This window comes from Crocuta crocuta, unplaced genomic scaffold, assembly GCF_008692635.1.
Source record: "Crocuta crocuta isolate KB4526 unplaced genomic scaffold, BGI_CrCroc_1.0 scaffold291, whole genome shotgun sequence".
Lineage (NCBI taxonomy): Eukaryota > Metazoa > Chordata > Mammalia > Carnivora > Hyaenidae > Crocuta > Crocuta crocuta.
Genome location: NW_027527977.1, coordinates 3,563,391 through 3,683,859, shown reverse-complemented (window position 1 = coordinate 3,683,859; position 120,469 = coordinate 3,563,391). Strand labels below are relative to the sequence as shown.

Sequence of the window (120,469 nt, the reverse complement as noted above, 5' to 3'; positions counted from 1 at the left end):
TGGGGTGAGCAGGGTGGGGGAGCGGGGCGGGGACGCGGAGGGCGCCGGGCGGGGGAGAGCCTCAGAGGGGCGCGGGGCGAAGGCGGCACCGCCCTGTGCCGTGGGCGGCTAACGGTCCCCACAGCGTGCGAGGGGAGGAGGGAACCCGGTGGGCGGGCTCCAGTTCCCGGGCTGGGCGCGCGAGTGGGGGCCCGGAAGTGATGGGGGCCCCCGAGGAGCTGCGGTCCCGACTAGGAGGGTGGGGGTGGGGAAGGGAGAAGCCGCGCCTGCTGCCCAGGCCACTGGCAAAGGGCGTTCCCGCCCCTGAGAATCCCTCCTGGGTGCTTGGAGCACCTTGTGCAAAAGAGGGCCTCACTCATAGGAGTAAGAGCTATGATTGGAATCCATGTCTGGACATCCCTGTCTGGACACGCGGCTTTTTTCCATTCCTACACCGGTACCCTTTTTAGACTTCATATTTTACATTCGGTCATTCAACAAGTATCTATTGTATGCATACTTCATGCCTGGCACACCCCAGTAGGCAAGGTAGACTTGTTTCGAACATCCTGGAGTTTAATTAAAGGCTAATTAGGAAGGTAGTAATAAAAATAACCAGAACAATTAGGGATCATGCTAAGTACTATGAATTAAGTATTGACTAATGGCCGAGGAAAGGGAAATGAAAAGAGGTGAGACTCGTTTTACCAGGATAATAGGAAAGACCTATCTGAAAAGGCGACTTCTAAATCCAAACCTGGAAAAGGGGGAGGCAGCAGTTTTAAGGACAGAGTGTAGCTTTCCCAAAGGCCTTGCTGCTTCACTCCCCTTTTCTCATTCTCTGCAACATCTGAATTTTCATGGCACTTTTCTTGTGTTTCATAAGGTACATCACTTTTCATCAAGTAGTGTGGTTTTATTATCTCAATTCCTGGCACATACCAGGTCCCCATAGAGTACTCAGTAAATATATACTCACCATCTACTGATTTCCAGATATGCTGCGAGGTGCCCAGGGTATTTTAAAAAGTGGAGTGAGCATTCATGACTGCTTCCTGAATATTAAGTTTGTATCTTAATGCTTGTCCTGTACATCCACTGTAGTACCCTTTATCCTTGGCCTTTGGAAATCTTTTCTTGATTATTTAACTGCAACTAAACTTATCAGGCTTTCATACTTTCAGAGCTTAATTGGCTGATCCAATAAGCTAATTGGGCCTACCTATTAGTGAATGAAAGTACGGTGGATTATTCCTCTTGTAGAATGTTAGTGTTTGCTTTTCTGTTTGTGTTTTATTAGTAACCTGCAATGCCTTAATTCAGAATAATAAATGAAATGAAAATTTGAAGCACTTGAGTAGCCCCCTGAGTTCAGAAATGTTTATTGATGTTGGGCTGGGAATGTAGGTCCTTTCACCTTAAGCCCTCATTCCATAGAGCTGTCAGTACCTTGATTTGTTTCCAAAGTGGCCTGCCTTGATCCCTACCTCCTATTGCAGTTTGGCAACCTATTGCCATATGTGTAAATGTTTTCCTGTGATAGGAGAAAATCATACTGGGAAAGGCAAATTTCTTGTAACTAAAATATTGACATAGTTATCAGAATACTAGGCATACCTTGATTGTTCTGACAAGTAAATAAACGTTACTGCAATTATTCTGTCTCTGATTCTGTTTTAAAAAGTAAAACTATTGATTTTCTTTGTATCAGTTATTTATTGCTTTGCAACAAAGTATCCCAACACAGTGGCTTAAAACAACATTCTTTTCCTTCAATGTTTCCTTAGGTGAAGAATTGGGGCATTGCTTACTTAGCTGGGTTTTGTTTCAGGGTTTCTCACTGACTACAATCAAGATATCCACTGAGCCTGTAGTCATCTTAAGGCTTTGATGAAGATACACTTCCAAGTTCACTCATGTGGTCATTGGCAGGATTCAGTTCTTTGTGTGCTGTCATACTAAGGACCTAGCCAGAGGCCATACTTAGTTTCGTGTCCTGGGAGCGTCTCCAACTTGGCACCTTGCTTCACCAAAGTATGCAGTCCAGGTGCACCTGGGTGGCTCAGTTGATCAAGTGTCTAGCTTCAGCTCAGGTCATGATCTCACCGCTCTCGAGTTAGAGCCCTGCATCAGGCTCTGTGCTGATGGTTCAGAGCCTGGATGGAGCCTGCTTTGGATTCTATGTCTCCCTCTTTCTCTGCCCCTCCCCTGCTCATGCTTGGTCTCTCTCTCAAAAATAAATAAAAATTTTTTTAAAACTATGCAATCCAGGGGGCGCCTGGGTGGCTTAGTCGGTTGGGCGTCCGACTTTCGCTTAGGTCATGATCTCGCGGTTCGTGGGTTCGAGCCCCGCGTCGGGCTCTGTGCTGGCTGCTGGCTCAGAGCCTGGAGCCTGTTTCAGAGTCTGTGACCCCCTCTCTCTCTGACCCTCCCCTGCTCATGCTGTCTCTCTCTCTCTCTCCTAGAAATAAATAAAACATTAAAAAAAAAACAAAAAACTATGCAATCCAAAAACCTAGACAGAGAATGCTAGTAAGATAGCAGTCAGTTCTTTTCTAAATTAATCTTGAAAGCCCATTCCATCATTTTTGCCATGTTCTTTCTGTCTGTTAGGAGCAAGTAAGTCACTAGGTCCAGTCCATGGGCATGAAGATCAGGTGCCAGAGATCTTTGGGAGCACTTGAAGAAGTCAGTTACCAATCATATTATCAGAGCACATTATACTGATGATATGAATTCAGGGCTCCAAAAATCTTTCTTGTGTATTGTGAAACAGCTTACCTTGTCTCATTTGCTGTTTTTATTATCAAGAACATAAATGGTCTTTTGAGAGTTTAGTTCAGTAAACATTTATTTTATCTGGCATAGCACAAAGCTAGAGGAACAAAGATGACACATGACACATTTTCTGGCCTTGAGTTGGGGAAGAGAGGTATAAGCAAATAATTATAATGTTAATATTAGAAGGGATAAAAAGAAAACAAAGGCCTACACAGAGTACTCTGATTATGGGGAGAATAGGAAAGAAACGTTCTGTTCTAGGTCACATTCAAGGAAGTAAAAAGGATAGGAGAGGTGGAGACCAAAAAATGAAAAGATTACATATAGTTTAAGACTATTTAGACGTTGGGAGCACCTGGGTGGCTCAGTCAGGTGAGCGTCTGGTTCTTGGTTTTGATTCAGGTCACGATCTCGTGGTTTCATGAGTTCAAGCCCTACATTAGGCTCTGTGCTGGCGGCTCAGAGCCTGCTTGGGATTCTCTCTCTCCCTCTCTCCCTCTGCCCTTCCCCCACTCATACTGTCTCTGTCTCTCTCAAAATAAATAAACTTTAAAAAAAGTTTAAGACTATGTAGAAGTTAATCTTATTGACTAGCAAAATGCAAAAGTAATGACATACTATTGTACCTTTTATTTCTAGGATTTAAATAGCCTAAAATTGTCTCAATGTTATGCATATAGGGTATCGGACAGCTTTTTAAAGTTTTATGCCTGAGTTTATTCTATTGAGATACATCTGATAGAGTTCAGTGCGTCATTTAATCATTCGGATTAGAAGATAATCCTGTAAAGCTATTTAGGTGAAAGAGAATTGACTTAGTGAATCTAACATTTCCCAATCTAACATTGGGGCATTTGCTTAAATTTGAAAAAACAATGTGCTTCACAATCAGATGCCATGCAATAGTTTGCAAAAATAATTGAACTGCAACCCACACGTAGAATTTTGAAAGTTCACACACTTGCCACATTCACTCTTGGCAAATAGCAAACTTAAGATTGTGAAAAAGAAATCGTACTACTGGTTTTGTGACATGTAGGAGCACATCTAATATTGCAGGTGCACACAAGCCAGGCCATTTTTAATGCATATAACTTAAAATATCACATGACCTAGGCTGACTAAATCATTTATGACTAATTATTGGAGAACTTGTTTCATAAATGATAGAAAAGGGGAAAGCATATTCCATACAACATCACTAGAGCCAAAATCATATAGAGCACTTGCAGAGCACACAGCTCCACCGGACCTAGTCCTTAACAACAGACACCATGGGGCTATTCTTTGCCAGCTGCACATAGTTTTTGGCTAGAAGTTTGGTTATTATCTGCTTTTGACTACTCCCTAAAAAATCTTTAGCTCTTTAACCTGGTATAGAATTTTTAAAAAATCAATTATGAAAGTTATCTGTTGATAGCAGGCAAAGTAAAAGGACATATTGAGAATCTGTCCTGGTTTAAAATCTTTAACACAGCTAAGCATTTGAAATAGTTGAGAACTGAGATTGGAATGCAGTCTTAATATTAAAAGTAAATCTATAGTATGTCAGATAGTGATAAGTGCTAAGGAGACAAATCAAGCAGAATGAAAGAATTCCAGAAAGTGGGAGGCAAGAAGGGAGATGTTGCAAATTTAGAGAGTTTAAGGAGAATTCTTTAGGAAGATGACATTTATAAAGATCAGAATGACATAAGAATGTAAGACTTGGAGATTGTTTTAGGCGTGGCAGAAGGGTAAGTATAAAGGCCCTGAGGCAAGTCAGTGCCAAGGAGGCTATTGTGGGTGAAGACAAAGTAGCTTCAGGTCAGAGAAATGGCCCAGTGCTAAGTCATGAGGACCTTATAAGCCATTGTAAGCGTTTTAATTTGTACTCTTACTGAGATGAGAGGTTGACTGATGGTTTAAGTAGACAAGTAACATGATTTGGCTTTGGTTTAAGAGGATCACTTAGGCTGCTGTATGAAGCAAAAGCAGAAGTAAGAATCCAGGATATTGCAAAATTCTGGCCATCAGTGTATGGTGACTCAAACCCGTGGTTGTGGTAAACATGGTGAAAAGTAATACGATTCTGGATATATTCTGAAGATTGAGTAGACAGAATTTTGCTGATGCACAGATGTGGGATGTGACAGAAAGAGAGGAGCTAAACAGAACGCTAAGGTGTTTGGCTTGGGAAACTGAATGAATGGAATTGTTATTTACAAAGCTGGGATAGACCATGGATTTGAGGGAAAATCAAGAGTTCATTTTTTTATTATTTTCAGTTTGAGATGCCTTTTAGACACCCAAAAGGAGAAGTCATTAATAGGCCGTTATGTATGTAAGTCTAGACTTCAGGGGAAAATACATTTGGGAGTCAGCAAAGTATAGATAATCCAAAGCCGTGAAAGAGATGATAATAACAGCTAGGAAGTGAATGCATATAGAGAGGACAGATGACGCAAACCCCTTTCATTGTCCACTCATTCCTGGATAGACTACTAAAGAGTATAAAAGGAAGGGGAGAAGAAACCTAGAGAATCCAGAAATAGTTCAAATTGTTCATTCATTCAACAGATATTTATGAACATCCACTATTTGCCAGAGGTTCTACTAGCCATTGGGAAAACAATGTGGTAGACCAGGGCAGTGCCTTCAAGCAGGTCACATCTGTCAAGATGAATACGCAAGAACAGGAATAGAGATAAACCCCAGTACAATGAAGAGGAGTAGCAGCAATGTAACAATGGAAGTCTAGAAATGACTCCCTGTTCTGGGGAGGAAAGGAAACTGCCTTGAATCTCTATGTTTCTGCCTCCCACAAAGACAAGCCAGGTCAATGGGAATCCAAGAAAACAGAAAATACAAATTAAAAGATAAGAAAAAAAGTAAGATCATAGAGAATAGGGGAAAAGAAACAGTAAGAGCCAACGGAGACTTCATAGTGACATCCTCAACATAAAGTAGTTTATACTTGGCCTATATTGTAGCCAACTTTCAAATGTCCACAGGCAAACATTATATCAAAAGTCAAATTTCATTATGTTATGCAAATATCCCCAAAGCACATATAATATTTCATGCTTAAATGAAACAAGTCTCTTTCAACAGAATTGCATTCTGATGAAATTTTCTATTGTATTTCTTAATGCAGCTAGATGCTATAGCAATGGAACATATTTCCCAGGATGTTAACAAGAGCAATATTGCAATGACTTTCCCAGATGCTGGGAAGTGCGTGGTTGCAGGAGATTTCAAACTATTGTTGAAAACTAAGAGCAGAAGGAAAAATGCTACCAGAATTAAAAAATAAAGGAAAGCAGGAGGAGGAAGATTAAAAGGAATAAAATAGTTAACTATTTAATGAAAATAATAATCACTCGTGGGGGGACTATCATATGGACATCGTAAAGGAAAAGGCAAGAGTTACAGGTTTCCTTGTTTGTATTTTGACTGCACCCTACCTGGGCTTACTTTGGATAGGCTGGTTGAAAGGACTCGGATGGCTCCAGCACAGTGTCTAGGACCTAGTCGGCCAAGAAGCTGATTCTGACACTAACTAAAACACTTTTCTTGAACGCTGGTATTGAATCCTAGGAATTCTTTTTATTTATTTTGACAAAGAAAAATACCCACAGTTAAGTTGGGGATCCATTTCAGTTCTACTGCCTTCGTTGAAGCATTATCCATGGAATGTGATGAAATCTACATCTACAGAATCTACAGAAATTCATATTGGAGTCATGGTAGTTTACACCGTAGGGTATAAGATGAGCTGTGGGGGTGGGAAGGGGGTGGAAACTCTCCCTAAATCATATATGTATTCAGAACCCCAAGTCTCTGGCTGGAGGGAGAATGAGAACACGACTTCACTAATTTAGGATTAAGAGGAATCAATAGTCCTAGGACATGACTATCTGATGGGGTAGGGATGGGGGTGGGTTGGAATTCTAGAATAGAAAATGGAAGCACCAGGGGGATGATGGTGAGGATGAGAGGGACTAAGAATTCACTCATTCACTTACTCAAAACATATTTACTAAGCTCACATATACCATGGACTGTACTAAGATCAGTGGATAAACAATGAGCAAAATTCAGCATGTTTCCCCTTCTAATGGAATTTGCAACCTAAAGTAGTAATCTCTAAAGTAGGGGTACGAGCATCCCATGGATTAAACAAGATGGTAGGGTCAGAAAGCAACATGCATAAAATAGTAGAACTTTATATTTACCTTTACCTTAAAATAAGAAAAAAAGTTTAGTATTTCATGTATGAGTTGCCAGTTACATGAGTCCATAATTTAAAAATAAACACAAATATTTTGGTAATATAGGCTTAAAACATTTTACTGATAAGTGAGCACAATAAAAAAAAATTGTAGTGTAAAACTTGAAACTTTTGGAATACTAAGTTGAATTTGAAACTTTTAAAACCTGTAAAGACAGGACTTGGATAGGGTGATAGAGAGCTGAGCCTGTTCTGGCCCTGGGCTGATAGCAAAAGAGTGACAAACAGGGGCACCTGTGTGGCTCAGTCAGTTGAGCGTCAGACTTTGGTTCAGGTCATGATCTTGTGGTTGGTAACTGTGAGCCCCAAGACAGAGTCTGCTCTGTGCTAACAGCTCAGAGCCTGCAGCCTATTTTGGATTCTGTGTCTTCCTCTCTCTCCGCCTCTTCCCCATCTTGTGCTCCCTCTTTCTCAAAAATAAACATTAAAAAGAAGAAGAGTGAAGAATAAAGGAAATACCTTCACCAAACTCTTCAATGGTTTTCACATACCCCTTGTCAGAAATCTCTTCATCTGTGTATCTTGGTTTCCATTGTAGCATTTACCACTGCATGGTAGTTGTTTCCCGACTGTATCACTTTACAGGCAAAGGGGGGTCCTTGAAGTTCTTCATTCCTAAAACTTAGTAAAGTATATAACAAATTGGAACTATTCAGTTTGTGGAGTTGAATGACAACTATTAAAAAAAAAACTCAATTATTTGTGTATGTTTAAATTACCTAATTTGTATACAGTTTGTACACCTTTATACTTAGTGCAATGGCCCAGAGCCTGGAACAACACAGCAGGCACAGGATAAACATTACATTGTAATTAGGTAAAAGAATAAATTCGTCTACATTAACTGGTTGACTATGTTGGGCCAATGCACACGGATTACTAAGGAGAAAGACATAATTTCTGGGACTTGATATGGGGAAAGTGTGGGATACTAGAGTGACGAAGTCCCAAAGTTATCCAGTATCAATGAAAAACAGCAAGGATCTTCTATTCGTGCCTTGAGCACAATGCACTGTCTTAAGTGCTTACATTTGTCTAGCTGAAAAAGGCGTCGCTTACTTCACCTTTCCTCCTTTTCAACACCTTTGGAATAAACTCTGGAGCAGACATAAAGTTGGCAGTGCCCTTTGAGAAAAAATATAAATCCCTAATAAAAATCACAGTAAGTTTATCATGAGGGAGAGAAGCTGTAACATCAATTTTGAGCGCTTTTCGTTGTTGCCTCATCTTGTTCAACAGCGGACTTTTGCTCCGGTGGTCTCCTGTATGCACTTAACCCTTTCAGCTAAAGCCTGGGAGAAATGATCCCTTTTCAGAATCATAAAGGAGATGGCTCCGAGAGTGGGCTTCTGCCACCCAAAACGTGGCAACTCAACCTTGCCCTGCCTGGCTTGGAGACATTCAGAGTTCAGGGCATCAGGAACTTCACTGCAGCTATTGCGCAGGCTCTGCGTTCCACGCAGGCTTATAAGGAAGAAAGGGGATAAAACTGCCAGGACACACGTGAACCCGAGGGCACCAACCCCGGCCTCGGCTCCCCACCGCCCGGGGTTCTGGAATTTACAATCACGAAAGTTCTATTGTCTCACTATTGGCTCCAGGGCCGCATGACATCATAGCGCTTGATTCATCCTTCGGGCCCCGATTGGCTGGCCGCGCCATTGTGACGTCACGGTCAGCCCACGTTCTGATTGTAGATACCCGGCGCCTTCCTCTTCCCATCGCCGCGGTTCCTGGCTACCGGAGTCTCGCTCCCAAGTCTTCATCAGCTCCGCTGCCCGCGGGCGCTCCTGGCCGCCGCGCCGCCTCTCAAAGCTGCCGCCGCGCTCTCGGACTACGAGGTAAGCCGTCAGCTCCTTGAAACTTCGCCNTCCCCCCCGCGCCGCAGTCTCACCTGTTCGGCGCGGGGAAGCCACGGGCGGGCGGGTTTGCACGCTGACAGGCGCCGCGGGGCCGCATGCCGTGCTCCGAGCGCGGGCGGCAGGGATGGGTCTCTAAGCTCGGGTCCGCCCGCCCTGTCGTGATGAAGTCGCGGATGGGAGGTTCGGGGAAGCGCCGTCCGGGAGAGCGAGTGCTTTCTTCGGGTAGAACAAAACCTGACTGAGTTCAGGGAGCCTCTGCGGGGTCGCAGGTCGGGTCTGCATCGAGAGCCCCGGCACGTTCGCCCTCGCCCCAGGGGGAGCTTGGGAGGGCGGTGTGGGGTCCCTCTGGCCTTTCCTTTTCCCCCTTCTCTCCCTGCCTCTGCCTCCAGGAGGAAAGCCCGCTAGCCCAGGGCCACTCGGGTTTTATTAAAACCAGAGAACTGCAGCCCAGCGGTACTCCGGGAGGGATGAGGCCGGTGGGGAAGCGGGGGGGCGGGGACTGGAGGGCGACCTGGGCGGCCCTTTGGGGAATCCGGGCGCGGGAGCTGCGGGCGGGGAGGGAGGCGCGCGGCGCGGGAGCGGCTTCGGGCCGGGGAAGCCCTAGGGTCGTGGCTGTCGCGGGTTGTAAGGAAAAATGCCCTTGTACAGTTTCCTCGGCACTGAGACCTGCTCCTCTCTGCCGCGTCTGCGGGGTGGGGGAGGTCGTGCCTGGAGCAAGAGTTGTTCTTTTAAACCGTCTCTTGCAATCTTTCCGTGCTCTTGCACTTTAAGGGTATTGATTTCCCCTTCTCGCAACTGTAGTTAAACTCCTCTCCCGGCTTCCTGATTGCGGATTTGGAGAATGCATTGGGCCAACTTTGGGGTGGGGGTGAGGGTCGCGTATGGAAAAATTCAGCGCTCATTAGCTGGGCTGGGGAAACTAGGAGATTCCGGCGAGGCGAGGGGATAATTGCGCCGATCGAACGGTCTTAATTCTTTAAGAACGAGCCCTTGGCAGGAAGTGCTTTTTAGACATGTACGGAAAAGCTGATGTTGCTTGTTAGGTTTTGTAACGTGTTCCCCTAACCACTTGGTAGATAACCTGTTGGTTTGCACCTGTTTTGCTTGCACATCTCTGCCAGCATCATTTGGTGCAGAACCTGCAGATACCGACGTAGCCGGTTTACATTCTGTGGCGTGGACACTTTAACTGTACATTTTCGGTTAAGGGACAAGTGAATCACTTTTTTTTAGTTCAAATGCTGCCTCGGATTCTCCCAGAAAGCCCTGCACTTGAAAGAGAAATGTCACTCGTGCCCCTTTTAGGTTCTTACCCCAGATTATAACTTCTCATTGCCAGGAGCTTTTCCTGTACTGTTTTCTCTTTTTGCATTTTCTTTTCTCTTCCATTTCTAACTGAAGACAAAAAGGAAAATGTTACTGATGGCTACAGATGGCTAATTTTACAGAATATAGAACTTTGCTGACCGTGAAAGTGGAAAGCATATTAAAATTCGTCAGATTTTTCAAGAAAAGTACCTCATAACTTCAAACGCTGTTCTCATTCCCTTGACTCAGTTTCCTTGTGTATACGTGGGTGTTTTCTGATGCAGAAAGTTTGGTGGATTTCAAGAGATGGATACAAAGTGAAAGCCCATCTTGAGGTCCACCAAATAGTGGTTTAATAAATGCTTCCTTATTCTTCTTAGGGAAGAAGAACTGAGATTTATAGGATGTGGCCAACAGTAAAGCTCAAGAATTTCAAATAACTAGGAAAATATTCAAAACTTCAGATTTTTTGCAGACACTAATGCCCGTATGCCTATAAAGTCACTTTTGAAAATGAGGCAAGTTATCTCATTCCCTTGGATCAGCAGAGCTGCTGCTTCTAACCTCCCCCCACCCTCCTTCCCTGGTTAGAGATCTTAATTTTGGGGATTAGCAAGGATCTTTTTTTCACTACCTTTTCTTTTACTTTCAGCATAATTATTGATTGTCCTCCTGCTTCTAGAGGTGAGTCTCAGTCCTTGGATGTCTTATTTCCAACATGAATTATACAAATCAAGGCAAAACTGTTAACTTCCTTTCAGATAACTTTGATGTTCAAGTAGGTAGTAGAGTACGAGTGACAGTTTTACTTCTTTTATATTTGGCCACATTCTTCCTCTCCCCTAAGAAATCTTGTTGTTGTTGTTTTTTAAATTTTTTTTAATGTTTTATTTGTTTCTGAGAGAGAGAGAACGTGAGCAGCGGAGGGTCAGAGAGAGAGGGAGACACAGAAACAGGCTCCAGGCTCTGAGCTGTCAGCACAGAGCCCGACTTGGGGCTCGAACCCACGAACCGCGAGATCATGACCTGAGCTGAAGCTGGATGCTTAACGAACTGAGCCACCCAGGCGCCCCAGAAATCTTGTTTTTTAATACCTCCTCTTGAGCTGCTAACTCTTCTGTTACTGATGAGATGATCTTTCCATTAGTGACCCATAAATATGTCTTTTCTTGTGTGAATTCAGGTTCAGGTATTGTTGATGTGAGCAGATTTCAATAATAGTTGTGTGTCATATGTAATTCTTATAACATCCTTAACCCCTACCTCCTTGTTTTTAATGAATTGAGACCTGGAGCCCCTGGGTTGCTCAGTCAGTTAGGTGTCTGACTTTTGATCTCAGATCAGGTCATGGGTTCAAACCCCACATTGGACTCCACGCTGGCTGTGAAGCCTACTTAAAAAAAAAAAAAAAAAGAAAGAAAAAAGAAAACTGAGGCCTAGAGATGTCAAGTGACTTTTCCAAATTAACAAACCTCTATCTCCAGTATCATACTTGTTCCATCTTCTGTCCTTGTACTGTCAGGATTTCTTCAGTCAGTAGTGTGCCATTTACGAAATTCTGTTACTCTGTAACTTAAAAACCTAAGGTAGTCAACCCATCTAAGATTTAACAATTTGTCGTCCTTCAGATATACCTAAAATCTGTTCCTTACTTGATGCACTTTTTATAAATTCATTGGCTTGTCATTCATTAATGTGTAGTTTGTGTGTATGTTGGGAGAGGTTTATATATGAAAGTTGAATGACACAGTTCTGACTCTAAAGGTCTTCCAGAATTAGTTTGTTTACACTTTAATCCTTTCATAGTCATACTCAATCTGTGCCTTGGACTGAAAAGGAGTCAGAAGCAGGTTTCTGGGAGACTTGTGTAGCTGTGTCTGGGAGAGCTTTCCACGTGGGACATGCCAATGCCTACCACTGCAAGATTGGTTAGGATGCTTTCAGTACGAGAAACCGGAAACCCAACTCGGATGGGCTTAAATGACCACCTCAAGGGTCTGGAGGGTAAAACTTTCTATCAGTTTCTCTGAGATCCTTTCAGGTGTTGATTGCATCCCTGGGCTGATTTTGCAAGATGACTGCCAGCAACAGTCTGGGCCCTGTTAACATATTCTCATGTGGGAACTTCACTTCCCACCACCTTCCAAAGAGGGTCCTGGGCTTTGAGGTGATTAACTTCCGCCTGGTTGCTTGAAGTAGTAACTAGAACAGTGGAGATCTGATAACCTGGGGGCCCCTTCCCAGAACTGAGGAAGGGGATTTAAATCTCACTTCACCTGTTTGGCCGCTGCCATACCTTCTGTAAGGGCCAGTGTGGACATGGCAGGAAGTCAGCCGCTATGTGAACTATATATAAAGGCCTCCAAGGATGTCAGTCCCAAAGGGATGAGTAGATTAACGTAAGTAGAACTGAATCAACATTTGAGTGTAGTCTTACATTTCATAGAGGAATCTTACTGATTTGAAGAGACAAGACAGGCATTCTCAGAGTGGGGGAGTTTCAGGAACAGTGTGGCAAATCATTGGGCAAAAAGCAAGTAGCCCAGTTGACTGATCCTGACAGTGCAGAAGTGGAAGAAAAGGTTAGAAGGGCAAGTTGTTGATGATGATAATAATGGCTATCTTTTATTGAGCTCTTATGTGTCAAACCCTACAGTGAACATTTTATATGGATTTATCTCAATTACTATTTCTTAGTTTATTAAAAATATGTTTTAATTTTATTCATTTTTGAGGGAGAGAGAGGGAGACACACAACCCAAAGCAGACTCCAGGCTCCAAGTTGTCAGCACAGAGCCCAACATGAAGCTCGAACCCATAACTGTAAGCTCATGACTTGAGCTGAAGTTGGGCGCTTAACCAACTGAGCCACCCTAAGCGCCCCTATCTCAATTACTATTAATTGGTACTGTGAGCATTCCCCTTTTACAGGTGAAGAAATGGAGGCTCAGAGAAATTTAGACACTGGACCAAGGTCACAAAGCATTCCATCCCAGATCATCTTGATCCCCTAACCTGCCCTCTCTCCTGAGGTAACAGAGTAACACTGAAGCTTTTGAACTAAGAGTACATTATCAATGCTGTACTCCAGGAATATGACTCTTACAGAATGTGTAAGATGGATTGGCTGAGACAGAGGCTAAGAATGTAGAGCTGGGTTGGGAGGCTGTTAGAGGTAGCCAGGGCAGCGATAATGTCCCACCTGGAACTATAGCTGTGAGCACAGCCTGCAGAGCGCTAATTAATTGTACAAGATATTTCTAGGATAAGATCTATTAGACCTGGAGACCAACTGGATTTGAAGACCAATAAGATGAAGAACACTAATAAGACTGTGTGGTAGAAGAAACATGGTGTTACAGAGGAAGAAGGTTCAGGAAGCTTTGCAATCGGGTGTAATATCCAAATGGCCCAGACACATATCCAGATAGGCTGCTGCTTCTTCCAGTCTTTGTCAGCCACTTTTTTTTGTCGCCCGTCTGCAAGTGTGTGTTTCCACATTTCATCCATTTTCAGACAGTTTTTCGTATTTTAACATATCTCGGTTAGAGATGCAGCTTATAATCAGTGGCATGTTAAAATCACTGCAGGTACTTCACATTTTATCAGGCTGCTTCCCACCATTTACTGAAGTGTCATTGGTGAGAAAAGGAAAATCCAGTATTGGTAAAGCTCATGCAGCCGATTGCTTGGCAGAACCAGAAGTAAGAACCGTTGACTTCTGGGCTCCATCCATCAGCTGAGTTTCCGCAGCTTATATGATAGGTATTAAAATCGGTGTTGCCTCATGATACAAGATTATAGTAAAGTGTATGCATATTTCTTTATTACAACTGCAGTAATTTGAGAACATGGGAAGGCATAGTTTAAGTAGGGTGCCTCATCCTTATGTAGAACCTGGCTGCCATGATTTCTTGTCCCAACTTGCCATCAGCCAGGAGCAGATCAGCTTTGGGTATTGGTCTCTTTTTCTTTAGAAGATGAAGGTGATTTCCAAGTGCCTTTCAGGACTAAAATTTTTATTTTCACTTTTGCCAAGAGCAAACCCTTTGTTTCTGTTTGACTAGGGATAAAGAGTGAAAGTTGAAATCATTTAGGTCTTAGAAAGGCTGTATCAAAACCAGTGGTGGAAGTTAGTTTTTTCTTTAAGAGGTTAAGCATAACTTCTGGACATGTTCTGGCCTAGCAAAGTGAATTATTTAGGAAGATAACCTGACCTAATTTTGAGTTGGTGTAATAGAACCCCCCCCCAACACACACACATCCCCGACCTGTTTGAACCCATAAATGTTATCATTTCCAAACTATTTGGTTCCCACTGGGTTCTTGCTGGCATGTTTTCTCAATGGGAACTTTTTTTTTTCCTTATGTATTTCCTTTTAGAATTGTGTGGTCCCTGGATATAAATTATTTGTATTTGCTGAATGTTCAGAAAGACTCAATTCCCACCCTTCCTTCTCCCCAACCCCTGCCAGTTGTATTTGAAGTAAAGTGGTGTGTAACCTTCTTTCTTAAATTAGACTTCTGTACATTTTGCTTGATGTCTTTGCTGACAGGGCTTTAGGAAATCTTTTATTTTTTCAAAAATATTTTTAGTGATGCTATAATCATGCTTTCTCTAGTTAGGAGAATAATCATTTTCTTGAAACACCTGTGATTTCTAACTATAATCCTAAAACTTGGTTAGCACCCTCCTGCTAGCACATTCTGGTTAAAGTTTCCATCTCTGTGAAGTTCTACCTTTCCTGTCCCCATTGTCACCAATTTCACCCAGTCAGAACAAATCTTTAGAAGCCCGTTCTAAAAAGACCTAATTAAAGCCACGCTGGGGAACTGGCCATTCAGGTCTCTTCTGTATCTATTATGCTGAACCCCAGAGTGCCTGTTCTTGTCATGTCTTGGGATAGCACATACTCCTACAGAGTAATCGTTAGGAATTTCCCCAAAGTACAGTTCTCATGATACCAAATTCAATAATTACTCATTTACTTCTCTGGGAGTTTGGCAGTGTGGTGTGCGTGCCTAGGGGATAGTGTTCAGGGTACCTCTGCTTCTGTTTTTGGGAGAAGAAATAAGTTACTAATATTTACAGAAGTTGTTGACACCACCATCTGCCATATTTGTGAGCTGATAAGCACCTCTGAAAATTTGAATTTACTTCTTTCAGAACTTCTCAATATTTACTATGGATCTGAGGTGGATTTATAAGAGCATCTATCATGCCTTTTTTTTTTTTTTTAAGTAAGCAAAGCTGTAGGAAGTGGATTGAAGAAGATGCCTTTTAGGTTAGCAGCCACACATCTGGATGGGGTTCCAACTCTGCCACTTAGCATCGGGTAGGCTGTGGTGGGTAAGTGGCTTCCCCTCTTTGAGACTCCTGTGTAGAACTTGGAGGTGGTAATGCGGGTGCCTACTTTGGAAGGGTGTTCAAACCATCAATGTTAAAACTGAAAGTTAAGTAGGGGACTGAATTTAATGATGTGATAAAAATATCTTTCCATCGTAAAGGATGTCCATTGAAGCATTGTTTATAATAACAAAAGATTGAAAGATACAATAAATGTATTTCAGAAGAATAAATTACAGCTGGCCAATGGAATACTTTGCAGCTGTAAAAAGAATGGACCTGTTCTCTGTGTACTGAATGTAGCTGCTCAGTAGCATATACTAGACACTTTTCTTTTTTTAAAATTTATTTATTGTTTAATTTACATCCAAGTTAGTTAGCATATAGTGCAACAATGATTTCAGGAGTGGATTCCTTAATGCCCTTACCCGTTTAGCCCATTCCCCCTCCCATGACCCCTCCAGCAACCCTTTGTTTGTTCTCTATATTTAAAAGTCTTTTATGTTTTGTCCCCATCCCTGTTTTTATATTATCTTTGCTTCCTTTCCATCATGTTCATCTGTTTTGTATCTTAAATTCTTCATATGAGTGAAGTCATAGGATATTTGTCTTTCTCTGACAGACTAATTTCACTTAGCTTAATACCCTCTAGTTCCATCCATGTAGTTGCAAATAGCAAGGTTTCATTCCTTTTGATTGCTGAATAATACTCCATTGTACATACATACCACATCTTCTTTATCCATTCATCAGTCGATGGACATTTGGGCTCTTTCCATAATTGGGCTATTGTCAATAGCGCTGCTATAAACATTGGGGTTTACGTGCCCCTTTGAAAGAACCCTCCTGTATCCCTTGGATAAATACCTAGTAGTGCATTTGCTGGGTCATAGGGTAGTTCTAGTCTTAATTTTTTGAGGAACCTCCATACTGTTTCCCAGAGTGGCCGCACCAGTTTGCATTCCCACTAGCAGTGCAAAAGAGATCCTTTCTCTGCATCCTCACCAACATCTGTTGTTGCCTAAATTGTTAATGTTAGCCATTCTGATTGGTGTGAGGTGGTATCTCATTGTGGTTTTGATTTCTATTTCCCTGTTGATGAGTGATGTTGAGTGTTTTTTCATGTGTCTGTTCACTGTCTGGATGTCTTCTTTGGAGATGTGTACTAGACACTTTTCTAAGGTGCTCTACATATATTGATTCATTTTGGCTTCACAAAAACCCCATAAGGTAGGTACTCCAGTTTTACAGATGAGGAAATTAAGGCACAGAAAGGTTAAGTGACTTGTTCAAGGCTCCACAGGCAGTAGCTGGCAGAGCCAGGATTTGAACCCAGGCAGTCTGGCTGCAGTCATCTTAGCCACCCTGCTATGCTGTGTGCTTATTAGACCCTAAGTAGTCATCTTTGCATTTGCAGCTCTACGCATAGAACTAGAGGAAACAAAGTTGAGTTTCTTCACCATTACATTCTGAGAAGTTGACAGTAACTAAACAAAGTTTGTAGAAAGAGAGCTAAAAGAATAATATTTATGGTTAGTCCTTGAAAGAGTAACCTTTTGTTTATTCTCTGAGTCTTTTCTTCAGAATTCTGCACTTAAGCCTTCTCTTCTTGGTGTAATCAGAAGCGTAGACACAGGAGAGCTCTATAATTATTGGGGTAAGAAGAATCAGTGATCAAAAGCCCAGTTCCAGTAGGCTGGACCTGTGTGGCTGGCCAAGGACATCCAGCATCAGTTTCCTTACCTGGCCTTAGTTCCACCTGGGTTTGATTTACAAGGTGTATAAGACCTGAGAGGTGTGGGCTGGGAGGGAAGGGCACCCAAATCCTCTAGGGAGGCTCTGTCTCCAGATTGTCTGATTTCCCTTGGACTGAGGTGTAAGTCATGTGTGTTTTGAAAACATCTACTAGGTCATCCTCATACAGGCCCCATTAAGGGCCACCTGTTCAGGCTCAAGATAGACACGTGTATCACCATCCTTAGTTCTCGGGATTATTAGACTCTTTTAGAAAGTCTTCATTTTCTTTCTGGGTGTGGGTCAGTAGATCTGACAACATTACGATGATTATGAGTACGACAGTTCCTCAAATAAGAGAATCACAATATTCGCAGAGTGGCCTACATCATAGCATGAAATGTGACCAGGTGATAGCTGTTGGCTTTGGAGACACTCCATACAAGAGATGAATAAATGATTACTAGATTGTGTTTGCTTTTTAAAATGCCACATTGTAGCAAGCTGTCTTTTTAAAAACATATTTTAACTCTACCTCTCCCCCTTCACCTCCTTACCCAATAACATTTGTAAAATGTGGGTATTTAGGTTCAGTTTAAACAAAGAAATGTGTTCTCGTAACACATGCCTTATTTATGTTACACAGGTTTGAATTTAAATCTTTCAAGACCTCTTCTCTTGGGGGTTGCATAACTTATCTTTGTTAATTATGTTTTTCCACCCTGTTTTAATTTCAGCTGAGGCTATGATGCTGCCTTTGTGTATTTGTACAAATTAGCTTGAAGAACATGATAATTTATTTTGAATATTCAAGTAATCACATCAGTTAAGAGACTGCAATCAGATAAGAATTATAAGTAGTTGCACATAGCAGAAAATGTTGCTTAAATCCACTTAAATGTTTGTCTCCCAGTTATTTGCAATTGGAGGTCTTAGCTGTTTAGGAATATGAAGCATTTCTCAGCCTCTGTAAGCTTAGTCTTTTTTTTTTTTTTTAATGTTTTATTTATTTCTAGGAGAGAGAGACAGCGTGAGCAGGGGAGGGACAGAGAGAGAGGGAGTCACAGACTGAAACAGGCTCCAGGCTCCGAGCTGGCAGTCAGCACAGAGCCCGACGCGGGGCTCGAACCCACAAACCGCGAGATCATGACCTAAGCGAAAGTCGGAAAGTCGGACGCTTAACCGACTAAGCCACCCAGGCGCCCCTGTAAGCTTAGTCTTTAAAGCAACCGTTAGAGGCACGCAGATCTTGATGTCCATGATCTGCTTTGGCCATTCATTTTTCCTAAATCGTGCTTGGAGAGGAGACCATGGTTGCCCTGTGAAACAAGTTGGAGCTTCTCCAGAGAACCCCTTAAACACAGGATGTAAGGACTTCCATGTGTCCAGCAGAGTGCCGTAAATACTGTGCTCGCTTCCATCTTCACAGCAGCTCCTTTTTGTTTACTTTGCAAGGAGTGGTACTTTGGAATAGGCTCAGTGACCCCAAAGGAAGATGGCTATGAATGTAGCACATGGTGAGACAGGTGCTTCTCATTGAGCATTGGTGTAGAGCCTCATGCTTCAGTTAATCATCTTTTTGAGAAATGGGACTGGTATATTTTAAAAGGCTTCCCCAAATTCAAGATTTAGGTGAGTAGTTGTGAAGTATTGTTGGAAGACCAGTCTCAGTGGGTGATTTCCTTGTCCATAGATTTACGTATCCACCCACTGTCCATTTCACCTATTTCTAATCCACTTTGGAGTTCCAGACTCAACTTCTCATCAGCTAGTTTTCACCTAGATGTCCTACTAACACTGTCTGTGCTGTTGGCCAGCATGGTGAAGAGCACCGCATCCTCCAGGTTGTCCAGGCCTTCAGGCTGGCAGCAGTGTTTGAGTCCTTCCTTCTCCTGCTCCGGCTGTGAGCCACCAAGTATTGTCCATTCAGGCTCCTCTCTGTCCTCCGTGGCCCCTTCCCCTCCTGTGACCCAGCGCTTGCAGCACATCAGTTCTTGGACAACTGGATAACTACAGTTTCTCCCTGGCTCCTTCCGGTCTCCTCTGTGGCCGGTTCCTACCCTGTTATGACAGTGGGCTCCTGACATGTCCATAGGATCCTTTCACTCTATCCTAAAAGTTTCATTTTCTTCCTCTTCTGAGCCCTCCTCAATTCAGCTTCATTTATGCCATTCTCCTGCCTGCACTTCTAACTCTCTGTACACCACAGACTTCATTTCTCCAAATGTGCCTGGTCTAGGGGTGCCTGGGTGACTCAGTTGGTTAAGTGTCTGACTCTTGGTTTCAACTCAGGTCATCATCTCACACTTTGTGGGTTCAGGTAAGCCCCACGTTGGGCTCTGTGCTGGCAGTGTGGCGCCTGCTCAGGATTCTTTCCCTTGCGTTCTCTCTCCTAAAATAAACTTCAAAAAAATTTTTAAGTAAAAAGAAAATAAAACAAATGTGTCTGGTCTGCCCCCATTTCTACTCCTCATAGGCAGTATTTGGATTTACTTCATCAGTTGCTCCCCACCAAAAAATGAACACAAGAGCAAAGCAAATTTCATAGCAAAAAAAGCCCTGTTCTTCGAGTTCTTCAAATTCCCACACTGTAGAGCTTTTGATCCTTTTGATTGAATGAGATGTTTCCCAGCCCTTCCTGCTTGTATAACCTTGGTTCTGATACCAACCTTCGTGTGCCTCAGTTTCCTCATTCTTAAAGTGGGAATAACTATTGCTCTGCTTTCCTTTTTGCTCAGTGTCTGGCATGTTTATCTCTGTGTCCTCGGTACCTGTATGCCATCAGGTATTTCTAGCTGTCTAGAAATTACTTGCACGAATGTGTCTCTGAAGATGTAGCATTCAGTAATCTGTGCTAATGGCTGTGTGAAGATGAGTGTACTTTGGTAGCCTGAGCATGCATAATTCATGAATGAGGAGCCCTCCCGGGCAGGGGACTCTGGAGGATGGGCTTCCCTGCCCGTAATGTTTCCATTCCCCCACTCCAAGCTGAGGGGGTGAAGCAGCATAACCTCAGACCATACAAATTGCTAAATATCCACTCACCAAGGAGCAAAGGGGACACATGCTATTATTTTAAAGAGCATTGTTTATTTGCATATTAACTTTGTTAACATTGAAGTAGAATATGCTAGTGATAGACCACACCAGTGGCAGGGAAGGAATAGTAAATTATGGTGTCTTAGGCACCTGGCTATTCCATGATAAAATAATGATGGAAACTGACATACTTGTCTAACCTTGTTTTGGTGGGCCACAACATTGATCTCAGGTTGAAGTGGACCGTGTAAGTTGGACAGAACCTATCTGTGTTAGTAGCCCAATGGTAATTAGTTCATTGATCATTCACACTCACTCCCCATTGAGGATTTTTGTGTGCTACCCTCTGCTAAGGACCATAAATCCTGTAGTAACACATGACCATACATCCACTGGCAAAGAGATTATAGTTCAGTAGAAAGGGTGAGGTATGTACTTGGGTCAACATGATTATTGGTATTGCAGATATGCCTATTTCTTTTGCAGTAAGGTTTGGCTGTAAGTGATGAAGATTTCAAAATAGTAGTGGCTCCAGCAGTGGGATCTCGGAATAAGGTAGAAGTTCTTTATCTCCCATAAAAGGTTGCTAAGGGGCTGGTTTAACCCTCCATAGGTTCACTTCTAGTTCACTGTGCATCAGGCCTAAGTTGTGATCCCTATCTCCTAGCTAGCAGGTTGAAGGAAGAGACAAAGAAGGGACACAGGGGTCATCCATGCCTTCTTTTATTATTTTATTTTTTAATATAATTTATTGTCAAGTTGGTTAACATACAGTGTGCTATTGGTTTGGGGGGTAAATTCCCATGATTCATTGCTTACATACAACACTCAGGGCTCATCCCAACAAGTGCCCTCCTCATTGCTCATCACCCATTTTCCCCTCTCCCCCTCACCCCCTCCCATCAACCCTCAATTTGTTCTTTGTATTTAAGAGTCTCTTATGGTTTGCCTCCCTCCCTCCCTCTCTGTAACTATTTTTCCCCTTCCCTTCCCCAATGGTCTTCTGTTAAGTTTCTCAAGTTCCACATATGAGGAAAGCATATGATATCTGTCCTTCTCTGACTGACTTATTTCACTCAGCATAATACCCTCTACATTCCATCCACCTTGCTGCAAATGGCAGGATTTCATTCTTTCTCATTGCCAAGCAGTATTCCATTGTATATATAAACCACATCTTCTTTATCCATTCATCAGTTGATGGGCATTTAGGCTCTTTCCTTTATTTGGCTGTTGTTGAAAGCACTGCTATAAACATGTGGGTACATGTGCCCCTGTGCATCAGCATTCCTGTATCCTTTGGGTAAGTTCCTAGCAGTGCTATTGCTGGGTCATAGGGGAGTTCTAGTTTTAATTTTTTAATTTTTTTTTTTTTAATTTCTAAGAGAGAGAGAGAGATACAGCATGAGCAGGGGAGGGTCAGAGAGAGAGGGAGACACAGAATCCAAAGCAGACTCCAGGCTCTGAGCTAGCTGTCAGCACAGAGCCCGATGTGGGGCTCGAACCCACTAACCGTGAGATTATGACCTGAGCTGAAGTCAGACGCTCAACTGACTTAGCCACCCAGACGCCCCTAGTTTTAGTTTTTTGAGGAGCCTCCACACTGTTTTCCAGAGCGGTTGCACCAGTTTGCATTCCCACCAACAGTGCAAGAAGGTTCCCATTTCTCCACATACCCACCAGCATCTGTTTTTCCCTGAGTTGTTAATTTTAGCTACTGTTATGGTGTGAGGTGGTATCTCAGTGTAGTTTTGATTTGTATCATGCCTTCTTTTAGAAGTTCCCAGAAACTGCCCGGAGATAATTTTGCTTGTCTCCTTGGCCAGAACTTCAGCATGTGGCCATATGAAGCTGGAAAAGTCTTTGATTCTGGCCATAGGCAGCCAAAAGTCCTGCTACTCTATACAGAAGTTAGGCAGTAACAGTCTGTACCACAGGTGGTGGTTGAGATAGATTGACAGTCCTGCTCATGTGGAATTTAGATTTAGGGGAAGGATACTGACAGATGAACAGGTATCGGTGCTGCAGTGATGGGGATGGGGACTATGTGACTTCATGTGAATGAGAACAAACAGGAAGGACACCTAATTCATACGGTTCAGGAAAGCTTGCCTGGAGAAGCAGGAATCTGTTGGATGGAAAGAGGAAATAGGCAGAATATTCTAGCAAAGGCTGTGAAGAGAGAGGGGCCGGTGGCTGGGGGAGGAAAGAGCATGTGAAGAACTGACAAAGTCAGTGAGGAAAACCAGAGGAGGAAGCAGAGGCCTGATCACGTGGGCCCTGGGGGTACACTGAGGAGTTTGGACATTTTCCTGAAAGCCTTTACCTGGTAGTAACGAGATGAGTAACCTAGAAAGATGCTGTTTGGGGGCAGGCAGCAGAATTAAGACTGGAGGCAGAGATGATGCATCAGGAGGGAGTGCATTACCAGAACAGTGGCTTTGGGGATGGAGAGAAGTGGATACAAATCCTGTCACTGTCATGGAGTTTAAGAACTGGGAACGAATTTAGAAATAAGTTGGTCTGCCTTTTCACTTGAGAGATGATCAAAGCAAGGTTAAGAGTTTAAATAACTTGCTCAAGGTTACCCAGCTCGCTGTGGAGCAGCACCTGGAAACTTTCTCTGCCTGAACTCGTTTTCTTATGGCACTGCTCGATATGCCAATTTGCAGAACAGGGCATCATGGGCTTTCTGAGAAGGCAGAGTTTAAGAGAAGCTAAGCCACTCCAGAGCCTGGTCTTAAGAGATGAGAATAATTTGCACAGGAGAACGGACAGGGGCCTCTGTATAGAGCAGATTACACAAGCCTGGGTATGGAGAAGCCCAGCTGTGTTTGGTGTGCCTGGGTTCTGCAGTTTGAGTAAAGTCGTAGAGTGTTGCAAGGAAGTAGTATGAGATAATGCTGCAGAATTATTTTGAAATCATGGAAGCCTTTAATATAAGGCTAAGTGGATTAGACTTAATTCCTTAAGCAACAGGGAGCCAATTAACACTCAGTATCAGAGGACTTAATGTGATCTTGACAGCAATGTCTGCATTTTGTTTAACTTTTGCCTGTCTTGGTGCTTTGTATCAGGCAGTTGGGGTCAGTGGAGAAGCAGTACCCTGAAGGTGGCTGCATCCTAATTCCCAGCACCTGTGTGTACGTTAGGTTACAGGCAAAGGAGATTTAAGGTTGCAGATGGAATTAAGATTGTCCATCAGCTGACTAAAATAGGGATTATCGAGGTGAGCTCAGTGTAATCACAGGTGTCCTAAAATGTGGAAGGAGGTAGACGAGAACCAGAACAGTGGCGGCACAGGGAGATCGGGCCCAGTGTTGCTTGCTTTGAAGGTGGATGAAGGGACCGTGAACCAAGAAATAAATGCAGGTAGGAAGAGGATTCTCCTATAGAGGCTCCAGAAAAGAACGCAGCCCTCCTGCCACCTCTGGTCTTAGTCTCTTGAGACATATCTGGGACTTCTGATCTCCTGAAAAAGAAGAGAAATTTGTGTCATTTTAAGCTGCTTACTTTGTGCAGTTTGTTACAGTAACTGTAGAAAACTAAAACAGTGCTCAGTATTTGTTTGCCTGATGGAGAGCTGTGCTTTAAGAAAGATCAATGTGACAAAATCACTTGTTAACAGGGATTGGCTAGGGGGAGGTTCTGGAGGCCGAGTCTGGAGAAAACTGTTCTGGTAGGGGGTGATGGGGTGAGACTAGAGGGGTAAGGAGTGGGAATGTGGATGGGTGAAATTGAAGAACCTTTACAGGACCCAAACCCCGGGTGGCCCAGGTGGTCTGGTATTCAGGGCAGGTGAGGGATGGAGCATACTTTGGGGACTGGACTCCAGAGAAGATTATGGGGCTAGTAATAGAAATATGGGAATCAGGAGGAAGAGGAAGTTATAAAAGTATGATGAATTCAGTTTCTGGCTTACTGACTTTGAGGTTCAGGAACACGTGTGTAGGTAGAGAGAGAGCAGATGCAAACTGGCCCTTGATGTCTGGGATTAGGATGCAGGATTTGGGCCTCATTGGTCATGTTTTTTATCTATACTGTTTCTTGAAATTTCTCTAGTATAGAGACTTGGCAACCCTTTTTAAAAAATCCGGTTATATTCCTTAAACTTAAGGAGTGAGTTTTTCCTAGTATTCTACCAAATTTTGCTGCCATTCGAATTCTTTATATTCTGAAATTTTTAGATAAATACAATTAAGGTAATAGTAAATGACCAATACATGTAAATAAGCCAACTAAAAATCACGTAATTCCCTAACACTCTTGCATGTTTTATTCTGTGCTGCAGGTCATCTTCTCAGAAGCCTCTCTGGCTCAGGTTGGTCTCTGTCACCCAGCCAGTCACTCGGGATCGTATTTCCAGGTCCTGACACTGTCAGATCTCACTTACTGAGTCAGGGAGGATGGAACCCTAAACAAAAGTTGGCTTGTGCTGGATGCTACTTGGTATATCATTCCCACAGCTGTTTCAGAAGTATCAGTTTGCTGTGTCCGCCTAGTTTAGATGTGGTTACAGCCAGAAAGTTATGGTTTCGAAATTCCTTGGTTCTTCATAATAAGATGGGTTGTAATGATTGAAATTACAGCCTGTTTCTGAGAAATGGGAAAGAAACCATTTCAGGGCAACTGTGTAGAATGTACTGAGACTACAGGATTGTTTTCTGTGCACCACATTGCCTTCCATCCTGTCTGTTGATGCTGTTTTATCTCCTGTTTCATCAGTGTCCTTCCACTTGGTGGCCTTGGCACCATGTAATTGGAGCTTAAAAGAGAGAAGAAAGATGTTTTAATGAAGACTATACTGAATACAGTGTAAATTTTATAAGCCTATAAAGATAGGAGGTATGACTAATAAAGTAATGACTTCCATAAACCACACATGAAATCACTTTGATTTCAGAGAGATACTTCTATTTCAGTCTCCAGAAAAGGAAATAAGATTGAAACAAAAGATCTCATTCATTGACCAAACTTTCTGTTCTTTTTGCCTGCTTGAAGACTTATGTGTGCTAAATTGTGGGTTGTCATTTACATTAATCAGTGTCTCTGTAAGACAAAGCTCCTGAAACATCCTGAAAGCAGAAACCGAGTGCAACACAGTCTGCAGCCCTGTTGAGAAGGAGGTGAGGGAGGAGAAAGTGTTGGTCCTAAAGTTGTGTGCACTTTAACAGTTCCACTGTACTGTCCTCTGTAAATACTGTCCTGTGGCTTTTTCCCCCTTGAATTAAATTATTATTTCCCCTAATGAAACAGTCTACTTGGCTTATAGGCATTTCTCTGTAATGTTTCCCAAACTAAGAAAGCAAATAGAGATCACATTTTGTAGAGAGAAACCTACAAATACCTGCTCTGTGGCTAGACCTGAAGGTGAACACGCTGAGCTCTAGTTGAAAAGCATAGAGTCTTCCTAACTGATGGGAGTATGTGATGTACTCCCAAGTAAGTGTTAAGGTTCACACAAGATTTGTTCTCTCTTTGACTCTGCTCTTTTCAAATAAATATGCTTCAAACAGTGGAAGTCCTGCTTGGAGAGGTGAAATGTCACCCTCAGATTCTTATTTTGGAGGAGAAGGGAGTGTCATGTAATTTTCTCCCTCTTTCAGTCATATTCATTCTCTGTCTCTCTGTGCTGACCTGCTTTTTCTTCCTTCAGCTGGGACTCTGCTTTCCTTCTGGTAATTATATTCCTGTACAATACCAGGGCCAATGCCTGCACCTGACACCCCATTTAGAGGAAGAAAGGAGGTGAGCCCACAGGTCAGCCAGTGATGTCGGCAGTAGGTCCTGGCCGTGCTGCAGCCCGTGGCAGGGAGCTTTCTGTCTGAGGAGGCGGCAGTTTGAAGTTTTGAAATACCTCCTATTTGCTAACTTAAACCGAATTGCTAAATGAGTCAAGGAAACTGGGTCCTGTTGAAAACTGGACAACTAAGGTGACCGCAGACAAATGGAAAGTGTGCTTTTTTAAAAGGTGTTTTGTTATAGCAAATCGAAGTCAGGAAAATGAATTTTTGACTTTTAGTCTAAGCAAGCATTTTCTCTTTCTATAAAAGTAATGTATAAAGATGTCAGCTTTTTGTATAGTGGTTGATGAGTGAACATACTCTGTTTGCAGAACTGCCTAATATGATTTAGCCACAGGAAACTTGTATCTCTCGTAATTTATGACTTTAAAATTTTAGTTTTTGGTGAGTAAGAGTTTCCATGAAGAGTATCCTCATTTGAAAAGGGGAGTTAGTATCACGCTTTGACTAAAGGAACTTTCAGAGTTTTTATGTGCACATGGTAATGTGAAAATCAGCTCATCCTGTTTGATCTCCATGGAGTGTGTCATCATACATATTGTGTTTAAAATGATGAGCTGGTGGGGAACCAGTAAGAACTTAGTTACCTCATGGAGTGCTTTAAAATCTATTTATTATAAGGTTTATTCATTATTGTTAGCTTCCTTTCACAATGACTACATTTAAAAAATTTTTTTAGCATTTATTAATTTTTGCGAGACAAAGCAGGAGCAGGGGAGAGGCAGAGAGGGAGATACAGAACGGGCTCCAGGCTCTGAGTTGTCAGCACAGAGCTCGATGTCGGGCTTGAACCCACGAACCGTGAGATCATGACCTGAGCCAAAGTTGGATGCTTAACTGACTGAGCCACCCAGGCGCCCAACAATGACTACATTTTAACAGGATTCAAGTATTTGAATGCTGAGTTTTTAAACTGTGTACTCCCAGTTAAATTGAACCCCTACTAAAGTATAAAGACAAAGTCTTTTTGAAATGCATTTGGGATATTTGCCATTAAATTGGGAAGCTAAATTTATAATATGTTTTTAGAAATAAAACGTTATAGGGAAGGAAAGATTCTGTATGCAATTAATACATTAGCTCTCAAACTTTTGGTCTTAGAACCTCTACGTTTAAAAAGTATTGAGAATCAGAGAGGTCTTGTTTATGTGTGTTATATATAGATATTTATCAGAAATTATTCTTAGATTAATTTTAAGTAACAATTTGAATAGTAATACATCTAAAAATAATGAGCCCATTACATGATAACATAAAAAACTGTATTTTCATGAAAAATATATTTTCCAAAACAAGAAAATTAGTGCAAACAGGCATTGTTTTTACATTTTTGCAACATATTACATATCTGGCTTAAGGAAAGACAGCTAGGTTCTTTTATAGCTTCTACATTTGGTGTTTTGAGCTGTCACACATTCACACAGTCTCTGAGACGCTTTACAATGATGAGAGAGATGAGACTAAGCAAGTAATCTCTTGGTAATATATCACAAATAGTTTTGGTCCTGTGGAACCCCAGAAAAGGGCCCAAGGACCCTCAGAGGTGTCTGTGCTATGCTTTGAGAACCTCTGTTCTAATCAGATCCCATTTATTTTCTTTTATTTTAAATATTTTAGAAAATGCACAAGTTGGGGAGAGAGACTAAGTGGGGGGGGAGAGAGAATTTTTTTATAATTTTTAAAAATGTTTTATTTATTTCTGAGAGAGAGACAGACAGACAGACAGACAGCGTGAGCAGGGAAGGGTCATAGAGAGAGGGAGATACAGAATCTGAAGCAGGCTCCAGGCTAGCTGTCAGCACAGAGCCCGACACAGGGCTCGGACCCACGAACTGTGAGATCATGACCTGAGCCGAACTCGGACGCTTAACCGACTGAGCCACCCAGGCACCCCCAAGAGAGAGAGAATCTTAAGCAGGCTCCATGCTCTATGTGGAGCCTGATGTACGGCTCAACCCCATGGCCCTGTGATCATGAGCTAAGCTAAAAGCAAGAGTCAATGCTCAACCAATTTGAGCCACCCAGCTGCCCCTATTTTATTTTTAAATAAGGACTACCTTTCTACTATTGCTATGAAAACAACATTTTTTTCCTTCTATCAGCACCTATTACCTGCTGTTTCTCTCTGCCTGAATACATTTCTTAATTAATGCCACAGGATCTCTAAGTGTCATCTTCGTACTTGAACATCATTGGGTAGACTGGTTTGGGTCATTTTATCAAATAACTGTGTGGGCCTCTTTAGGATAATATTTAAAAGTAAATCCATGTCCTCTAATAATATTGGAGGATGCTTGTATGGATGCACATGAAAGACTGTTAGTCAGTTTTTTTAAATCCAAAGTAGAAAGGGGTAAATTACAAGATTATGGTCTCAGGGCATCTGGGTGAATGTGCGACTTCGGCTCAGGGCTTCATCTCCTGGTTTGTGAGATCAAGCCCTGCTGTCAGCAGGGAGCCTGGAGCCTGCTTCAGATCCTCTGTCCCTCTCTCTCTCTCTGCCCCTCCCCTGCTTGCATTCTCTCTCTCTCAAAAATAAATAACACTTAAAAAAGAAAAAGAGATTAAGGTCTCAATAGCATAAATAGAGCTTTGTAGATGTTCATTTTATTTATCCTGTTTGCTATTTATGCATTATAATATTTGGGCTTTTGGGTTAGCTGTCTTTGGGAATAGTTTTAAAAATAGCTGATTTCTTTTTTTGTTCATGCCTGTTTGATACTACTTGACTTTTTTTTAACTGTTGATTTTGGACAGTGCTTTTGCTTTAATAAAAATTTGCTGCATCATGTCCTACTTCTCCATCTTGTTCTGTTTACCCATTTAACCTTGATAATTTCACATGTTCAAGGGTCCTCTGGCCTTTTTTGTGTAATGTCTGATCACGTAAAGCTCTTAGTTTGGGGACTAATAAACTCTACATGTGCCTAGAGGATTCTTTTAAAATGTTTATAATCTCCAGTTCTGTGTGGGCTACATGAGGTATGTATTGAGCGGCACTATTTCTATATACCAAGATTTTTCTAGGGGATATATTTTGCACTGGCCAATGTAATAGTCACTAATAGCCACAGGTAGTTATTGAGCCCTGGAAATATCACTAGTGTGACTGAGGAACTGAGTTTTTGCCATAATTAATTTACATTTAGCCACATGGGGCTCCTGTCCCTCTTCTGAGCAGTGCAGCTCCAGGGATGTCTGGCAGCTTCTTTTTAATGACTCACTCCTGTCTCTTTCCTGACCTCAGTTTCTTGCAGCCTCATCTATTCATTTTTACAACTGTTTTTGTGTATTTTATCAGTTTTAGAAGTGTTGTAGCAATTAAGTTTCACTATCTGTAGCCAGCCTTATCACTGGAGAGGAAAGTAGGAAATGTCGGAGCTGAAGAAATGGAGGCTGTTGATGTTGGCTGCTTTTGATGACCTGTTGAGATCCTTCTAGATGAGATTTAATGGGAAAACAAACTTAAGGGAAGGGTTTTTAGGGTGAAGGGGCTTGAACAGATCTGTCAGCAGAAAAAGGGAATTTAAAGGTAAAAGGAAGTGAGAGTTGGGTCTGACTCTTGATTTTGGCTCAGGTCATGATCTCGGTTCATGGGATTGAGCCCCGCATTGCGGCCTTGTGCTGACAGACAGCACAGAGCTTGCTTGGGATTCTTTATCTCCCTGTCTCTTTGCCCCTCAGCCACTCTCACTCTTTCTCTCTTTCTCAAAATAAATAAACATTTAAAAAAAGATGAGAGTTGAATAAATTCTTGAAAGAGGCAGGAAAGGATCCAGATTACAAGTAAGAGGATGGAAAGCTACTCTTTATGAATTCGAAGGTAAAGAATGATTTTTTTTTAAGTTAATTATTTTACAGTAAGTAGATAATTCAGTGATGTTTTGTCCAACCATAATGTTGTGCTCCAACACTTTTTTTTTTTAATGTTTGTTTATTTTTGAAGAAGAGATACAGAGTGCAAGCAGGAGAGGGACAGAGAGAGAGGGAGACACCGAATGTGAGGAAGGCTCCAGGCTCTGAGCTGTCAGCACAGAGCCTGACACGGGGCTTGAATTCACGAACCACGAGATCATGACCTGAGCTGAAGTCAGATGCTTAACCAACTGAGCCACCCAGGTGCCCCTGTGCTCCCATCACTTCTAATTCCACTTCTAATTCCATTCACATTGTTATCCCTCACCCCACCCCTGCAAAGGAGACCCTGTGCCCATTAGCAGTCACTCTCTGCCCCTACAGCCTCTAAGCATCTGCTTATCTTTTTATCTTTCTGGATTTGCCTGTTGTGCATATTTCATTTAAGTAGACTCCTACAATATGTAACCTTTTGTGGGCACCTGGGTGGCTCGGTCAGTTAGGCATCTAACTCGACACTTGATTTTGGCTCTGGGCAGAATATTCCAGTTGTGAAAACGAGCCCCATATCAGGCTCTGCTCTTGGCATGGAGCCTGCTTGGGATTCTTTCCGTCCATGTCCCTCTGCCCCTTCCCTGCTTGCTCTCTTGTGCATGCTCTCTCTCAAAACAAAATAACCTTTAAGAAATGTGAACTTTTGTGTTTGGCCTCTTTCATTTAGCATAATGTTTTCGAAGTTCATCCAGGTAGTAGCATGTAAAAAGTGACATGACTTAGAGTTTTAGGAATTCATCTTGACATCCTGAGTCTCAGCAAAACCATCAGTTCATCCAGCTGGAGTTAACTGGGAAAGGCTCCACAGAGATGGATGAGGATTGAGAGCATTTATGGAATGGCCAACTGTGAGGCCAGAGCCTGAGCAAGGAGAGCCCTGCATTCCCAGGGGCCAGAGCAGGCAGGATGGGGTGCAGAGGTCGAGTCTCCTGATGGTAATAATTGCCATGGGGGAAATAGGGGAGGAGGAATGGATAGGAAGGAACTTCCTTTAAGAGGGAACAGAATGGCCTATTTCAAAATAGGGTAATTTTAGGGTCGCAAGTTAGAGAATAGATGTGCAGACAGAAGCCCATGTAATGTGGGGGTTAATGTCTTGTGTTGCCTGTCAGGGTCACCCAGAACTGCTCACTGCAGTGAGCAGGTGGGCAGACCCAGGTTTCTAAGGAGGCGAATAAGGTGGAAGGCTCTGTAATTGTGGCCTCCTGGGTGGTGACACAGAGCCTGCTGCTCTGAAGTCTGCTCACTCAGTTGGAAGCAGGGTGGTAGGAAGCGGACCTGGGGTTTCTTTCTGCTTCCTTTGACGAAGTCGAGTCAGCCATTCTGGTTGGTGCTGAGATTAGTGATGGAGGCCAGTAGTGTTGACAGCAAGTCTGCATTCTTGACTGTCTGCAGAGTAAAGTTTTAAGGACTTCCTGGCTTTACAAGGCCTTCCCCATTATGTCCCCAATCTGCTCTCCAGCCTCACAACCCAGCAAACCACCCATTCCACAGATATACCATGGGTACCCCCCTGTGTCTCAAGCACCTAGCTCATGGGACCTGGTGTACCAGACCAGGCACAGCCCTCAAGCCTTAGATACTAACTAAATATTAATTTGTATTTGGGGTGTGATTGGAAAGTAAACTGAAGGCCCTAACCTAGCCTGGGGCTTTGGGGAAGGAGTTAGGGAAGATTTCTCTGTGGTAACTGATCTTTAATAGGAGGGTTGCAGCCTAAATAAAGGGAAGTAGCAGACAACAGCATTTCCATGCACAGGATCTGCCAAAGTAAAGGTTGCAGTGGAGAAGGGGGAAGGAAGCGTGTATGGTTGGGGTGCCGAATGCAGGAGGGGAGGGCAGAAGTTGGGCTGGAGGCTGGGCTGAGCCAGTGCATGAAGAGGGTGCTCATAAGCTAAGTGAGGGATTGTAGACTGCATCCAAGATCAAGGGACATAGTTGAGAGGCTTCAGGCAGGAGTGGCTTGATCAGGTTTGCTGGTTTAAAAAGAATACTTTGGTGCAGTGTGGGGATGGGTGGGCAGGGACGGGAAGGGGTGCCTGGAGTCATGCTGGGGGTCCGTGTGAAACACAATGGTGCCCTGGTCTGGAATTGTTGTCCAGATGGGAAATGGCTGTGGGAAGGAATGCAGGAGATGGACCAGCAGGTGAGGAGATGACTCAGGTGCCTGCTACCCTGCCCCTTCTTCTGCTATATCTTTTCATGCCTCTGTACCTCTTTCCTCATTGTGCCTTCAGCCTGAGGTACCCATCAACACTTGGCCTCCTGGGCCTTCCACCTTGTAAAACCCTTCATAACCTGGTCACATGCCACTCGTGTAGACTTCTCCTGTCTCCTGTTCAGAAGCAGTCTACTTCACAGATATTTGGGGTCTGCACATGTTTCAAAGTGCTTTAACTCAATGCTAACTTGGTCTTCTAGTGAAGGTGGAGTATTATCACCTGCATGTCAATTATGCACCTGCTTGATCAAGTTGAGGTAAACTCTGAAACATTCCTCAGGCCCACCCAGTATTGTAGTTCTTCCCACAGTCAGGCAGCCCGCTTCTCCCTCCACACCTTGGTATTTAGAATACTCTTCCCTCATTCCTTGGCCTGCCCACACCTACTAGTCTGTGTCAGGTCAAGCCACTGCTCTGGGCTCTCTTCCCGCCCCAAGGCCAGATCAGTCTCTGCACCACAGCCCTCACCTCTGGCTCTCCTCTTACTCGTTGCTTTTGTGTTGTTGACTTTCCATGTGTATGTGATCCCAGTTACATTAGGTAAGTACAGACTCTTTCTAAGTTCTCTCTGTCCTTTAAAAGAGTACCTGTAAATAGTTGACATGTGCAAGGATCTACACATGGCTTCTAATCTTTGTAAATTCCCATGAGTGATAGATAAAATATGGACACGTTAAAAAAAACAGTGTTTGGATATAAATATCATACTTTTGGTTTGTGACACAGTAATGGGTAACTTAGCCTAGAATTTGTGTTTCAGATTGAAGATTAACGCCCAAATGATTCTACTTTGCTGTTTCCGTACATTGTTTTGTGCTGGGATGGGACATCTAAACATGTGAGAAGTTGGTCACTAATAAATTGAGTGCGAAACAAATGGCATTTTGGAAGAGAAGTTAGAAACTGACCTTCCTGAAAGAACTTAACCATCGGATAGGATTTTCCCGTTAGAAAGTAGATCTGGAGGATGGGTCTAAGTTGGGAGACTTTAACACAGTGCTCCCCTGCCCTTTCTCAATCTATGTAGAATAGGGTTATCCAAGTCTGAAAAAAGTCCTTGGCTTCAGGTTAATCTGTGCTCCCAGCCTTTGGAGAGGGATGTAGAGTGTTATTTATGCAACATCCCCGCAGGCCTGTTCCAGTGCTTGCACACCTCCAGAAGTGCTTTCATATGTCAAACCTCAAGATAGTACTTCTTTTTATTTTCTTTGGTGATAAATTTTGATTGTTATTAAAAAATTTTTTTTGATGTTTATTTTTGAGAGAGAGAGAGAGAAAATGAGTGGAGGAGGGGCAGAGAGAGAGAGAGAAAGAGAGAAAAAGAGAGAGTGAGCGGGAGACTCAGAATCTGAAGCAGGCTCCAGTCTCCAGGCTGTCAGCACAGACCCCAACCGGGGCTCAAACTCACTAATCATGAGATCATGACCTGAGCCGAAGTCAGACACTTAACTGACTGAGCCACCCAGGTGCCCCTTATTTTTTTTTAAATGATAGCTTATCCCTCAACTTTTTGTCTTGCCAAAGATTATTCTGAACCCATTGCCATAAGCCTGTTTTTTAAAATATTTTAACTGTATATATCCCTGTTTTTTAAAATGTGTATTCTAATTACATAAATTTGTATGATTAATATCTAGAAATAGAGATTTATAATTAATCTTTTTATATGCCTGCATATCTATATTTTAAAGAGATATGGAAAAAACTTATCCTGGCTCTAGAAACTGACCAGTGCTGGACATGATGGACACATTCTAATTCCCTATCTTGTTAATCTTACCAGAAGTTTTCACTGACTTTTTTCAGTCCTAGCCCCACCAAAATCACATTATCACTATTATTTGCCTTTATGTCATTTCTAAGTAGGCCTACTATCTGAGAATTAGTAGGACCTCATTTATGCTGTCCACAGGACACCAAACTCTTTATGGTGATTCATTTAAATGGAGTCATTTGAAAGCCCAAGTCAAATGTATGTCACAGAAGTATTGCCATCAGTTGTAACCATCAGCTCTCTGACACTCCTCTCGTACACCAGTGTCTTGGTGTTAGGTCACCTTGGGCATAAACTGCTGCTCACAAAACCTTTAGAGTATTGCTCAGGGCCCAGCAGTGTGTTGCAGGTATATTTGGGTTGCTGTTTTGATGTGCTTGCTTATTTGCCTTGCAAAGCTAAACTTAGTGTAATTTCATTACAGGATGCAGTTAAGAGCTCAACTTTTGGGGGGAGCCTGGGTGGCTCAGTTGGTTAGGCGTCCTTCATTGTTTGGCTCAGGTTATGATCTCACAGTTTGTGAGTTCGGCTCCCCACAACGGGCTCTGTGCTGACAGCTCAGAGCCTGGAGCCTGCTTCAGAATGTGTGTCTCCCTCACTTTCTGCACCTCCCCCACTCATGGTCTATTTCTCTCCTGTGCTCTCTCTCAAAAATAAATAAACATTCTAAATGTCCATCAGCCAATGAATGGATCAAGAAGATGTGGTTTATCTATACAGTGGAATACTACATGGCAATGAGAAAGAATGAAATCTGGCCATGTGTAGCAACATGGATGGACCTTGAGGGTGTTATGCTGAGCGAAATAAGTCAGGCAGAGGAGGACCAATACCATATGTTTTCACTTATAAGTGGAACAGGAGAAACTTAACAGAGGACCATGGGGAAGGGGAAGGGGAAAAAAATACTTGGGAAGAGGGAGGGAGGCAAACTATGAGAGACTCTTGAATGCTGAGAACAAACTGAGGGCTGATGGGGGTGGGGGACAGAGGAAGGGGGTTGATGGGCATGGAGGAAGGCACCTGTTGGGATGAGCACCAGTTATAGGAAACCAACTCGACAATAAACTATAAAAAAAAAGAAAAAATATAAACATTAAAATTTTTTTTTAAATTTTTTGTGTAACCAGGTGGCCAGGGTTTGAATCTCATAAACCAGGTACAGGCTCAGTAACAGTGTGCAGTAACTTCTAGTACATGAGCCTCCATTTCCTTTTCTGTAAAGTGAGAAGATAACCCTTTACAGGGTTCCTTACAAAATTAAATAGTGCACATTAAATGCCTGATATGATTCTTAGCAGTAGTACTAAGTGTTCAGTGTTAGTTACAATTATGGTTATCATTGTTGAGTTTTCTGTTTGTAATGATGTTACCATCCTGAAGCCAGGGACTCTCTAAAGGAAGAATATTATGGTTTCATAATGAAATCCTCTTAACTCATTAGTGAGGTGTTACAGTTTAGAATGATGGGAGATTTGTTTGATGCTGGAAGAAATTAGGCCAGAGCTAATGCCATTTCATCCTATTAGACCTTGGATAGCTTATCCTGGGCCTGCCCGACATTTTGCTGATCAAGTTTTCCTTTCATTGTGACTTAATTCTTGGATGGTGTGCTACTTGTCATCATGAGGATTTTTGTGACCCAAGTAGGAGGTGGTTCATTTCTAAATTGAAGCTTTTGGGTCTTATGCCACTAATTTATTCTGGATGTGGTGACTGAGCTAAAAAGTGCAAGAGGACTCTGGGATTTTTCATTTGTGTCCCGTGAAATGTGTATAAAATTTCTCTGTGAGCAAAGTCAAAATATTTTTCTAACTGCTCACTCAGTGCCTCCCCATGGATTGAGAAAAACCAGGCTGTTTTATGATGCTTTATTGACCATACTAGTAGTGACATAAACTGAATTTGGCTGATTCTGCTACTGATTAGCAAAAATGACCGATCTTCTGAAAAATGCTATGTACACAGTTAAAAAAAAAAAACCCACCTGTGAGTCTTCTTACTTCAAGTTATTAAATACATAAAGCATTTGGGGTGGGTGTTTTTGTTTCTTTTTAACATTTTGTTATTTTAAAGCTAGTTTTATGAGCCTCTCTTACTAGAAACAAGTTTACTGTTGTTTTATAGGGCTCCTTTGTGGTTGGGTTAGTAGATATAATTAAAAAAAAAATAGTCCATGTGCCTAGACAAAATGGAAACTCAACAAATGCTTTAACTATGTTTTTTAAAATCCATGCTTGTTCTAGCTGAAGTTTAGCATACAAAGATGTTCATTGCAGTGTTATTTTAAAAGAGTAAAAATTAGGAGCACCTAGGTAGCTCATTCGGTTCAGCATCCAACTCTTGATTTCAGCTCGGGTCATGATCTCAAGGTTCATGAGTTTGAGCCCTGAGTCCCTTGTTGGGCTCTAGGCTGACAGCATGGAGCCTGCTTGGGATCCTCTGTCTTCCTCTGTCTCCCCCTCCCCAGGTGAGGGGAGCATGGGCAGATTCTCTCTTTGTTTCTCTCTCTCTATTTCTCTCTCACAAAACTAAGCATATATTTTTAAAAGGTTGGGAGCACCTGGGTGGCTCAGTTGGTTAAGCATCCAAATCTTGATTTTGGCTCTGGTCATGATCTCATGGATGGTGAATTTAAGCCCCATGTCAGGCTCCAGGCTCACAATGCAGTCTGCTTGGGATTCTCTCTCTCTGCTCCTCTCCCCACTTGTGCACATTCACTCTCTCAAAATAAATAAACATTAAAAAGAAAAAAGAATAGTAAAAATTGAAAACAGATTAAATGACTAGTAATAGAGGAATAATTAAAGCATTTATATAAGTTTTGTTCCAGAACTCAAACTAGGTTTCCTAGGAAAATGATTACTACAGTGCTGAAATGCAAGGTTGTAAGTATGGGCTTTTTTATTTGTTATTTATTTAAAAAAATTTTTTTAAGGTTTATTTATATGTTTATTTTGAGAGAGAAAGAGAGAGCGTCGTAGCAGGGGAGAGGCAGAGAGAGAGAGGGAGACAGAGAAAGAATCCTAAGCAGGCTCCCTGGCAGCACAGAGCCCTTCACGGGGCTGTACCCATGAACTGTGAGATCATGACCTGATCTGAAATCAAGAGTCAGATGCTCAATCTAGAATGGGCTTTCTTAAAGCACAGAAAAAAGTAGAAGAAATAGATTCGTATTTTAAATATTTGTATATTCACTATAGAATATTAGCATAGCTCCATGCTAAATGTTTTACATGAACTGTCTCCTCTGAAGCTATGATTTTTATTCCTAGTTGAAGGGAATATCCCAGGTGTGGAGGCTGAGGCTTTCAGAGGTTAACTTGTCACACTGTCAGTCTAATAAATGGTAGAAGGGGAGTATGGATTCTGCTACATTCTTGATTGCTTTTTGTTTTTACTTTATTTTTTTAAAAATTTTAATGTTTGTTTATTTTTGAGAGAGAGAGAGACAGACAGAGCATAAGCAGCAGAGGGCAAAAAGAGAGAGAGACACAGAATCTGAAGCAGGATCCAGGCTCTGAGCTGTCAAGACAAAGCCTGATGCCGTTCTTGAACTCAAGTGCTGTGAGATCATGACCTTGAGGCCGAAGTCAGATGCTTAACTCCCTGAGCCACCCAGGCACCCTGTTTTTACTTTAAAATGATCACAAAAAAAAAAACCTTTACTTTTCCAAATTTCCTGCAATAAGTACCCCTTTTTATTTTTACTGTAGCATTGGAGAGGCAGGAGTTGTGGTAGTTAAGAGAACAGGCCCTAGAGTCAGCCTGCTATTGGTGAGCCCCGGGATAAATGGCTCAACTGCTCTCTGCCTCAGTATACTTACCTGTGCAAAGGGGATGTGTGAAGAGTGATAGGAGAATTAAGTGAGATTATCCTTGTAAATTTATAGCAGAAAAACTACTGGCTCATTGTAGGGACTGAGCATTTGTTGCTATTATAATCATTATGATCTGCAAAGAAATGGATTTGAAAATAAAAAAACATTTGAGATGGTGGGCTGGTTAGGTTCTCAGTGGTTATTAGCTTCTCTTGGAGTTGTCAATGTGATGGGCGAGCGGCTTGGGAAGCTCCTTGCAGCAGTCATTAGCAGACCACTTAGTAAAGGGAAATAGCAACTTGCTAAATAATTCAGCCTCTAGAAGTATGTTGCAATTCATGTTACAGCATAGCAGGCTTAAGGTGTATTTTTAGGACAAGGGCATGTAAATCCCTAAATAAAGGTATGGCCTAGGTCCCAGCATAAGCTCGAACTTCTTATACCTAATATCATGAACTTAGTGCACAGCTAAGTTTTCCAAATGTTTTCCCTGGAAGAGAACATGTCAGTATCGTGAATTTTCACTAATTTGCACCCCAGTAATCCAAAATGTATGGTGTTCCTCCTGACTCAGCAGGTACATATGAAACTGTATCATCAATCTGTGATTAATTATAGTGGGGAGCAGTACATTTCTAGATGGTCACAACCTTCCCTGTTCCTTTCTTCTAGCCTGCTTGCCCCAGTGCTCCCTGACTCGTTGAGTAGCAGCACCCCATCTAGGGTGCAGAGTGGGAAGCCAGAAGCTTGGACTCCTTCCTCTCCCTCTTCCTCTCCCTCTCCCTCCCCTGGCCCGCCCCTGGACATCTCTTCTCTCTGGCACCTGCATTTCCTCCCTGGCGTGGCCTTAGAAAGTCTTCTGTCCACGGCAGTAGTCCTCTGACTGATGTGACCTTCATCTCCCCTTCTTTACAGCCTCCTGCTCACCCCACTCTTGCTCTACCTGCCCAGTTTCAAGCACTAGAGCCCTTACCTGGTCTCCAGCATTTTTCACTCCCCTCCCCTCTATCCCATCCTCCACTGGCAAGCCTTAACCCAAGCATTACTCTGCAAAGCCTTACCTGACCCACTTGTCCCTACTTAAAATTGACTGTTCCTTTTTTACTCTCCCATTTCCCCCTGTACGTCCTTTATCAAGGCACCTCTGTCACTTTATTACAGTTATTTATCACTTCTCTCTTCCTTGCTAGACTCTGACATCTCTGGAGGCAGATTTATTGTCTTGTGGATTTCTCTCTCACGATGCATTCAGTGTATGTTTGATAGATGTTTGCTGCTGATAATAAAAATAGCTGTGATGAATTTGAGGTACGTTTGCATTGTGCCAGCTGTTTTATATAATCTCATTTAATTCTCCCAACAACCCCATGAGGTATAGGCATTATTTTGCACATGTTTATAGATCAGAAAACTGAGGTCTATACAGGCTAGCAGCTTTCCAAGCCTTTTATGTTACAGTGTTGTGTCAGAGAACAGGTTATAACTTAATTTATGCATATTACAGGTTATATTTTCTCACAGAAATAGTGAGACTCTGTGATCCTATAGGTGCCATTTCACTATGAGTTTGGTGGTATGGGGCCAATCTGGAGATCTGTCAACCACATACAGCTAGGATTCTTAATTTGGGGACGGGGGTCCCTAGGACTCGGAAGACTCTGAATGTTAGTTTTATCATTTTGGGATACAGAGAATGTCTCTTTTGCTTTAGTCACATTTTTACAATTGGTGTGGGAATCCCCAAAAAGTTAATAACTACTAATATAGCATTATTTCAATAGAAAATAGAATTTTCCAAAGACCAGAAGATTAGTTTACAAGTTAACATCTGGAACACAGCCCTTTCATCCAGATTATGTGTTTTGATAACTTGAATGAATGAAAACTACTCACCTCAGATACCAGGTTTGTTTGTTGGTTTTTTTAAAGTATTAGTTTTCAGGGAACCTGGATGGCTCAGTTAGTTAAGTGTCTGACTCTTGATTTTGGCTCAGGTCATGATCTAACGGTGGTGGGATCGAGCCCTGTTTCAGGCTCGGCACTGGTTGTGGAGTCTGTTAAGATTCTCTCTCTCCCTTTTCTCCCTTTGCCTCTCCCCCACTCTTGCTCTCTCTCTGTCTCTCTGTCTCTGTCTCTCTCTCTCACACACACACACACACACACACACTCGCACACACACAGATCTGTGAGAAATAAATGTCCATTATTGAAAGTACCCGCCTGTGGGATTTTGTTATAGCAGCCTGAGCATCCGCTCCCTTCTCCTACCTGGTGCCACATATTGTTCTTGTCTGAAAAAAAGTCACTGGAAAAAAACCATAGTACATTTTAAACATGTCACTGCTTCTGTAGTCACAGTAATTTTCAAGTAACTGTTTTCATTTGATTCTTCATAGGAAAATGTGATAGCTTTTCTAGATCAAAGCAGGATATTAAGTATTATTTTATATGGATTCCCCCCTCCCACCACCACCACTGATTAAATGTTCTTGCCTTTCAGAGGTGGGGGGAGGGTTGAGCTGTTGCTGATATGTGCTAAATTTGTGTTTTGAAATGAACTAGCAAATGTGGATTCCAACTGGATGACAGCTAGATTTCTGAGTTTAGGGGAAAGAACCATGTTCTCTTCTCTCTACCACCTACCATAATCCCGTAAACATCTGCTATTCAGTAAAGCCATGTTGTTAAACAATGATATATATCATTCTGCAACGTAAATTCTTTCCCTAAAATTTTCACCTGATTGACTTCTCCTGGAATTTTTGACAAGTTCTGTGCACAAATAGGTGTGTGTTTTTTCCTTCTTCACTATGTTCTTAATTTTCATTTTGAGATTTGTTAGTGTCTCTCTTGGTGCTCGGGCTGTAGGTGAGCACCTAATTGACTTCATGTTAATTTGATCACTGGCTTCCCATTTTTTCATCTTGTTACAGCAAAATGGCTTTTATGACAGCTCAGAGTTGAATATTGGTACTTGGGGAGAATTGAAATGAAGGTGAAATCTTGTTATTAGCCAGTCAGAATATTCAGTTACATTAATATGACTTACTAAAATGCTTGCATTTCCACTAAAATGTAATCGCCTTAGGGCCAGATACTCAGCACTTCACCTTTAATGGTTGTCAAGGGGGGTTTAAACACAGTGGCACATTTGTTGCAAGTAGCACTCGAAAAGAAGCACAGCATTGCTTTCCAGAGAGGGTTACAGAAGAGGCCATCTCAGCTTTTTCTGGAGTGCCTGTGTCCTCAGGAGAGCCACGGCAGATCACACGTGTGACTGACTCACCCCACCGAACTGCGAAAGCACATCACGATAGGACTACTCCGCGATATAAAAGTGCTTCTTTACCACTTCCCTTCTCTGTGCATTGACACAAAAATGATCCAAAAGATAGAAGAAAGCACCGTTTTGATTTTTCATAGCGCAGTAAGCTTTTTGTTAATCTTTCATTATCAGAAAACATCTAGAATCTGACAGCTCACAGGGATTGCTATCTAAAGCTTTCTGCGTTCCATTTATGAGAATGGAAAGTCGCAAGGAAATGGCAGGTTGCAGGAACTTATCTAAACCATAGAGGCAAGTGTATTTACAGGTTTATCCCAACTTTCTATGCCTGCTCATCTGTAGTCCTATAAAACGGGATTCAGCATTCATCATCCTGACTCTGAAACACTCAGGGATCACAAAATGCCTCAGAATTGTCAGAGATTAAATTTTATTTAGGAAGATTTTATTAGTTTTAGTTTTTGGTGCTTGTTGTTGAAGTAAGCTCTACACCAGCATGGAGCTTGAACTCCTAACCTTGAGATCAAGAGTCATATGCTCTACTCACTGAGCCAGCCAAGTACCCCTAGGAAGATTTTATTTGATATATTTAGTGATATCCTTATTCTATGAAAACTGACCCATGTGAGCTGTATGATCCCTTGAGGTGAAACAGAACATGAGACTGATCCAAAAAGTATTCCCGGGGCACCTGGGTGGCTCCTGTCAGTTGAATGTCCAGTTTCAGCTCAGGTCATAATCTTGAGGTTGGTCAGTTTGAGCCCCACATCTTAGTAAATTCTTAGTCTTACTTATTGGCTTGTTTTCCTCACTTTTGTGGGTCTTTGTTTAATTAAACTTTTTATTTTGAGATTATTCTAGATTCCTAAGCAATTGTAAGAAGTAATGAGAGATCCCAAGTACCCTTTTCCCAGTTTCCCCTGCAGAACTGTAATCTCGTGTCACAAGCAGGATACTGACATTGTCACAGTCAAGATACAGACTTCTAGCCACATCTGCTTCCCTCCTGCCTTCGCACCATCTCTAACCGCAGGCAGACACTCTTCTCTTCTTCACCTCTAAGTTTGTCATTTCAGAATTATTATGTAAATGGATTGGCAGTTTTCACTCAGTTTAATTCTCTGGAATTTCATCCAGGTTGTTAACATGTATCAATAGAGTTCTCTTTTTTATTGCTGAGTAATGTTCATGGTAGGATTTTTCCAGTTTGGGGCTATAATGAATAACACTGCTGTGACCAGGTACAGGTTTTTGTGTGAACATAGGTTTTCATTTCTCGAAAGACTCAGTAATCTAGAAATGGGCTTGAGAATGCAAAATTTTAGTCTTGTTTTTAAAGTTTGTCTCCTTTATTAAACTTCTTTAAAAAGTTCAAGTGCATCTAATTCCAGAGCATTTTTATTACCTCAGAAACGCCACGTACGTCAGCACTTTTCACTCCCTCTATTCTTCTCCCAGCCCCAGGCAACTACTAGCATACTTTCTCTCTGTACAGATTTGCCAATTCTCGATATTTCAGGTAAATGGAGTTATATAATATGTGACCTTTTTTGTCTGGATTCCTTTACTTAGCCTAACGTTTTCAGGGTTCATTCATGTAGCATGTGTGTATCAATACTTCTTTTTATCACTGAAAAACATTCCATTGTATGGATGTGTACTATATTTTGTTCATTCATCAGTTGATGGACATTTGGGTTGTTTCCATTTTCGGGCTGTTATAAATAATGCCACTGTGAATATTTATTTGTGTGCCAGTTTTTGCTCAGACATACGTTTTTATTTCTCTTGGGTGTCTACCTAGAGGTAGAATTGCTGGATGGTAAGGTAGTTCTGTGTTTCACTCTATGAGAACCTGCCAGACTATTTTCACAGCACACATACAGTTAACAGTCCCACCAGCAGTGTATGAGTGTTCCAATTTCTCCATATCCTTGCCATATCTGTAATTGTCTGTCATATGTATATAGTCATCCCAGTGGGTGTTACATGGATCTTCCTAAAAGGAACAGGGCCAGAGCTCTTCGAGCAATGCTAACTTGCTGGTAGGTGGTCCTCCTGACATATGAAAACCCCTTAGGACACTAATGCTGACGTTCTCACTGGTGCCAGCTGGCTGTCTCTGGGCTTCTGTAGGAGAGGAAATTGTGAACCTGCCTTCCCCTTCTGTCAGAGCACTTGACCTGGTATATACAGCTCTGGGAGGAGCCCACCCAGTTTGGCTGGCAGCTCTTTGAGCCATGTTGGAGGCCTAGAAGACCGAGGAGCCCCAAGGGGAGTACCAACCCATCAGTCCTGGACTCAGTGGCTATTTTGAAAGAGAAGTTTGCAGAAACTCTTCTGTAGAAAAATGTCTGTGCTATATTATATTATACGAAGAGAAATTTAATTTTTTTTACAGAAAAAAAAACCAGACTTGGATACTGTGAGATATAGAAAGATTTGTGGTTTTCATTTTCATAGGTGACGTTTCAAAATATATTTTGCAGGTCATAAGCTGACAAAGTGGGAACTTTAAAATGTACTTAAAAAAAAAAACCAACTGCATGGTGATTTGCAAAGAGCCTGAGTTGTGGATATAGTAATCACCTTTTCTCAGTGTGCCTGGGACTGTCCTGGGCCTTTTTTCCCACTTACTTTGTATCTCAGGAAGCCCTGAAATTCCAATAACTAGCATGGTAGGCCACCCCAAGTTCTAAAACCTGTAGATAAGTAAATGGCTCTGTTTGTTTGTTGTTTGACCAACTTACCTAAACACTCTGAGCTTTTAGTTTCCTCATCTAAAAACTAAGGATAATTCCTTACTGAGTCTCTGAAAAGCTGGGTATGCAGTAATCAAAAAATGTTAGCTCCCTTGTCTGTTAACTCTCAGGCTAGTAACAAAAGTATTATATTGTTTTCATAACCAAATTCTATACTTCAGATAGCAAACCTTTTCATTTCCTTATCAGTTCCAACTCAGGGTGAAGGGAGCATTTATTCTTAAGGGCCATGCTGCCAGTTGGTGCCTTGATCATGTGTCATAACCAATAGGAAAGGGAAAAAGGAGAGTCGACATTGAAGAACCTCCCCTCTCAACCCCACTGGCCTGTTAGTTTCTAAGCCTTGTATCTGTTGCTGAGTAACCAGTTATTGCAAAGATTAACAGCTGAAGCCAGCAATCCTTTATCTCCCTCAGTCTCCGGGGTTCAGGAATCCCACAGAGGCTTAGCCCTGTGGTTCTGGCTCAGGGTTTTTCAAGCAGCTGTAGGTGTGCTCTCCCCGCCCCTCCCCACAAAGCCCCCTGGGGTCAGAGGTCTGCTGCCAGGCTCACTCAGGTGGTCACTGGGAGAGGGTCTCAGGTCTTGCCATGCTGGCCTCCCCCAAAGGACTGCTCACAACATGGCAGCTGGCTTTCTCTAGGGCTGGTGATCTGAAAAAGAGACAGAGGAACACGGGGACTGACCAGCATGGAAGTCACAATGATTTTAAAAGCCTAATCCAAGAAGTGCCATGCCATCCCCTTCACTATTTTCCATTGGTTGTACACAGAAGCCTGGTTCACTGTGGGAGTGGGTTGTTTGGGGATGGGCATCTTAAAGGCTTCCCTTTCACAGATACCACATTCACTGAAAGGAACCTTGACCCTCTAAGTTGTTTATTTGTTTGTTTGTTTAACTTTCATTTATTGTTGAGAGACAGAGACAGAGTATGAGCAGGGGAGGGACAGAGAGAAAGGGAGACACAGAATCTGAAGCAGGTTCCAGGCTCCAGGCTCTGAATAGAGCCCGATGTGGGACTCGAACTGTGAGATCATGACCTGAGCCAAAGTCGGACACCTAACCAACTGAGCCACCCAGGTACCCAGGAACCTTGGCCATCTAATCCAGATAATGAAACCAGTCAGAAATGGCTCAGTGTAGGACTGATGATAACAGGGCCCAAGCCAGAGCCCACATATCCGCCAATGCCCACATTCTTCCCATTGTCCACTTCATCTCCTTCCAAGGAGTACACATAATTGGCTGTGGCCAAGAATGTGCCATGATTTCCGGTGGTGGCAGCCATTCAGTGGCATCCCACACTGCCCAGTTCAGTTCAGTTAAACAGGTAGTTACTCAGTTCCTTCTGTGTGTCCAGAACACCTGCTGAGTGAGCGAGAAGTTCAGTGTCCTCACCGAACTTGGCACGTTTGGCCACCACTGATGCTTGCTTGGCTCAGGAGGTGGTGGGGATTAGGTCTCTCTCTTACTGACAGACATTCCAGACTAGGCAAAGAGAATTTAGAGTGCTTTAATGCATGCTGCTTATATGTGATATGTCCTGTGTAACACAGTGTCTGAAAGATAAGAGAACTGATTTCTAACTTAATGGAGTTTTATTTCCACTTGAGAGATGAGTTGAAAGGGAAGGATTTTGTTGTTGTTGGTTGTTTTTCCTGGTGGGTGGAGTTAGCGCAAATGGAATTGTAACAAAATTTGTTAGAATGAAATATGGTTTGTCCTTGAGACCCCAGTCTTTGCCTAGACTCTCGGTGTAATGCAGTATATGGATACTGTCTGGGTGACAGAAGTTCAAGAACCAGAGGGGATTTACTAGCGTCCAAAAGCCCAATTTATATATGTATATATAGCAGCGGTTCCCAAAGAAGGCTGTTCATCTCAATTACCTCAGTAACTTTTCAAAAAGACAAATTTCTCAGTCTCTAGACTGTTGAATCAGGATTTCTAAGAGTGGGTGCCAGAAATTCTAGGGGTGGGACCACAGTGTTGTGTTTTTTAAAGCCTCCTGAGTGATTCTCAGATGCACATGAATTTGAGAACTCTGATTTGAAACTCTAAAAGGCACGAAGGCATTCATTCACTCATTCGTTCATGGTTTCCACCAGTAATCAGCCATCTGTCAGGCATCGATCCAGGCTCTCTGGAGATAACAAATGGAAACATCAGAGCGTTGCCCTTGAAGAGCTTAGCACTTCATTAGGATTGTGAACAAATGAACAGATAATTACAGTATAACTGATAATCACATCATTTAAAATATAAGCCTATAATTTTATCACTGATTGAGATATAGTGGAAGTGGTGATGAGCATATGAAAAAGGCAAGGAGGATTTTGTTGCTCTCTTCTCCATCATCTTCCCATTTAGGGAAGATATCTGGGGACTCTTTGTTGCTAAGTATCATAGGTGATGTTTTTTAACTTGATAATGTTATTTAAAATGATATTAATCGGAGCACCGGGGTGGCTCAGTCCATTAAGTGTCCCACTCATGAGTTCGAGCTCCACTTCAGGCTCTGCACTGACAGCAGAGAGCCTACTTGGGATATTCTCTCTGCCACTCCCCTGCGCTTGTTCTTGTGAATGCATTCTCTCTCTCTCTCTCTGTCTCTCAAAAATAAATAAACTTTTTTTTAAATCTAAAAGTTAATTTCTCATTCTCATAGATATGAACTCAGACAATCTTTATACATATTGTCACCATGCTTTTAATAAGCATATAAAGATGTTTCTGTGAAAGTTTACGTGGGATGTTTTAAGAGCAATTGATCATAGGGTAGGAAAACTGGCTTCACACTTTGTCTCCACCCAAGCCCTGTGACCTTTGTCAACTCAGCTACCTCCCTAGTTGTAATAAATGAATAAATTTATCGGGCATCTTCCATATGTGAGTTGCTGGGCGCACAAAAAAAGGCATCTTAGATACAGACTGCCTTCCACTCTGTACTGAAGATAGTATGAACACTGAACTTCCCTCCCACTCATAGAGGGGTCTATAACAGCATCCTCTTAACATTCCAGAGAAATTTATCTAGAATCTCTTAAAAGTCTCCATATTCACAAGTGTCATTATGGCATGTGATCCATCCAAAATATGGAATATCCGAGCTGCGAGTGGTGGATATGAGCATGTTTCATTGGCTGTGGCCTTTGCAGGGAACTCTGATTTCTGACTTTGCAAATAGTCAGAAATAATTTTTCTGACTATTGAGTCAGAATAATTGACTGCAAAATTGGTCAGTGCGAAAGGTCTTTGTAATAAGGATAAGAACACATATATATGCAATATGTATTGTGTGCCATGCACTCACTATGCGAAGTATTTGGCATATATTAATTTATGTAATCATATGAGGAATGTACTTTAATTGTTTTATAAATAACAAAACCAAGGCATGAAAGAGCAGGTCCCTTGCCCAAGCCCCCATGGCTAGTAAGTGATGGAGCAGGGAATTGAACCCAGGCTGTGTGGCTCTGGAGCATGTTCTCCTACCCAGTGCTTCCCCGAAGTGATCGGCTCACACTATATAGTACTGGACATTTCAAGAAGGCAGGGTCACGTCAGTAGCACTTCCTAACCAAGCAGTGTGCTGTGTAGCACATTGTAGGCATTTGTCGAATACTTGTTAACTCAGATGACTGGTAAAGAGTAGTTCCTCTGTGAGAGTTTTTGGGAGTGCAAAAATAAAACCAGTCACAGGGATGACCCGATCCCAGCACCTGATCTTTTGCCTTGGTCTCTCACTGCCACCTTATGGGTATTAATTATTTATTGTCAGCAAAGAGAGCAGAGTTCTGAGCCATCTGCAGCCCTCTGGCCTTCGTCCACCAGCAGGGAGTATTCTTTGTGTATCTTAGCATGGTCTTTCAAGCATGGTCTTTTCATGATGACTTCAAGCAGAAGTCATCACCTTTTCTTACTCTGGTTTTAAGTCAGAATGAAGTTGTCATCTTTAAGGTAACAGAATTCTACAAGAATAATTTTCTTTTCCAGTGAACCCCTCTCCAGACACTTGTTGGGTAAGTAGGTTGGTGTGTGGGGCCCTTTCCTCCCCCTCCTGTGAACGTGGGAAAGAACTTTGAACTTGACGGCACATTCTGTTCTTTAGCTGTGGATGAGAATTCCCCTAGAGAAAAGTTGGAAGTCTATGTTACTCTCCCACTTCCCACTGCTGAAAAATGTATCTACATCTGAATTCTCAGATTGAGTATATTTTTGAATTGCCTTCCAAAATTAGAAAAATACATCTCTTTCTCTCTTTCTGAAGAAATTCCCTCTGCTGTTTACGGGGGTGGGGGTGGGGGGTAAATCATCATGGTATTTTGTTGTTTGTTTCACACCTTATGAGGAGAACCTCTCTGTCAGAGCTCCACATCCCTAACACTGAGGAGCTCTTCTCTGGGGAACACCTTCTATAACTAGGACTTAGTCCATGTTTTAGGAAGCTGTCATTGTGGGCCAGTGTGTGTCACTGCTTAATGCTGTCATCCCTTTTTTTTATTTTGCAATAGGTTTATCTCATTTAGGTACCACCAGTAGATAATTGTTGCACACATAGAACAAGTTGGAGTACTTGTCCTTTGAGGGATGTGGGCTTTACTTGAGAAGTGCAGAGTATGTTCCCATAATACCTGAAAACATAACTATCCAAGTTGAAGTTTGCTGTTTGCTAAATGAGTTGTTAAGACAGCAAAGCCATAAGAGGCCAAAGAGAGGGAGCCTTTGCATCACCTGATCTGGGCCTTGGAGAAGGGTTGACAGTGAAGACAAGGGAGAGCAGGAAGGAAAGACCCATAGATAAGTCACTGGAGAGCAAAGCCACCGGGGTGACTCCACTGCTTTGGAAGACTGTCCTTCTCCCACAGTGATGCAAATAGTACCTCTTAATTAACTGGTAACAAACAAGGGGCTGGAGACTGACACTTCTCTTTTAACCTGTCTGATCTTACCTGTGTACTAAAGAAACCTGATTATCGCAACATTTATAACCCACCTCTCCTTGAATTAAACATACGAGAAGGAAGCTGTTCAGGTGTCTTTGGCCATGTGGCTAACCCGAAGCAGTCCTTCGTAGTGCATATCGGTGCTCTAATTTGGCAGTTATTTATCTAAAGCTCCGAATAGGACTGTGTTCTCTCTCTACATGCATGATGTATGATAAGACACATGATTGTGTCGGAGTGTTAACAAGAGTTTCTTATTTCTTAGCATGGAGGTTAGAAAGTATGGGAATTCTACAGTAAAAAAGAACAAACATAGATTCATGGGTCGGCAGAGTGACAGTACCATGGTTGATGTGGAAGATAGTTTCTCTTGAGCCAAGATTTAATCCAGAGTTATCATTTATTTAGATGCCAGCATTCTATAGGAATTCTGTTGTCCATTTTTTTCCCTAGCTGAAAGCTTGCTAGTACTTAGCTATTTCCTTTATGGTCTTTTTGACAGTGTTTTTATATTTAATATTTTAATTTTAACATTTCTGAACAAGGTATCATTTATGGTCCTCCTCTCATTCTGGACTTGATTTTCTCCAACCTAGAAAAACCTTTTTATATTCCGGAAACAGTCTTGTGACTACCAAATTAAAGCACTATTTGATTTTTCGTGTTATTGGCAGCCAACTTGAAGAATGTTCCCATGCCTGCATAATGCAAGTTGACTGTTAAAGAGATGAAGGGGTAGGAGAAGAAAAAATGGAGGGAAATTTCATCCTGAACCCTTGTAGCTCAAATAACTCATTTTTAGATGAACTGTGACAATTCAAAAAATAAATAAAACAGGATATGATGAGGAAGTTATACTAAACAGTAGTTAAACGTCTGCAGTAAACACATTTTTAAGCCAAAAGTAATGTGACTACACTGATACCCCAGAAAAAGAAATTTTCGCGGCAAGCTGCCTGCTGCCTGTTACCATTGCCTTAGCAGCAAGAAAAGCCAAGACTTGACCTTAAAGATCTTTACTACTGTGAGTTTAGAAAATTAACTTTCTTCACTATCATAATTTTTAAAAAATCTTACTGTCTTTTAAAGCCAATTTGCCCTAAGATCTTAGTACTTTGTTGTTGCTGATCAGCCTTCCCACTTACTCCTGCCCCAGAGGTAAACAGCCAAGATGATTAGGGTTTGCATTCTTTTTTTTTTTTTTAATGTTTATTTATTTTTGAGAGACCGAGCACAAGCAGGTATGGGGCAAAGAGGAGACACAGAATCTAAAGAAGGCTCCAGGCTCTGAAGTATTAGCACAGAACCCGATGAAGGGCGTGAGATCATGACCTGAGCTGCTTAACCAACTGAACCACCCAGGCACCCCAGCATTTGCATTCTTATCAAAACCAGAAACTCATCTTGAGCACTGTGATGGGAGCAACTTTCTACACCGTCTCTCATTTACCCCAGCAACCTTTTGTCGTCCCCCCCCCCATTCTCTCCCATTTTGTTGCCCCTCTTGGGAGCCAAATAGAAAGAGGGGGTGCACTGATTGGCTTAAAGCTTATTGTGATGTCTTTTTTCCCCCCCCAAACAAGCCTCTAGCAAACTCTTTGATAATAGATCAAAGAGAACACTAATGCTTATTTAAGCTCACCTGGGCATATCCTCCTCGTGGAGGGAGCTGACAGGTGGATTTTCCACATTAGGAGGACTCTCTTTCGAGGATGCTGTTTTTGCCTTTTTGGGTTCTGCTTATGTCAGTATGTCCAGGTTTCTGCCTTTTGTGCAGGGGTAGTTCCTGTGTTTTCTCTTACATTCAGGCCTGAGGCTCACCTCAATCCTAAACTCTTAGCATATGTGGGAGGAAATTGTCCCAGGACACAGAGTTAATACTTGATTCAGGTACTCTCTCTCACACCCACTTAGAATGTAGTAATTTATGGAGAGTGACCAGCCCCGATTAATCAATTTCCTTAGTGGGATACTTACAGTGAGGCAGAATTATAATACAGTTGCATGGTTACCAAAGACATTCCAGAACTTGATAGTGGGAAGTGGCTTTCAACTCAGTGTGTCTTTTGGAAATTGTGCATAAAGAGGAATTCTTTCAAATCTGTTCTAATTTCCTACTGCCTCTGTTTCCTACTCTTATCCCGTTTTTATTGTCCTGGTTTTCTGTGTGTGGCCTAGGAACTGGTGAACACTTTGAATACTGTTATGGTTGGAATTTTTTTTAATGGGTCCTATTCCTTCCCATCATGACCAGTAATTCTGGGAAGCCCTGTAGTTTGAGTGAGCAACACAGACTTAGGGTTACAGAGGACGGGGAAGTGATGTTTGGCTTGATCTCAGTGTGATCTGGTTCCTCAGAGGTGCTGACCATGCCGTTTTCCTGTCTGTGTGGGGAACCAGCCAGATCAAAGAATGGCTTATTCTGTTGCTTCATTTAGGACCCAAGCTCCTCTTCCATGGGCCCAGTGCCTGGGCTTGGTCCCTGCTAGTACAATTGTACGAAACAGCTGTGTTCCCGCTTGGCCCAGCTTGCCCCAGCTGCCAGCAGGGTGACTCGGGTCATTGAAAAGTGATGTCTCTGGCCCACTGGCATCTTGGAAGACAGGGGACAGGCCGCAGACCTGGCAGTACGGTTGGATGTCTTGTGCAGACTGGGTCATGCCATTCCCAGGATTCCAGATCACTAGGCAAAGTGTCGGGTTTTACAGAGCCCTTCGCCTCTCCTGTTCCTTTAGATAAGTGCAAAGCTGTCAAGCTGGGCCCACAGGCCACTCGGCAAGTGCCCGCCTAGCCCGGCAGCGAATAATTCATTTGCTGAGACCTTCTGTACTGGTCCCATGGCACAGCAGATAGCTCAGCAAGGGAGACGGGGAGCAAAAGGGCCTGGTGCTGGCAGGCAGCCTCAGCCAGGGGGATGAGGGGGCAGTGGCAGCGAGCGCGATTAAGGTTTGGCATCTTCTGTTCTCCGCCTTTTGGGCACATGCTCTCTGCAAGTTGTGCCATGTGGTTGCTTTCTGCGGACCAGCACAGAGTGAGCTCCGGGTGCCAGGAGGGTTGTGGGGGGCAGAAGGCCTCCCTCACTGCTGCCATCCCCTGCCCCTGGCCTTGCCTGTGGCCTCCAAGCCTGCCAGGCACGTGCTGGCCTTGGAGCCATTGCATTCTCCTGTCCCTCTACCTGGAGGGCCTTGTGCTCTGATGCTCTGTCCACTTGGGTGTCTGCTCGCTTGTCACTTTCTCTAACCACGTTTTCCACAGTAGATCCCATCCTATGATCCTGCCCTCTTTTCCCTGCTATATGATGTTCTTGCTGAGAGTCGCTTTACATAATAGTGTGTGTGTATGTGTGTGCGTGTGCGTGTGTGTGTGTGTCTCCACCAGTCTACAATTCTGTCTTGTTCCCTGCTGCATCCATCAGGGCCTCCGTGCCCTTGGCATTGGGTAAGTGGACGGTGTGAGTAAGCAAGTGCCCACCTGGTACTGGGAGATGCTGGCTACATGGCTGGCTGGACGGAACCCGGAGCTTATACTGAGTCAATAAGGAAAATAAACCTTTGGCGACTGTCTCTTGGTAACCTGTGAAAAAAACAACCGTGTCTGACGGGTTACGGTATGTGTCCGGCCGTGGGCGTGGGGGCGAGAGTTTGGGGGAAACCTTTAACACGTCAGAGTCCGGCCCAGAATCGGGCCTGTGGCTCATGGTCAGGACTCTAGTGACCAAGGCCCTGTGCGCCAGGGGCCGCCTCGGCCCCTCCTTTCTCCCCTGCACCGGAAACGTTTCAGGAGCGATGCAGCACTCACGTGTTACTCTCCCTGCGTGCCCTCTCGGAGCAGGTCTGGCTGGCTGCTTCGCGGGTTCCCAGATTTGCCTGGGAGAAGCTTTGCCAACCTGAGATGGGAATTCTCAAGCTCAGAAAAAGTGCAGTCTAAGAACAAAGGTGCTGTCTGTGAGAAAATCGCCTCTCGAGTGTGCTTTTGTTAGAGGTGTCTCGTCCCAGAAAGACGGAGGAGTGCTTCTGAGGCCGCCAGCTTGAGGGGCTCTGCACCGTGTGGGTTCATACTGGGATTACTCGGGACAGATGGCTGGTGACAAAATTCTTTAATATCTCCAAATACTAAATTTCACAGCTTCTTCTGGTAACCTGCTGCTGGCTTCCGTATTCTTGGACTGAGACTTTACCTTATGTTTAGGCAAGCTGCTTTTCTGTTGCTGGGATGGTAGCCTGGGTTGTCACTTTGAACTACGTGCTAGGCATGCAGCTTACAACTGTAGGTCATGCCACCAGTCCTGGGCCTCAGTTTTTCCAAGACCACTGATGTTCTCCCCACTCCCAACTCCATCCTACTGTCTGTTTCCCATCATTTGTAACTTTTTTTTTCTTACTTGTTTCCACCTTTTCTGTATCTTCCTTACATTAAAAAGGCAGGCGGTGGGGGGAGGGGGGACAAGTGCACCTGAGTGACTCAGTCTGGTAAGTGGCCAACTTTGGCTCAGGTCATGATCTTGCAGTCTGTGGGTTCAAGCCCTACATTGGGTTCTGTGCTGACAGCTCAGAGCCTGGAGCCTGCTTCAGATTTGTGTCTTCTTCTCTCTTTGCCTCTACTCTGCTCGTACTCTGTCTCTCTGTCTCTCAGTCTCTCAAAATAATAAATAAAGATTAAGAAAGAAATAGTGGTTACAGCCCCTCTGAAAGTTATCTTCGTTAAAATTTAGAATGATTCCATTATTACTTTTGTCAGGCATCTTTCCTAATGTTAGATCCCAGAATACTGTTATTTGAATGTTATCTTCATGACTTGGTGTTAAATATACAGCTTGTCTTAGTATGCATTATTCTAACATCTACTCATTTGCTAGATGAGTTTGGTGTTGGTTTATAGCATCTGGCTTCTTTCCACACCATGAATGTCTAGTTTGTTCTGGGTGTCTAGGTATGCTCCTTTGTGTTTATCCCTACTTGGCAATCCTTTGTACATAGTAGAAGCCTGATAATTTGTGTATCTGATTTGTACGTTCATTTTAGCCTTGTCTTCCATGTTTAGATAATGCCTCATACTGACCAGCCCCTCTCTCATGTGATGTTATCAATGCACCCACCTTCCACTGCTGTCCCTCTGGGGGTGTTAGGACTTGAAAGGGACATTGTGGGTGGGTTATCATGATGACTAGGGACTCACTGATAGTATTGAGTACACAGGGGTCAGGGATGAAAGGCCCCTCCTGAGAAGCATGAGTGGCCATGGATGGTTGGCAGTACTCATTATGGAGTTGAACCTATTGTAGACATACAGTAGGAGACCTTTATTGAGGACCCACTGTATGCCTGGCTCTGCCCTCAGGGTCTTACATATATGAAATCATTTGATCTTTTTAACCTTTGAGGCACTTACTGTACATTTCCCCCCATTTTATAGATAGGAGATTAAATAACTGTCCAAAGTCATACTGCTAGTAGGTAGAAAAAATGGGTTGCAAACCCAAGCTGCCTGATGAAGAGCCCAGCACTGAGCCACCTAATTACCTGCCAACCTGTTGTGCCCCATACCTGCTCTCAGTGCCTTTGTGCTTAATACCTGGGTTTTATATGCGTAATGAGCTCCATTGTAAGCTATATGCCCATTAAGTAATAGCAGGATCTAGATTTCAAACTGTTTTTGGAAAAAGGTGGATTTGTCCCCAGTGGGCAGCTTATCCATCAGTAATTCATCCAGTAGTCATGGTGTTTACAACCTCATTCCTCCTTGTGCTTGTTTGCTCTGATTGAGGGTGAAGGGGACCCAGGGCCCTCCACATAGATGGCCCACCACCCATCACAGGTAAAGCTAACCATATTAGAGTGATTTTGATTTCACAAAAACATGATGTTTGTCTTCTAAAACTATGTGTTCTAGATGATTTTCAGTAGATGATGGAAAATAATTGGATATGGCTAAATTGTTTTTTTAACTGCAGGACTTTTAATAGATAAAGCATTTCTTATTTAAGGATGGCATTCTTTTTAAAAGGAATTCTGCTTAGGAAGCATAAAACTTAACCAGTTCTCAAGATTTTTAAATGTTTATTTATTTTAATTTTAATTTTGAGTGGGGGAGAGGGATAAATACATTCTTTGTTTTATTTATGTATTTATTTTAAAATAATTTATAAATGTATAAATGTATAGNGGGGGGGAAGAGGGAGGCAGAGAAAGAGGGAGACACAGAATCTGAAGCAGGCTCCAAGGCTCCAGACTCAGAGCTGTCAGCACAGACCCCCTATGTGGGGCTCAAACTCACAAGCTACAAGATCATGACCTGAGCCAAAGTTGGATGCTTAGCTGACTGAGCCACCCAGCCACCCTTCTCAAGATTTTTTAGAATGTTCTGTTCCCCAGAGAGGTTCTGTCTGATGCTCTTAGGAATACAGTATGTTAAAAAGCAATCTAATTTCTGAATTTCAGAAGGGACCTAGTACTGTGATGTGTACTTATTAAGGGACCTAATTGTTGACACTTGGACATGTGGGAGTTGGTGGCCTCCTGTTTCCAGCCAATGGGTTGAGGGAGTCCATGGTCCCTGCTCACCCCCACCCTGGGGGCAGTACAGATGTCAGAACAGAACCTGGTAACTATTGCTTTCTAAGCGTTCTTGCTGGTTCTGCCTGTCTCTTTCTTACTCCTGGCTGGATTCTCTGCCTCACTACTGCCAGCTGGACTGACTCAATTGTAACTACTAGAGTGGTGGATAAAGTAAAGTGTATCCACGAAATTAACCAAAGAGTACATATACTTCAGTGTCATAAGCCAAGGAAGAGAAGTATTGTTAAGTGATTCACAGCTTACTTAGTTAATAAAACCAGTTTTGCCTTTGCCCTTTGCAGGTAAAATATTTGTGGTTATTTCTCTAAGAGCACTGACCAGGAAAATTGAAAATATATGCCTTTTAACTTTAATATAGAAAATCTAGTCAATATGCATGTGAAAAGATGCTTAGGAATACTATAGAGGTAAATCTTAAATGGCGGGGTGGAATGGAGGGAGCTATAAAGGCTTAGAAGATGAAGGTAGATCTGTAACTATGGGTATCACTACACAGTATCTCCAAGATGTTTCAAGTGAAGGCAAGCAATAGTAATATGTACTCTCCTTGATACCACGTTGTTTTCTGTGTAATTTTTTTTTACTGTGATCTCCATAGTAAGAATATATTTTATATCACAACAAAGTACATAGTACTGATATTGTCATACTCATGTAATACAGTACAGTAACACTGAAGACTTAGGGAAATATTCATTCTCACTAGGGACAAAGCACTGTTGATTATTATTTCTATTATTATTAATAAAATTATTAATGCTACACTGACCTAATCATCTATTAATGGATTGAAATCCACAATTGTAAAAACACCCATTTGGCACGATTCCTTTTGTGCTCACAAGAGAAAAATCTCTAGAGTTATGTCCAAGAAAAGTTACTATTAGGTCCCTTTGAACAGTGGGGCTCTGGGATTGTGGTTGGAGCAAAGGGATGAAATCTGTTTTACTGTCTTTTTTCATTTTTGGTATTTGAATTTTTTATCATGGACATGAGGTATTTCTAAATAATAATGGGTGCAAATAGCAAGCAGAGGAAACCATCTTTTTACCCGTGGGCTTCCTTTCTCTAACATGGCTCTTCCTGTCTTGGCCCCAGTCTTTCATCAAGCTTCAGTTCTTGCCCAGACGGGATCGTCTCCCGTCTGCCACCTTTTTCAGCCTGGTTCCACTCTTCTCCCCTCTGAGATTCCAGCTTCATGGGAAGCATTTTTTATGGAACTGCGAAAAGAAGTTCAGAAAACCAGCACTTCATTTATAACGTGAATTCACAAGATTCTGTCTTTACTTTTGATTTCCAAATTAGACCTAACACACAAGTTACTTTGGGAATTAAAAAAAAAAAAAGCTTGAACATAACCTTTTCCATAGCACATCTTTGAAAAGGATTTGTTCTTGTTCTTTTATGAAAAAATACTGTATAAAAAGCATTTTGAGTAGAGATTAATCAATGTCTGTTTTTCTTAATAGGTTTTAAAATGGAAAATTTTGATGCATCACTTAGTACCTATTTCAAGGCATTGCTAGGCCCCCGAGGTAAGGTGGTTTTTGGTTTTGCTCCCCTCCCCTTACAGACACTTATAAATATTGTATGAAGAGATTCTAGAAAACATTAACGTCTTCTGTGAGAAGACCAACGCTTTGTCCTAGATAACAGGGGGCTTGGAGAAGTCCTGTGACAGTCTTAAAGAGTGCAGTGTCCCCTGGCTATCAGAGCAGAAACACAGCTGCTGTGACCCTCTGCTGACATTAGCTGGAGATCAAATTGTGCGGAAAGCTTGTAGCCTGAGAACGCTGCACCTTTCACCATTATTGGTGGTATGTTTCCTCAATTCTTGTGAGTCTCCAGCTGGAGCTGGGTTTCAAAATGCACTCCTCTGGTGGTTTAAAACTGTTACCCTTTTATAATTTGAAGGGCCTATTAATGTCCTTTCATGTTGTGTCACATCAGTGGGTAAATACACCTGATCTGACTTTTTATACTCCGTCATTTATTTCCTTTAAGGAAGTAAATCGGCTCCATATTGTGTTCTTTGTCATCTGTAATACCTCCTGATGTACCTATAAAGAAGGAACTTTATAGGTTTACAGAAAAAGCCATTAAAAAACTGTAAGAAGCTTTTAAACAAATGAAAAGATTGTCAGTTTCACTTATGATTTTTAAAGCAGAAAAGAAAGGAAACTTCAACTCTTAGTATGGTAGAGATGAAATGTGAGGGTGTAAAGAAAGGCCTAATTGATATGATCTCTTTGGAGGATAATTGTGTCTTTATTGAAATCAAAAAGCACATACCTTTGACTCCGCTATTTGACTCCTGAGACTTGATCCTATAGCTAACCTTGATCATTTATTGCAGAGGTGTGAATAAGGATATTCCTTTATAGCATTGCTTGTAAAGACTGGAAATAATGTACATGCCCACCAGTAGGAGACTGATTAAGTAAATAAGTGTACAGCCAAATGAGCAAAACTAAGTTGATCATTTTATATATCCTTGTGTTGAGATAATGCCTTATTTCAGCTTTATGGGACCAAAAAAAAAAAGGTCCAATTTTAAATGGCTGAAACAGTGACAAAAATGATCTGTTTACATTACCAAGACTGAGCAACTCCTAAGTTATTCCAGGGACCCAGGACTCTTGTTCTTGTCATTCTGTACTTCGCACCCTCAGTCTATCAGCAGTTCTGTCCTGGGAAAAAAATCCCTCCACCTTTCATGGTTACGGGATGACCACAGCAGCTCCCGGCGGCACCTGCAGAGGGGGAAGGAAGAATCTGTCCATCTGCATGCTTGTAAGAAGGAACTCTTCCCCAGGGCCTTTCACCCGGCTGTCATCTCCTCAAAGCTCAGTGGCCACAGTTGCTTCACATGCCCATGTCTGAACAAGTCACCAGAGGGTGGGCGAGGACTAACATGGTTGGCTACATCCCTAAAGATTTACTGCCTGGGGGCATGGTGGGGACAGCCACTCTGGCAGCACTTGGCAATATGGAAGGAGGCTGGATACTTGCAGATATGGCCTTACAAAATTTAAAAAGCAAGGTGTAAAAAAAAAGTAAGATGTAAGATAGAACATTAAATAAGAGGAAATGGGAGGTTTTTGTGTATGCATTTATTGTGTTTGTGATGTATATGTAGACACAAACATATGTAACAATCTGATGTTAGTTGCTAAGTGGGAACTTGCTTTCTCACAGTTGACAGCCAGGGCCTAGAGCTGAGAACAAAAGGTGCTACGAATCTCCTCAAGTACACTGTGGCCAGCCACCTCCCTGCAGGACTTCTAAGAACTACCAATTCAGCAGAACTGTGGTAACCCACTCCACCACCTTAGCATAAGTAGTGGAGAGAGGGTGGAGGGCATCTCCCTCTGAAGCCAAGGGAGGAGCATGACAGAGACACCCTGGGAGAATTTAGGATGTCTGCAAGAAAGGAGACTGACAGTCCATTCCCCAAATGGACGGTTGCTTTTCCTGCAAGATCAAGAGAAAAAGCATTGGAGAAAGCAGGATGGTCCAGTCAGGAGGTCCAAGAAGGGACAGAGACTGTCCCCGCTAGCTGCTGCTTCTCTGAGGATGCAGGAAGAGAAAACTGCATGTGCCTCTGAGCTCCTGAGTCGGTGGCCTTGGAGGGTAGATCAGATTGAGGAGTGATAGGTTTTGGGGGCTCAACAAAGCAGCATGCAGACAGGAACATGCAGCAGAAGTGGCTTCTGGAGGTCGGCCACAGGCGGAAGTTGACTCTTACAGGGGACAAGTTAACACCTAGGAGGTCTGGCTGCCAGAGAGTGTGCCCCCATCCAAGGAGAGGCTGTCAGATTGCTGCTGGCAGCTCCGTGGAGCTAGTTGTCCTCCTCTCTGCCAAGGAAAAGGGATGGGAGAAGGGAGATCGCTCCTGCACCTGTAGCCACGCCCTCCCCCCACCCCCCCAAATCAGTGTAGGTCTTCCCTCTCAAGCTTCTACTGCTCACATGGTTTTTTTTAAAATAGTCACTGTCACTGCTGCTTCATCTTTTTTTTCCTTTAAAATTATTGTCCCCTCTGCTGTTGACCATTGCACTCCTAGCAGATGGTGACTTTCTAATCAGTAATTGTGGCTAAGCTGGATAAATAGCATGTTTTCTGAGTCTTTACATGCTGGGCAGACTGGCAGACACTTGACCTAAGATGAGGACTTCGGAGTTCAGAGACTGTCATTTCTGGAGTTTCATTACTGTCTCTGTGCATCATTCAGCAGATCTGGTCCATAAATACAGTTAGAAATTTTAGCTTTCTCCTTGGTTTCTTTAAGATGCTTTGGAGAAGATTTCTTCTTTTTTTTTTTTTTTTAAAGTAAAAGCCACACATGATATACATGTTATTATTCAGAACATGTAACAAGGAGCTGCACCTTGTATGACAAATATTGAAAGCTCCTGCTTCCTCTTCCAGCTGCTTTGCTGGCATTCGGAGCTTGAGAATTAGATGACTATTACAAAATTATTGGGAGAGAAGATTTTTAATGTTTGAAAAAAAGCTGTGGTTTTATATCTGCCTTATTAATCACTGTATGTTTTTTCTCTTCTTATTTTCCAGATACCAGAGTAAAAGGATGGTTTCTTCTGGACAATTATATACCTACTTTTATCTGCTCTGTCATATACTTACTAATTGTATGGCTGGGACCAAAGTATATGAAGAATAGGCAGCCGTTCTCTTGCCGGGGTATTTTAGTGGTGTATAACCTTGGCCTCACATTGCTGTCTCTCTATATGTTCTGTGAGGTAGGTCTCTTCCTTCAGTGCGCTCCGATCACTGTCCTGAATTGTATTCCTAGAGGAAGAAGGGCAGCTTGTTGGGGGTGGGATGGGCGCACCCACAGAACAAATACGTTTACTCCATTTTGAGTATGTTTTAAAATTGATTTTTCAAAATGCGAGAGCTATTTGTACGAATATGCCTTTTAGAATATCTAAAATAGAAGACATGGCTATTGATTCTTTGGTTATGTTTCCTATTGTATTCAGACTTGAATATTTTCAGAAATACTTTTATGCAAGCAGAGTACAGAATGGCAAATGAACAAAATGTGAAAAAGACAGATCTGTGCACATTTTATGATGGAGCATTTAATAAATGCAGGATTCTCATTTGGAGGTGGGGAGGAAGGAAGTGGGTGGCAGTTGTGTTCAGTGTGTTTTACGGCAAGTCAGCCTCTCGCCTGATCTGATAACTGTAAATAGCTTTGAGATTTGACAAGTTATTTTTCAAAAGCTAAGAAGAGAGGATAGTGAGATCTGCGTTTAGGATGTGAATGATCTGTAAGTTTGGGCCAAGTTGTTTTTTCTGTGTAAGTGGGATGTTGAAAGCCATATTTGATGATCTCAAAGGCTAACATTGTAGCCGAAGTAAAAAGGGAAGAAGTTGGCATCAAAACTGAGGTCCTCCCTCTTTTCCGCGGTTATGTAATACAGCCTTCAAAGTGAGGGAGGGACGCTGCCCTCCAAGGGTAAGCAGGGTGTCTGTACATTTTTAGGGGAGGGACTTGATCTTTCAGGTTTGCAACACAAATGTCTCCCAGCACAAAACCGTTGCTAAATCTCTGGGTGGGGAATTAAGCCACACATAAACATTTGCAAGCACTCCCATTTAGATTTTAACCTTTGATGGTGGCTTTAATTCTCTAAGGAGTAGTAAAGAAGAAATAGGAGGAGAGGGAGAGGAGAAATCAGGATGAATCTTAAAATCAGTGTTTAGAGGAAAGCATGAACTCCATCAGGCTCAAGCCTCTGCATCTGTCTGCATGTGGTCGTGTGCAAGAGCGTGTCTGGGTGCATGTGCCAGTGTGAAACGCTGTCTGATTGTGAGAGGTAATTGATTGCACCTGGGCCAGGTCTGTGTCCTGTTCTCCTACGTATGTTTCAGAAGCCAGAGGAAGAGTTTATGATTAGAATGGTAGATGTTACCATCTTTACTTTCATGCTTGATACTCTGTCAAATGCTTACAACTCCCCCCCCCCTTTTTTTTTTCTTTTTTCTGTCCTGTTCTAGCATGAAGGCAGTTTAATTAGCCTCCAAGATGGATACTGCAGGGCTGGAGGCAGAGGCCTTGCACAGGAATGGCTCCTGGGCCCAGCCCTGTGCACAGCTCCTTGTTCATGGGACAAACCTGCTTCAGGTTGTCAGGTGTTTAAGAGTGAACTGTTTACTTTCCCATAATTGATAGATGATACAACCATTTTCCTTAAGAAAGCTTTTATGGAGTTTAATATTATGCATAACAATATTCTAGAGAAAAAGTATTTAAGATTATTAAATCTTATAGTGGTTAAGGATCTGCCTTATATGTTTCCCAAGCCCTGGAGACAGAGCTATAACCTCATAATTTCACCTCTCTTAAACAGATAATTCTTGGGTAAAGAGGGGAAGCAAAGTGTTGTATAAATTGCTGCTATGTGCAGGTGGCTGAACTTGGAGGGTTCCAGAAGCACCGTAGTAGGAAACACAGATTTTCCCTGACAGTTTGGTGAGAACTAGAGAAGACGTTGAGCAGTCTCAGCACTGGATAAAGAGACTAAGAAATGTACAGTCGGAAAACAGTTCATTCCTGATTTAGAGTGAGTACATAGAGCAGTAATAATAATAGTAATTCCTTGGGGCACTTGGGTGGCTCAGTCGGTTAAGCGTCCGACTTCGGCTCAGCTCGTGAGTTCGAGCCCCACATCGGGCTCTGTGCAGACAGCTCAGAGCCTGGAGCCTGCTTCGGATTCTGTGTCTCCCTCTCTCTCTGTCCCTTCCCTGCTTGTGCTCTGTCTCCTTCTCTCAAAAATGAATAAATGTTAAAAAAAAATTTAAGGTGTTTAAAAAAAATTCCTTAAATCATATTTCTAAAAAATCTATCCAAATCAGATCTGCCAGAGTTTAAAATAAGCCCTAGTACCTCCCAAGTTAGATAGTATTTACATTTCATGTTTGTGTGACTTTTTTTCCCCTGTATTTATATAAATCCATCAATAATATCACTGTACCATAACCTTTGTCAATGTTTTCATTTCATTTTAGCTACTGTGGTTTTTTTTCTTTCGCTTAGCATTTATATTTCATTGAATTTTAAAACCTAGGAGGGATGTCATGGGGTTTTATGACAGAACGAAGTGCAGACGGGATGGATCCCAGGTGGGGCCCCTCATTTCAGAGAAATGTCCCAAGAGCCATTCACCTGTGGTCACACAGTTGGCAGGGTCATGATTCTTCATCTTTATTTTACCCTTCTGCTTATCTACATATTTGGGTCCATAAAGAATTTTAAAAATAAATATGTAGTCATTGATATTTGTGTTTATTTAACCCTGTGGCGTGAATTCACAGCTGTCTTGGCAAGTTCTAGGCTAATACAAATAAAATTAACTGTCACTCAAGGAGACAAAGAGAAATCTTGAAAGGAGGGAGGGAACAAGGAAGTAAAAGAGGGAGGGCCACTATAACTTTAAAATTACCAGAAGAAGGAAAATAACTTTTAAAACTGTGAAACGGAGTTTAAAATGTAGAAAAAGTTTAGACTTATTTATAGTTAATGCATTTGATGGCAAGAAAATTAAAAGGAGAGACATGGCAATACTTCTATTTACCGCATGAACTTGGTGTTTATTTCTAGAAAAATGGTTCTAGATCCCTGATTAGAAGTGTCGTTGAATAGTGGTATGTTTTAGATTGAAGGTCTAGGGCTTTATGGCCAGCCATTTAGCTTTTACGTATTAAATTAGGTGTTACCTAAAAATACTGTCAGTGGTGAGGCTCAGAAATAAAATTTCAGTTAATAGAAAACAGCTTAGTTTGTGTTACTTACTCACCATTGTAAATCTCTATCCTCAGCAGCAAATATAAAAATCTTATGTGCCTCTAAGATGCAGGGCGTATTTCATGCTTTTTCAAAGCCCCACTCTTTCTCCAAATTATCCGTATGTCCTCCAGCTCCAGATTGAGAGCCCCCAGCCACACAATGCCAGAAGTGGATTCTCCTCGTCATGCGCTGTATGTCCAAGTTGGGCCTGTTTCCACTGTCCCCTCTAGCTAAGCTTTCTGAGACACTTCTGACTCCTTTGTTAACATGTCACATGTGGGAGTTCCACTCAGGCAGCTGCTGTATCCCAGCCCTTTTGGTATATCTGCTCTCTGCCCTCCTCTGGCCTCTTGTCCGCCCTAAGCTGAGAGGACCCAATTGCTTGTTTTGTTACAGTCCAAAAGGGAGCATCCCTGTCATCAACCTGGGTCTCAAGTGCACTGAACCTGGGACTCAGCAGTAGCTTCAGAGGAAGCAGGGTCAGTGCTGCGCGGTACACTAGGCTTTGAATTTTAAGAGCTTCTGGCCCCTTTCCTCAGGAGGAGACACTGAGCTCTCAGCCTGCACCTTCTGCCTAGCTCTACTCAAACCCCCCAGTACCAGTTTCTTTCATTCTTCTAGTCTCTCCTCCAAGAAACTTCCTTTGAGACCTAACCAAGCCCACCTCTCTTTGACAGTCTTCCATCTCATTCTTGAAAACTCTACTCAAGAATCAATTCCCCCGTGAAGCCAGGAGAACACTGAGTCAGAGGACTTGAGCTATACAAGGCAGTTATTCTTTAGCCGCTCTTGCCTTCCCGCTATTCCCAACAAACATGACACATCGCTTTCCATTAAAGCGCTCCGTGAGTGTGTCCTCTGCCTCCTGTCCCTCACACAGATGACCTGCTTACAGGATGGCTGTAATCTCCCTGTCTTTTCCCTTTGTTAGTAGGGTTCCATCAAATGTATCCTGAGCACTGGGATAGAACAAAGCAAATGCCAAAAGAAAAAAGAAAAGGCCTGAACCACCATTTTACATTATTAACAACAAAAATCACAGATTACAAACAAGATTGTTTTTTGACCACTCATGTATCTGTATTCCCTTGCAGTTAGAACTGTCCCAAGCATTCAGCACATTTAAAATGTAATTTTAATACAACAATTGAGGAGCGCCTGTTTGTCTCAGGTCATGATCTCACAAATTGTGGGTTTGAGCTCTGCATCAGGCTCTATGCTGACATCTCAAGAGCCTGCTGCCTCCTTTGGATTCTTTGTCTCCCTCTCTCTCTGCCCTTCCTCTGCTCACACTTTTATCTTTCTCTCTCAAAAATAAATAAACATTAAAAAATTAAAAATAAATAATTGATAGCTGACTGGATAGATGGATTTGGCTTGGCATAGATCTAAAACATTCTTCTCCTTTGAATTTTTATTTTAAATTGTAATTTCAGAACTACTTCAAAATATGAAAAACAAAATCACATAAGCAACACCTGTACACCTCACACACATTGATATTTTATCATCAGTTTGAATTGTTTATTTAAAAAAGAAAATATTATAAAAATGCATCTGAGGTACAGCCCCTTCCCAAATATAACTTCCTTCTAAAGTTTATATGTTTCTTCTCTGGATATGTTTTTATACTTTTCAATACATGTGCATGTATATACTATAGTAAATAGTATATTCTGAGGAATTTTTTTAACTTATGTAAATGGTTTACTGTTTCTACTCTTTCAAATAGCCTTCTTTTAGTCAGTATTGTATTTTGAGATGAATCCATGTTGAATTTTAGAGATTCAGTTGATTAATTTTAATTTTTGTAGTATTTCAATGTTAGAATTTATTATATCATTTTGTGCAGTTCTTTTTGCATGGACATATAGGCTTCCAATTGATAGTGCTTTTATTGAGTACTCTTGTCTCCTTATGCAAGTGTGGGGGTTTTTTGTTTGTTTTGCCAGATATAAAACTAGGACTTTAATGACTGAATCTGATAGTCTCTTGTCTTTTAGTGGGGAAATTTACCCATTTTATTTAGCGTCATGATTATTTTGGAATAATTTCTTTCACCTTTTTTGTGTATGTACATTTCTTTTTTCACTTATTGATTTAAAAATCATTCCTTCTAATTCTATATTTTAGTGTTACCGGTAAGTTTTCAATACGCCTCCTTGATTTCATAAAGTCTAAAGTGAATTACTCTTTCTATCCTCCTGAGTAACACAGGACCTTAGAAAGTTTCTTCTCTGATCTCTATCTTCCATGTCTCTGTTGTTGTGTTGAGTCTTAGCGTATTCTTATGTCCTACACAGTCATCATCTTTACACTCAGCGCTTGCTGTTTGCTGTGCTCACTACTGACCTGTGAGATTCATTCTTTCCTTTGAGGCTCAGTTTTCTTCTTCTGGAGTAGTTCTCTCCTGTGAAGACTAAACTCTTAGTCACCATTGGAGCATCATTTTATTCATCTCTAAGCTTGAATAGTATTTTAGTGGGACACAGAATTCTAGATTAAGTCATTTTTCTTCAGCACCTTGAAGATTTATTCCAGGGAGGTCAGCTGTGGTCCTGTTTTTGTTCATTTGTAGGTAATCTTTTTTGGTCTGGGTACTTTCTAAGTTGCATGGAAAACTAAGAACAGTTGCCTGGGTAGTCTTCTGCTTCCCTGTAACTCATTCGGGACTTGTGAGCCTTCGGCCTGAGAGTTTACGTATTCCATTAGTTGCAGAAAGTACTCTGCCATCATTTGCGTCACCTGACCTCTCCTCCTCTCTCCACTGTGAGACACTGCTAGATCATCCCAGATTCCACACATCCTGTCTTTTGAATATTGGTGCCTCTTTATCTCTGTCCTCTGCATTCTTCTGATTCACCCACATTTTCGTGTGTCTCCTGTCCCATCAATCTGTTGAGTTTTTAGTTTAAATGACTGTATATCATTTATTTATGAAAGTTTCTCACTTGTCTTTTGTTTTATTCCATAACCTAGGAACATTGCAGATCTTTTCTTCTCTTTGATCTAGATAGGACAGTTCTCTCCAAACTTAACCATTTTCTTTCAACCACATCTGTGAGGTCATACCTCTGGGAATAATTATTAAATCTTTGTTAGATCTCTTCTTTGAAAACAAAAAGAGTGACTGGTGTTCTGGATAGGCATCCCAAACTAGTATTGCTGGGTAAGGTTATCTCAGGTAATGTGTCTTCCCCAAATCAAAGGAAGATTTTAAGAGGACTTCAGTGTAAGCAAACTTCCTCTTTTCTCAGTGGTGCGTTGGGCAGGGGCCTCATCTTAGAGTTGGGCATCAACAGTAAGGTACTTGCTTTGGAAGGTTCCATGCAGCTTTTCTGTGTGTGAGTTTATAGTGGGGGAGCTGGTTCTGTTTTCGTTCAGTTTGCTGCATTGCCAGAACTAGACGTCAGTACTTTTTTTTTTTCTCTTTGCGTCTCCTTTTGAAGACTTCAGATGCTTCTTTATTGGAAAGATGAAAGAAGTGTGCTGGGATGGGCATTCGGCTTGTGCCTTCTGACCTCTCCATAACTGCGGGGTTGACACTGTTGAAGCAGCTGGGCAGGCACCTGACAGCCTGTCCCTCCCAGGGCTCTGGCTTTGAAGGTCCTGAGAACCACAGAGCGGTTGCTTTGGAAACATTATATTCTAAACTGTCTTGTTGTTTTTCTTTCCCTTCAGGCTTTCCTAAAATAGAAATGTTATTGTGGGGAAATAAGATTTGGAAAAACACTGAAAAGACCTGGTAGTTGATTACTGAATTATACTTTTTTTTAAAAAACAGGATTTCGTTTACTAAAGTACTTTGAAAACGATATTTACTATTCTGCGTTTTCTCATTTAACAGAGGTACAGAGTTGAAACATCTGGTGAGATGAATACTTCTCAGAAAGGCCTAATCGTTGCCCTAAAATAGTTCTCACTCTCAGTTCCCCTGCACCTGAAGCTCCTTGCTCAGAAGGAAACTTTTCTCGGGGGTGGACACACTGCACACAGTTAGGTTCCCCTCAGTGCCTTGTAGTGGGCAGATGGAGAAAAGGATGCAGCCCAGACAGCCTTCCCTTCACTTCTCACACCCAGCAGAAAAGGGAGGATTACCTGCCAGTCGAGAGCAAGCTTTGGAGTTGGTCCAAGGCCAGGCCTGACCTCTCTAAACTGACCCCACAAACCTCTAGGGTAACTTGTCCTGGCAGCTGGCGGATGCAGAACACAGTACTTTACAAATCCTCAACCAAAGCAGACTTCATCTGCAAAGCAAGAGTCTGGTAGGTGGGCCAGAGATCTCTCTTTAAATTATTCAAAGCATGCCCTGGCTGGGGCTTCTGTAACAGAAGGAGCAGCACCACTCCAGGCCTGCTCATGGGCCTTCATGGTTTGGAAGCAGAAGGGGCAAACATCTGGCTGGAATCCTGGCAAAGATTTATATGTAGTACCTGCCTCATGCCAGGTACCGGGCTGGCCCATTGACTGCTCATCACACACCACTGCCCTTACTGTGGCTGGAGCCTTCCCAGGTAGCCTGGGATTCAGGTCTGTACCTCAAGCCATGGTGCGCCACGCTCTCAGGATGCCAAGTCTTGGCTTGAGGTTCTCCCTTGCCGCTCTCACCCCTGTGAAATAGAAAATGAGCATTTCTGGCAGATACATGCAAGCTACTTAGCAGAAGCCACTGCTCAGGAGGCCTGAGAAGTGAGAGGAAAAGACTACCAGCTTAAGACGTCAGGGTGTGGGTTCAGGGAAAGATGCCAGACATATTTGTTTCAGGTTTGGATGAGGACAAGCTGTTTCTTTGTGCTTTGTTCTAGAGACTTTTCTAGTGTACAGAGCCTGTCTTTATGACTTAAGACTCTTCCATTCAGCAGTAACATAAGGGTGTTCCTGGTCATGAGGAAAAGAAACAAAACACTTGTGGAGGTTATGAATGTGAATTATCTTAAGTGGGAATCCTTATGGGTCTGGACATGAAAGATTTGAAATTCAAAGCCGCATGCTTTGACCTGACCCTATTCCATAAAACACAGCCAAAAGCAGCTAGCCAAATCCTGGAAGAAATAGGTACTTTGAATTTTGGAGTAGCTGCTGGTTAATTTCAAACCAAACAGCTGCTGAAGTCCAGAGAATTCTTCATGGATGGAGTACCCCATCGTGCTCTTTGTAGGGATTTGAAAACAAGCAAGGCAGGTCAGGAGCATGGAACTCCTGTTAGAGATTGCAAGTGAACTGAGAGCCAGAATTTTGGGTGCTCAGTGGTACCACACCAAAAAGCTGTATAACTTTGGGGCACCCATATCACTTCTCATCTTTCTATCCCTATTGAAAACATGAGCTTATACACAAATCTAAAAAAACACACACTTGGGCATTCACATGGAAACGATAAAAGTTGTGAAAATGTCAACCACACACTTGGTGTTGCTTAGAAATGCCATTTGGGTCCTCCAGATACAACTGAATTCCAGTATGGACAGTGTCCAGTCTCATTCTCTTCTGTTGGGTGGATGTGTGCATGGGGGTAATGACCACACAGCTCACCAAGGCCCTATCACTAAGAGCAGCCAGCCCTTTTGGAAAAAGGTTATCTTGTGGCTCTGACATCTTGGAATATTGGGGTGAATGGCTGATCATAGCTGCCCAGGATGACATTCTTCTGCTTATCTTTTAAATGTTAAATGACCTTATTTCTTGAGATGCTTTGGTGGCATTCCAGAAAGTGCCCTGGAAATGCTTATCATGCCAGAGGCTATACCTCATTTGTGGCTAAATGTGGTATTAGGTGTGAAAAGTCACCTCTTACCATCAGAAATGATTCATTCCGTGAACTGAGTCATCCAGACCTAGCTGAGCTATTCACCTACCTTTTCTTCTTCAAATGAAAAGACACATGAAACCACCTTTGGTTATTGAATTTGTATCCTAAGAAGAAAAAGCTTCTAGTTCAGCTTTAATTATAGCTCTTTCTATGCTTCTGGCTTAAAGTCTGCTTTACTCCAAGGAAGGAGAAAGCACCTACGATTTGTAGTAGGGCTATTTGTATCTTGATTACTTGGGAAAAGCTAGGTAGAGGAAATGGTGCACACTCATTAGCTCTTGGAGTAGCTGTACTGTGCAGGGAGTGGCAAGCTGTTTGTTGTGGCCTGCTTTTTCATTGAGGTACAGCCCTGCCCTCTTTTGAGCTGATTCCCAGAAGCCCAATGCAGAGAGACCTGTCCTTACTTTCAGTGCCTCACCTTCGTCCAGCCTCCTGGCCCCTCTCGCTTTGCAGTGTCTGCAGCAGTGTGTTGAATTTCTGGGGAACTGACCAGAGCAGCTCTGGACAGAAGCCAGGCCTGAGCCTTGAAGGGAAGTGGTGGCTAAGGTGACTTTGACTATAGCATTGTCTCCTCTGATGTGTTCCTAGTGGGGCTGGAGGGAATAGCCTTGAAGAGCCCATGTTGTTTCCCTCTGATGGGGGATGGAGGGAACAGAACCCTCTGGCACTGGCCCATTTTGTGGAGACTTGCTGAGTCTTAGATGAATACACTTTAACTCAGGTGCTTTGGTCTTTGTGTGCTAAATTGTTCTGTCCCTTCTGAAGCCTAGGATATTTGGAGACTTCAACTTTCCATGTCCCCCCAGTATGACATTTGATGGGGACTGGTTTTTCCATCCTGTGAAGAGAATTCAGATGAATATTGTCAAATTCAAATTTCACTAAAATGCTTTGTTTCAGTTTCTCCATTTGCAAAGCAGAAATGATGTCTTTTGGGGGTTTGTTTTGTTTTTGTTTTGGGGTTTTTTTTTGGCTATGAATAACACATTAGACCTCAATTTGGGGAGCAAAAATCCATGCCTTGAGCTCTTTGTCATTAGCTTAGCAAATACTTATTCAGCATCTCTAGCGTCAGGTCCCTGTACTGCATTCTGTGGAAGCATGAGCCACAGTCCCCACCTCTGTGAGCTTACCAAAGGGCCTAAGACAGACCCTATAACAAGGGCTGAAAGGGAGCATATGAGCACATACTACAAGCCATGGCAGGGTGAGCTTAGAGGAAGGAGGCTAGACTTCAGGCTGGAGTGCCCAAGTGAGCGATCAGGAAGAAAAGAGAATTTTAACCAAATTTTGAAGGTAGATAGGATTTTTAGAGCTAGAGATTGGGGTAAGGGGGGGTGGTACCTGGGTGTAGACAGCACTCAGGTTGAAAAGAATAAGCTCATGGTCACTGCGAACTGTATTGTGTTTCCCCCATGTGCCAGCTTGGGTAGATACGCATTTGTACACTCCATCCGTGTCATTTACTTCTCAGGGCGGCCTTAAGAGGTGGGACTGCTCGTTTTGTCCTGTTTGGGAAGCGAAGAAACTGAGGTGTATAGAGATTGAAATACGTTGTCTAAGATCACCTAGCTAGGATTTAAAGTCCTCCTGGCTATTGCCCAAACCTGTACTCTGTCCTTGGCCACTGCGAGGTGGGTGAGGAGTGTCATGCTTGGAGAAAGGGGGCCTGTCTGTAGGTGATGGAGAGAAAGGTCACCTTGGGGGAGTGTGTAGAAGAATGTGAATGCTGTGCCTAGGGCTTACGATTGGGTTTGGAAGGCACTAAGAGGCACTGAAGGGTTTTAAACCCAGAATTCAGTGGTTTGGGAGACCCTGGGGCCCCAGTGGAAGTGCTGAGTGGCAGCAGTGAGCGAGGGAGGGAGAGCTGCCTGGCTGGCAAGGAGGGCACTGCAGGGAGCCTCTGCGGGAGATGCGGATGGCAGCTTAGGGCAGTGAAATGGCACACGAAGGATGTGAGCTTCTGGTTGGTGTACCTGCTTTATGCTTCAGTATTGGGGAAGTTCATCCACCCAAGACCTGAAGTTCTTGAGCTTCAAGAGATGGTGGGTATTTTAGATAAGGATGTTTCCCCCCATCTGTAGGAATAGGGACCAATGGAATTTTAAGGTAATTACCTTAAGGAGCAAGGCAATCCAACCTGGCTGTCTTCTGAAAGACGTTTTAAAAGAAAAACATGTGTCGATCTCTTCTGCTAGAGTTACCAGACCCTTCCTCGGTTATGGTGCCTCAGGATTACAGGGAAGGATTAGTTCTCCTCTTCCTCAGAGAGCTCCCTTGATCCTCCCCACCCTCCCAACCAAGGCAGGCATTCACGGATGCAGACATCTGTACTTTTGCACACACACACCATCCTCTTCTCAAGTTGGCAAAAGCAAACCAACCCAGGGTGTGTCAAGACGCTAGAAACCAAAATCGTAGCTGGAAAACAATGATGGTAGGGCCTAGAATTTTGAATTGGTAAGATGCTAAAATTTCAAAACTATGTCCTAGATGCATGATTTATTGTTTATAAATTTTAACGAGATGTATCTTATAAATGACATAAATTTATCTTCATGAAGAACTCTGCTGTGTTGTCCTTTTTATGACTTTCAGGAGTCCTGTGAAAACCTTATCAAGAACCATTAATTCCCTTTCTGTATCACCCAGCCACAGATGAGAATTCATTGGTTCCCTCAGGGGGAGGAAGGAATGGTGGCAAGAGACCACACTTTCTTCTCTCGCCCTCAGCTCTTCTGAGGGCACACATGCCAGCACCCCCCTCTCCCAGCCCCTCTTGGGGTTCAGGCTTTGTGTCTCGATTCTTGGAACTTGAGATAAGGTCTGCATGTGGTGTGCTTAACTGGCCGTGACTTAAGAGGACAGTATTGTTCAGAAGGATAGTAGACCTAATAAATTACCTCGTGATGTTGGTCTTTCAAAGATGGTGCAGCATAGGGGCGCCTGGGTGGCTCAGTCGGTTAAGCCTCTGATTTCGGCTCAGGTCATGATCTCTCTGTGAGTTAGAGCCCCCTGTCGTGCTCTGTGCTGACAGCTCAGAGCCCGGAGCCTGCTTCAGATCTGTGTCTCCCTCTCTCTCTCTCTCCCTCCTCTGCTTGTGCTCTGTCTCTCAAAAATAAATATAAAAAAAAAAATTTTTAAAGGTAGTGCAGCATAGTTTGTGTGTGGTCTGTTTTTAAAGTCTTAACATAGAAATTATAGAAAGTTAGAACAGAACCCTTAGAGATAATTTAGTTCAACCTCACGTTTTTACATAAAAGTACCCAGGGCCTGAGGAAATCGGCAAGCTCACCTCAGGTCCTGGGCCTTGGTGGATTGCAGCCTAGCCAGCCCAGCGTTTGAACCTTCCACTTCCTAATTCAGATTCTTCATGACAGAACAATGCCTCCCTCCATCATGTGTGCTCCAAACCCCTGTGCTGGCCTTTGGCCATGAAGACCATGTTAATGCTTAATGCTTTTTTATGTATAGATGATGACAAAGCCATAAGGCAAACCACAGAAAGGAAGTTAATAGAAGAAAAAGCAGTTTCTAAGCAGGGCTTCCAGTGAGAGTGTGATGGCCACACCCACTACCAGCATTTCTGAGGTCAGGCTGGGTGGAAATTTAACCGTTTGTCTTCAGGTCCTTGTCGTCCTTCGTGGCTCACCCACCATGAAACCCGTGTTTCCCACTCCTAGTTGCACGTTGGAAATAGCTTGAGAGCTTTGTAAAAGGCCTCTCAAGGTTCTGGTTTAATGATCTGGGGCGAGGCCAGGCATTAGTTTATAGTAGTTCCCCAGGTGATCCTGTTACACAACTAGAATGGGAACCACAGCTACAGACTTTAGCTGCATCAGAGTCCCGTGTAAAACAGCCTACTACCACAACGCTAGCTTTGCACCCAGAAGTGCCTGATTCAGTAGGTCTAGGGTGGGGCTTGGGGTTTTGTGTTTCTAACAAATTTCTGGGTGATACTGATGCTTCTGGGTTAGAGACCACATTTTGTAAACCACAGTATTAGATTCTTAAAAGATCTGTGATTGTGACTCTGAAGCCCTATCTTGATGATCAGCCCCCAGAGTTTTGATTCTGAAGGTCTAGGGTGGGCTCAAGAATTTCCATGTCTTGTAAGTTCCCATGGGATGTGAATGCAGCTGGACTGGGGAACACACTTTGAGACCCAGGGCCAGTTTTTTATGTTGGATACCAGATGAGATCAGGCATGAGGCAGGCCACCAGGTTTCTCCTCATCTAGTGCCAGTTGGCCACCAGAGAGAAAGTCACCAGGAAAACTCAAGGTCACCATAGCCTTTGGGAGGAAGCAGTGAGCTACAGTTACATGGACAAGGAAAAGCACCCCATAGGTGTTTGTTTAGAACATAGTGTGGGGGCGCCTGGGTGCCTCGGTGGGTTGAGCATCTGACTTTGGCTCAGGTCATGATCTCATGATTCGTCAGTTTGAACCCCGCATCAGGCTCTGTGCTGACAGCTCAGAGCCTGAAGCCTGCTTGGGATTCTGTGTCTCCAACTCTCTCTGCCCCTCCCCTGGTCACACTCTGTCTCTCTTTCTCTCTCTCAAAAATAAACAGACTTAAAAAAAAATGGTGTGGACATGCACAGGTATTGAAATTAAACCTCTTCTCTGGACTGTTACAGTGGGTCCTTAAGTCTCGTCTAGACCAGGTGTCCAGACTGTGTACAAGGGAGGAAATTGAGGCCCCCATAGTGAACTGGTGACACCTGGAGCTTGCAGCTCAGTTGGGAGTCCTTTCTGTGACACTGTAGAGGTCTGCTTCATGGACCCAGGGGATGTGACCCAGCAACAGGAAATAATGAAGGCGAGGCTGACTAAATGATCCTAGGTTTTACAGCAGTGGTTCTCAGAGTATGGTCTCTGGACCAGCACCATCCATACCGCCTGGGAACTTGTTAGAACTAGGAATTCTTGAACCCTACCCCAGGCGTACTGGATCAGAAACATTCCCCACCCATTCTGTTTTCATGCACCCTTGCAGGGATTCTGATGCCCCAAGGTCAAGTTTGAGAAGCCCATGGTTTAAGGGACGGGCTGGTTGAGAAGGTGTGCTCTCCTGTGAGGCTGCCTGGGGGGCAGGACCAGGAGAGTCTGCCATCTGGTTTGCCAAGGCCTTGTGCTGGCCTACGGAATTGAAAATTGCGGGGAGAGCCACCTAGGTAAGGCAGCACCCTGGAGGGACTCCCAGTTCACTTGTGAAATCGAGACTTAAGTTGTTTAAACTTCCCTTTGTTCACATTCCCTGTAACCCTGAGTTTTGCTCAGGAGCAAAGAGCAGACTTGCCTCAGCCAGCTCGAGGGTAGTTGTCTTAAATTCAGAAACTAATTGAGGCTTAACTGAATAGGGCTTCACATCATTCTGATATTATTGGTGATTGGCTTTTTCTGTTTTTTTTTTTTAGTTAGTGACAGGAGTATGGGAAGGCAGGTACAACTTCTTCTGTCAGGGCACACGCAGCGCCGGAGAAGCAGATATGAAGGTATGGTCTCTTATTTTTTTTAATAGTTTTTCTTTTTAATAAACTGTACAGCAAAACAGTTCATAACTTCACTGCCCAAAGTAATTCCTATTGACGTTTTTAAAAGAATTTTTTTAATGTACACATGGTATGAATACTAGAACAACGTGAAAGGTATAAGATTAAAAACTACAGTCTCATTTAGTAAAATAAGTCCAAGTAACAGTTTCCGGGGTGGGGGGGAAAGCATGCATTTCTCAGCGTTTATATAAACAGGATCATAAGAATAACATCCTAAATCCTGTAATCATTCCTCAAAGTGCCCTGTGAGAGTGGTCTGTTTGTAGATTGTGACTTCCACGCTGAGTGTTTTACATAAAAGCCTGCTGCTGTATGTTCAGCAGAGGCAGTCATCTCCTTAGAACTATTCAATGGGGTGCTTGGTGGCTCAGTCAAGTGTCCGACTCTTTTCGGCTCAGGTCATCATCTCATTTGTGAGTTTGAGCCCAGCATCAGGCTCCATGCTCACAGTCCAGAGCCTGCTTAGGATTCTGTCTGCCCCTCCCCTGCTCACTCTGTCTGTCTCTCTCAAGATGACTAAAGAAACTTAAAATTTCTTTAAAGAACTATTTGATGTATTTAACTGGGCAGGGACCTGACACAGAAAGTTCTGATTCCTTTTCTTTGCCTTGTACCCTGTCACCTGCCCCAGTCCCAGACACCAGAAGCTGCTCTCAGGAGGTTTTCCTGTACTGACAGCTCCTCAGGCTCCTTCCGGAGGGAACAGGCGGGCTTCAGGGGGGTTATTTTGACCTTCGATCCTCCTGTTATTGTTCAACTGAAGGATGTCATTGGTTCTTTAAAAATACTCCCTGGTGGGGCGCCTGGGTGGCTTAGTTGGTTAAGCGTCCGAGCTTAGGTCATGATCTCACGGTTCATGGGTTCGAGCCCCGCGTCGGGCTCTGTGCTGACAGTCAGCTCAGAGCCTGGAGCCTGTTTCCAATTCTGTGTCTCCCTCTCTCTGATCCTCCCCTGTTCACGCTGTCTCTCTCTCTCTCTCAGAAATAAATAAAACATTTAAAAAAAACTGTTTAAAAAAAATACTCCCTGGTGTCATTTCAAACATCCTCACCCCCGCTCCCACCCCCAGCATTCTGTGGTTAGAGACACCTTCCAGATGACCAGAGTTCCAGCTGCTGAGGGATTTGAGGAGCCAGTGGGGTGCTCAGCCTTCGAGTGAACCTGAGATTCTGGGATATTAGTAAAACAGGTCAAGGGTGATACTCCAGAGAAACATTGATGACCTCTTCTTCTTAGATTATCCGTGTCCTCTGGTGGTACTATTTCTCCAAGCTCATCGAATTCATGGACACCTTCTTCTTCATCTTGCGGAAGAATAACCACCAGATCACTGTCCTGCACGTCTACCACCATGCCTCCATGCTGAACATCTGGTGGTTTGTGATGAACTGGGTCCCCTGCGGCCACTGTAAGTCTCCCGTCACAGCGGGGTCTGGGAACGGGTGTGAGCAGAGGGGCCAAATTAAACCCGAGGCTTTTAGGGAAGGTGCTGCTTCTGTAGATGTCTAGGTTGAGTTGCTTTCATGACAGTGTGGATGTGCATTCAGTGAGCTGACAGAGCCTTTTTTAGCTAGTGAATGCTGACTTGGCAAAGTGAGGGAAAGACCAGATTTCCAGCCTGGGGCATATTAAGAAATAGGGACAGTGTCCTCTGTCATGGAGAGCAGCTGTTCCAGGTAATTTCAAGCCCTTGTTTCTCTACAGTGTGGGAAGTGTGTGAGTGAAACGGGCAGGCCGAGAAGACGGAAGCACACGCTTGAGGGGGTACCAGGGAGTATGAGTACTGGTGAAGCACAAAGTTAGCTGAGGGGCACCTAAGGAAGTCCGGCACACATGCTAATACAGTGACCCTCACGGGGGCATCCTCAGTGGAAGGCACCAGCATTGAAGTAAATGTTCAAAGAAGGATGGGTGTTGTTCTTAGAAAGCTTATGGTCTGAAGTCTCTCATAATTTTCAGAGATTAAGTTGTCACCAGTAGGTTTAGCTTAGAGGAGTTCTAACAAATGTTCCAATCAAAATTTCTGCCATCTGGCACTGTGGAATTTGAGAACCTTTGGGTCTGATTCGTGTGTTTTTCCTGGGATAGCACTGCCCTTGATTAACTCGACCCACCAAGGTTCACACAGTCATAGTATTTTAGGAATAGAAAGGGGACTTGCCAAACTCTGCTCCCTTCAGGTTTGGGAGAAATGGAGACAATAGAAAGTTTGGGAGAAATGGAGATACTAGAGCTCAGGTTCAAGGCTCCCTTTCATGTTTTTTCTTCCCCTCACCACACATCTTATGACTTTGGATTAATGATGTAACTTTCTAATAGAGACCGTGTCTCCTTGCATTTGAAGAGTGCGTTCCGTTTTGAAAGANTATGTGACTCGCCCAAGGTCACACAGCCAGCCAGTTACTGTGCTGGCCAGGAGTGGAAACGCTCTCCCTGTTCGCAGCCTTGTGTGCCTCTGCTCGTGGGAAGGCTGGAGAGCTCTGTTGGGCTGCCCGCTGTGGGGGGAGGAGGACAGAGAATCTAAAAACCAGAATTGGTGATTCTACTGGAAATTAAAAATCATGCAAGAAGAGTCTTTTATCTCTAAGGAACTGGATTCTGGATTGTATTACTGAAAAAAAAAAATATATATATATATATGACTTCAGGGGAATATAAAAGGCCACTTCCAAGGCCTCTTCAAACCTAAGCACGGGTGTTAGACAGCCAGCTGTGAACATCCTGCTTGTCGGCCCCCTTCCCCAGGCCTTCAGCATGGGAGTCTCAGGCACTTGGGCACATCAAGAAAAGCAGCTAGTTGTTGGGAGTCTGGCGACAAAACCGTTAGGTGCCAGAACGGCAGCTGCAGCTGCCCCCGGCCTTAGAGCATCCCAGCTGCTCCTGCCCCAGCACACACTGCATTCTGATCACGGGTCCGCGAAGTGCCTCTCGCTGCAGTATCTGCCGGCCCCTATTTGAAAGGATTGTTTTTTCAGATTTGAAAAGAAATTTGGATTTATTTTTTAACTTGTGCATGAAACACTGATCCATTCTCCTTCCCAAATCCCCTCTGTTCCTTCAGCTTATTTTGGTGCCACACTTAACAGCTTCATCCACGTCCTCATGTACTCATACTACGGTCTATCGTCTGTCCCTTCCATGCGCCCGTACCTCTGGTGGAAGAAGTACATCACTCAGGGCCAGCTGGTACGTAAAGCCTCTCCTCCCCAGACTCCACTCTTCCTGGCTGTATTGTTATTTTATGGCATCTAGGGGGCGCCTGGGTGGCTCAGTCAGTTGAGTCCGACTTTGGCTCAGGTCATGATTTTGCAGTTCATGGCTTCAGGAGCCCCGCATCGGGCTCTGTGGTGACAGCTCGAAGCCTGAAGCCTGCTCAGTTTCTGTGTCTCCCTCTCCGCTCCTCCCCTGTTCGTGCTCTGTGTCTGTCAAAAATAAATAAACGTTAAAAAAAATTAAAAGTAAAATATTAGCATCTAATATGTACCTCTCTCACCCTTTCTTATTTGATCCAGTTAAACTACTGGCAGAGCAGAGTTTTCTTAATTGTAATTGGTGAGGAAATTGTGAACTGTGGGCATACAGCTAATTGGGTTGTAGAATGAGGCCTAGGATCTAATTTCCTGGCTTCAAGTTCAACCCTTTGTTCTTAGTTTGTGCACAAAGCATGTATGCATGTGTGTGTTCCCAGGAGTTTTAGAAAGACCTGGGGTGTAGTGTGGCAGGAGTCCCGGCTGCTTGTAGCTGTTACGCAGCGAGGATGTCTGTTAAAGCCGGCACCAGGTGACCTCTCAGCTCCAGTGTAGCAAAGCACCTGTGGGTGAGAATGGCACCTGCTGTGCTTCAGATGACAGCCTCCTTCCCAAGGTTCACCTCCCCGGGGCAACTGTTGCATTGGTGGTTATGTCTCACCATCCTTTGTTAAGCCTCTCTGAGCTGTCAGCATCTTATAGATGCATACTTCTCTCCCCTTGTGAATTCTTTCGTGAACTAATTAATATTATTACTACTAATCTTAAACACTGAATTTGTTGAGTGTGTGTAAGGAAGCAGTTTTACATGGACTACTCCAGTAGCCTAATTTCATGTTGTTATCCCCATTTTGTGGATGAGGACGCTGAGGCAATAGACCAACGCTAGCTGACTGAGGGGTTTAGACATTAAACCCTTAGCCCTAGCCCTGTAAGAAGCCAAGCTGATTCCAATGTTTCCAAGTCAATTGTGATTTTCCAATATTTAAAAATAACAATCTGGCAAAAAAAAAAAAAAATCTGAGAAGCCGGTCTGAGCTACTTGTGTGTTTGACATTTCATTATCACCTCTTTGCCAGCTGCCCTGCGGTCCTTGTTAATTTTTTTCACCCTCCTGTGAGAAGGGATAATTGTTCTTTAACCTTCTTCTTACACTTGAGCAGTCATATGGAGATTGATTTATAGAGCCCAGCCCTGGCTCTGCAAAAGCAGCATTGAAAGAATAGACTGGGAAAGTTGGTTCCCCAATAAGCTCTGCCCTTTGAGGTAGAAGATTGCACTCGGTTTGTCTAGATTTAAACATCACTCCTCGTTATCTCTTAGCCAGGAATACTTGCTTTATAAAAGAGAAGGAAAAAAACCCAAAACAGTTCAGCATAAAACCCCTGGGAGCTGTGCTAGGAATCTGGGGGGCAGAAACCTGCCCCCTATTGGTATCCTCCAGAAGACACACCCTTCAGGAGCCACCTCATTTTAACTACTTTTCCCTGTTCCTCCAAGCAATTCCACCTGCTTTTCAAGATTTATTCATCAGAAATAATTTATGGATTTAGCATTAAATCCCGATAGAAGTTCAAACCTGTTGACTAGCCTTCTTCAAACCCAAATGGTACCTGGATAAGGAATCAGAGAAGTGTCCAGTGGGATTGCATAGCCCACAGCAATACCACTGTTCTCTCCCCACACCCTTCCTTCCTCCCTTAAAAATGTAAAGCAAACAAAAAAATACCTTACATCTCTATGAGGCACTTGGGTGGCTCAGTCAAACGTCCGGCTCTGGATTTTGGCTCAGGTCATGATCTCGCAGTGTGTGGGTTTGAGCCCTGCTTTGGGCTCTGCGCTGAAGTGGGGAGCCTACTTGGGATTCTCTCTCTCTCTCTGCCCCTCCCCCACTTTCTATCTCAAAAATAATAAGTAAACTTTTTTTTAATAGTATCTTGCATCTGTATAGGGTCCCTAAAGTTCATGTGTGGAGGAGGGATTAAGTTTTCATTTCTTTACCCAGCTTCATTGAGATATAATAGACTTGTAGCATTGTATGGAGCATATGTATAATGATTGAATATATGTATATATTGTGAGATGATTAGGACAGTAAGTTCAGATAACCTCCATAGTTCCATTTTTTTCTTGCTGTGAGAAGTTTTAAGATCTAATCTATTCTAACAGCTTTCATATATACAATATGGTATTTTTAACTATTCTCTGCATTTTTTAAAGTTTATTTTTGAGAGAGAACACGCTTATGCATGTGCACCTGAGTGCAAGCAGGGGCAGAGATTAAGGAGGAGAGAATCCCAAGCAGGCTCCATGCTGTCTGTGCAGAGCCCAACATGGAGCTCGAACCCACAAACCATGGGACCATGACCTGAGCCAAAATCAAGAGTGTGATGCTTAACTGACATAAGCCACTGAGGCACCCCTGTTTTCTGAATTATAGAGAAGGTGGTTTAAGTAGCCTGGAAGGGGAGAAGAATATATGTAAGACAGAGACACAGGGTGCCTGGGTGGCCCAGTGGGTTAAGCATCCGACTCTTGGTTTCGGCTCAGCCCATGGTCTCACAGTTGGTGGGTTTGAGCCCTGCGTCAAGCTCTGCGCTGACAGCGTGGAGCTTGCTTGGGATTCTCACTCTCCCTGGCTGCCCCCTTGCCCCCCCAAAATAAATAAATAAATATTTTTTAAAGACAAAGACGCATATGTAGTGTAGGATAAATTTATGCATAAATGTATGCATGGTGTTTATGAAGAAACTGGCTTCTGCAGGAAAAAGGCCCGTAAGTGTTCATTCACACGCTCGGGCACGCTGGATGGCAAGCCCATCTGGCAAGGCACAGCTGAGCAGCCGTGTCCCCTCTCTCCCACCAGCTTCAGTTTGTGCTGACAATCATCCAGACCAGCTGCGGGGTCATCTGGCCGTGTTCGTTCCCACTTGGGTGGCTGTACTTCCAGATCGGATACATGATCTCTCTGATTGCTTTCTTCACAAACTTCTACATTCAGGTAAATCTCACTCCTCTGTGGCAGTTGGGACTCGTGGCCTTTGCTGAAAAGCCCTCATCTATTCATTTCAGGGGGCCAACACGTGGGACCCCTAGAGGGCTCCGTCTTCGGAAAGGGGGCTCAGGATTCACGGGGGAAAGCAGAGCTGTTGAGCAAGCTCCGTGTTGCTCATGGCCGCCTGCATACACGTGATGGGTGACTTCAGTCAGTCTCACAGCCCTGATGCTCAGAACTTCCTGTCAAAATTAAATGCCCAAAGAAATTTCCATCACAGCTCTCCGCTGTAGATAGAAGTCTGCCTCTTTGTCCCAGTTTTCTCACACATCCATCCACTGCTCGGGTTTGGGGGCTCTGTTCATTCCCAAGTGCGTGACGCGAGGTAAGTTTTACTCACAGAAGGGTCTCTTTAGGACAGGCTATGTCCCGTGGTCCTTTGCAGCTCCCCGCCACCCCCGAATGACATGTGTTCCTGCTCCCGCGCAGTGTCTGGTTTTGGGCGGGCACCAGAGGGCGGGAGCAAGGGCAGAGGCCACGGATGTGGAGGCAGTGAAGCCCAGCCGGTCGAGCAGCCACCTGGGTGCTCAGCCGCCTTCCCCTCCCCTGCGCCCACAGGCACCTTTCATCCCGCACCCCTGCACACGGTGGGTGTGAGTGAGCTCGTGCGCAGACTGAAGATGAGAGATGGGAGTGATGGGAGAGCTACTCCAGAGAGGGGGAAACCGGTGTGGCCACGTAACCTCGATAACCTGCCCTCCGGATACAGACAGGGCGAAGCCAAATAAAGTGCCAATTGAATTTTCTACTTAATTTTTAGAATAGCATTATGTCGCAGCCCATACCTCCCTGAACTTACCTCAGGCTACGCCTCAAAAAAGAAAGAGTGATTAAAACCAGTGGCAAAAAATGTTTCCAGGGTCGCCCGACTCGGCGTCTGGGCCGTGTTGGGTGCTTGCAGGAAACCCGGCTGCCGTTAGNGCCCCTCCCAGCCTGTGCGCCCTTCTGCGTTCCAGACTTACAACAAGAAGGGGGCCTCGCGGAGGAAAGAGCACCCGAAGGACCACCAGAACGGGTGTGTGGCTGCTGCGAACGGACACACCAACAGCTTTTCTTCCCTGGAAAACAATGTGAAGCCAAGGAAGCCGCGGAAGGATTGAAGCGGAAGAGTTGAAGACCTCCAGAACCCATCGTCTGATTGTAAGCACAGTATGAGTTGTGCCCGATGCTCGTTAACCGCTGCTGTAACTAGTCCGGCCTACAATAGCGTGACTCGTGTAGGGCCTCTTTCATCAGTTCAAAACCCCTAGAAAACGTACACAGATTATACACGTAGGCATAAGATTTTTTAACATTTCTGGGCTCTCACCGACCCCTGCGCTAGACTGTGGAGGGCGTGTTATTGTAGTATACGACACTGCTGTTGCCTTATTAGTTATAACATGATAGGTGCTGAATTGTGATTCACAATTTGAAAACACTGTAATCCAAACTTTTTTTTTTACTGTAGATCATGCATGTGATTGTAAATTTGTACAATGTTGTTACAGTAGAAAAACACACATGCCTTAAAATTTAAAAAGCAGGGCCCAAAGCTTATTAATTTAAATTAGGATATGTCTCAAATTTTTATTCATTTTTAATAGCTCTGTTTAGAAAAATCAAAGACCGTGAGTTATGAAGCTAGTGCGTGACACATAATGTCAAGTGACTTGTACATGTGAAGTCAGAAACGGCACCTTCAGTTTTATAATGTTGGCTTTAAATCAGGCAGACTCCATTCTAGTGGTGGAACAGTCAGTTTAGCTTTTTAACAGATCTTATTTTTTTATTTTGAGTGCCACTATTAATAATGTAAAAAGGGGGGGGTCTAAAGCAGTCTTGATGAAATCTATATATTCTTCAAGATTTTAGGAAGTATGTAGGGCGAGTGGGACATTTAAAGTTTCTGAAGTGCTAAGTGTTTTTATATGGGAAACAACGCCCATTTTGCTTTCTACTCGTCAGAGAGAAGACGTACACTTTTCAGAAAAGATGATGGAATATTTATCATTTGACAGAATCCCATAGATGAACAATGGGGAACTAGTTGACCAGGTCCAAATTTGGATTGATTCCTGTACTACTGTCTGTTTTGACATAAACTTCTTTTAAAATGTGCCTAGCTTATTAAAATGAATAAACAGGGGAAAAAGGGACCTTAAAAATTTTAAGGTAAAATTAAACAGATAGCTACAGCCTAAGAGAACTGGGAAATTGGATAGAGATAATTTGTTTAATGTAAACCTAATGCTATCTGTCTTTTTTTTTTCTGCTTAGAATCTAAAGATTTGTGTAGAACTGCTTATTTAAAAATAAGACTGCTTATCATAAAATCATGTCTATCACACTTGAGGCAGTGGTCAAACAGATAAGGACTCTTGTGTGTGTCATTTTAAAGTGTTGAAATTTAGTCTCCGAATATATTCTCCATTCGGAGAAAAAACAGTCATTGAACCACTCATGACACATCTTAGAAGGTCATCGACAATGTATAAACTAAATGTTGGTTTGATATTTATGTAAATATCAGTTTATCATGCTTTAATTTTGCACATTCATATTATAGGGAGCCGGTTGGTTCTCTTCTTAGTCTTGTGGGTTTTCTGTTCGGAAGGAGTCGCAGCATCTGTTTACATTTACCTTATCAAATCTAGAATGTGTATATTTGTAAATGTGTGTCTTCCTAGGTACTAGTTTGCGAATGTCTTTACATATTTCAATACAGAAACTATAACATTCAATAGTGTGCCGTCAAAGTGTGCTTTAGCTGATCTGGATATACCCACACTGTTAAAAAATGTCTAAACATTAATCATTAAAACATTTTTGATTACCTGTGCTCGCGTTTCACATTGTTTATATGCTACCAATTCGGACAGATTGGAGGAAAATCCACTTTCTTCACCTGGTAGGAACTCACCCAGATAGATGTAAATAATTCAGCAGGAAAGGTTATTCTGTCGTTCAGTTCACATGAGGAGAGGTCCCCATGTAGTAAGGCATGGTGGTCAGTCCACCCTCATGGCTTCCTCTCTTACTTTTTCTGGTGCCCCAGCCAAAGGTTCCAGCTTGCTAAGCACGCCCTTTCCCCCTCCCCTCTGGGCCCCCTTCCCTCTTCCTCCCATCCTCCATTCCTCCCTTCTTCTCCCCTTCACCTCTTCCCCCTCCAAGATTCTCCTCTTCCTCTCATCCTCTCTCCCTCTCCACACGTTCAGGCTGTTAATTACTTTCCTAGGTCTAGACTAGAGGTCTGCAAATTTTTTCTGTAAACAGCCAAAGAATACAAATTTTAGGCTTCGCAGTCCATGCAGTCTCTGCCACGACTTTCCACTATGCCATTGTGGAGAAAATGCAGCCATAGACAATATGTGTATGGATGGGTGTGGCTGTGTTCCAGTAAAGCTTTATTTGCAAAACAGAAGGCCGTGCAGCTGTAATTTGATGACCCCTTCTCTGGAGTAATGAGAGCCCACCTTAGTCCCAAAGCCCTGTCTATCACTTTCTTTGCCAAAGACCACTGGTGTCCCCCAGCCTGCCCCAGTCTGACTTACGGATCCAACCATGTACACAGAGCGCTGACATGTTGCTTCCATCTCCTCTGTACCTCACGGTTCCCAGTGTAGGCTGTAATCTTAGCTTTTTTTTTTAAAATTTTTTAAATGTTTTATTTATTTTTGAGAGAGAGAGAGACAGCATGAGCAGGGGAGGGTCAGAGAGAGAGGGAGACACAGAATCCGAAGCAGGCTCCAGACTCTGAGCTGGCAGTCAGCACAGAGCCCGATGCGGGGCTTGAACCTACGAACTGTGAGATCACGACCTGAGCTGAAGTCGGACGCTTAACCAACTGAGCCACCCAGGCGCCCCTGGAATCTTAGCTTTTGAGTGCCTTCTGGCTTGTCAATATCCCCTTAAAAATGTCATGTGAAACTGCATTCAGTATTTGGGATATTGGCTGAAAAATACAGAGGACTGTGGGGGGGTTGGTGATGATTAGTTCAATCCTTGCCCCCTTCCTTTCTAAGTCCAGAACACTTTAAAAAACAAAAACAAAAACAAAAAACCCCAAGACCTAGAAATCAGATGAATGAAGATCAAAATAGTTCATCTCTTACTGGAAAGACTGGATGGGTGAAGCTAAGACTACAATAGGGCTTACTTATTACCCTGGCTGATAACCCCACTGACGTAAACTTACCAGGGCTGGCTCTAGCACCCCAGCGGTTTGAGGTGTTTGTTGATCTGGTGATGAACTGGTTATTAAAATATTTTGAATTGAGCAGTAATTGACCCACCTTCACTCCAAGCTCCCCTTGCAGCGTCAGACTCTGTCCCGATGACGTTGCTGTGCTGAGAAAGTATGCTCAGTGTATCTCCCAATCTCGGCAGCCAGAGAGTCGCCCTCCTCCCTTCAGAGACGTTAAGTGGGTAAGAGAGCAAGCAGAGTGAGGCCATATGTGTTCCCATCCTTTTCTCTCCCCTGTAGGGAATTGCAAGGGCAAGGAGGAGGGGAGGATTCACATTTCCCCTCTTCTTAGCAGCCTTGCCATGCATGTGGAAGGGCAGCGCAGCCTCATGTGAGAAGCACAACTTGGAAGCCCAATTGCCGGCTTGGACTTCTCCCTGTATGGCCTTTAGGCAAATACAACACAAAGCCCTTGGAACCATGTCAGGCACAGAGTAAACTGTTAGCTGTTCCCTTCAAGATCATGTTCTGTTCACTCCACTCCACTCATCCCTTGAAACTATCAACTTTTGGGGCACCTGGGTGGCTTAGTTGGCATCTAACTCTTGATTTCGGCTCAGCTCGTGATCTCAGAGTTGTGAGATTGAGCCCCACGTCGGGCTGTGCACTGGGCACGGAGCCTGCTTGGGATTCTCTCTCTCTCTCTCTCTCTCTCTCTCTCTCTCTCTCCCCCCCCCCTCTTCCCTGTTCATGGTCTCTCTGTCTCTCAAAATAAACTTTAAAAAAAAAGCTCATTTTTGTTATCTTTAACGTTTTTATGAGCTTCCCTTTCTGAGGAATAGATGATAAATATGCTGAGTGCCAGCATATTTATGGCATTTGCCATAGTTTTCATATGATGTCTGGACTCAGCTTGTGGTCTAAGGCTGTGCAGTGGGAGTTGTAGGAATAAGCAGACTGGAATCCAGTACCTGATGATAACAGTGGTGGCAGAGAACCAGTCATACGGCTGTCACTGCTTGTCCCCTTTCCCAGATCATCCAGACTCCCTGGGAGAGTGCTTGATACAGAGGGCTGAGTGAGGGAGGTGTACTGAGCAAACGGGCATCTGTGAGATAATACCTTGGTTCCTAAAGAAGCCTTTGTTAGATTGGGATCAGACGTGCACACAGATGATTTCACAGGGTGGTTGGTGGTGAGTTCCATGAGGTGATATTCCAGGGAGAGGGAGCCCTTCTAACAAGGTGGTTGAGAAGAGCTCTGTGAAGGTGGAGGCTTAATCTGAGCCTTCACGGACCATCTGGATTTTGGTAGATGGTGGCTGAGGTTGCCTGGGAGGCAGCATTGCGAGGATGGGAGACCCAAGGAGCGAATGAGCAGACAGCCAAACCAGGGAGACCACACATTGTACCCACTATTGGCTGTGTGAGAGAAACTGCTTATTTTTTAAATAAGGTGAAGTGGGAAGAGGGTGGAACTTGGGTGTTCCCATTGATGAAATGTGTAGAATGTTGCTCAGAGTTCGCAGAGGGAGGTAGTAATTATGCTTGAGAAAATTATCTCTAGCTAGGCCTCCTGCCCAGATGCTCCCTCTGACTAGCGGTGCTAAGGCGGGCAAGACAGTGGTTGTGACGGGACTTGGGACTCTCCTGTTAGTTATAAACCGATGGGAGTCTGTTGAGCAGATTCAAAGGGGACCTCAGCCCTGTTGACAATTCCTTCCCGCCAAAGACCTAGCACTTGAAGTATAAAAACTTGGGGCACCTGAAGGAATGGATCATGGGTGGGATTCCATGTTGGCTTGTAAACAAATTCTTAAGTGATTATGTCAACACGGGTGACTACTGGCATTCTGTGTTCAAACAATAAGCATGCATGTGGGTTTCCCTTGACCGAGGAATTTGACAGTGCTTTTGCCGATCTAGCACTTCTCAGCAAGTCGTATGCCCTTCCCTTGACAATGTCCCCAGTGAAACAGGTACCCATTTGTAGCAAACCATCAGCACCAGGTTCCAGCAACCTCACGCCCTCCTGTACTCCCTCATCTGTTGTCATTCCATTGTAAGGCCATGTGACCAGGGGCTGTCAAAGCCCCTCCTGCCTGCTGATGGGCTCATCCAGAGCTCATTTTACTGGGTGAAATGTACCAGAAGACCAAGGCCCAAACTCATGCCATACCCTTAACAAGAGAGCAGTCAGAATCCGAATCTTAAGCTTTCCTACGGGCTTCAGAGGGAATTGGGGTGGCCCCAAGCTAGACCCTAAATTCCACCCTTACGGGGCAGTGGGATACATGTCTTCGGGTACAAAAGGCCCTCCTACCTGTTCTAGAAGGGGTCCATGTAAGTTGGAAGTGGCACAGCATACATGTTAGAATAAAGGCTTTGCCGTTTACTGTGTGATTGCAAGCATTACCTTGCCCTTCTGAACCTCAGTTTCTCCAACTTACAGAGAGACAGATGCTTTGCATAAGAGAGCTGAACTTAAATGTGGAGATGAGGGGCGCCTGGATGGCTGAGTCGGTTAAGCATCTGACTCTTGATTTTGGCTCAGATCTGATCTCACGACTTGTGAGTTTGAGCCCTGCATCTGGCTGTGCACTGACAGTGTGGAGCCTGCTTGGGATTCTCTGTCTTCCTCTCCCTGCCCCTCCCCCGCTCAGGCTCTCTCTCTGTCTCAAAAATAAATAAATAAACATTAAAAAATGTAATGCAGAGATGAAACATTAAGTGTTTAGCACAGAGCCTTACAGTAGAAGTTATGTATGATTATCAAGGATGAAAAGACCACATAGGTAAGTAAACAAGGAAGAAGGTGCATGCTGATCAGTTTTGTATCCAATTTTAAATCTATTCAATATAAACTATTTGCATTAAGTTATCCTTTGTTGAAGCTCAGTTAATAATAGTTCTTGGTGGGGCCCCTGGGCAGCTCACATCATGATCTCACGGTTTGTGAGTTCGAGCCCCACATGGGCTCTCTCTCTCACTCTCTATCTCTCTCAAAAATAAATAAGCATTAAAAAGATAATAGCTCTTGGTAAGGGAACTCCGGTTTCTTAGGAAAATGGTTGAATTGAACATCTTAAATGTAATTGTGTCACAAAATGATATTAAGTAGCATAATAGTCTAATCTTAAGTGGTCACTCAAAAGTTCTCTATTATAGCACCAACAGGCATAAAATTCTGGTAGGACACATCATGATTTGCTGGGTCTTTCATGTATAAATGAGAGGGTTGTAGGATTGTTCTGGTCCCTTCCCTCTGGAACATTGTGTGACAGCCCAAATTTGTGTACAGCTCCTTGCCATTTCAGGACATTGACATAAGGCAAAACGTAGTTGCTGTTCATCTCTAAGGTGAGACTTTGAACACACAGAGCAGGATACAAAGAATACTATTTGGCTCTTTGGGACCGTAGACTATAAGGCCTTCTCCATGTATCTTAACACTTAAGAAAAGCAGCCTGGATTTAATATAGCAACATTTTATTTGGGCTCTTTTATTTTTTTGTTTATTTTTTGAGAGAGAGAGAATGAGTGCATGAGCAGGAGGGAGGCAGAGAGAGAGAATCCCAAGCAGACTCCGTGCTGTCAGCACAGAGTCAGACACGGGGCTCGATCCCACAAAAACCATGAGATCATGACCTGAGTCAAAATCCTGAGTTGAAATCCAGAATCGGACATTAAGCCGACTGAGCCACCCAGGTGCCCCTTATTTGGACTCTCTTAAATTAGTCCCCAGTATGTGGAGAATATAAGAACTTTATATTTTTTCCAGTGTGTTTTAAATTTACCAGAACACTGAAAATAACTCATGATTTAAATGTGGCTCTCTGTGAAACGAGGTCAAGGAATTCAGCAATTTCTCTGGCCCAAGGCCTAAGTGAGCATGCACTGTGTCCCTGGCCGTGTGGTAGGATTTGCAATGAGGTTTCTGAAGAAGCAGAGGCAGGAAAAAATTAGAGGAAAAGTACAATGTTTGGATAAAAGGATTAAAAGTGACCTGTTGGTGCATTAAAAGCACCAGAGAGAAGGAGCACAGGAGCTGTTCTGGAGACAGCAGTTTTTCTTATGATCGGAGTTAAATAGAAACGGTGTGCGCACCGGCCGTCCAGAGCCCTGAAGGCCTTCAGACTGGGTCAGGCGTCCTGGAAGGGGGTCAGGTGGGGACAGCACTGTGGTCTGAATGTGTGTCCCTCCTGCCTCTGCCAAATTCACATGTTGAAGCCTAATGCTCAGAGTGGTGGTACCTGGAGGTAGCACCTTTAGGGGGTAATTGTGTCGTGAGGGACAGCGCCAGTGCTCAGGGTTGCCGCCGTGTTCGAGACACCCCAGAGAGCTGGCTCCTCTGTTCTGCCATGTAGGTTACGGCGAGAAGATGACCGTCTCTGAGGAAGTAGACCCTCACCAGACACCGCATCTGCCGGCACCTTGATCTTGGACTCGCCAGCCTCCAGAACTGTGAGCAATAAATGTTTATTGTTTATAAGCCACCCAGTCCGTGTGTTCTGTTAACAGCAGCCTGAATGAACTGGGACACGCTTAGTACCAAGTGCCAACGGAGTGAGGCCGGAGGCGCTTTCCGCCCTGGGTCTAGGTGTGAACAGCAAGGTCCAAAGATTACCTGGGATTCTCTCTTTCTCCCTCTCTCTCTGCCCCTCCTCTGCTCACTCTCTCTCAAAATAAATAAACGTTAGAAACTAAATGTCTGTTTGTAAGCCACCTAGTTTATGGTACTTTGGTATTGAACTAAGACCCGGTATGACCTTGTCAAGGGCTGGAGAAAATACATATGGATCACACGGTCCACCGGGGAGACTCAGAGGAGTTATCCCCACATAATAGTTGATGGTTATGCGAGGCCATAGTGGAGCAGAAATTAAAAGTCTGCATTCCTTAAAAATCTCCTCTGTTTCTGATAGACCTAGGAAGCCAGAGCAGCTCATCTGAATCCCCCGAGTCAGTAAACGTGACAGCCATGGTGACCAGGACCCAGAAACTCTCCCCCAAATCCCTAGATGCTTCCAGCCTGCTGGGACCCGAGGTGGGCACTGTTGGGCTCAGGGACCAGGAGCGTCTGCAGTGTATCAGCACATGGGAAGGAGCATGCTGGAGCAGACTGCGGGTGCTAGCTTCCCTCTGCCTCAGGGCCACGTCTAGACTATTGATTCACAGAGAAGCAGATGCTACATCTTCCCATGGCCTATCCTCCCTGAGCCGGCCCCAGGCTCCTCAGATCGCCCCCTGCCCCTCAACTGCATTCTGCCACCCTCAAGTCTTTGCTGGCTCTCTGGTGGAGCCTTTCCTGTCTCGAGGTCCTTGTTTTTTTTTTTTTTTTAATTTTTAACGTTTTATTTATTTATGAGAGAGAGAGAGGAAGAGAGAGAGAGACAGCGCGAGCACGGGAGGGTCAGAGAGAGGGAGACAGAATCTGAAGCAGGCTCCAGGCTCTGAGCTGGCAGCACAGAGCCCGATGCGGGGCCCGAACCCACGCACCGTGAGATCATGACCTGAGCCGAAGTGGGACCCTTAACCGACTGAGCCACCCAGGCGCCCCATCGAGGTCCTTACTTTTGCTGCTCCTCCCCAGATAGTTCTTTCCATGACTGCTCCCCGCACTTAAATGCCACATCCCCAAAGAGGCCTTTTCTCTAACCACCAGATCTGAAATACCACCTTCCCCCCAACACACACACTCCATTCTCTTACTTGGCTTTATTTTCCTTTGTAACATATTCATTAGGTTAAATATTTATTTCGTCTCCCTTCTGGAAGACAAGGTCTTCTTCTCTTGTCAGATACCTAAGAAAGTCTCGCGTATCTGAGTAAATGAACGTGTGAATGAAAGAACTTGAGATGATTAGTGTAGATGTTGCCTGTACCCTCCCATGGAGGGGGGTGGGGCTTTAACCTTGTCTGACACAAGAAGGGCACTGTGTTGTTAATAGCCCGAGGTTATCAATAAGACATCTTAATCATCTCAGAAAAGCAGGCCAGATATATTTCAGAATGGAGCACATGACAATGAACCGTCAAATCCCACCAATGTTAAGAATTAATGAGCTGTCTGTTCTCTTATGAACTTAATGTACAAATTCTGCAGCTCTGTGCCATTCAGATTTAGAATGGAAGTCTAAAATAATTGTGAAGGTGAAGGACAGCATTGGGACTATTTTTAGGATCCTGCCACAAAGGTGGTTTTTTTTTTAAGCCTTCAGTTGTGTCTTATGACCTTTCTTAAGTGCTTCTCTCGAATTATAGGTTGGAAATTATGATCATCCCAATTTTTCTGGTTATTAGAACTCACAAACTCTGATGAGGAGAGAATGGAGTGATGGTAGCTTCATCCAGTGAGGAAATTAAGGAAATCCAGAGGTCATGCTGTTGTTAATTTTGAGATTCTCACCACTTCCCTAGTCAGGCATAACTGGGTGGCGGGACATATTCACAGGCAAAGTGGTGCAGTGGTCTGCCAAAGGGTTTTATAGGCATGACCTCACATAGTGTGTCAAGGATTCTTCATTCACAGCTCTTAACTTTTCAGGGGTGCGTGGTAGCTCAGTTGGTTGAGCATCCAACTCTTGATATCAGCTCAGGTCATAGGATCAAGCCCTGAGGGGCTCCACATTGAGTGTGGAGCCTGACTGGAATTTTCTCTATATATAGAATAATAAAACAAAACATAACAAAATAGAAATAACTTTTAAGACCGAGTCAAGATGCAATAAACACTCAGTAGCCAGTGAGACCGGGGGCCTCTGATGAGGTAGTTTCCAGGGTGCTGATGAAGACAGCAATAGCAAGGCAGAGAGAAGGCAAAGGACCTACAGAGCAGTGGAGGTCATAAATACCATGAAAGTCAAGTTGGAGAAAAAGAGCGCTGGGGAAGGAAGCAGCATGTACAGTGGGGGCACTTGAAATCCTGGCCTCACTTTTGCCTGTGCTCCAAATGATGGATGTAAATCAAGCTGATGCCTAATCAACTTTCTCTGTTTCTTCTATCCAAATAACTGGGTAGAAATATCACTATTTTTATAAGACCAAGCATGCCCATCACAATGGTGTTTATAACAACAACAACAACAAAAATGATGACAACCTGAAAGTCCAAATGGGTTGAGTAGGTTAGGGACCTCATTCATAGGATGCTGAAAAAAAATATGATGTGAGAAAACAATCATGGAAATATTATTAAATGAAAAAACAAGTTATCAATCAGTTTATACCACATTGTCTTCTAATTTGTCAAAATACGGCCATATATAGGGGCACCTGGGTGGCTCAGTTGGTTAAGCTTCTGACTTCAGCTCAGGTCATGATCTCATAGTTTGTGTTCAAGCCCCATGTCAGGCTCTGTGCTGACAGCTCAGAGCCAAGAACCTGCTTCAGAGTCTGTGTCTCCTCTCTCTGCCCCACCCCTGCTTGTGCTCTGTCTCTCTGTCTCTCAAAAATAAATAAATTTTTAAAAAACTGTTGTAAATAAAATACAGCCATATGTGGCATGCCTGGGTGGCTCAGGTGGTTAAGCATCTGACTCTTGATTTCAGCTCAGGTCATGATCTCATGTTTCATGAGTTGGAGCCCTGCACTGAGCTCCACACTGACACTGCAGAGCCTGCTTGGGATTCTCTCTCTCCCTCACTCTCTGCCCCTCCTCTATATCTGTGTCTCTCAAAATAAACCAAACTTAAAAAATTTTTTTAAAAATATGGTCCTATGTATATGAAAAAAGACAGGAAGGATACAGATCAATGTCAATAGCAATTATATCTGCGTGGGAGAATTACAGGTGATATTATTGTCTCCTTTGTGTTTTTGAAACCTTTCAAAGTTTCCACAGTAAGCATTTATTATTTGTATAATCAGGGAGTCTTTACATTTTTTGGAAATGAATCAACAAGTCCACCACCAAGTGATTCAACCTATCTGAAATAAAAACATTTGCAAGAATGTGAGAAACCTCATTTCCCCCTTGAAGCTACTGTCTTGCTTTCTAAACCATGGTTTTCTAGAAAAATAATTATTTTATTTTTAAGTTTTGCTTATGTAAGTAATCTCTACACCCAGTGTGGGGCTTGAACTCACAACCCTGAGATCAAGAGTCACAAGCTTTATCAACTGAGCCTGCCAGGCACCCCATTAAATAATTTTCAATTGAAGTGATGGCTCCTCGTGTGTGAGAAAAGACACAAATCAGCAGGCCACGCTCTTGGACTTGGGCCCGGGACAAGACAGCCTCTTAGAGTTTCCCCCATCTAGTAAATTGGGGTAATTGCTACTTTTCTGTTCAGCTCACAAGATTAGTTTTGGGTCCCCAAACTCCATATTACATGGAAAGCAAGGTAGGCCTCTTCTCACGGAAATACAGTCCAGACTTCATTTTCGGCATAGGGTGTCTTACTAGAAGGCCAGAGAGAGGCTGGCTGGGAGGGAGAGATCCCTGCAAGGAGCCAACGGCTGGAGATGAGCTGTGAGTCACTCAGTGAGTCACCGAAGGAAACGGCGGAGGCGGCAGGAAGTGTTCTCAGACCGGAGCCCACCAAGGTCTGCGGCAGGAATGCAAGTTCAGTCTTAACCCAAACACAGTGTGGGCTTCACAGCTCAATATTTTGACTGCTCCGCCATCTGGCAGTAGCGGCTTGCAGCCAGCCTGGTTCTGAATATCTCTTCCACGAGAGATTCTCGGCCACCTAGATACAGAGAAGTGGGGAGAGTTTGTTTTCAGTTCTACTCGGCCCACACTCAGGGTCACAGCTAGGCAACTAGTCACGCCGCCAGTGCCTGACATGAGGTGCCTCAGATGCCCTTGACTCCTGCTACATGTTCTCCCATTCATTACCTCAAAACGCTTCCTGGTAGTCACTTACACATTAGTAAGAATTTGAGTCCCTAAATCTCTTCTCCCAGTAACATGTTAAGCTCATTCCTTATGGTACACTGAAAGGCTTCGTCCAGTGCTAGGAAAACTGAAGGCAGTAGTGAGGAAGAAGGGTGAGATCAGGCAAATTTAAGAGGGGCGTTGCTCACTTCCCGCACCCCCAGCACAGAGGCATCTACTCTGTCATTCTAAACTCTATCCTTAAAGCAATGTCAGTGATGCCTGCTCTGGGAAACACAATACTCAACTGGAATATTCTTGGAAATAAGTAATTGCACTGCTGAGGGCTTTCCTTAAAATTGCACAGATGATAATAAAATCTGAACTTTTCACATGGACCTGTGACCCCATGTGATCTGGCCCCTGCCAGACCTCTCTGGGGTCCCCCCACTCCGCTCCCCCGTTCCAACATGAGGCTTCCTGAACAAGCCAAGTTCATTTCTGCCTGGAAATCTTTGCCCTTCCTGTCTTCTCTCCCAGAACTCCCCTTCACCTCATTCACGGGGGTCTCAGAGGATAGAGTTAGTTACAAGATAAAATGCAGGACACCCAGTTAAATTTAACTTCAGATAAATGGCAAATAATTTTTTAGTACTTATATGTCTCAAATATTGCACGGGACATGCTTACACTGAAAAGGTTGTCATCGCTTCTCACAAACTCAGATTTAACTGGGTGTCCTGTATTTTTACTTGTTAAATCTGGAGACCTGACTCGCGCCGCGGCCGCGGAGACGTGAAGGCCGTCCGCACGCCTCCTCCCGATCCGGGTCGGTGCTCGCTCTCGCTCGCTCTCCCCGTCCTCATGGAGAAGACGGAGCTGATCCAGAAGGCGAAGCTGGCCGAGCAGGCCGAGCGCTACGACGACATGGCCACCTGCATGAAGGCCGTGACCGAGCAGGGCGCCGAGCTGTCGAACGAGGAGCGCAACCTGCTCTCGGTGGCCTACAAGAACGTGGTCGGCGGCCGCAGGTCCGCCTGGAGGGTCATCTCGAGCATCGAGCAGAAGACCGACACCTCCGACAAGAAGTTGCAGCTGATTAAGGACTATCGGGAGAAAGTGGAGTCCGAGCTGAGGTCCATCTGCACCACGGTGCTGGAATTGTTGGATAAGTATTTAATAGCCAATGCAACTAATCCAGAGAGTAAGGTCTTCTATCTGAAAATGAAAGGAGATTACTTCCGGTACCTTGCTGAAGTTGCATGTGGCGATGATCGAAAACAAACGATAGATAATTCCCAAGGAGCTTACCAAGAGGCTTTTGATATAAGCAAGAAAGAGATGCAACCCACACACCCAATCCGCCTGGGGCTGGCTCTTAACTTTTCTGTATTTTACTAGGAGATCCTTAATAACCCAGAGCTTGCCTGCATGCTGGCTAAAACAGCTTTTGATGAGGCCATCGCCGAGCTTGATACGCTGAATGAAGACTCCTACAAAGACAGCACCCTCATCATGCAGCTGCTTAGAGACAACCTAACATTATGGACGTCAGACAGTGCAGGAGAAGAATGTGATGCGGCAGAAGGGGCAGAAAACTAAATGCGTACAGGGTGTCATCCTTCTTCCCCTCAAGAAACCTTTTTACTCATCTCCATTCCTTACTCCATTTGGATTTCCTATTGCAAAGAAACCCATTCATGTGTATGGAATCAACTGGTTATAGTCTTTTCACACTGCGGCTTTGGGAAAACTCCATTCCTTGATTTGTGTTTGTCTTGGCCTTCCTGGTGTGCAGTTACTGCTATAGAAAAGTATTAATAGCTTCATTTCGTACGAACATCAGTAACTTCCAGACATTTCTGTAGAGGACAAAAAAATATATCTGGTATTTAAGTAATCTGAACCAGTTCTGCAAGTGACTGTGTTTTGTATTACTGTGAAGATATGAAAATGTAGTTCATTACAATTTCAAAAGTGTTCTACATAACTCAGTTTCTGCATTCCCTCCCTTACTACTCTTCTGGGGTTTCCTTTCAGCAAGCAGCTCTTGCGCGGTCTCAGTGTATTCCTTTTCGGTAGGAATCCAGAAATATTAGATTGAATGGAAAAGCATTGGCATTTCTGCACTGGGGGTCACAAATTGAAATTCCTCCCCTATCGAATATGATGGAGGTCATTGTGTATCTGTGACACAGGAAGTTCCTTACTCGTTCTTCATTTGCTGCTGTTTAAGTTGACAACTTCCCTTCCCAATAAAACTTCACTCACACCTCCTGCCTTTGTAGTTCTGGTGTTCACTTTACTATGTAACAAAAGTAGCATGTTGCTGCCAGAATACAAACATTGCTTTTGGCAAATTAAAGTGCATGTCATTTCTTAGTACACTAGGAAGGGGAAATAAAGTCCACAAGCCTGAGTCTAAAACGTTAGTACTTTTCCATGCAGATTTGTGCACATGTGAGGGGGTGTCCAGTTTGTCTAGTGATCGTTGTGTAGAGTTGGACCACTGTTGTGTGTTGCTAATCATTGACTGTAGTCCCAAAAAAGCCTTGTGAAAATGTTATGCCCTATGTAACAGCAGAGTAACATAAAATAAAACTACATTTTATAAACAAACAAAAAAAAAAAATCTGGAGACCTGACCTCGGACGCCTGACCAGCCACCTCATCTAAACACCCCTGCCCCAAGCAAGTGCCTGCAGCTCTCCTCTCTCCTCACCCTGTTGTGTCTTTTCAAGGCACTTACAACCACGTGAAATTATATGTTGTTAGCCTCACCCTGCTGGTTGGAGAGAAAGCTCCATTGTGCCAGGTATAGAGAGACCCTATAAATCCTGTTCCTGGCTGGCTCTCTGTTATCTGATAGCAAATACCATTTCTTTTGAGTGAGTGAGTGAATGAATGAATGAATGAATGAATAAATGAGTGAGTTTTACATGTATTTTCTTTCCTTGAATCTTTTACTTGAAGGAAAAAGCAGAATACTTCTAGCATGAGTTTTTAGTTCAAGGTTTTATGCTCTTCGCCTCCTTAGCTCCCATGGCCTCCTTCATTTGCGGCTAGATCCCTTTCTAGTGGCTGTCTCCCTCTCTGAAAATGCCTGTCCTGCTCTCAGGCTCTCACCCCTACCTTCCCACCCAGCCCTTCCCAGCCCCCCAGAGCAGGTCGTGTACCTCTCGCCTGACTGTCCTGACATCTGAAAACCTGCATAGAGACCCATTATTTTTGTTTTAGGTCTTCAAAATGCAAGTGCTCCTCAGAAGATAAGAGTTTGTCCATTCTCAGGGCGTGTGGGTGGCTCAGTTGTTTAAGCATCTGACTCCTGATTTCAGCCCAAGCCATGCCCTCACGGTTCCTGAGTTCCAGCCCCACATCACCCTCTGCACTGGCAGTGCCGGGCCTGCTTGGGATTCCATCTCCCTGTCTCTCTGCCCCTCCCCCACTCTCTGTCCTTCTCTCTCTCTCAATAAATAAATAAACATTAAAAAAAAAAAGTCTGTCCATTCCCCTTGATGCGAACGAATGTATCTGATTCTTCCCTGGGAGCAGCTCTTTGGTTTAGAGAAATGAGAGAAGAAAGAAGCTCTGGGGCAGATTGTGCACAGGACCCTTGGACAGAAAGAAGGGAGCCAGAAAAGTGAGATCGGGAGAAACCTTCCATCGTATTAGGCCAGCGCCTTCTGTCCGCGCTACCTGTTCCCAGCCCAGGCCCCCGTGAGCATTTCCGGCTGCCTGCACACCTTCCCTCTCAAGCCTCAGCCCTTCAAGAGAGAACAGGAGTTTCAAACCTCTTAGCTAATGTTCGTTAGCACCGTGCGGCGCCATTTCTGTGAGAGGTCAGATTAGCATCTCTTGGCTGCTCCAGAAATCAGTTGGGGATTGGAAAGGACAGTGCCGCAGAGTCATCCCTGGGCCTGGCTCTGGGCTCAGATCCCCCTCCACACGGTCTCACGGGGGCAGGAGGGGCAGGGCCCTAACTGGAGCAGAAGGTGAAGAAGGTGAATCTCAAGCGAAGAAGCATCGCAGTGGCTGAAAATGAGGTTTACGTTCCCGTAATCAACCAAAGTGCTCCTGCCGGACCTCCTCATTGATCTTTGTTTTCCTTGTGCGCGATGTTGAATCTCTGTCTCATGTTTGTTGTTGTTGTTTTTTAAAATGTTTTATTTATTTTTGAGAGAGAGAGAGAGAGAGAGACAGCGTGAGCAGGGGAGGATCATAGACAGAGGGAGACACAGAATCTGAAACAGGCTCCAGGCTCTGACCTGTCAGCACAGAGCCCAACTCGAGGCTCAAACCCACAAGCCGTGAGGTCATGACCTGAGCTGAAGTTGGACGCTTAACCGACTGAGCCACCCAGGTGCCCCCTCTGTCTCATATTTGGGTCAGAGCAACTGGAGGGGGACGCATGACTTGCTTTAAAATTAACCTCAAAACTCATTGTATGACAGCTCTCGTTTTCACTAAATAGAATGGTTTTTTTGGGAGGACGAGCATAGCATTTGTAATTCAGTCTGGTTGGATTAACTTGCAGTAAACCCTTTGGATTCAGCAAGACTTAATGTTTCCACCTGTAAAATGGGGCAGATTCCTGTTTGGAAGAAAAGAGATAAAGGGTAACAAAATAAAAATAACCAGATCAACCAGACTCTCTTCCCCTAACCACCACCATCACCACCATGACCATCACCACCATCACCACACACACACACACACACACAGAGTACATTTGGGTTTGTCAGCAGATGGAGAACAGTCCCTCCTAATACACAAAAGTCAGGACAAAACTAGAAAAGGAAAGAAACGCTTGTTTCTTAAATCGCACCATCACGAGAGTCCAGTGTTGAAGTTCTGATAGCTTAAGTGAGCTCAGAGAATACATTTTAAGTCTTAACACAAAACTTGTCTTTCTATTTCTCCTGGGACGGTAAGATAGTCTTAATACAAATTCAAAATCAGCAAAAAGAAAGTAACAAAAATCCATCCTGACTGCTGTCCTTCTCCAAGGACAAACAGTTTCCCCAGATTTCTGATTCATCTTGGCAACATCTACAATAAACCCGAATGACCCAGAGGCTAAATAGATGTATAAGTGATTGTGTATGCTCATCTATATAATCTCTTCTCCCTCCCTCTCCTCTATTTGTCTCCTGTAAGGACACTTGTCGTGGTACTTAGGACCCACCTGGACAATCCAGAATAATTTACCTTGAGCTCCCTAATTTAACACGTTTGTTAAGACCCTTCATATAAGGGCATAGTCACAGGCTCTAAGGATTAGGATATAGATATATTTGTTGGGGGCCACCATTCAACCCACCACAGTAATATTTAGATGGTGACTTAGCGAGACCTCCAGGGCTGGCCACAGACCTGGGCTGGGCGACCCGGGGCCCATCTCTTTAAGACGCCCTCTGTCATGTGGCTCAGTGCAACCTGTAATCCTGAACATCGGCTGGTGGCTGACAGTATTCGGCTCCCAGGCAAATCTCTAACTTTTGCTCTGTGCTCCCCAAAGAATAGGTGAGCTCACCCAAAGCTGCAGACGCCTGTAGAGCGTGCTGCTGCTGACACCAGAAACAGAAGCCGCCATGGAGAGTGGGGAGGACCCGGGCAGCAGAAGCCCTTGGCGGGGAGGAGGGATAACTCAGCTCTCTGGATCCTTTCTCGCCCATGGAGTCCTTGTTCCAGTATATGGTTCTAGAAGGTCTCCTGAATTCACGTCATATTCACACACAACTCCTATTTCTCTTGTATGTGTGTGTATGTAGGGACCCACATAATATGCATGAAACATGGTATCCATATATTATATGGATCTAGATTTTTTTAAAGATATTGTTCTAAAGGATTTTTTAAAACCGTGATATAAATTAATTTATAGGATGAAATTTCAATATCTGTAATAGTGTCTGTGGTAATGGCAATGTATCGTGCGACCCCATTACAAAGCTTGATATTTATTTATTTATTTTTAAACGTTTTATTTATTTCTGAGAGAGAGAGAGAGAGAGAGCGTGAGCAGGGGAGGGTCAGAGAGAGGGGGAGACACAGAATCTAAAGCAGGCTCCAGGCTCTCAACTAGCAGTCAGCACAGAGCCCAATGGGGGGCTCGAACCCACGAACTGTGAGATCATGACCTGAGCCGAAGTCAGACGCTCAACCGATTGAGCCACCCAGGCACCCCCAAAGCTTGATATTTAAAATTAAGAATTTTGGGGCGCCTGGGTGGCTTAGTCGGTTAAGCGTCCGACTTTCGCTTAAGTCATGATCTCGCGGTTCGTGGGTTCGAGCCCCACGTCGGGCTCTGTGCTGACTGCCAGCTCAGAGCCTGGAGCCTGTTTCAGTCTGTGACTCCCTCTCTCTCTGACCCTCCCCTGCTCACGCTGTCTCTCTCTCTCCTAGAAATAAATAAAACATTAAAAAAAATTTTTTTAAATAAAATTAAGAATTTTATTGCCAATGTCAATCGTTGCCTCTGCAGAACAACATTTATTCCATTTGAAATTGAAAACAACCTGAGATTCAAGAAAGTTAATCTAGTTTGGTTTTGCTATCAATAGAATACAAATTATATGAAAATCTTCATCATAACAACATACTGATTTTGTTGAAATTAAAGCAAAAAACCATTAATTTGTGGATAAATATATAGTTATACATGAATTGTGTGTCTTTATTGCTCATTTATTTTTTATTATATTTTTATTTTTTTATTTTTGAGAGGGGAGGGGAGACAGCGGCCAAGAGGGGAGGCGCGGGGAGGGGGTGGTGACAGAGGATCCAAAGCAGGCTTCCCACTGTCAGCAATGAGCTCAATAGGGGGCCCGGGGCTCGAACTCACAAACCATGAGATCACGACCTGAGCCAGAGTCAGAAGCTTAACCACATGAACCACCCAGTCACCTTCTTTACTGCTCTTTAAATGTGTCATAACAATACCCACAAGTGTGCAATAATCACAAAATCGTCATTTTTTAAATTTTTGCAAACAGTCAGATAAAACCCACAGATTTCACTTTTTCCCCCGGTTTTGTTGCTATGAAAATATATTTGTCCAGGTACAAGGATGGAGCAAATTTTCTTTAAACATCAGAGCTGAGCTGTGTGTCTCCACGTGTACTCTTAGCGTAGGCCCTGCAAACGGTAGCGGCTGCTCGGACTCTGTGTTTCAGGGTCTTCATGTAGCACATGGGAACGTCTGCATTCAATGCAGGGTTCCTTGATTTAGAATCTCTCTGCCCCTTGACACCTTGGTCATCCAGGAAGAGAGCTAATACTGCTGGTCTGCTGGGGTCATTGAAGGAAGTTCACAGGAATGCAGGCAGTAGATCATGATTGCTTTGCGGAATGGCATTTCCTAAATGAGCCACCCAGGCACCCCTGATAAGGGAGCCATGCTTTTATGAGTGAGGGCAGTTTCAAACACTTAGGAGGACTTTTAGAGGTCTGCCCTCACTCATAAAAGCATAGATCCCTTATCAGGGGTACCTGGGTGGCTCAGTCAGTTAACCATCCGACTTCAGCTCAGGTCATGGTCTCACAGTTTGTGAGTTTGAGCTCCGCGTCAGGCTCTGTGCTGACAGCTCAGAGCCTGGAACCTGCTTCAGATTCTGTGTCTNTCCTAGCAGTGCTCTTGCTGGGTCATAGGGGAGTTCTACTGTTAATTTTTTTTGAGAAACCTCCACACTGTTTTCCAGAGGGGCTCCACCAGTTTACATTCCCACCAACAGTACATAGGTCCTACATTTTATAAATGAATAGTCCAGACACACAGAGGCAAATAGGCAGAGCCTCCTCTAACTATGATTCTGCTTTCTCCTCCCTTAGAAAATTCCTAAACCACCTCTCGCTCATTGCTTCATAATCTATTGCCTTTGTTTCTGACCATAAGTTGTAAGGAAAATTCTATTTCTGATGGTAAAAAAGCTTTAGGACATCTTGTAGCTAGAGCATCCCAATGTCATGTCTGATCCCAAGCTTTACACGTGTTTCTTATGATATCTAAAGTGGGACGTGGAGCTTAACCTTCCAGCCCAAGGGCTCACTGTGCAGGGCACCATGCAGAGTGGGACCAGGGCTACAGATTAGGTGCCATCTGCTCTCCCAGCCCCACTCTTGACGAGTCCAGAGGGACACCCCTTTGAATTCATCCACAAGGGGTGCACCTTTTCTAGTTTGCATCAAATCATTGGTATGGGTCTGAGATGGCCCAGCTTGCATCAAGAATCTCTCCCCAGTCATCCTTTTTTTCCTTCTACAAACCAGGGATCCTAAGGACTGGCAATTAACCTAGATGAGTGACACAAGATAATAGATCCCAAACTGTTTATAATGCAAACAAGCATATCACCTGCCCAGGTGAAACGCCTTTTAAAGCCTGTGCTTGNGAGACTCTTGAATGCTGAGAACAAACTGAGGGCTGATGGGGGTGGGGGAGAGGGGAAGGGGGGTTATGCGCATGGAGGAGGGCGCTTGTGGGGATGAGCACTGGGTGTTATATGTAAACCAACTTGACAATAAACTATTTAAAAAAAAAAACTGCAAAGAATCATCTGGTCCCAAATGCCAATCATGTTGAGGCGGAGAAAGCCATGGTATACACCCTTCACTGGAATACTTTTACTTGCGTTTACTTCTTACCATCTGATTGACCTTTGGATGATGCTTTGTCCCCACTTGGCCCCAGGCTCACTCTCACCTTGAATGTAAATATTGTGTTTCTTTTTGTTCCACGTCCTGAAGCCACGAAATAAAGGCAAGGCTGTCCTCACCTCACCAGGTTCCTAACAATTATTTCAAACACTGTCTGGGGCTCTGTGATGACTTCAGACCATTCATGGGACTCCCTCCGCCATCTTTCACCTGTGAAAGTCAAGCAAAGCCATCCAGGACCAACTTCAGTAAAGCTGATGCAGCCTTGCTTTTTAAACTGTGTGAGTCTTAGGGTTTTAGTTCTGTTTTGTGAAGGTATGCTATGTAACAGAAGAACAATCCCATGCTAAGCCTCAGGTCTTTGCTCTGGCTTTTTCACAGAGAATTAATGTGTATCTAACACTTAACTATTTTTGTCCCTATTGTAACTTACCTGCTTTCTTGGATTTTTTTTTTCATATCAACCATTTCTACTTCTTTTTACCCCATATATCATGAAGTCTAATTCAATTTTTTGTGTCAACACATACTCTTTCTTTCTTTCTTTCTCTTCTTTAATNCTTTTTCACAGAGAATTAATGTGTATCTAACACTTAACTATTTTTGTCCCTATTGTAACTTACCTGCTTTCTTGGATTTTTTTTTTCATATCAACCATTTCTACTTCTTTTTACCCCATATATCATGAAGTCTAATTCAATTTTTTGTGTCAACACATACTCTTTCTTTCTTTCTTTCTTTCTTTCTCTTCTTTAATTTTTTTTTTGGAAGTGAGAATAGTTTATTAAAGATACAGAGGGGTACCTGAGTGGCTTAGTCAGCTGTGCGTTTGACTTTGGCTCAGGTCATGATTTCATGGTTCATGAGTTCAAGCCCCATGTCAGGCTCACTACTGTCAGCATGAGGAGGCCGCTTTGGACCCTCTGACCCCCCTCTCTCTGCCCTTCTCCTGCTTGCCCTTTCTCTAAAAAGATAAATATTAAAAAAAAATTTTAATTACAGAAAAAGTGTAGATATGAACACTTCTTAATACCTACACTTCTTTAAACACAAAATTTCCTCCATGTAGAAGACAGAATAATACTCCCTCAACCCCAAGGATGGGAGTTCTCAGAACATGTAACTATGTTATCTTACATGGCAAAGGGGACTCTGCAGATGTCCTTGAGAAGGCAGTAACCCTGAATTATCTGGGTGAGTGCAACCTAATAAGTTTCCTTAAAAGGAGACATTTCCCGGCTGGGGTCAGAGAGGCAGATGTGACCAGGGAGAATGGTCAGTGAGATGCAATGTTGCTGGTTTTCAAGATGGAGGAAGGGAGCCAGGAGCCAATAAATGTGGGCAGCCTTCAGAAACCAGACAATGAACGGAGGCGAATTCTCCCCTAGGGTCTCCAGGCAGGAACTCAGCCTTGCTGACACCTTCGCTGAGGCTGGTGAGACCCATGTCAGACCTCTGACTTCCAGGACTGATAAAAATTTGTTGTTCTTTTTAAGCCACCAGTTTGTGGTTCTACGTTAAGGCAGCCATCAGAAACTAAATGCGATCCCACATTCTCCATCCCTTACATTCATTAAGGTATTTTCTCCCCATAAAACTATCCTTGACTTCTAAAAGACTTTTTACACCTATTTTCTTTACTTCCCATGTCTCCCATTGACAAACATTATTGATACATCCCTTTCTGACATTTCTAGGAGCTGTGAAGTTGCAAAATATTAGTTCATTAGGATGCAGCCAGATCTCCTACAGATCTGATTTTGTAAATAAGAAAGGACACCTCCGAAAGGACAAAGGGCTTTGTCAAGTTCATGCAGGTGCCACTCAGCAGACAGGCACCACACCCCGTGTCCTGAGTCACCAGCTGTTCCTATATTAATTTCCTTCCTCTTAAAAAGGAGAGACTAGGGGCACCTGGGTGGCTCATTTGGTTAAACGTTCGACTCTTGATTTCAGCTCAGGTCACGATCTCACCGTTTGTGGGATTGAGCCCCAAATTGGTCTCTGCACTGACAGCACAGAGCCTATTTGGGATCCTCCCTCTCTCTCTGCCCCTCCCCACACTTTCTCTCTCTGTCTCTCTCTCAAAATAAATAAATAAACTTAAAAAAAATAGAACTATCCCACGGATCAAAGAAGAACCTATTTGCCTTTTCCATTTTGGGGGGATCTGATAGGGGACACTGCATAGATCCAGGTTTTCTGGCTAAAGTCTGGTGGAACTTAATTCAGGGAGATAGTCCAGGAAAATGCTTAAAAAGCCTCTGTGGTCAAATAAGCTTGGGAAATGCAGCATGTTTATTCCATCCCAGCCTTCCTACAATTCCAGACTCTGGGGGTGGGGCCCAGCGGTCTGTGTGTTAGCAAGCCCTCCTGGTGATCATCAGGGACACGAAAGTTTCAGAACCACTGACAGGTTCAACACATCAGCCACAGTGAGTCCAAACCTAAAACAGGTGAGGCACTTTGAATGAAATGACTGAGTTGGAGTAGCAAGACCCACGCCAGCAGCTAAGAAAGTGCAGGCTCTAGGGGAAGAGGCACCTTGCCACGCCTTGTCAATTCAGAGAGACAGGTAAAGGTAATAATGACACAAAGAGAAGCCACCACCAGTTAGTGTGATTAATCGTGCGTGGTTCGTATCAGAGCACCAAGGGCTCAGGGTTGTAATTCTCACAGGAAGCTTTTACTTTAGCTTTTCTTTTTTCTTTTTAATGTTTATTTTTGAGAGAGAGAGAGCGAGAGCTGGGTGGTAAGGGCAGAGAGAAAAGAAGACACAGAATCTGAAGCTCCAGGCTCTGAACTGTCAGCACAGAACTTGACATGGGGCTCAAACACCACCAACTGTGAGATCATGATCGGAGTTGAAGTTGGATGCTTAACTGACTGAGCCACCCAGGCGCCCCTACTTTAGCTTTTCTTAATTAGTCACATACTGTTTCCTAGTCTCCAAATCAGGTCATAGAACAACCAAATCAGAATGGAGATAGGATTTGTATAAAACTCAGCAAGAATATGCATATGTGCTCACTACAAAAAAAATAATAATAATTATATGAGGTGATGGAGGTGTTAATTAACTTTACTATGCTTAATGAATTTGCAATATAAACGTATCAAATCATCACCTTGTACACCTTAAGCTTATACAATTATATCTCAATAAAGGTGGAAAAACAAAGAATGTGTGCATGTGTGTAAGAGCAGGATGAGGGTGTGATTAGAAGTGATCAGCATGTGGGGACACATTATGAGGATGCTTCAGAGTCTGAGGTAAGATCCCTTTACCTGAGATCTCTGAAGCTACTTTGTGTCACCTCAAGGTGACTGCTTTCTTCCTTCTATTAAACAACCAATTACTGATGACTCTCAATTTTCCAAAGGCTCATCTATTGTTGTTTAATCATGAGGATCCCAAGAGGCAGTGGACATTTGCTGAATTCTTGGAAGCAGAAGGGGCCAGACTCTCCCGTCCCCACTCTGCCAGCACAGCGGAGCCTTCAGGAGACAGAAGTAGTTGAGAGTGATTCATAACAACAGCTGTGGTGCTGGGAATTCAGCTCGGGGAGCAATATCCAGTATCCGGTGGAGGTGACTTCAACACCGGTTTCCTGACCAATCCATCCACGTTGCACGACATTTCCTGCTCTCAGGCCTCCTTCTATTGTGTGAGTTGCCCTGAATTTATCCAGTAAATTCCCCTTTTGTCTGAGTAATCCAGGATTGTTTTCTGTTGCTTGCAACCAAGAGGTCTGACTGCGATGTTATTACCATCTTTTTCAGATGAAGGAACTGAGACTTGGAGGTTAAGTAATTTCTCAAGTGTGTGGTAACCCCCAAGATGAACCCCAACGATCTCCCCCACTTAGGTGTTCATACCCTGAGTGGTCTCCTCCCACGTTTAGTCAGGAATGGCCTGTGTAGAGTATGGCGGAGGTGATGGTGTGTGAATCTAGATCGCAAAGAGCGTTGCAACTTCTGCCTCGCTCTCTTGGACTGCTTACTCTGGGCAAAGCCAGTCACCATGCTGGGAGGATGTACTAATCATGCCTTTTATTTTTGTATTTCCATGCTTTGACATCTAGGGCTCTAATGACCCTGGAGGGACTGCCCGTCCCAGGGCAAGCCAATTCTTAAGAGATAACAAACGACTTGTCTGTGAGCACACTTTTCATACAAAAGTCAACCAGTCCATGACCCATGTCCACAACCACTTCCTTTCTTGAGCTCCCACACTCTGGCCACTATTCATCCCATGGACAGGTACTAGGCACCTAGGGAAAGGCCATTACACCCCAGGGCCCACTGCAATGATTCAAACTAACAAATCCTAATAGGCTTCTCAACCTACCTCACCCCTTCTTTCCCCTGGAAATCACCATAAAGGCTCTTGCTCACATTTCCACCTATTGCCTCTGATCCCCAGACCAATCCCAGTGCCTTCCCCTTGTGACCTGACTGTATAACAAACTATCTTTTCATTAGCATTCATCTCTTGATCTGTTAGCCTTCTCTTACTGAAATAATAAGATCTTTATTTAAAACAGAGGACACTTGGGGCACCTGGGTGGCTCAGTCAGTTAAGCATCTGACTCTTGGTTTTGGCTCAGGTCATGATCTCACAGTTCACGAGTTCAAGCCCCATGTCAGGCTCTGCACTAACAGCCTGGAGTCTGCTTAGGATTCTCTCTCTCCCTCCGTCTCTCTCTCTGCCCCTCCCCAGCTTACTCGCTCACTCTCACTTGCTCCCTCTCTCTGTCTCAAAAAAACAAATAAATAAAAATTTAAAAATAATAAAACAGAGGACACGCAAACAGTCCTATAGGGAAGGGCAGGTAGTGAGGAACTGAGGCCTCCCACCAGCCACATGAGTGAGCCCCTTAAAGCTGGTCCCCCAGTTCCAGCTAAGCCATCAGATGACTCCAACCCCAGGCAGTACCTATTTACAAATCTCATGAGAGGAGGAAATCTAAGCCATCTTCCAAATTTGCAACCCATGGAACCTGAGAGATAATATATGCTTAGTGTTTTTTCTAAGTCGTGAAGTTTTAGAGTAATTTGCTCCTCAGCAGCAACCTAGATGTGGAGGCACTAAGATGTGAGACCAGGCCCACATAATTCTAAAGCCCAGGAGTCTCCTCACTGCCTTGCCAGTTGCCAGCATGAACTGTATTATGATGTTTTTGGCTTCTGACTCAAACAGGAAGAAAAAAAAAAGCTCTCCTATAGCTGGAATTCAAGGGGTAGATGGCTTCCAGGCAACTCAGCTATATCACCAACGACCTAGGTGACTCTTTCCATTTGTCTGCTCAACCAAGTTCACTCAGCCTGTCTGCTTATCTTCCTCATTTTCAAAAGATGGCTATGGTATGTAAGGCTTTGCACGCCGACGTCACAATGTGTGTTTTCCCAGAAGTCCCTCTAGCGATCTCCCCCACATTGGCCAGAACTATAATTCATGCCCGTATGCAAACCAATCACTAGTGAGGATAACAGGAGAATGGGAACGCAGTGCCTGGCTCACACCAGGCAGGGTTTTCCCCTGGAGCTGAGGCTTGGGAGCCCTTCACTTAGCTACCTGAGGCTGGGGGCACCCTTGATCACAATCAGGGTCCTGGCAAGAGGAAGAGTGAGGGTGGTTGTGAATGGCTTTGGTACAGTATCTTCTGTATGAGCCCACAAGAATCCAGCCTCACTAGTGAGAAGGGAACTGAAGGCCCGGAGAAGGTGTGGGGAAGAGCAAAAGCAAGAGGCAAAGGCAAGTGGATGGAGGGCCGTTGAAGGGATTGAGCCCTGACACAGAGCAAGTAACCTGAATGAAGCTTTTCCCTGGAACGGTTGTTTCCTCCCTCCGCTCTCCCTCCTGGGGACGGGTTATGCAACTGCTGGCGCATCTGACTGCTCTCCCACTTCGCCAGGTTGGGTCAGGCTCCCTGCCTCCAAATCCTCCCAGTCCAGTGCAGCTGGAACAGATTGTAGACACAGGTCAACTGGTGCCTGCTACTTGGAATTCATCTGCATTCCTCCCGGGGGAAGGCCACCCGGTGAATGTATAAGCTCCTCCTCCATTAAGACAAGGGAGGGTTATTTGTTTAAATGGTGGTTGATATGGCCAAACACATGTGGCCTCCTTTATCTGAATGTGGAATAATCCAACCCAGATCATCAGAGATGTAAGGACACTGAGAGTCTAACTCCTTCATTTGGCAGTTTTGGAAATCCAAGGTCACGGTCAAGTGACTTGGCCAGGGTCACAGAGGCAAAACTGGAACCGAAACTTAGTCTTAAGTCTCTTGCTCAACATTCTTTCTCATTTCACCTGTGGAAAAACATTCCATGCCAGATCTCTCACCTCATTTTTCTGGCACACAAAATTGCTGGGTAGAATGTTCTAACAGTCATTTGTGTCCATTTAAAAATATAAACTCTGCTTGATATTGAGACATTTATCTTGAACGTTGTCTAATTAGACTTTCAAGTTCTACCCTGCAAACATTTTGTCTGGTATTTATCAAAGCAGGCCAAAAGTCCCACTGACAATATTGTCAGTGGCTTTTGTTGCTCGCCAATAAATTATATTACAAATTATCAAGAGTAATTCTTTTCCAAGTGGCAGCAAAAATTAAGGACTTCAAGTGTCCAGTTCAAGAGTTCACTGGACTCATCACTTCAAAGAGAATATAAATAAGCTTCCTGAGATGATCTTTCTAAAATAACTCTTCTCTCTACCAGCTGACTTGCAGAACTGACTCTGTGCAGCACAGATCCACATGACTGGGTGCAATGGGCTTTGGGAGAATATTACAACTTTTGCCTTCTTAGATGATTTTCGCTCTTGATTTCTTGGTTTGTTTGAAGAGGTCAATGAAGAGCCACATATGCCAACTGAATGGGTCTTCTTACCATTATTTTCTGATTTCATTTACAACATCTATTATGACTTTGGAGATGTGGTGACATTTGGCTCAAGGGACTAATAAAGACAAAATCTAGTAAGGTGGCTCTAAGGGAATGTGTGTGGGGTGTGTGGTGTGTGTATGTGTGTGTGTGTGTGTGTGTGTGTGTTTGGGGGTCAGGTGAAGGAGATAAATTCTGAATTTATAAATGAACTCCAAGATAAATTTTGGAATTCAATTATAGCACTTGGAACAGCCACAAAAAAGTGTTTAGCATATATCCATAATATATGTGGTTTTCATGATGTTTATTCTTTTTATATTTAGTTATTATGTGACCTTCACGAAAGTAATTTAAAGTATTCCTAGTTCAAATAAATGAGTCATAGAAGGTAATCAAAGACAGTCTGTTCAGTAACTATTGTTTACTCCCCCCACTAACTTTCAGATTGCCAAATCACTATCAGGAAACTATTCTTAGTCAAACAAACTATAAGATTTATTTGTCCTCATCCACTGAGACACACAAGAGTACGTTAACATGGGCTAGAAACAAACTCTGGTTAAATAATGCATCCACCAAATATGCAAAGAACACTTGCCGTGGGATAGTTTTGTGTTACTATAAAAGTAAATAGGAGGGCACCTGGGTGGCTCAGGTGGTTTAGCATTCAAATGCAGCTCAGGTCATGATCTCAGGTTCGAGCCCCAGAGCAGCTCTCTACTGTCAGGACAGAGCCTGTCTCCTTCTCTCTGCCTCTCCTCCACTTGCTCAAGTGCTCATTCTCTCAAAAAGAAATAAACATTAAAAACTTATTTTAAAAAAGTAAATAGGAAAAGGCGAAGGGTTTGATTTGGTGTAATACTGCTGTAGAGGCACAGACAAGTGCATGGAAACTCACCGGTGAGCCCCCACTCCTGAATTAAGCAAATAGATGGTCCAGGATGGTTTTCAGGAGATGACATCTGAGCTAAATGTGGAAAGACCTGTCGGAGTCAGGCAGACATGGAGGTAAAGAGAGAGGGAAAAACAAAGGCTTGGAGGCATGAGGAGGGAATGTGGGACGTCCAAGAACCTCAAAGTCAATATGGCAGGAGGCATTGGGAAATGAGGTGGATGGATGCAGAGAGCTTGGGAGCCAGCCCTGAGGGAGCTGCGTCTGCCTTTCCAGATCAGATTAAACCCTGAGAGAAGTGGAAGCTGCTGAAGGAATTATTTCAAGCAGACCAGACTTGTTTAGGTTTACTGGAGGAGTGGGGAGGTTGATATTTGGTTGTGAGTATGAGATTAAGTTTGTTTGGACAAACTTTCAGTTCAGTAAAGGACAATGTGAGCTACTTGAGATCAAAAGAAGCAATACAATCTGTCATACACTATTGCAACATTCTCTCATTCCCTAAGCACATGAGGATGAATGTGTTCTCGAAAAATATTTCCTCCTTCTTTAACATGAGAACAGGAAGGTTTGGTGGGAGAGAAAACAAATAAAAGAGACTCCAAGTTTCGATGACTTTTTTTTTTTATGTCCCAGGATCTCACTGCTGATGTTTCATGTGAGTATTTCACACTGGCTATCTCAAACTTTTTTGCATGAAAGCCTTAACAACCATTGTGTCAACATGTGACCCTAAAACCTGTCCACAAAGCATCTTTCTGGGACAATGAATTCAGGGGAGAGCAATCTCTCCCTTCCCCCCACCCATCTGTGCTTCTGCCCAAGCCTTTTGTATTTCAGAGTGTCACACTGTTCTTCAGAGCAAGGATTTTATTTCTATGAGTGATGTCAGAGAAACTGAGAAATTCGTTTTATGACTTGACTACTTGAAACTTCGCAAAGAATGAACAGTAAGACTTCTTATCACATTCAGGCTTATTTAAAACTTGCTCTAAAAAAAATAATAAAAAAAATAAAACTTGCTCTAGGGGCACCTGCATGGCTCAGTCAGTTAAGCGTCCAACTTGGGTTCAGGTCATGATCTCAAAGTTCGTGGGTTCAAGCCCCACATCGGGCTCTGTGTTGACAGCTAGCTGAGACCTGGAGCCTGCTTCAGATTCTGTGTCTCCCTCTCTCTCCGATCCTCCCCTGCTCACGCTGTCTCTCTCTGACTCTCAAAAATAAATTTAAAAAAACATTAAAAAAATAAAACTTGCTCTAAAGAATTAAAGGACAAGTTATGTTTATTTAAAATGTGAATCATTACATCTCAGGAGCCACCAAATCAGACTCAGTATGACTTTAAACACATTGCACTGGGGGTGTTTGGGTGGCTCAGTTGGTTAAGCATCCAGCTTCAGCTCAGGTCATCATCTCATGATTTGTGAGTTTGATCCCTGAGTCAGGCTCTGCACTGACAGTGCAGAGCATACTTGGCATTCTCTCTCTCTCCCTCTCTTTCCCCCTCCCTTGCTTGTGCAAGTGCTCATTCTCTCTCTCTCTCTCTCTCTGCTCTCCCTCTCAAAATAAATAAATAAACCTTAAAAATAACTAAAAGTAAACACATTATACTCATACACACATACCTTTGGCAGGGTCACGAAATGTATCTGGTTTTCATTACAAGTTCAAATCCACTTAAGGTTTTTGCATTTAAATTCAAACATCTTTGGGGCATCTCGCTGGCTCAGAAGGTGGAGCATACAGCTCTTGATCCTGGGATCCTGAGTTGGAGCCCCATGTTGGGTGTGGAGTCTACTTTAAAAAAAAAAAAAAAAGTAAAATATAAGGTCATGTGGGTGACTCAATAAGTTAAGCATCCGACTTTGGCTCAGGTCATGATCTTATGGTAAGTAAGTTTGAGCCCCACATCGGACTCTGTGCTGGCGGCTCAGAGCTTGGAGCCTGCTTTGTATTCTGTGTCTCCCTCTCTCTCTGCCTCTCCCCTACTGGCACTTTGCCTTTCTCTCTCTTAAAAATAAACATTAAAAAATTTTATTTAAGGGGCGCCTGGGTGGCTCAGTCGGTTAAGCGTCCCGCTTCAGCTCGGGTCATGATCTCACAGTTCGTGGGTTTGAGCCCCACATTGGGCTCTGTGCTGACAGCTCAGAGCCTGGAGCCTGCTTCAGATTCTGTGTCTCCCTCTCTCTCTGACCCTCTCCTGCTCATGCTGTCTCTCTCTCTCTCTAAGATATAAATAAAACATTAAAAAAATTTTTTATTTAAGTAACATATAAATTTGTAAAAAAAATTATAAAGTCAAACACCTTTTTTAAAAAGGCTCCTTTACTGGTCACCATAGTCACATGTTTTAAAAAAGAAATAATACATAGAGTCAAATAAGTCTGTATTAGGAACTACTCACTACTCACATAGTGCATGTTCTTTTGTTTGGGGCACATATTGTTCCCCAAAGGCAGCTATCTGCATCTATTTTTCTCTTAAGAAACTTAATCTCAAAGATGCTCATAGATTTTGATTTGCATTTAATTTTGAAAACTATAATTTTCCCTCTGAGATTTCTTTTTTAAAATTAGAAAAGGATAATTTAGCAAAAACAAACCACAGCGTGCATTTACATTTTGAAAACATTTTGTAGATTTGTAAGTAAATAGTGACTGCATCTGCCTACTCCATGAAAGATGGGGGGAGTTTCGAACAAACCCCTCCCAAATACAGAGCTCTTTGCTTCCCTTATCTCTTCACCCCTACCTCCGTATTCTAATGACCTAAGTCAAGCCTGAAGATTTATGAAGTCATGTTTTCTAGACACCAGAAGGGTTAAACTGGACTTTAACCATTATTAAAGGTATCTTTCCCCAGGTTAGCGCCCCCCAGGTAAACCATGGTCCTGGAGACTCGAAGGAGATGATTTCCTTAGAGGAGGGGGAAGAGGTGAGAACAGAAGATGGGGGATGGGGGGGCGCAGATTGAAAATGATTTTTTAAAAAGGCATCGAGTCTCTGTTTGGGTTAAAAGTGCATTTGCTTCCCCAGGAGCAATTGGAGAGGAAACACTAGGAGTTAATCATTCAAGACACAGGATGAAACAAGAAAGAATTCTAAAAATAATACCTTCTCCTTCAAAACTGAAGCCGTCTGCAGGAAGCAGAATTGGGGAGCTTATTAGCATGCCTCCTTTGCCCTCTGCAGCTGATGCTCCCCGTTAAAATCCTGTCACAATCCTAAAGTGGCAGTTTGCTCTGCAAAGGTCAGAAGAATCAAGGTCACCAAAGAACACGTATCAGGTGAGTTTGGTGGCCCCAAACCAAGTCACCATTCTGCATCTGTGTCGGGGCTCCTCTGACCTCTCCATTCTTGGTGCCCTCTCCAAAGGAAAGGAAGTGGCCAGAGTTGTCGCTGACAGCTGCCCCCTTGTTGAACCGCTTTGTCATCGTGTGGTATTAGTTATGTCGGGAGGAACAAGGAAAGGGACAGTTGCCTAGGCATTTGACCGTATGTACACACAACGCTATTGTCTGTGCCCTTTATGCAAAAGAGGCCCTCGCTACAGGTCCCGTCTCCTCCTAAAAACCTTGCCACCAGATCCACCTATCTGTCAACAAAGGCTGCAAATTTTTTTAAGTCCTATCGCTGATCTCATGACTCATATAACCTGATAAATCCTTCATTCTTTCTCCTCCTCCTTCCTGTTTCTACCCTCAAACATTTTGGGGCTCTGTACTAGATGCTAAAGGTATGAAGAAGAGACGCCAGGAAGGTTCAGTCAGTTAAGCGTCAGATTTTGGCTCAGGTCATGATCTCACGGTTCTTGAGTTCGAGCCCCACATCGGGCTCTCTGCTGTCAGCACAGAGACTGCTTCGGATCCTTCCCCCTCTCTCTCTGCTCCTAACCTGCTCACCCGGTGTCTCTCTCAAAATAAACAAAAAAATTAAAAAAAAAAAAAACACCCTAAAGGTATGAAGAAGACCAGAACATTCCCTGCCCTCAAAAGTATCCTCAGTTCAGTGGAGGAGGCAGAACAGAGAACTGAAAAATCTGAAGAGTAAAGAAATTTGTCACAGACTTCCAGCTCTCATGGGAAGGAGAAGTTCTATCTTCTGACTCATAATGAAGGCCTCTGTGCTCAATGCCCCTTCCAAACTTGTGCTACTTATAAATTGATGACTTCCATTAATAAATTGGTAAATCACTTCAGAAAAGGCTATTTAAAAATTTTTTTAAAATGTTTTATTTATTTCTGAGAGAGAAAAATAGCGTGAGCAGGGGAGGGTCAGAGAGAGAGGGAGACACAGAATCTGAAACAGGCTCCAGGTTCTGGACTATGAGCACAGAGCCCGATGAGGGGCTCGAACCCATGAACCGTGAGATCATGACCTGAGCCGAAGTCAGACGCTTAACCGACTGAGCCACCCAGGCGCCCCCAGAAAAGACTATTTGTGCCAAGAGAGCAGAATTGTAATCCTAACTTTTCTTCCCGCCACTCCAGAATCAAAGACCTCTGAAAGAACGCGCGTGCCCACCGCAGAGAGGCTGCCCCAAGAACTCAGGCCTCTGACCGGATGGTTTGAAGCGCGTGTGGGGAGGTACATTCCTCTTCACTGGGCACACACCCAGCACTGTCCCACGAGCCGTGCAAATGTGACCAGTCTCTCATGTCTTTTGCGTCTCAGCCTCCCCATCTGTGTCGTCGGGATCATCCTTCCTTCTTCATGGGTTGTTGTGGTATTTAAAATGGGATACTGGCTGGGGTGCCTGGGTGGCTCAGGCGGTTGGGCATCTGATTTCGACTCAGGTCATGAGTTCAAGCCCCGTGCTGACAGCACAGAGACCACTTTGGATATTCTGTCCTCTCCCTCTGCCCCTCCCCCACTCACGGTCTCTAAAAAAAAAAATTTAGAAATAAATAAAATGGGATTATGGTGCACAGGAAGTGTGCATTGTTATTAGCACAAAGATGTCTGCCTCTCCTCCCATTTAAAGCCGTCTTCCTGAGGAAGATGGGGAGACGGCCAGGCGGGCAAGTGTTGCTTTCTGGAGGGACCAGGGTCTTGCCGGTGTTGTGGCTGGTGATGCAGAATTTCCAAGAAATTCTTCCGTTTGTCCACAACACAGCGTTCCCCGCAGCTGGGCTTCTGGGGGGAGCGGGCACATAGCAGCACCGGGAAATTCTGGTTTGGGGGATGGATGCCCAGCCAAGAGAGGAGCTAGAAGGGATGAAAAGTTTACGGTGCATAGATAGACTGGTGACACAAAATGAGAATGCACTGGGCATGTGTATGTATTCCCTATAAGCAATTCTCAAATCTCTCTGCCTTCAGATGCTACCAGTCCATTCCACTGCCAAGGTCCCCACGAATCCCAGAGACAGCAAGGTCACCGTTGCTTAGAAAATACTACTCCATCTACTGCCTATCAAGCCTAGCGAACCGTGAGCCGTCAGGCCCCTCCCCCACGGCCATGGGGCAACGTCGGAATCTTCTCCTACAGCTAGGTGCTAAGGTTCAAACATCACTTCATCTCAGTCAAAGACTGTTTCCTCAGTGTTTTGGTTAGCTACCTCTGTGTAACAAACTACCTAAAACATGGTGGCTTGAAACAACCAAGATTTTACTTGCTGGTGATTCTGTGAGACAGGAATCAGACACAGTTCAGCTGGGTTCACTCAGCTGGGGTCATCAACTCGCTTGCATTCCTCTGGTGGCTGGCTGGGCTGGACTAAAGGGTCCGAGGAGGCTTCACTCACATGGCTGGTGCTTGGGGGCTCCTCCTGTGGCCTCTCTCTTGTCTATGGGCCTAATTTGAACTTCCTCACAATATGGTGGTCTTAAGGTAACCCGGCTTCCTATATGACAGCTGGCTTCCAGGAGAAAACATTTCAAGCAACAAAGGTGGGAACTGTGAGCCTCTTAGGGCCTCACCTCAGAAGTTACACAGTCTCACTTCGACCCCCCTCGTTTGGTCGACACAAGTCATGGGACCAGTCTAGACTCAGAGGGAGGGTAAATAGAGAAGGGCAAAGAATTTGCAGCCATCTTGAATTTACTACAATTGGGGCAGCCCCCAAGACCTCCAGCCTCAGTCCCTGTCACAATCTCTCCTTGCCTCTTGAATTTCTTTCCACACATTTATCTCAAGTTACTTAAGTGATGAAGCTTTGCGCAGTGGCAGTGGCAGTGTTGTAGCCAATGAGGTTTATCCAAGGCGCAATTATTGCTAATTGAAAACTTTTCAAGTTACTTAAGTGATGAACTGATGAACTGCCCTTCTCACAGGAGCCTTATGACCAGTGAGAGCAGAGAATGAAATGAGTCTGTTAGATTCATTACCATATACCCACTGCCTCGGGCAGTGCCTCACACATTGTAGGCTCTCAAAAATGTTTGTTTAGAGAATTGGTTAAAACATTATCAGGATAATAGAAAAACACACAGGGAAAGTCAAGACAGCATAACATAGTTCATATGATACAGTTCTTTGGAGACGAAGAGATGAAATAGTGCACCAAGTCTTTGAAATTTGTCTTTTTGGGTACCAAATCTCTCATTAATCACCTAGAAATATCATATTTCCTATCCCTTCCACAATGAAGGAAAACGTCTGATATGTTCCACCCAAGCACCTCTATATGAGAGTTTGCAGGACTATTTATAAATTTTTTTAATTAAAAATTAATTTACCACAGTTAAAATTAATTTTAAAAAATTTATTGTTTTTAATTTAAAAAGTTTAACTGTGGTAAAACACACAAGCATAAAATTACCATCATAACCATTTCTTTCATTTTTTAAATTTTAATGTTTACGTAGTTTGAAAAAGAGACAGAGCACAAGTTTGGAAGGGCAGAGAGAGAGGAAACAGAATCCAAAGCAGTCTCCAGGCTCCGAGCTGTCTGCACAGAGCCCAACACGGGACTCAAACTCACAACAGTGAGACCATGACCTTAGCTGAAGTCGGATGCTGAACCAACTGAGCCACCCAGGCACTCTGAGAATTCCCTCCCTTAATATTCAGAAATATGTATAATTTTTTAAATGTTTATTTATTTTTGAAAGAGACAGAGAAGGAGACAGAGGATCCAAAGCAGGCTCTATGCTGACAGGAGAAGTCAGATGTGGGTCTCCAACTCACAAACCATGATATCACGACCTGAGCCAGAGTTGGCTGCTTAGCCAACTGAGCCACCCAGCCGCCTCTAGAAGTAACTATAATTTTAAACTAGTTTTTTTTTCTCTTACGTGTAAAATTAAGGACATGTGTTCTAGGAAGATCTGAGAGAATGTCGATGCCTAGAAACGCTAAACTTGTCTACCCATCCATACTGGGAAGTCTTACTCTTGCATACAACCACCAACATACTGAGGTTGCCTTCTTTAATCCATTCAAGAACTGAGCCATATTTGACAGCAAAATGCCTGTCCTACAGAGGAACACTAACCCACACTTTAGGCAATAATTTGTGGAGCTTCACGCAAAATGAAAATACAGGGCACCTTGTTAAAAATATTATTCAGAACTTTAAGGTGGTGACAGCAACACATTAAAACAAGCGTGAGGCCTAGATAACTGAAAAGACCAAAGACTCATAACACTATAGTATACCATGCCTTATAATTTCTGTCTATGACTGAAACCCTGATCTTTTTTTAATTTTTAAGATTTATTTATTTTTGAGAGAGAAAAAGACAGAGTGCGAGCAAGGGAGAAAGGAGACACAGAATCGAAAGCAGGCTCCAGGCTCTGAGCTGACAGCACAGAGCCTGACACAGAGCTCAAACTCATGAACCTCGAGATCATGACCCGAGCTAAAGCTGAATGCTTAACTGACTGAGCCAACCCTGATTTTTTTTTAACCACCACACTAATCATTAATTCAAACTTTTCAAACTACACACAAGTCCATGATCTGAACAAAAATATTTTCACTTTTCAATGTGGCTTTCTAGCTCTCTCAGGCATATCTGATAAAAAAGACAGAGCTTGGCCCTCTTTCCTCTCCACGTGAGAGGAAATCACCCAATATGATTAAGACTGCCCCTTGTCCCCAGCTTCAGGACCCAGTTGTGTCACTCTCCAACCCTTTCCTGGAGCTCTGGGAAGAGGTCTGAGAGCAGGACAGCCTCCTCCTCATATCTTCCCCAAACTCACTCTCAGGACTTTGTCTTTTCTTCTCTGGTCCTGATGCCTCCCTGAAGCAGACAGAGACCGGGGGCAGCTCTCTCAGTAGCCCTGATCCCCTAGTCCAAGTGATGATTAGGATTGTTTTGAATCAAGTTATTGGCAATCTCAGAAGCAGGTGATACTGTAACACAGCTATCTTTTTATAAATGATATGAGGAGTATTTCATTCTTGTTAGTGCTCCATAGAAGAGAACTCTGTTAGGAATCTTGAATTCTAGCCTAGACACGAAACTGAGCTCCACTCAACTCTAAAGAGCTGATTGTGACTGCTTTGTCCACATCCTCAGCCTCATTTTCTCTGAATCCACTCCAGTCAGGCTGTCAATACCCAGCCCTCTATTCAATGGCTCTTGCTGAAGTCACCAATGACCTAGATCTTGCCAAAGCCTAGTGGTTAGTTCTCCGTCCTTCCCTTACTGGGCTGGCCAGCAGCCTTTGGCCAGACAGATCACTCCTTCCTTCAGCAAACTCTATCTTCTCTAGGCTTCAGTGAAACCTCTCTCTTGGAGTACTCTCTCCCTGGTTTCCTTCTGGGAACCTTCCTCAGATGACAATCCCAGTGATGTTTTATAAACATTTGCTTAATCACATCATTACTCATCCACTGGCTTCCAATTATGTATTGGGTGATTTCCAAACTTTAAGCATTATTACCTATCACTTGACTCCGCCTTCCTTGCCTAATCATCAAGGCAGTGGGAACTCTTCTTTCCCACTCCTCCACTGTGCTTCAGCCACACTGGCCTTCTGCAATCCCTCAGATTCCCCAGGGGCTTTGTGAATTGCTGTAACTTCTTCTTGGAATGTTCTTTTCACACTTATCAGGCAGCTGCCTTCTCTTTACAGGGACCTCAGCCCGGCATCAATTTCGCAAGAAAACTTCCCTGACATACCAGTAGAGCAGCTTCTTCCTTCAAGTTACTTCCTATTCTGTTTTTTGTCTTCATAGCCCGTATATCTGAAATTCTCTTTTTGTTTATTTACTGGAATGTATGTTCATTAAGTTGATATATTTCATCACAGTGTTCTTAGCACCTAGAACAGCACATAGTAGATAAATATTTGTAGACTGACTAGCTGACTCTTAATTATATCATTGCTCCATAGATACAGGCATGTGTGTGTGTGCACGTGCACATGCACACACACACACATGTACACACACACACAACTCACTCAGGGTCACACATAATCTCTGAATTTAGCTCTTACTACTCTTTCCTTGCTCACTCTGCTAAATCAAAACAGGCCTGAAGCCCATTGGAATCTTTGCTCTGGCTGTCCTCTCTGCCTGAAACACTCTTCTCTCACAAATCATTAGAGTAAACCCCCTTTTTGAATCTTTTTCAAATATTATATTCCTAATGAAGCCTACTTGATGAGTATATTTAAAATTGCTGCTCAGGGGTACCTGGGTGGCTCAGTTGGTCAAGCGCCCGACTTCGACTCAGGTCATGATCTCACCATCCGTGAGCTTGGGCTCTGTGCTGCCATCTCAGAACCCGAAGCCTGCTTCGGATTCTGTGTCTCCCTCCCTCTCTCTCTACCCCTCCCCCACTCATGCTCTGTCAAAAATAATTAAATGTTAAAAAAAGTTTTTTAATCAAATAAAATAAAATTGCTGTTCAGTCAATAAAGTATGCGACTCTTGATCTCGGGGTTGTGAGTTTGAGCTCCAAATTGGATGAAGAGATCACTTTAAAACAACAACAACAACAACAACTTTGTCTATAAGGGGTGCCTGGCTGGCTCAGTCAATAGAGTATGCAACTCTTTATCTCAGGGTTGTAAGTTCAGACCCCAAGTTGGGTATAGAGATTACAAATCAAAACCACACTGAGATACTACCTCACACCAGTCAGAGTGGCTAAAATGAGCAAATCAGAGAACTCTAGATGCTGGCGAGGGTGTGGAGAAATGGGCAACCTCCTACACTGTGGTGGGACTG

General features: G+C 43.5%; 2 protein-coding genes, 1 long non-coding RNA gene and 1 pseudogene across 7 annotated transcripts; all 4 read left to right on the top strand.

Annotated features, from left to right (window-relative positions):
* The first annotated feature begins 8,767 nt into the window (after positions 1 to 8,767).
* ELOVL5 (ELOVL fatty acid elongase 5) lies at positions 8,768 to 106,190 on the top strand. Of its 5 annotated transcripts, none has more exons than XR_013332390.1 (10): positions 8,768 to 8,874; positions 56,888 to 56,953; positions 59,994 to 60,181; positions 74,468 to 74,545; positions 75,842 to 76,013; positions 77,667 to 77,791; positions 80,720 to 80,854; positions 81,865 to 82,048; positions 89,440 to 89,536; positions 105,932 to 106,190. XR_013332390.1 is itself a non-coding variant. In XM_077752849.1 (9 exons), exons 2-8 carry the CDS (start codon positions 56,896 to 56,898, stop codon positions 82,006 to 82,008), a joined length of 900 nt encoding a protein of 299 aa, XP_077608975.1. In that variant the 5' UTR covers positions 8,768 to 8,874; positions 56,888 to 56,895; the 3' UTR covers positions 82,009 to 82,048; positions 89,440 to 89,568. The 5 variants fall into 5 exon arrangements, 3 of the variants coding, with proteins under 3 accessions (XP_077608975.1, XP_077608974.1, XP_077608976.1); XR_013332391.1 differs by lacking the exon at positions 105,932 to 106,190 and adding an exon at positions 97,131 to 97,284; XM_077752849.1 differs by lacking the exon at positions 105,932 to 106,190 and having other exon boundaries at positions 89,440 to 89,568.
* Positions 94,671 to 96,170, top strand: LOC144222357 (14-3-3 protein theta-like). Its single transcript, XM_077752847.1, is given in 1 exon segment — positions 94,671 to 96,170. A coding segment is annotated over 1 exon segment (738 nt). The 5' UTR covers positions 94,671 to 94,757; the 3' UTR covers positions 95,496 to 96,170.
* A 7,191-nt stretch (positions 106,191 to 113,381) lies between the features above and the next one.
* Positions 113,382 to 115,844, top strand: LOC144222360 (uncharacterized). Its single transcript, XR_013332392.1, has 3 exons — positions 113,382 to 113,626; positions 114,830 to 115,056; positions 115,662 to 115,844. It is a non-coding gene; the product is annotated as an uncharacterized LOC144222360 (long non-coding RNA).
* Positions 115,845 to 116,493: 649 nt separating this feature from the next.
* LOC144222385 (U4 spliceosomal RNA) lies at positions 116,494 to 116,619 on the top strand (annotated as a pseudogene).
* Positions 116,620 to 120,469: the final 3,850 nt, after the last annotated feature.

What these genes read in the sequence shown, in the direction of transcription:
- ELOVL5 (XM_077752849.1), top strand. Translation starts at nt 56,896, where the DNA reads ATGGAAAATTTTGATGCATCACTTAGTACCTATTTCAAGGCATTGCTA. An exon ending in ACATCACTCAGGGCCAGCTG is followed by an intron (nt 77,792 to 80,719) that starts GTACGTAAAGCC and finishes CTCTCCCACCAG; the next exon opens with CTTCAGTTTGTGCTGACAAT. An exon ending in TCACAAACTTCTACATTCAG is followed by an intron (nt 80,855 to 81,864) that starts GTAAATCTCACT and finishes TCTGCGTTCCAG; the next exon opens with ACTTACAACAAGAAGGGGGC.